At 48.9% G+C, this 144,179-nt stretch overlaps 1 protein-coding gene across 1 annotated transcript in view; it reads left to right on the forward strand.

Annotated features, from left to right (window-relative positions):
* Positions 1 to 2,248, forward strand: part of LOC119459352 (uncharacterized) — a 3,746-nt gene extending 1,498 nt beyond the window's left edge. The window contains exons 2-4 of the mRNA XM_037721156.1: positions 1 to 165; positions 207 to 1,002; positions 1,118 to 2,248. The exon at positions 1 to 165 is cut by the window's left edge and continues 558 nt beyond it. Coding sequence (XP_037577084.1) covers positions 1 to 165; positions 207 to 1,002; positions 1,118 to 2,248 — 2,092 coding nt within the window. The remainder of the gene's footprint in view (positions 166 to 206; positions 1,003 to 1,117) is intronic.
* Positions 2,249 to 144,179: the final 141,931 nt, after the last annotated feature.

Genomic DNA, 144,179 nt, shown 5'->3' on the forward strand with positions numbered 1-144,179 from the left:
TGAGGCAGTGGTTGTGCCGTTACTCAAAAACGGCAAACCATCAAGCAACCCTGCCTCATACCGGCCGGTGTTGCTCACATCTGCCGCGGGCAAGGTGCTCGAGGCGATGGCGCTGCGGCGCCTCGAGTGGATAGCTGCGGCACTGGACATCTTGGCGGCCCAGCAGTCCGGTTTCCGTCGACTCCGAGCCGCCGCTGACTCCCTAGGGAGGCCGATGTCATCTCGTCACCCGAGGAGGCCAAGCACCGCGGCGACGCGAGCTACCTGATCCTCCTCGACGTGGTGAGCGCATTCGACCAGCTGCCGCACGACACCATCCTCGATGCGCTCAGTGCCATGGGAGTCACCGGGAGGATGCTCGACTATGTGGGGGAGTTCCTCAGTGGCCGTACGATGCGTGTGCGAGTGGGGGGAGTGCTCAGCAAGCCGCGTGCCGTCACAACTGGTGTGCCTCAGGGCAGTGTGCTGAGCCCGTTCCTGTTTAACCTCGCGCTCGCGCGCATCGGTGACTACATACCCCAGCTGCCGGCGTACGAGGTCCGCTTCGCGGTGTACGCGGACGACATCGCACTGTTCGCCTCGGGCCCCACGGGGAGGGGCTATGTGGTGCGCGAGTGTGTGCAGTCCGCGCTCGACGCGGTCGACGCGTACATCAGCGGCATCGGCCTCACCCTGTCGGCAGCAAAGACTGAGGCGCTCCTAGTGCACCCTCGCTACGGGGGCCGCCTTGAGATCCCGTGCCTCTCCCTCCGTGGCGCGGCTCTCCCGTGGCGAAGGCGAGTGCGCTACCTCGGCCTCCTCATCGACCACCGACTCAGCTGGCAGCCTGCGGTTGCTGCTCTTCGCAAGGGGTCCAGGCAGGTGGCGGGCGCGGCGCGCTCTCTCATGGCCCGCGGCCAGGGCTGCTCGCCGTCCCTCGCCCTGCGGATGTACAACGCGGTGGCCTCGGCGAGAGTCCTGTACGGCCTGCCACTTGCTGAGCTTCACCCATCGAAGTGGAGGGCACTGGACGCGGATAATCGAGTCGTCGTCAGACAGCTCCTGTGCCTTCCATACTCGTCGCAAGGTGGCGCCACTCTTGCCGAGGCGGGCGAGACCCCCGTCTCTCTGCGTGCAGAGGGGAGGGCGCTCAACCACATCGAGCGCATGCACCGATCGCCGCATGGGCGGCTGCTGGTGCACCGACTTCACTCCCTTACCCAACTCCTGCATGGGGCGACGCGTCGCCGAATTCACCACCTTGGTTGGCCCTGGCCCATCGTGTGCATGGCACCCGCCCCCTCCGCATCGCCGTCGCCGCCTCGACATCCGCACCACCGTGCCTGGCGTGCGAGATAAGCGCAACACCGCCGCCTGTGCCCTGCGACAGGAGACGGCTGCCGTCATCGATGAGCATCTCGCCGGCCGTGTGCTTGTTTACACGGACGGCTCGGTGCTGCGGGACGGCGCGGCTTCGGCTGCCTGTGTCGCCCCTGAGCTCTCGGTTCAAATGCAGTGCCGCGTGTTGTCCGCTGTCTCGTCCACGCATGCCGAGCTTGCAGCCATCCATCTGGCGGCCGAGCTGCTGTATCGGAAGCGGGTCTCACGAGCGGCCATCCTCACCGACTCAAGGGCGGCCCTCTCCATGCTGGCCAGAGATGACCACGGCTCCCCCATGATCCAGCAGCTCCATCGTAAGCTGGACGGCGTATGCGAGCTGGGATGCGACCTCGTCTTCCAGTGGGTACATTCCCATGTTGGCCTGCACGGAAACGAGGAAGCGGACCGGCTCGCAATGGAGGCCCATACCGCGGCGATGCCCAGGTCGCTCGCGGTGACGGCCTTCGACGTTGCCCACCACTCCGTGGCCGGCTACCTGCAGACACGCCACCCGGATCCTCGCGTCGCCGGCGGCAGTCCCCCTAAGCTGCTGCCACGCAGGGGCTTGAGCCGACATGATCGTGCTCTGCTCCTGCGTCTCCGCATCGGCTGCTGCCGTACCGCGGACAGAATGAACCGGTTGACGGGTTGCGGTTCGCGGCTCTGCGGTGGATGCGCCGACGTTGAGACGCTCGACCATGTGCTTTTACGTTGCCCCGCGCAAGCGATCGAGCGTGCCGTGCTCGTCGCTGCCTACCGTCGCCTGGGGCTGCCGTGCGACACCACGCAGGGGCTCTTGTTTCCGGCGGTATCTTCCTCCATCGCCAGGCGCGCCTTCTCGGCGCTACTGGACTTCTTGGAGGACATCAACCTGTGCTCGCGACTGTGAGTCGTGCCACCTTCGCTTTCATGACTTACCGCTCGGCCTTATTTTTCTCTCTTTCTATACTGCACCCACTCTCTACTATCTCCCCTCACCCCCTACCCGTACAGCGCTGTTGAGGTGCCCTCTCGCGAGAGGCAGTTACGGCGCTGTACTTATTCTCTTCTCTTCACTTTAAGAACCACTAAGAAAGGCCAGTACGCCAACGAATCGGTAACCACAGCCCGCTAGTCGGTCGGCCATTGTCTCCTTTCTCGTCGAAGCGTTCCCCGCCGTTCGCTCGCTTCATCGTGCGCGCCTGCGTTCGCTTGCCTGGGGAAGTGCTTATATCTAATACAAGACCACCGTCATTTCTCCGTTCAATCCTTCGAGTGGTAGTAAGTTTTTTCAAGTTCAAGGAACGCCAACTGTGTTTTGCCAGTGAACGACTGCTTAAGCCTACTCTGCGGAACAGGGGCGGATCCAGGTTTTTTCTGAGGGGGGGGGGGGGGCAGCTTTTGCCAATGATGATGATGATAGTAGCCTTTCTTATTTACCGAAATTCATCGTTTCTGCTCACGATAAACCCGCGTTTTATACAGTTGAGCAACACCTGTAGTCCACCGTGGTGGCTCAGTCAGCGCAGGCGTTGCGCTGCTGAGCACGAGATCGCGGGATCGAATCCCGGCCGCGGCGGCCGCATTTCGATGGAGGCGAAATGCAAAAATGCCCGTGTGCTTGCGTTGTAGTGCACGTTAAAGAACCCCAGGTGGTCAAAATTAATCCGGGGCCTTCCACTACGGCGTGCCTCATAATCAGAACTGGTTTTGGCACGTAAAACCCCAGAAAGAGGAAGAAGCCCTATAGCGAAGCCAGGTATCGGTTTCTCCGAGCTTATAAGAAAAGTTCGTATGTTATCCAATACAGCCATGTGCTTGGCGGCTGTGCCTGATAATACAGTGTGTTCAAAACTAAGCTTTATGGTTTTCTTAAAATTAGGCACTGGGAGGCACGCTAAGACCACCTGTGTAAATAAGTTAGGCGGCCAGGGGGGCACAACGTGAGACGATAATTATCGCTGTGAGCAGCCCAATTAACTAAAATTTAAAATTTTTTTTTGTCGACTGCAATAAGTGGGTATGTTTGTGTAGAAAACGTGGAGACAGTCGTGTTTCTACACAGCATCAGTCGGAATTATTCTAGCGTGTTCGTGCTCCGAGATATCCGACTCCAAATTTCAATTGTCGCACTGCGCAGAGTTATCGCGTCAACGCGAGAGAGGTTTATGTTTTGCGTTGCTGTGGAAGGGAGGCATTTTGAACATTTTTAGGGCATTGACATCTTGTTGAGTGAAGTGTTGTCATGAGATTTGTGCATGACAACACCAAACTTAAAGCGGCAGTATGAAATATTCGTTAGCATAGCTAAAAAGGTTTCTGCTGTTGATGGTGCAGCTGTTTTATTTATTTGTCCATACTGTGAGCCCTTTTCGGGCTGTTACAGGGTGGCAAATACAATCTTATAACAAAACAGTTACATGCGCAAAAATAATTCATCAGTAATTATCTGTTAATATAGCAATTGCATACAAGGCACATATAAGTACAAGGTATATATACACTTACGATTAGTAAAACAACCTTTCCAAATTTCTTTCAAAGGAAACGACAGAGTCAACATTTTCAAAAACCTCGGAATCAAGTTTGTTCCAGTCAACAATTGTTTTAACCAAAATAGAATGCTTAAAGACATCAACTCTGGAGGAGTAAGGCATCAAAGCATAGCTGTGATTAATCCTTGGCGATATTCTGCCAGGAGGTCGCAAGTACAGGCTGGCATCCACGTTTAGGCTTCGTGTTTGTAATTGGCACATAAATTTTAATCTAGCAACCCTTCGGCGCTCTGCAATTCCCGGAAGGTTAGCCCTATCAAGTAACTCTAACTGAGTGCGTTCGATTGTAGCAGGAAAAGACAAACGTGGCAGCAAGACGCTGCACTTTTTATAGTTTATTAATGAGGTATTGCTGGTATGGGTCCCAGACTATACTTGCGTACTCAAGACTAGAGCGAACAATTGCCCGGTATGCACTTAGTTTTACATCATAACTGGCAAAATTCAATTTCCTTTTTAAAAAGCCGAGCTTTCGCTGTGCAAATCCAGAAGTTATCGCCAGGTGACGGTTCCATTTTAAATCATGTGTTATAGTTATTCCAAGATGTTTCATTTCTTTTGTATGTTTTATTATATCGCCTCCAATACCATAAGAAAAAAAGCGAGGGTAGTTTCTTACTTGATACAGTCATGCAAGCAGACTTCTTAAAGTTAATTTGCATATCCCACTATGTACACCAGTCATTAATAATCTGCAATGACTCAGTCAATAAAATTTGGTCACTTGCACTTTTTACCCGGCAGAACACCAAACAGTCATTTGCAAATAGTCGTACTTCAATCAGTTGGTTAATGTTCATGGCTATATCATTAATGTATATCAGAAACAATACCGGCCCCAAGAGCGACTCCTGAGGAACGCCGAACGTAACCGGCATTGTTGACGACTGCTCATTAGAAATTTCTACGAACTGTTGTCGATTCTTTAAATAAGCCTGAAACCATCGTACTATTTTTGGACTAAGACCAGTGTCATGAAGCTTACGCACAAGTTTTGCATGGCAAACCCTGTGAAATGCCTTAGAAAAATCTAAGGCTATGACATGTATGTTTTCTTTGTTGTTTATGGCTAACGCAAAGTATTGAACTGTCGCGAACAACTGGGTCACGGGGGAGAGGCGCCTACGAAATCCAGGTTGTTTAGCATAAAATATTTTTTTCGTTTCTATGTAATCTGTTATATACTTGGAGAGGAGGTGTTCCAACAATTTACAAACAGTGCATGTAATAGAAATAGGATGGTAATTGTTCACGTTGAATCTATCTGTCTCCTTCTTTGAAGATCGGCACTGTCGTGCCCATTAGCCAGTCATCAGGTAAAGTACCGGTGTCTAATGATGCCCTAAAATTTGTACTAGCAATTCTGCAACCCTGTCACTATAGCGTTTCAGAAATTCATTTGGTATGTCATCTGGCCCTGATGACTTCTCACAATTCAGTTTCAATAGGAGCTCTAATATTCCTTCCTTCGAAATTTGAATTTCGTTTACGGAGGTGTCCCGTGATTCCCGTATCGGGGGGTCGATTTGACCAGGCAAGAACACTGAGCAGAAGAAATGATTGAATTCCTTTGCCATGAGGTCGGGCTTGCTGCAAATGCTATCATTCACGCGAACTGCAGTTATTGCTTGTTTTGAACCGGTCAGGTATCTCCAGAATCTGTCCGGACTATTTAGCATGTACTTGGTCAAAGTAGTTGAAAATAAAGTTGTCCTGGCTGTCTTTAATTCTTTACGAACCTTCGCGCTAAGAACAGATATCGTATCAGGGCTTCTTGGCGTTGCCTGCCGGGCGCGCCGTAGTCGGCGTTTTAAACGAATAATGGTTCTAGTGATCCACGGGTTTGCCTTTTTTACGCGTTTCCGTCTGACAGGTACGAACTGTGATATACAATCTGCAACTGTGGATTTAAAATATGTTCAAAGACACTGTACATCATTTTCCTGCGGTATCGTGTCAAGAGCTATCTCTAGATGATCGAGGATTGCTGTGTCATCTGCCCTTCGAAAATTTAGCAGAGGTGTGTTACAATGTTTGGCAAAACCCTTATCGTCTATCCTAAGGGTGGCTGCTATGGCTTTATGGTCCGATATTCCATTTCCCACATCCATTTGGCAATTAAAGCTGGCATCCTATAAGAATACCAGATCAAGAATCGAATGGCATTGGCCCTGTATTCGCGTGGGTTCATTTACCACTTGAATTAGACTATGTTTTGCCATTATTTCCAACATACAGTCCTCGTGTAGCCTATCGACAGTACGTGATATGCTTGCGTTCCAGTCAACACCAGGTAGGTTTAAAATCACCCATTAGTATTAACCTACTACGTTTGTTAGTTATGCTTACAATGTAATCATCAAGCTTCTGAAGAAACTCTGAAGAAACACCAATTATTAAAACGTATCTATACATGAATAATTTGCACCATATTCTCTCGTGATCATCAATGACGGGAAGTGGTTTGTACTTAATTGAGTTCTTTAGTAACAAGGCAACGCCACCGCCCCTTGTTGTCCTGTCATTACGTATGACATGAAAAGAATTAGGAAAAACTTCTTCATTTTTAATGTCGAGTTGTAACCACGTTTCCGTGATACCAACCTCGTGAGGGCCATGTATTAAAGTTAAGCTTTCGAATGGTTCGTGCTTATTAACGATGCTTTGCGCATTTATGTTTAGTAGCCTTATTTCTTCAGGCTTCTGTGTTCACGAACACTCATGCGGCCCAGATTGGCGGTTAGTGCGTGCTTCGGTCCGTCTATTTGCCGTCAAGTCCCATGTATACGCAACGTCGCCGATAAAGAGTTTATCATGCACGAGTTTTACCCTTGCGCCAGACTGCCGATCAGACTGCGCTGAACGCCAAAATAGCCTTCGTTTTTGCACTGTTTCTTTTGAGTAGTCCTCAGATAGTGTTATCTTCGTACTCTTAAGTTTTTTGCAGTTCTTAAAGATGGCCATTTTCTCATTGTAGTTATATAGCTTCAGGATAACGGGTCTCTCTCGGTTTGCCTTCTTTTGGCCGAGCCTATGAATCCTTTCCACTGAGGACACTGAAAAACCAAGGTGGTCACCAAACACACCCTTAATTACTTTGTCTTCTATGTCTTTGTGCGTCTCATTTGGGCTCTCCGGTACACCAAAAACCATAATATTATTGCGTCTAGCTCTATCCTCTAAGTCCTTAATTCTTTGCTGCTGTAATCTGATAGTGCCCTCAAGATCGCGCACATTGCCTTCAAGTGCAAGTAGCTTAGTGCAGGACTGCGCCACCATATCTAGTTTTTCCTCAAAGCGTACAAGTCTATCATCTATCAATACCTGCTTGTCCAAGATAAGTTGAAGCATATCCTCAGTTAAGGGGCAAATTTCGGTGTATTTCATTGGGCATTTCATTTTTTGCTTTTGATTTCAATAAAACTTACAATACTTGGAAATCAGCAGTCACTTTATTTGCGTAGCCCAGGCAAGGACCATGCCCGGTCGTCTAGTCACCATTACGCACGCGCACTGCCCTCCGGCTTCTCCGCGCGCGGCATTATCTCGGCATGGCGCGCTGCCACCATCTTTACAGGCAGCGTGGTCGCGTGTTGCGACAGCGGTTACGGGTTCTTCGATTTTTTTTATTTCGCCAGCCGTGTGGGGAAGGGGGACAGTTATTATCTTTGCCAATGCCTCCGCCGCATTGTCAGACTAAACGCCGCACCCAACAGCCGCGTCACATCAGGGAGGAGCTTTGCGCCGATCCCCACTCTCTTGCATGCGTAATCATGCGAACGACAATGAAAATTTGGAGTTGATTATCTCGGAGCATAGACATGCTAGAAGAATTCTTCCAAGTGAAACTGTGTAGAATGCGACTGCCTCCAACTTTTTAATACATACACACTTACTGCAGTCAATAAAAAGTTAATTATTCAATGTTAGTTAATTCGGCTGCTGACAGCGATAATTGTAATCTCACTTTGTGTCCCCCTGGCCTCATAACCTATTTGCGCAGGTGGTCTTCACTTGCCTCCCAGTGCCTAACTTTAAGAAAACCATAAAGCTTAATTTTGAACACCCGGTATATCTAGCCTGTATTGTTTCTTAAAATAAAATTTGGGATGATCTGTCCCAGGTTCGTTATAAATGCGTAAGCACGGGTCCATCTTTGGAGTTCTCTTGGGACACCTTGATTTCCTTAAAAAGATTCTTTGTGTTCGGCTGAGACACCTTCGTTTGCTTTGGAGGACTAATTCCCATATTGTCAAACAGCCCTCGACTCGATTATCTTACTCCCCTCCACTTTGTTGAGCGCAGCGCCGCCTCTCGAGTGATAGAGACGCGACAATTCTCAAGAATTCCCGTGAATGATCATGAAGCTCAGCGACCACTTCTGTGGAGGGATGGCGGTGCTATCTTCTCACTTGAGTCGAGGTGTTGTGTTGACTAGAGGAAAGTTCTTGAATACGGGCGTAACGCTCCGCTCCAACGCGGGAACCACTACGCTGGTTGCTTACGATATGCGAATCACCGCGTATGAAGACTCATGACGCCACCTACAAGAAGAACGATGTGGTGTAGTAGCCGAGAGCGCGAGCCAGCGTCTTCATGTTTTGTTTCCCAGGTGACGTCATCCTTTTACACAAGGCGCGCATCTGCTCCCGTTTCTCTAACCACGCGACACCATCCTAGGCCAACGTGCTGGCGTTGCCCGATGACGTAACGCTCCCCCACTTCGCAGCCGCTGCTCGAGGCTTCGCCCCGCTCCGCGAGAACGGCCACTCAGAAAAACGGATTCGGCGGCTTTGTGCCTCTTATGCTTAATGTACAATAAAACTGCGAAGTTACAATGAAAAACTTGTAGCGTACGAACGTTACTGTGCTCGTACTGGATATTGTTAACGTGTAACTGTGATCACAATGAGCGCTACAGTTAAAAAAAAGTTGGCTATGCGTAGTTCTTAGTTGAGCTGTTAGTTGTTATTATTTATATATTCCGTCGTCCACCGCGGCGGCGGTGGACGACGGAACTGCGGCGTTACGGGGCCCTGGCGTGAGCGCGGAGGGGGGTCTTGACGACGGGCGACGGTGGCGTAGGTCATCGCTTGCGGCTGTGGTTGAGGCGATGCCGGAACTTCTGGCACTTCCAGTGATCGCTGAACCTCTTATTTAACTATGTCAGCAATCGAAGTCACCTGAGGCTGCGACCTTGGGAATAATTTCTGCAGCTCTTCCCGTACAACCGCTCTGATCGTCTCGCGCAGGTCGTCGGCGCCTAGTGCTTGAGCATCGGCGTAGTTGGTCAGGGCACGGCGGTTGTATTGCCTGGCACGCATTTCAAGCGTCTTCTCGATTGTTGTAGCCTCCGAAACAAATTCTGCGACAGTCTTCGGCGGGTTGCGCATCAATCCGGCGAATAGTTGCTCTTTGACACCCCGCATCAAGAACCGAACTTTCTTTTCTTCCGACATGTCGGGGTCGGCGTGGCGGAAGAGGGGAGTCATCTTCTCCGTGAAGATCGCAATGTTCTCGTTCCGCAATTACACTCTGGTTTCTAATAGAACTTCGGCCCTCTCCTTTCGTACGACATTCGTGAAGGTCCTCACGAAGTTCTCACGAAATAGGTCCCACGTCACCAGGGTGGTCTCTGTTCTCAAACCAGGTCCGAGCAGCGTCATCCAACGAAAAATAGACATGGCGCAGCTTGTCGTCGTCGCTCGATTTGTTGAACGTCGCGGTCCGCTCGTATGTCTCCAGCCAGGTTTCAGGGTCTTCAGCCGATGATCCACGAAAGGTCGGTGACTCCCGAGGTTGTTGCAGCAGGATGGGGGACGCTGGTCCTGCCATTCTGGTCGTTGAATTGGCCTTGACTGCTGTGGTCTTTTCGGGAAGAAGTCCGTACTCTGCCAGAAGTCCTTACTGCCTACGGCTAGCTCGCTGGTCCTTGGCGACGTTGGCGTTGTTCTTTGTTTTGGACTTGGATCGCGGCTTTGCGGGGGCGTTCGGTGCATGAATGAACTAGCCCCTCCACCAGATGTCACGTAGTAGTGACGCTGAAGAAAACAGTCGTAAAACTGTGTATGACGAAACTGATTCTTTATTGGGCGAACCTGTGCCCACAAAAGCAAGCTACACTCGAAGCACAACGATAGCGGCGAACACAGTCGGCGATCGTCGAAAATCTGATCAGCGGCGAAACGCGTCGGCTTTTATACCTGAGTCATCGAAGGTTCCAGATTAATCCCTGATGCCCGTGGGTCTTCCAGAAAGTTCTAGACAATTCGCGTCGGTCATACAATCAGATAACATAAGCGTCGGTGAAAACAGGCAACGGAAAGAAGCATCGATAACGTTCTAGAAACTTCCGATACAGGCGCGTCCTGCGCCAAGCGATAACGTTTAACATTTGTTAGCCGATGGAAAGCGGCCACCGGTGAAAGATAAACATGTATACGTGTCAATATGAACACTTCAGCTAGAGATGTCTTTCATTAAGCAGGTTGGTCGCAGAACCGATGACAGCCAATGAGGCCACCGATGACACCCCAATGGGGAACTAAGTTGACCAGGCGCTCGCGCGGACATCGGCGTGCTTGGCAAAAGGGACGTACCTTCGTTCATTCGACGCCACCGACGGGACAAGTAAGGCACGGCCGGCGCCAGGAGGTCCAATGTGTTCATGAGAAAAAATAACTACGGCAACTTCGCGACACCACACCCCTACGAAATACAACTAAATTTGTGAGCGAGCTAGCTTTGCTTCTACATGGCTGATACCACTGGTACTCGCGAAAAGTAATTTTGAAGAATGCTGATGGCCATATGTTTTTGCGACAGGGCTATCCCCCTGTCAGCGAGGGGGCGATGCAGAAATCTGAGGCGGGGGGAGGGGGGGGGGGTCAGGACATCCGGACATCCCCTCTGGATCCGCGCCTGCTGCGGAATACGATGCCTGGAATTGTATGGGAGCATCTCGACCCAGTGACGCTGTCGCGCCTCGGCATCGACCTCATACGGGAAGAATTGTCGCGTCACCAGTTGGACATCTACGGTTCGAAAGAGGACCTACTTCAGCGATTGGAAGCCGACATTCGGCAGAAACGTGAGGTTACCCCTCCAGCGGAGTCCAAAGCGTCGGATTCGACCAAGGCACGAACTTTGACGCTTGACCAAGCCACACTACAAAGTCTTGCCTTGCTGTTTCAGCAGCTACGTCGCCCTGAAGCAACGGCGACTGCACTACCGGATTTGTCATCTTCCATCCTGCAGTTTGGCGGCTCTCACAGCCACAGTGCTAATGTATGGCTTCATGACGTGTGACGAGTGCAGCAGCGTTCTTCGTGGGACGATGCCACCACACGCCTGATAGCTGCTAGCAAGCTGAATGGTACTGCAGGAAACTGGTATCTCGCGTTTGGGAACCAGTACGCAACCTGGGCCACGTGGAGCGCGGCCCTCAAGGACACTTTTTGCACAGAATTGTCACTAATCGAATGGTAAGAGCGAGTTATGAAAGTATCCCAGACACCATCCGAAAGCTTGCTCCAGTATGCCTTTGCCAAGTTGAGAGTAATTGAGCGTTGCCCCGTCAAGCTCTCCGATGTCCAAAAGATCGATCTCCGATGTCCAAAGTAGATCTCCGATGTCCAAAGTAGCTTTGCCGCACTCTGTCCAATGTTCGCGTGAAGCCTAAGTGACCAAAAGTCACCTTGTTGTGACAGGCTTGAAGTACTTCCGTAGGCAGAGCTTCAGGATTGACGAGCAGATAGGGGGACCCGGTCAAAGAAAAGTTTCTTATGTAAGGGACTTTGGCCCATAAACAAAACCAGGACAATTCTCTTGCAAAAACTCTAGGTGCTTTCGCAGATCTTCCCTCTAAGTAACTGATTAGACCAAGCAACCCAGGGTCGTCCCGTTGTTTTTGAGCGATGGCGGATCTGTCCAGAACACAAAGAAATGCTGTTTCATCTCCTTCGAGTGAACAAGCCGACTCTATCGGTGATCGAGACAGGCAGTCAGCGTCCGTATGTCGCTTCCCCGACTTCAACATGACTGGCATTTCAAACTCCTGCAGCCTTAGGCTCCAGCGCGCCAATCGTCCAGAAGGATCTTTAAGGTTCGTCAACCAACACAGTGAATGGTGGTCGCTAAGAACTTTGAAAGGGCAGCCATACAAATATGGGTGAAATTTCATAACCGTTCATACCACGGCGAGGCATTCTTTCTCAGTTGTGGAATAATATGCCTCTGTGTGGGAGAGCGTTCTGCTTGCGTAGGCAATCGCTCTTTCCGTGTCCTCTTGCCGCTGCACAAGAACAGCTCCCAAGCCAACATTGCTGGCATCCGTGTAGAGCAATGTAGGAGGGTTCTCCTCAAAGTGGGCATGCACTGGAGGTGGCTGGAGACGTTGCCGCAAGAAGTTAAATGCACCTTGCTCTTCGTCGCCCCAAACAAAAGCAAGATCGTCTCTCGTGAGGCGAGTTAACGGCGACGCAATGTGCGCAAAATCTGCAATAAATCGCGGGTAATAGGCGCAGAGGCCGATGAAGCGCCTGACTGCCTTTTTATGGTATGGTACGGGAAGCTGTGCGACTGCAGCAATTTTTTCAGGATCCGGGCAGACACTGGCGTGGCTGACGACGTCACCAAGAAACTGTAGTTCCGCAAAGCCAAAGTGGCACTTCTCTGGCTTTAGGGTGAACAGGCCAGGGTGAGTGTGAGGCTAGGTCAGGGTGGGGCCTTCAGGTCAGAACCACTTCAAGCCGTTCGAGGTATTCAAACGTTGCGGAGAACACGATGACGTCGTTGAGGTACACTAAGCAGGTTTTCTACTTAAGATCCGAAAGCACAGTATCCATGAGGCGTTGGAACGTAGCAAGGGCAGAGCAAGAAGCCGAAAGGCAAAAGTTTAAATTCGTATAGGCCGTCTGGCGTCACAAAAGCAGTTTTTTTACGGTCTCTCCGGTCTACCTCAATTTGCCAATATCCGCTTTTTAAGTCCATTGAAGAGAAGTAACGTGCGTGTCGAAGCCTGTCGAGGGAATCGTCGATACGGAGAAGCGAGTACACGTCTTTCTTCGTCACCTGCTTTAGTTTTCGGTAGTCCACACAGAAACGCAAGTTGCCGTCTTTTTTCTTGACTACAACCACAGGGAATGCCCATGGTCTCGTTGATTGTTGGATTACGTCGTCTTCAAGCATTTTTGTCACCTGTTGTTGTATGGCTTCACGTTCTTTGGGAGCCACACGATAAGGATCTTGGTTAATTCGTCTTGCCGTATCCTCTGTAATTATTCGGTGCTTTGTTAAAGGCGTCCGACCAACTCTTGACGCCGGCGCAAAGCAGTCGTTGAACTTGGCCAATAGCGTAAGAAGCCGTTCTCGTTCGTGCTGCGGCAAAACAGTGCTGACGTCAAGAGCAGGAGCTAGGTTTTGTGTAGGCGCTTCTTCGAGTAGTGAACAGTAGAGATGGGCAAAACGGCTCACTTCAGTGAGCGGCTCGGAGCGGCTCTGCTCACTGAAATGAACCGGTTCATTTGAACGGCTCACCAGTTCACTTTAACGTGTAACCTGCGTATGCATGTTCCATAGTTATCTGGCTTGAAAGAAAAACGATATATGCATAATTTAATAACCGTGTTATAGGTATTTTCGCTATATTTAGAGAACATATGTACATATATTAAAAGCGTGAAATTTAGTTGTAATGACTTTCTTTTCATATATTGGTAATAAAATGCTTATGATACTGAACATGCAGAATGCGATGTACTTTTTTCAGAAAAAGAATATGTAGCTTATTTGTTTATTTTTATTTATTTATTTATTTATTTATTTATTTATTTATTTATTTATTTATTTATTTATTTATTTATACATACTGCAGCCCAATTGGGTTTTCGCAGGAGTGGGAGTGTACATTAGATACAACATCAAAACAATCGTCTGCACAAGTCAACTTCAACACCTTGAAAATCAGCATTGTTACAAAATGAAACATACAAGTAACATAAACACAGCATGAATCAACCTAAGTGATATAAAGATTCCTCTAAAGGTAACGAACGACCTAGTTTCACCTGGCACTAAGTTCCATTTTTCAATCGTACGAGGAAAGAAACTGTACTTAATTAAGTTAGTGCGCGGTTGAAATGGTGCACGGTTGAGTTTGTGGCTATTCCTTGTAGGTTTCAATTTAGCAGGAGACAGATAGTTGTTCGTTAATGAGTAGCGTGGGGTTTTAATGAGAATATGCAACAATTTAAGACACTCACGATCGCGCCGCTCGGACAGAGGTTGTAGACCTAGCGCAACAAGGTGAGATGAGGGTGAGAAGTTCCAGTCATAACGGCGGTATATGAAACGGATTGCTTTCTTTTGAACTGATTCGAGAGTGTTAATGTCAGATACCTTATAAGGGTCCCAGATGGGGCAGCCATATTCGAGAATGGGTCGGATGAGCGATTTATATGTTAGCAGCTTTGTTTCACGTGGAGCTTTTCGCAATGTGCGATTTAAATAGCCTATTTTCTTTGATGATTTATTGCATATCTATTCAATATGCAGTGATTGCTTCATCTTACAACGAGTTCTTTCAGCCGGTGTTTTCTGTTCCGTCACAATCCAGTATTGAATCCATACTCCCTCCATTGCTTCGCTTGGAAGAGATGCCAGACGTTGAAGTCTCGTATGAGGGAATTGTAGTTCTTCTACTGAACATTGACGTCAAAAAATCATGATCTGAAACAATTCATGACTTTGCCAGCACATTAAACAATAAGAAACAGATAGATGCCATCTGTCTCGATCTGTCGAAAGCATTCGACAGAGTTCTACATGCAGAATTGATCGTAAAACTGACTGATATGAGAATAAACAGGAAAGTAGTAAAATGGATAACCGCGTACCTTCGGGGCAGAACCCAATATCTAGAAGTGGATCATATTAAATCAAAGCCGTTGAAGGTGACGTCAGGTGTCCCGCAGGGGTCTGTGTTAGGTCCTGCACTATTTTCAGTATATATAAATGACATTTCCTCTGAAACTGACGAAGGTATCACGGTGCGACTTTTCGCAGATGATTGCCTATTATACAAAGAAATTAATAGCGCAGAAGATCAGCAATTACTCAGTGACGCCTTAAAGCTATTGAAAAATGGTTTGACAAATGGAAAATGAAAATGAATGAGAGTAAAACTGTTGTATTGCGCATAACGAATAAAATAAATATTTTCGATTTTAATTACACTGTGAATTCTTCGGTGCTTGCCACGGTTGACTTGCTGAAATACTTAGGCATACAAATATCCGCGAATTTAAGCTGGGCAAATCATGTTATAAAAATATGCGAAACCGCGGAAAAGAAGCTTTGGTTCTTGCGACGGAAATTGCAGTTAGCCTCACAGTCTGTAAAACTAACAGCTTCTTTAACGTACGTTCGGCCCACGCTAGAATATGCCAGCATAATCTGGGACCCTTATCAGTCAGGGTTAATTGAGAGACTGGAAAGAGTTCAACGTCGAGCAGCAAGGTTTACCTTATCACGTTATTCTCGCACAGATTCTGTCTCCGAAATGCTCAGTTTGCTGAACTTGCCTACGCTCGCTGAACGCAGGCGCATAGCTAGATTAAAGTTCTTTTTTCGTCTCACTAAAAACACATTTAACATTAATAGTAATCAGTATTTAATAGCACGACAAGGTATAACACTACGGAACAGCAAAGATAACACTTTTCAAATACCTCAGATGCACATTAACGCTTACGCATTTTCTTTCTTTCCAAGAACCATTAAAGAATGGAATGAATTACCGGTGTTAACGCGGGAAAGCACCAATGCAGAAGAATTTGAGAAAAACTTAAAGCTACATTGAAGGATGCACGCATGTATATGTACTCTCCGCTTTGTGTGTGTGTGTGTGTTTGTGTAGATGTGCTCGTTTGTCCACACTGCATTTATAGTCGTGTATTATTGATCAGAGCATGTGCAGAATATTTCGCATATGTACGTTTATATTTTTTTTGGTTCACTTATTCATGTACTGCCTTATTCGTGTAGTGTACTAATTGGCGAAATTCTGCTATTGACCTGTTTTTATTTGTGCTCTATGTAATGTTAGAATTTTCATGTATTTCATGTATTCTACTAATTGTTGAAGTGCTGCTTTTGACCCACCCTGTAACGGCCGACAGGCCAACAGTATGAGTAAAAAAAAAATATGCCTTGACCACGACATGTTAGGTGTGAAGATGAGGCCAAGGTACGTATATTCGCACACCCGTGCAAGGGAAGAGCCATTAAACGAATAATTAAACAAAGAAATAGAGGTGCGCTTACTGAAGGATAAAGTGACTCTTTTTTAAAAGTTTATATTCACTTGCCATTTGTCGCACCACCTGCAAAATTGGGCAAATGAATCGTTAAGTGATATTTCATCAGCATTCGTATTAATTACGTTATAAAGCACGCAGTCGTCAGCATAAAGGCGTATTTTTGCGGATACACAGTTTGGCAAATCATTTATATATACTAAGAACAAAAGTGGCCCCAGGACTGAGCCCTGGGGAACTCCGGATGACACATTTACTATAGACGAGTTTGAGGAATTAAACGAGACATACTGGGAACGGTTATGTAAAAAGCTAGCGATCCAGTCAACTAAGGATGAGTTATTAAGTATAGCGCGAAGTTTATGGAGAAGTTTTGAATGTGTAACAGAGTCGAATGCCTTGGAAAAATCTATGAAAATGGCATAATTTGATTTCCACTGTACAGAGCGTGTGAAATGTCATGCGAAAATTCTACGAGCTGAGTTATAGTACTAAGTCCGTGACTAAAACTATGCTGGGCATCACTCAAAATTGTATTATTTTCAAGAAACTCCATAATATGCCTAAAGATTATATGTTCAAGAAGTTTACATGATTGAGACGTTAATGAGATGGGACGATAGTTTAATGGTGACTGTTTGTTGCCGGATTTATGCATTGGAAGAATTTTTGCCAATTTCCAAGCAAAGGAACTGTCGAGGTAGATAAAGACTTTTGAAAAATTACAGTCAAATACCGGCTAGTCCAAGCACAATATCTAACAAGAAAAACGTTGTTAATGCCATCAGGGCCACAAGATTTTTTATCATCTAAGAGCAGAATTAGATTCAAAACAGCTTCGTGAGACACGGTAATATCGCCAATTGAATAGTGTGAGTCATGAATGAATGAATGCAGGTATGTCGAGCTTATCAGTTGTGAATACTGATTGAAAATATTCGTTGAATGCGGTGGCGATAATTAAAGGGTCACTGGAAGGTACATTATTTATAACAACTGCATTTGTGGAGGCTCACCTGGGTAGAAATGAAGCCCAAAATTTCCGAGGATTACTCTTCATTAAATGATGCAATGTAACGCCGAAGTAGAAGTTTTTTGACGAATTAATTTTGAGGCGAAGTTACTCCTTACTTCCTCCTTACTGAGGCGACATTAAATTCGGCAATTTTAAGGGGGTCACCTTTTCGTTTTAAGCGCCTTAACTTAGCAACACGACGCGGCAAGTGAAGTATGTCACGTGAAATCCAGGGCAGATGAGGATTATTCTTTTTTGTCTCCAAAGGGACGAAGCGCTGGATGCAGCTTGTCACAATCGTTTGAAGAGAGGCCACCAAGAAATTCACATCATTAAATTCGCTGATCCGTTCGAAATCATCAAAAGAATCGCATAAGAGATCAATAATAGACGCGTTGTCGGCGCGTGAAAAATCAGGAAAAGTAGAATAAACAAAACGATTGTTACCAACTGGAACAGAAATGGATACAAGTACGGCCTTGTGGTCTGAAATACCACCTGTAACTTCGCATTCGAAACCATTATCTAAAAGGCGGGGACTAACAAAAACTAAATCCAAAACTGCAGCACCTCTTGTGTTAGCGTCAACGACTTGTTTTAAACCAAAACATAATGAAAAATCTAACAGTGCTTTGCTTATTTCCACATCATAGCCGGTGAGCGATAAAGATGGCCACAAAATACCGAGGGCATTGAAATCTCCAAGACCGATCACGCGTGAAGAAGACAAGATACGCTCGTGCATGAATGTCGTTAAAGCGAGCAGCTGATCTATGTTCGATGACGGCGGTCGGTAGATAACGCCAAATACTATAGAAATATTTCCGAGAAAGACCTTACACCAAACTGATTCGGTATCAGGTGGGTTGGGGAGTATTGAAAATTTAAGGTCAGACCGCAAAAATGATGCGACGCCACCTCTCTCTTCTATGACGTCCATCAGTTCTAACAACTGTGAAACCTGGAGGAGTTATTTCACTATCGAATATGTCATCATGTAACCATGTTTCCGTTACCCCAGCAATATGTGGTGAATGGGCGCAAACCAGCGAAAGAAAATTTGGAAACTTGTTAATCAAACTTCTGGCATTAACATTTAAAACGCGTAGTGGTTCTTGTGGTTGACTACTAAGGCGTCAGGGATTAACAGTGGTGACTTTTGTTGGGCGAGGAGGAACCTTAGTGAGGGTGTTAGTATCATCGTGCCAGTTGTACCTAAGTTTATCGATAAATGCATGATCAAAGCTTAAGTGAACAATGGAGCCATTATTACGAAAGCGCTTAGATGCTTCCCATATCTTTTTTTTCTGATTGATCGTATGCACTTTGAAAAATCTTCTGAAATACGAAAGTCGGAACCTTTAAGCTTGTGACCATTTTTAAGGACGTTTGTTTTCTCGCGATACTCGAGCAGTTTCATGATAATGGGGCGTGGGCGGTCAGCATGCCTACGACCAATTCTGTGGCACCTCTCAATACTCGGGCATTTGGTTTCAAGTTCTTCGAACCACGTAGAAATGTTAGATAGCAGAAGATCGTGAGTTTCATCAGGTGACTCAGTCAATCCATGCAGCAACAAGTTATTACGGCGAGATCGGTTTTCTAGATCATCATTACGCAAAGCAAGTTGGTCGATTTTGATTTGTAGCAGCTGAATTTCATTATTCCCTTTACCATTGTTTCCGATGGAAGGAAATGTGGCTGGAAGTGATTCTAATGCAGCGACACGTGTCTCTAAGGCCTTGATTTAACAGCCTGATGAAAGTCCTTGATATCTGCTATTTTTTGTGATATACGTTGCTGACCCTTAAATAATTCGGCAAGCATTTGGGCCACACAAGACAAGTCAACATCCTTGGCATCTGTGGTACTCGTTTCATCGATAGTGGATGAGCTTCGCAAACGAATATCAGTCACCGGGCATTCTTTAGTCTTAATTGGCTTAGGAGGCCCCGGATTCAGTTCCACATCACCACTAAAGAGGAGACTGCTGACGCAGTAAATTAGGTCAGAGCACAGAGATACAAAATCATAAGCACATATAGAATCGTGTGGGCGAGAAAACAGCAGCATAAAGCTATATCAGAACGAATGCATTTGGCATTCTTGAGGTAACCTACCTGCGTAAAGAGCAGAAAGCGGTTCAGCATCCCACTAGCGCTGCTGTGATCTCGCCCACTGAAGAAGGCAACTGTCGACGATGCTTTTATATGTTCAGCTGGGGAAGTCACCATGCCAGACTTGCCGATGATTGGAGGACCCAGGATGACGTCACCGAAGGTGATGGGACGCAGACTATCGGCTGACGAGTTGATGAACAGGCCAGGGCTATCTTCAGTGAAGTAGACAGGGCCGTCCATGCCCTTACTAGCCGAGTTATCCACGTGCTGAAACGTAGTCCAAGAAGGGTTGTCGGTGTCATTGGTATCGGGAAAAAGAAATCCGGTCGGGCCAGGGACAGGATCGGCAAAGCAGTCCAAATAAATTGCCCGCGAATCCACCCTGTGAAGGTGCTTGGAAAGCGAAGCTTTTTACGCCACCCTCACGGTGACTGCGGCGCACTTGATATTTCACACGCTACAACGTAACTTTAACCACGGCGTTTATTATTATTTACTTCACAACAATGTTCACTACTGCTTTATGATCGGTGTGATATACACTACTAGACTACCCCATAGTGGGGTAGTCTAGAAAACGAACCGAAGCAGTTACTAGGCTGGAAGGTTTTCGAATGACGTCAACCCTCTTTCAAGCAGCTGCATAAGCTTTGCAACAGCTGCAATCTAATCATACGGACCGCGCCGAGCCTGTTTCTGTTGTTTTCCCGCAGCCCTTATCATCCATCATGTTGGCTCATCACTTTGAATCTTGTTTTTGTGGTTTTTCTTGCGAAAACGAGTGCTTAGTTGTACGCTGAATGCCTGAATTCAAGTAAGCTATACTGCTATACCTGCAATTGTTAGCGGTTCGTCGGGATCCTTTTTTGATTACAACGACGGACACGACAGAACCCTTGGCTGGTAGAGGTACAAAGCTTCGCTTTAAAACTGCGTAAAGAGCAGAAAGTGGTTCAGCATCCCACTAGCGCTGCTGTGATCTCGCCCACTGAAGAAGGCAACTGTCGACGACGCTTTTATATGCTCAGCTGGTGAAGTCACCATGCCAGACTTGCCGATGATTGGAGGACCCAGGATGACGTCACCGAAGGTGATGGGACGCAGACTATCGGCTGACGAGTCGATGAACAGGCCAGGGCTATCTTCGGTGAAGTAGATAGGGCCGTCCATGCCCTTACTAGCCGAGTTATCCACGTGCTGAAACGTAGTCCAAGAAGGGTTGTCGGTGTCATTGGTATCGGGAAAAAGAAATCCGGTTGGGCCAGGGACAGGATCGGCAAAGCAGGCCAAAAACTGCGTAAAGAGCAGAAAGCGGTTCAGCATCCCACTAGCGCTGCTGTGATCTCGCCCACTGGGCATTTGTACTTCATCGTCATTACAGAAGCTTGTGTGTTTTTGTGGTACTTTAAAATCAACTTTCGTCGAAATAAGAACACAAAATGATTGTACATTATCTTTCAACTTTATTCATTTATTCACATACGTACGTTCACTATAATATCAGTGATTTGTAACACCAGGCAAAATGAATGTAGAAATCATTCCTTAAAGTACATACAAAAATCATACGAAAAATCCACAAAACTGCCGCACGTACCTTTCGTTCTGTGTATTTGTTGTTCGTTTTTTTTTCTCTTGAGTGCACGCGCGATACTGGCGATCATGCCATCATGCGCCAGGACAACAAAAAAAAAAAGACGAATGAAGTTCTATTACATCACAAGAGATCATTGGCCTCATTTTAATGACGCGCTAATGATACACGCTCAAAAAATGCACTGAAGTGGATGTCATGAGTGATATTTCATGTCTACACTAATTAACACAAATGAAGACCAGGACGTAAACTGTACGTTCACCTGCTGTCTTGAAAGACACGGAAGACCATCTTCGAAGTGTTGTTGCACCAGCGCATGATGTGCGATCGGTGAAAGTCGTGAGTCATCGTTCGAACACCAGCAGGCAACGAACGGTCCCATCCTTTGCCAATTAAGGCTTCTTTACTTCTCCCCTAGGTGGCTTCCGGTGCCACACGATAGGAAACACAAAAAACCATAGGGACTGCTGCGCACACCACACACTGCGAGCGAGTACCAGTAGCGCGAGTCTGCCCACACCGGCCACCATTTGTCGGTCAGAAGTCGAAACCTCGAAACCAAGCAGAAGACCCGGCTCTGACGGAACGGTTTGGCACAGCTCATTCAACGAGAGAGAACCGGCTTCCTCACTCCGAAAGAACCGCCGTTCACTTACTGAACCACGGCTCCCTCGCTCTTCAAAAGATCCGGCTTGCTCCTGAGCCGCGCTCAGGAGCGAGCCGCATCTTTTGAGCAGCTCTTTTGAAGAACGAGGGAGCGCGCCGGATCTTAGAGCCGCCCTTTTGAAGAGCGAGGGAGCCGTGGTTCAGTAAGTGAGCGGCGGTTCTTTCGTTCTTCAGCCGAAGGTGAGAGGGTGAAGGCGACTCTTGTAAGGAAGGGCGGGAGGGCAGTTGCTTTCTCGTACCGCTAATAGGTGGCGCGGAAGTCGCACCCAGCATAAGACCCGGCTCTGACGGAACGCATCGGCACGGCTCACTGAACGCGACAGAACAGTCTCCGTTTCTCCAAAAGAACCGCCGCTCACTTTTACTGAACCATTGCTCGCTGACAAGATCCTGCTCGCTCCTGAGCGACCCATCTCTAGTGAACAGCAGCCGCGAACATCCGCAACACCGTCAAAATAAGCCACAGCCGTGCCTTTTGGAAGGTACCGTAGCGCTATGCTAAAATTTGGTAGCAATAGATTCGTGCGGCCGAGATAGCGTGAGTAAACAACAAAATGGTTATTTGGTCGGCCAACTCCTTCGCAATGAAACAGTACGTCACATGCCACCGAAACAAGGATACATGACCGAGGTGGGATTACGACGTCGTCTTTTGGTAGACGAAAGGAGTTGTGTTACCGCAATAAGCAATGGACTAAACCAGGGCTCTTATAAAACGTCACCATGCGGATGGGATGTTCATTACGGCGCCATATTATCTTAGGAAATCGATTCCAATATTCAAATCTTTACAGCACGCTGAAAGAACGATGAAAGCGGCCACGAAAGAAAAATGTCCAATGTTAATTCTAGCAATACATCTTCCAGTAGGCATCAGTAATTGTCCACCTCCCCTCCTTATGTCAGGTCCCGTCCATGGCGTCTTTACTCTCTTCAGGCGGAGGACGAGTTCCTGACTTATAGAGAAGTCGGCACCAGTGTCGACTAACACTGTCGCCGGCTGTCCATCCACGAAAAGATCAAGGTAGGCGCTCACAATTTTTTCGGGGTTGGTGGTTATCGGCTTGTCGGCGTTCTGCAGTGGGAGAGTTGGGGGCTTTTTATTGTCTTGCGGCGGGCCTGCAACCTAACCCCCAGAGGTCACCGACTTCAGTTTCCCCGGCGGGGGCTGGGCTACCATCGTCTTTCAAGGTCAGCAAATGTGCGTCCAGCAAATCTGGCGTGGAGGGGTTGGAGAACGCGACCGACGGCCGAAATCGGTTCGATCATTGCGCGCGGATGCGTGATTCGGGTGCGCTATGGCAGGTTCCTGAAAAGAGCGTCGTCGCGGCATAGCATGGTGTCGTCATTTGCACGTCGAACATCAGACCACGGACGAAGAGGTTCAAATGATGTGTCGCGATGCCAGAAATGGCGCGATATCTGACCGGCACCACCGCAGTTAAAACAGAGAGGGCGGTTATCGACGGTGCGCCACGCGTTGGATCTCCGAAAGTTAGCAATAGCGCAAGAACGTCTCGTAGGGGCGTTTTGCGGCGTGGACCTAGGAGCGGCGAATGACGGCTGTTAGTATGACTGCCGCGGCATCACGGGTGCGCGCCTCAAAGCCTCCTCTTGCGGCGGCGCCCATGGAGCGGCTGTCATGGGCTGGTGGTAGGGCTGTGTGTTTGTAACGGGGGGGGGGGGGAGCACATCGGAGAGCGGCGGTGTAACTCATGGGACGCTGTTGGTCTTGCAGATCGGCAGCCGGGTACGCCTGCCTGATTTTGTCGCGTACCACTTCGGCGATTGACGCGACGGGTCAATCCAGTGTCAGTGTCAGAATCCTGTCAATTTCTTCTCTGACGAGCTCTCTGATCATTTCACGCAAGGAGCTCTGATACTCTGCAGTCAATGCGGCGGCATTGATTGCGGCGCTGGTGGACAGTCGATCGTACTTCCCGCGTCGTTGATGAAAAGCCCGCTCAGTAGCCGTAGCCTCTTTGATAAAATCAGCGACGGTGACTGGTGGATTTCGCACAAGCCCCGCGAACAACTGCTCTTTTACACCTCGCATGAGGTAGCGCAACTTTCTATCCTCGCCATGTTCGGGTCAGCTCTACGAAAGAGGCGGGCCATGTCTTCAGCGAACATTGTGACCGACTCATTGGGGTTTTGCACCCGTAGCTCCATCAACTGCTGGGCTTGGTCGCGTTGGTCGGCACTTGCAAAAGTATCTGTGATCTTCTGCTGAAAGTCATTCCATGTCGTTAGGCATATTCGCGGTTCTCGTATCAAGTACGGTCATTGTCGTCAAGGGCGAAATAGACGTGGGACAGGTTTTGCTGATCAGTCCATTGCTTAATCTGTGTGACGCGGTCATACTTTTAAAGCCCGTCTTCAATGTCTTCCAAGGCTGCACCGCGATAGCGATCGGGTACCAGCAGATGAAGAACGGTTACTTGTTGCGGAGTGGGAGACCGGCTGTTTTGAGGTGCTTACGGTGGGCTGGTTTCGGCTATTGCCAGATTTTTGGAGCTCCTGGCAGGAGGTGGTTTAAGAGGGGAGAACTCTGGGGCAAGGCCTAGCAGTCGACGACTGAAGCGATGCACGGGTGTCGTCATTGGTGACAATGCGTCCGGGCTAGATGAACGACTCCCAGAAGGAGTACGGAGCATCAGGCGCTGTCATTACCCAGCACCTCCACCAGTGTCGCGGTACAACGTGAACATATGACAGGGAGACGTTGTTCAAGAACAGCAGGACAACCTGTTGTTGTTGTTGTTGTTGCCTCAAAACATGGCTACAAAACAGAGCAGAGACACGTCTTCTTCGTCCTCTAAGAATCCCACTAGACGGAGTCGGTTAATGCCGCGATCGTCGTTGTCGTCTGCCTAGAGCACACGCGTCAATATTAATCTTCAACCCCACTCTTGCCCTTTCTTGGTTAAGGTCATCAATCATTTGTTGTAATTCGTCCCCATTGATGCTGATGTTGCGTCCCGAATCGGCCGGGCGCATTCTTTTATTATTTTCCATCGAGGCAGGCCCTTTCATCAGCGTCGCCCAGACGGCGACAGTGCCTGACACCGACGAGAAGGACGAACAAGCGCCCCAACTCGGCAGTGCGCATTCTTTGGGTGCTTCCCCCGATGCCACCCCCTTCATCAGCGAGCGCCTACCTGGCGACGCAGCCCGACACCGGCAGTGAAGCGATGATAAAGAAGTTCACTTAGAAGCGACCGACCACAACCGCCACACTTCGTTAGAGGCGGGGATTAGCGCGAAGGGGTCGGGCCCTTCTTGCCAGGGTCGGGCCAGCGGAGATTGTGCTAATCCCTGCTGGCCCGACCCTGGCAAGATGACCGTCGGATGGCAAGAAACTAGGTCACCGACTTTCGTGGAAGGAGTGTGAACCTCCTGTTTCCAAATTGCCACGCCCTTGCTTCGAAGGTGCAATATTTGAGGCGGAGTTCAGTGAACAATATGACCCCTCTGATTCTCTGATTGGCCCCATCAAGGTCATCTGATTCCCTGGTCGGGTCAACTAGGGAACACGAATGTTTTATAAGGAGACACCTTGAGTGCAGTGGGGTGTCCTGACGTGTTCTGATATGTGCTCAGACGTGTAGTGAGCTGAGACTTTCAATGTGCTCCCCGATGGAGTGGGCTTCCATATTTGGAGCCACTGTAAATATGTAGAATAAACCATTGTTCACTCGCTTCTACTCCCGGACGTACTCATCCCTTTGGCAGAAAGATCACCGGCCTAAACGCTACCCGAGTACCAACAAACTGGTAGCAGCGGCGGCATAAATCCTAACCCCGAGCCGCGAGCAACTGGATGGCCGTGGTGGGATCGACTCTTCGGCCAAGCCCAGTCGCCGGCAACTGGCTCGTGAGCGACTGCATGACAGCGGCAACATATGGAACCTGCAGCCAACACCAGTAGCCAACAACTTCTTTGCGAGCGGCTAGATGCACGCAGCGCATCCTGACTGCACGGTACAGGGTGAGTGCCTGGCTTTGTGCTAAAGTCATCGGATCTTTTAGCCTAGACTTGTAAAAACCGATGGAGCGTGTATACAACTGCCTATTTTGATACTGTGGTTGTTGCGCATCTCAGGAGAAAGCAGCTTTCAGCATAGATCTGAACCAGCTACTAAAGCCAGACTTCGTACTTGTGTGGGAGTAATTGGAACTGAAGACTACCGTAATTAGTATCAGTTACAGGCGACCCAAGGTTTACGTAATCTTGGAATTGATTCTATGCGGTGGAGGAGGACTTGGTGCTACTTCTGTGTATAGGCGTTTTGTTTGTGCTATATGTTCCAGGCTTCAAATTCTCTTGTGATAACAGAATTGAACCACTGGTAGTTTTTTTTTGTAGTTGCATTGCAATTTGTGCGTGTTTCGCAGCAAGTATTGTGGAATAGCTGAGCCAAAGCCTAAAGTAGTTACCATGGACTAGAGCACTGCACGGGCTCGGGCTTACCCTAAAGCCAGAGCCCGGCCCGGCCCGTGGGCCGGGCCGGGCCGGGTAGCACAGTTTTTTCACGGGCTCGGGCCGGGTTCGGGCACGGCGTGTGCTTTTTGACTCGGGCCCGGGCCGGGCTCGGGTTTTTTGACACGGGCCCGGGCCGGGCTCGGGCTTTCTGGTGGTGTGCATGTAATGTGCAGCGAGTTATTCTCGGGTGTCTCAACTCTGAAAATCATTATTTTTCGGTCTCGGGTCGGGTTCGGGCCGGTTTCGAGTCGGGCTCGGGCCGGGCTCGGGCCGGGCTCGGGCCTAAGGTAAAGGGATGGCGGGCCGGGCCGGGCGGGTAACGTAGATTATTTCCGGGCCCGGGCCGGGCCCGGGTATCGCCATAAAAGTTTTTATCGGGCTCGGGCGGGCCGCCCAACGTAAAAACGGGCCGCGCAGTGCTCTACCATGGACCTCATGAGTTTGATGAGAGCCAGCTTGTTGCGGTGGTGTGAAGAGCTCGGTGTAGAGGTAGACGAGGACAGGTCACAAGCCGAAATTAGAGCAATTTTAGAAAGCAACAGGGACCAGGAATACTTTGAATACTTCGGCAACTTAATCCCAAAAGAACAGGAACAGGAAGCAATTGAGCATGAGCAGGAGTTGAAAAGACAGGACTGGATTAGGCAATAATACGAAGATATACAGGGTGTTTCAGTGAACACTTTCAAAAATTCTTCAAGATTACCTGTGGCAGATAGCACAATTCTAGTTGATGAGCTGGTCTACTCGAAGAGGCGGACATTACTTGCACAAGAAATTGAAATGCATATTCGAGTAATTAACAAAAATTCACTAATTAGGTTTTTAACTAATTACCTGATGGCCCATATTGCAATTTGCAAATTGTAGCCGTGGAGTTCGCAAGGCGGATCCACTTGGAACGAATTTTCGGGATGACACCAGTTTCAAGAGAATAATTCCTGAACTTTGCGGAGAAATGCATTGGCGTTCCAGTTCGTTTCTTAAGAAAATGTCGCTTTATGCATTGAAGCACCACATTAACTGCAACGCCAATGCATTTTTCCGCATAGTTCTGGAAATAATATCTCGAAACTGGTGTTATCCTGAGAATTATTTCCAAGTGGATCCGCCTTGCGTACTCCACGGCTACAATTTGTTAATGGCAATATGGGTCATCAGGTGATTAGGTAAAAACTTAATTAGTGAATTTTTGTTGATTACTCAATTATGCATATCAATTTTATGTGCAAATAGTGTCCACCTCTTCGAGTAGACCAGCTCATTAACTAGAATTGGGCTATCTGCCACAGGCAACCTCAAATAAATTTTGAAAGTGTTCGCTGAAACACCCTGTAGAAGCTCTCAACCAAGAGATTGAAAGATTGGAACAGGGTATTGAAGTGGAGCAGCAGAAATTTCAGAGACCCGTAGAAGTAGCGCACGGATGGTGCGAAGAAGTAGCACACATGGTTCTACCGATGGTAGAAAGAGAGGTTGATCTTTGTGAGCCGAAATTTGCGTTCACAGGTGATGCCAGATTCGTAGACTGTGGCGTAGCTGTTGAGGAGACCGTTAATAGGGACCGTATTGAGCGCGACGAGATACTGTGCCAATGTAATACTAGAGAAGCCGCTAGGCCAGCTGTGGACGATTTGGCACAGTCATCCAGGGAGTACATCGCGAAGGTAGCTCTTGCAGAAGTCCGAAGTGACACCGATTTCAAGACAACTTCTTCTTGGGCAAGTTGATGCTGATCTTTTGTAGGTGAACTTGTCTGTGGCGCGAAATGGATTTTGTGAAAGGGGACAGAAGAGAGGATACAGTGAAGCGCCAAACTACCAACTGTTTAATGACAGCGTCAGAAGATACAGAAAGAAAGTTAACTTCCGCGCGTGCGCAGCTCGAGAGCCAAGGTATGACATGGAACTACATGATCATGATAACATTTTTTCAAGAAAATACATTTCCGAAGGATACAATGTGATGGATGTGTCACTTACACAATCAGACCCTTTCTTTTTAATAAATAAAGCTTCCAACAACTCGCTCGAAGTTTTGTCTAAACTTTTGCCCAGAATCGACACTTGCTTAAAGCGTGGCTCACAAGGACAGGCCTTACAGTGCGCAGGAAGATGCGCATTGTCACACTTACTAATACTATTAGCATGCTCCCTCAGTCTGTCATTAATGCAACGTCCCATTTGTCCAACGTAGGACCTACCGCAGCCTAGGGGTATCTCATAGACCACCCCTGTCAGGAGCTGTATTGAAGGGGTGTTAGCGCGTAATTTACGCAATATTTTTTGTTGTTTCTTTAGTGTGTGCCCTTTGTGGACAGGAGAAAGAAATTGTTAGGGCGTGAGTCGCACGTATTACATGTGAATTTTGTCCGCAAAGTTAAAGCGACTCTGACAGTACATCCATGATGCAAATGTGGCTCTCAGTGGCACTAGTACGTGCGACGTGCGATACTAACGGATGTAAGACTGTTCATGGCGTTTGCGCTGCGTATGATATTTCATTATAATTTTTTAGAGAATTTTCGAGTATTGTACCTTTGCTCTCTGCAGCACGACGATCTGGTTTTGGCGAACTCAGAGGTTCATGAGAGGTCGTTTTGGCAGCACAAAATTTCGGGTCCAAATTATTGGGACAAGCGAGGCCTGGTGGATTTAAATGGATTTCGGGCGCCTGCACACGATGTGGAGCTTGGTCACCGGGAATGACTCTTCCGTATCGGATATTGCGAGAAGGTTGCCCAATCCTGATTTAATTTCAAAATTGTGGGCTTCAATGAAGGTTTAGTTATTTGATGACTGCTTTGGTGGTATTATTAGATAAGGGAAGGTGCGTTGATTTGTTCGCTAGACCCGATGGCGTTCGGTGCGAGCAAGGCGTTTTCCAGCACCCTGTGATTCGTGTGTGTATTTGTGTATTCCCAGAGAGAAGGCCACAACAAGGTTAGTGCTGGGACCTCATGCTCGAGTGTGTCATTGGCCATCATTTCAAGAAGAAACCCCGAGTTCACGACTGACCACCGACGCTTCGGCCAACCTGACAGCTGGTCAGCCTCAGGTCGGATCTTCCGGCGGGGAGGAGTCTGTTGCGTCCCCAATCGGCAGGGCGCATTCTTTGTTTCCCATCGAGGCAGGCCCTTTGATCAGCGTCGCCCAGACGGCGACAATGCCCGACACCAACGAGACGGCCAAAGAAATGCCCCAACTCAGCAGTGCGCATTCTTTGGGTGCTCCCCCCGATGCCACCCCCTTCTTAAGCGGCCGCCTACCTGGCGACGCGGCCCGACACCGGCAGTGACGCGATGACAAAGAAGCTCACTTAGAAGCGCCGACCATAACCGCCACACTTCGTTAGAAGCGGGGATTAGTGTGAAGGCCATTCTCCAGACCCTGGCAAGATGACCGTCGGATGGCAAGAAACTAAGTCACCGACTTTCATGGAAGGCATGTGAACCCACTGTTTCCAGATTGCCTCGTCCTTGCTTCGAAGGTGCAACATTAGAGGCGGAGTTCAGTGAACAATATAACCCCTCTGATTGGCCGCATCAAGGTCATCTGATTTCCGAGTCGGGTCAACTAGGGAAGACGAATGTTTTATAAGCAGACACCTTGAGTGCAGTGGGGTGTCCTGACGTGTTCTGATGTATGCTCAGACATGTAGTGAGCTGAGACTTTCAAAGTGCTCCCCTATGGAGTGGGCTTCCATAGTTGGAGCCACTGTAAATATGTAGAAAAACCATTTTTCTCTCGCTTCTACTCCCGGACGTAATCATCCCTGTGGCTGGAGGATCACCGGCCTAAATGCTACCCGAGTCCCTACACTGAATAGGACAATGCTATCTGCAAGCCGAGGGTTGCTAAGATATTCGCCGTTGATCCTCACTCCTAAGCCTTCCCAGTCGAAGAGCTTGAATACTTCTAAGCATGCAGTGAATAGCTTAGCAGCGATTGTGTCTCCTTGCCTGACCCCTTTCTTGATAGGTAACTTTCTACATGTCTTGTGGAGAACCAAGGTAGCTTTGGAATCCTTGTAGATATTTGACAAGATATTCACGTATACCTCATGTACTCCTTGATTACGCAATGTCTCTATGACTGCTGGTATCTCTACTGAAAGAAATGCCTTTTCATAATCTATGAAAGCCATATAGAGAGCTTGATTGTACTCCGCAGATTTCTCGATTACCTGATTGATGGCATGTATATGATCCATCGTAGAATATCCCTTCCTGAAGCCAGCCTGTTCTCTTAGTTGACTGAAGCAAAGTGATGCCCTGATTCTATTGGAAATTATCTTGGTGAATATTTTATACAATATTGAAAGCAAGCTAATGGGTCTACAATTCTTCAATTGTTTTACTTCTCCCTTCTTATGGATTAGCATATAGTTGGTGTTCTTCAAGCTCTCTGCTACACTTGAAGTTATGAGGCATTGCCTATAAAGGGCCGCAAGCTTTTCAAGCATGATATCTCCTCTATATTTCATTAAATCGACTGTTATTACATCTTCTCTAGCAGCTTTTCCTATGGCCATGTCTTGCAAGACCCTTCTAACTTCATCGCTACTCATAGAAGGAGCCTCTGTATCCTGTTCACTACTTCGAATGAAACTCGCTTGGCTGCTTTGGGTACACTACAGGTCAGTATAGAATTATTTCACTGCTTTTACCATGTCATCAAAACTGCTGATAATATTACCCTGCTTATCTTTCAGTGCATACATCTTGTCCTGTAATATGCCAAGTTTTCTGCTCACTGATCTCATGCTGCGTCCATGTTTAACTGCTTGCTCAATCTTTTCCATGTTATGATTTTCCATGTTTTGATTTATGTTATGATAAGCCAGTATATATGCTCTCCTCTCTCCTGCATCAATGCTTCGAAGATTCAAATTGGTTTTAAACACAGTTCATGATTCGTTACCGCACCCTACAGGCGTGTTCCTACGCGTCACTGAGCTTCACTTTGTGCATGTGACGTGTGTGACAAACCTGCCTGCCTCTATCAAGACCGGTAGCTGCATCGACGGCGAAGGATTCAACGGAGCGCTCTAGGTTGCGCCGCCAGAGACAGCGTTCGGTGAGACAGCGTTCACCACGTGCTAATGCACATTTCAATAACATACGCTCGGAAACACAATCTTCACTACGTTAACTGTTCCTATGGCCCGCCCCCAGCGGCCGTAGCTTTTGCAGTAACTTGCTCTAAGTCAACTTGAGCAATGTGTAATCGGTCGCATAGAATTCTGTTGCCGTTGACCGTATTGAAGTGATTTTCTTAATACGTTCGAGGTCTAGCTGTCACGTTTATGCTCCTTTAGTGGACCCTGGATTAACCGTTAAGGCTGTGACTGTTCCAGTGCTACATATTCTCAGTATTATTAACATAAACGAAACTACAGAGCAGTTGCCACGTAAGTATGACTTCTTAAAAAACAGATCGCTCTAAGACTACACAAGATCAGAGGAGCTTACCGGCTACGCAGGCGGTCATGAAGGAAGCTACCAAGCCGGCGCACATGGCGCGCAGCACCAACCTGTTTGCCTCACCCGCGCGCCCAGGACACAGCGCGGCGAAGCTACCCAGCATGATGCCCAGTGACCCGAGGCTGGTGGAGCCGCACAGCGCGTACGTTGCGATCATCACCGACCGCGGCTGCAATGAATATGCCATTATCGTAACTACGGTTGCTTGAGGCATCAAACCGAAAAGGAACTCTACTTAGAGGATAAAATCTATTTTGGAAAGGTGTTTTAGGCGTGTTTAAAAAAATAGATGTTCGCAAAGTATAGTTTTATTGCGATATGGACACTCCAGGCGGATTTCCGCCCTCATCATTGGCGTCGCGTGATGTTCCTAATAAATCCAAGCGCGATAGACGAGAAAAAGATCGCCAGAAGGCGCTACTGCGCCTCCTGACAGCGCCCCCAATGTGGAAATGTCAAGCAGCGCGGTCGCGCTGTGGTGCAGTCTCCGCTTTGTTTACATTGTTTCGCCCGCACTTTCCCTCGCTGCTCGTGCTCACGGCGCTCAGTTTTCGACGGCGGCAGATCGCGTGCTTGCTGAAAAGCGATGCAGACTGCAATGCGGTTTCAGAAAGGCTGCCGACGCCAACAGCTTCTTTCGTGGCGGCAACCTCAAGAAACGGGAGCGTCTGTTTCCACACGTGTGTGGCGTTGAACAAATTGTGGTTGGTGATGTGACAGTGAAAACCAAGTGCGTGTCGGAGGTGTCCAACAAGATTGTATACGACATCGAGTTAGAGGTACACAACGAGTTCAGTAATTTAGTCACTTTTATTTCTCTATGGTGCAGTCACAAAGTGGTCATGCATGCTTGCAAATATGTGCAGAGACGGTGACGATTGCTGTTGGTTTCGTTGGTCGGTGGGCGCGCACGCACGGCTGCTCTCATTTTGGCTCCCAGGGAGTGGCATCGGCACTGTCAGCACAGAAAGGACACATGCATTAGGCCAATAAGCCAATAAAATTAATTAACGATGTAAGTACTACATATGCGCATAATGCCTTATATCAGGCTGTATAAATATTTAATGTATATCATGCCTTATTCAATGCAGATGTTAGAGTCATGGCAAATAATTGCATTAGTGAGCAAGGTATCTTTTCACTGCTCATGATAAATCGCACGTACAAACTGTTCCGCGAAATCAACCCCGATCACGGTAACCGGCGATTACCTTGGGACCATAGCACGAGCGCAAGAATTACGTGCCTCATCAAAGCAAATGTACTTTCTCCTCGGGCGAATGTACCGCCGCAGCTACAGTAAGCTCACACCGATAGCCGGCTATATACTACACGAAACGAAGATTCTTGGCAGGAAGAGTGAAGCAGGAAGAATGTGCAAGGTGACAATTACTTTAAAGCATGCTTGGATATTCTGAATCTAGAAAGCATGGCCAAGCAACAAACATAACGCCCATGTCTCGGGCAGCTCCTTCCAGATCTGCCGTTTACCGACGCACGCGATGACCGCAGCTTGCATTAAATACGGATTGTCACTACAGAAAAGACAAGTAACATGCGGCCCCTTTTGTTGCCTACACAACTAGAAATTTAAGTTGCAGCGTTTGGAAAAGGGATATAATTTTCTTGAGCTCGTCCTTGCCGATTGCGAGTGAACGAACAGTATAGTCAATTAAATTTGAGGGTTTTACGTGCCAAAACCACGATATCATTATGAGGCATGCTGTAATGGAGGGTCTCAGGAATAATTTTGACCACCGGGGGTTCTTTACCGCGCACAAAAAATCAAAGTACACGGTAACAAGTGTATTCTTGCATTTCGCCCCCATCAAAATGCGGCCGCCGTGGCCGGGAATCGAGCTCGCGTCGTCGAGGTTAGGGGCGCAACACGTATACGCATTAGCTGCTAAGCTAACACGGCGGATGTCACTGTACGATTCAACTACGCGACATGTCTAAACAAACGGCAATGTGCTAATTACAGGCATATTACTATTGCATTTTTATCGAGCGGCCGTGATATTTCACGCGAATGCGAAAGTACGTGACTTACTTGACTCGGCGTACTACAGTTATCCACGCTTGTCTGTCCTTCTCTTACCACCTCCTCGGATTTCTGTAGGATTTCACGGGCGGCTTTCAACCTTTCGAGGCTGTTGTGGCAATCAACAACACAGCACTATTGCGTGCCACCTTTCCTGGTTGATGAGGTCGTACTCGCCGACGCGAGAAGAACGCGCACGATCGCTCGCGCCGTAGAGAACAGGGGCGCGCGCTGGCCCAGCGACGACCTTCGACACTTCCATCCTTCCGCCAGGGGAGTATTAGGCGCTGGTGGGGCGCGGCTAAACTTTAGGTTGCCTCGTCCATAACATTGCGGCCGAGCGCCGTATGCGGTAGGTGCGAGGGAAAGCTTGCGAGGGTGAGCCGAGAAGGATGGTGGCTAGATGCGGCGGTGTCTTCTCGCGCTCTCAAGGGAGAGCGGGGAGTTGTGTGCGCGCTAGGATGGGGCCAGGGGGCAGATTAGTGCGCATCTCTTCTACTCCAGCTTGAGAGGCTGAGATGTGCGCTGTGCTCTCGCGTGCCTAGTTCGCGTTGAAGCGAGAGGCGACAGTGGCGGCAGTGGCGTGAAATGGCAGCAGTGTCGTGAACAGCACTGAGTCATTCGTATGTACTGGCAGCAGTATCTTTTTGCTGCAGATGCGGTAATCAGTTCATTCTGATCGTCCGTCTTTTCCTATCTACGTCCTGGGCCTACCTGCCATGTGTGGACAAGTTTCACCCTTCGGCCGCTACCCTGAGCAAAGCGCTGACCCCAAAACGAAACGTGCGGACTGTTCCTAGCTGCTGGTTTGCTGCAACGTCTTGACGTCATCAGCGAAAAGGCTACAAATACCGGGACCTTGTCGGATACCGACCAAATGGCAGCAGTGGCGTGAACAGTATTGGATCATTCGCATGGGCTGACAGCAGTGTCTTTTTGCTGCAGGTTGGTGGAATCTGTTTACTCCTTTTGTAACTTCGTCACTACACTTGAAAATGTCCCATGCCACTGCTGCCATACGACAGCATACCACTGTTTGTGGTAACTTACTGTTGGTCATCACGGCAAAAATAAATAAAGAATTGGTAAGTGCCCTTGAGGACCTGAAGAGAAAAATCAGGATCGACCTCAAGAATCTGAAAGATTCTCTGGAACGAGACTTTTGAAATGAACACGGAGAAATGAAAGCTAATCTCAAGTTTACTGATGACAAATTTGATGATATGGTAACTAATCTGAAAGCAGTTCCAGAAGAAAATAAACACTTGCGCACTGAAAATGACAACCTAAAGTCACGTTGTGATCAGATACCAGTGAATGGTAATGAAAAGCTGGTGGAAATCATGAAGCTTGGCGACTGTATTGGGGAACCCAAATCAACGTCTGATATTGACGTGTGCCACCGGGTTTCAGTACCAGGAAGCCAAACTGGAAAGAACATTATTGTCCAGTTTGCCCTCCGAAATAAACGAAATGCAGAGCTGGAGAAGGAAAGACGAAAGCGACTAACGGCTAGTGAACTTGGGTTATCTGAATCTGCCCATTTACGTCAATGAGCACCTGTGCCCTGAAAGGAAGCGCCTCCTTGAGCAGGCCATTGTCAAAAAACGTGAAACGAACTAGAAGTTTGTTTGGGTGCGTGATGAGCAAACTTATGGCCGCAAATCTGAAAACCGTGCCAGACTAATGGTCACTAGCTCGATCGATTTTAATAAAATCACCTAAAAACATCGATGCCCCCATGAGCTGCCTCGAACTTTCTTCTATCGCAGATCTAGATAGCGTTTACTGTGAGAATAGCGTTGCTGTTTTTCATATGAATTGTCGTTCTGTGTGCAACAAGGCTGACGAAATGCATTACCTGTTTACTTTCCTTAGTTTTTCGTTCCATGCAATAATGTTTACTGAAACCTGATACCACAGTGACTCAACATATGTTGTACTAGACAATTACACTCACTTTGCTAATAACAGGCAAACTCGAAGAAGTGGCGGTGTATCCCTGCAAATTGTGAATTTACTTCCTGCAACAATACTTGAGAAATTCACGTTCTGCACTCCGGACTGTGAAGTGTTCACCGTTCAGAGTGACAAAAATACATTTTGTGTGGTCGAACGCCTTCCCGCCGGAAAGCTTGAAATTTTTTTCTCATCGTTAGAAGCAATTTTTGATTATGTGTCAATAAATGAGCATGTGCTATAGCTTTCCGGTGATATGAATATTGATATACGAACCGCGTCACCAGAGCAGACGGAATTTGCTTCTTTATTTGATTGTTACGCTCTTGTGAATGTAATTACTGTACCAACGCACGTAACTTGTTCCAAATCATCTACTTTATATTTAATTATCACTAACAATGATAAAAGCACTATATTTTCCGGAACTTTGACAACTGACATCAGTGATCATTTTCCAGTATTTGCCTTTATTGCTATTACCAACCCTAAACATGCATCTAAATCACCGGCGTCTGTTTATCACTTCATCGATTCAGATGCCCTTGACACTTTTCGTAATGAAATATGTTCAGTCGACTTCTCCCATATATTGTCACTATCTGATGCAGATGTTGCATACGATGCACTAATGACTGATTTAAAACACATATATCAAAACTGCTTTCCTTTAAAATTCTGTCGCAAACGAAAATCGAGTAAGCCATGGATTCCGAACGCCTTATTGGAAAAAAAAGAAAAACGGAACGAAACTATATGCGCAGCTCGTTAAATCCAAGGATCCCGTGAAATTATCTCAATATAAAAAATATCGCAATAGCTTGAACAAAGAACTATATCAAGCCAAGTACGAATGCTTCAGCTTGTTCACTTGTTTTCATGAATAAAGGTATTATTATTATTATTATTATTATTATTATTATTATTATTATTATCATCATCATCATCATTATTATTATTATTCTAAAAGACGTATTTTTCATTTCGCAATATATTGGCTGTCGCGGACAATGTGTCTCGTGTGGCACATATTGCAAACGGAGCAAAGAGTGGCGCTACTGCCTCGTTATTTGGGAGATCGCGAGAGGCAGTGCATGGGTGATATGTGGGCATGATTCACAGCAGCCGCCGCAGACAGACCTCCGCTCATGCAGCGCTTTGTTTCCATATATGGTGTCGGTGGACGCGCTCGCCGCATGCGATCGGTGAACGGACGACGGCCAGCTACTCTGGCGCCATGTCCTAGCGGTCGTCGTCCGTCTTACGCCGCATTACGCTTTTAAATGCGTAAGCATTCATATGCTTTCCCAACGAGAAAAACCGTCCGTCCGTCCCGTAAGAAGATCGCGTTGAAGATAGCGCCCGCAGTAGCGAGCGAATTCTCCTCCGTGCTGCCTCGCGCTTCAACGCGAGCTATGTGGAGAGAACGCAGAGCACACGAAGCTGTCAGCATTCACCACAGTCCCCATCGCAGATCGCTTTGAAGATTGGGGCCCACGCGTCTCTCTTCAACGCCAACTCAGCGGCGAGAAAACACACGAGGCTGCCAGCAGTCGGCGCTCTCTGTCGCCATTGCAGATCACGTTCAAGATACGGCCCTCGCAGCCACCGCCGAAGTGTGGTTGATCACGGTTCATAATGGTTCGACGTGGATGGATAAGGCGCTAAAGAGCGATAACAGCTTACAGTGATCGGAGCGTCACGTCATCAATTCACCTTGCGCCGCCATCGGCAGCAGTTCGTGTCTCCGCAGCGCTGTCGTTTGTAATGGTCGGATCAACTTTCATATGATTGATAATGACACCGGCCCGCGTGGAGATGTTTCTTCTTCTGACGCCTTCGCCATACCCTCCTTCTCCGCTTTCCTCCTCGTGCTCTCTTCGCTGTCCTCGTTTTTCATAGCCCGTAGTACTCCGTGTTCGCTCCAAGGTCGATCTACATAGGTCGCGAAGCTTCGGGCGAAAAGCGGTTCAGAACCAATTGTCACCAACATCAGCAAGGGTAGTTATGAGAGCAGCGATTGAAGCGCGACTGTGTTTGGAGGTAATAAACACTGGGAAAGAAAAAGACGTTTTTTAATTAAAGCGACACGCAGTTATATTCATTCAACACGAATAAAATTCCTAATTCATTTTATATACGCATGGCGAGAAGATACAACTCTATTTTACTTGATCGTTATGAATAAATACATTTTTTCAGCGCCCACCGTGAGAGCGCCCATCGATAGCGGCGGGCGTTGACGCCGCTATCACTTGCAATCCAATGCAGCTCTTGAAGTGGGCAGAAAGGGGCACTCGTAAAGTTCACCTGTTACAATACACCCCCCTCACATTTTGTGTTGTTTTGCATGTCGACGTTTGTCTGAAGTAGGTGACGCGGGTAGTTTTATTGTTTATTAACCTGCACAGTCAAAAGCAGTGAGTTGCGACCGTCAAATACTTGTTTACTTCAGTTGTTTTCGTGCGACAGCGCTGGCCGACGGGCTTGGCGTCTGACGAAAGGACGAGCACTCTACGCAATCTACGCCCAAAGCGTTCGTCGGCCTCCAAAGAAAGTATGTTCTGTGCAGCGATGCGATTTAGTCACCCGTACGGCTGACCTTTTCCTGCATCGCTTTCCGCGCTGTAAGCTCGGAACGCCCATCAAGTAGAATGACGGGGCATACGAATATACAGCTCTAATGGCAGGCCTCCGAAAACAAATTTCGCGCCTATGTAAACAACATGACGTCACTTCTGTTTTTAACGGATATGACGTCAAATCATTTTTTCTTCCGCCGGAAGTGTTCCCTCCTCAGACAGATGGCGCTAAGCCCCATGAACCGCCGATAAGGCGCCATGTTTTGAACGTATGGGCTTCTATGGAAGCTTCGCTACCAGTTTACATATACCTTGTTCGCTCTCTCATTCTTCGCTGTGCTCGTTCGCTCGGTTACGCCAAGGGACAACGTCTACGCCGACGCTCAACTCAGGAACGGGCGCCTAATCGCTGCGGTCTAAAAGATACTCAACCTTGTACCTAATGCATACATGCTTTAATTCATGCGTTGTTCTATGCAGGCAAGGATCTACGGCTGTGTTTTTTTTACAACGATCTTCATGGGTGCTCTGATTATCTTCGTAGGTTTTTAGTTCTTTTAAAGTGTTGACTCAAACATAGGGACATTAGGCAAAATAAGAGCAAGAGCTTAGTAGCGCAACCCATCTACCCACTTCAAAGGGGATGTTCACAGCATCCATCCATCCATCCATCCATCATACCGAACATTGCACTACATTAAGACCGTAACGTGTAATGCCTAGGAGTTAAATTTATTTATATTTGTCTTTGTAATAACTATTAGTGCTGCTTAGCTCCAACGACTTTAATGCAAGATATATGTAATCTCTTTGATTTTATATACTATAGCAACTCTAGTTAATGCACAATATTTTGCGAGGCAACCGATCGTACGTGGAGTGAAGGAGCCATCTTGCCGAGGTATACGTATGCGATGAACTCCGTGGACAAAAGTTTCATGCCGATGAGCTGACCCACCCGGACGCTGTCATCCCATGGCACGCCCAACAGTAAAGCCAAAGGAGCGAGCGCCACACCAAGGGCATCCTGCAAGCACGACACCAGAACTTTGACATATCAGGGGAGGCACAAGGCTAACGATAGTTCTTACTTCCAGTGTGCTTAAAATTGGTCAGCTAGTATTGATGCGAAACTTGTGAATAGTGCAAAGGCCACTGAACGCACGAAAGGAATGGACTGGCGGATGTGCATGCGCTAGCTTCTAATAATTCTACAAAAGCTACTTTGTCGCTTTGTCATCACAATCACTCAACAATCTGTTTCACTTTAATAATTTATCGATGCTTTGCGGACGGACAAAGGTTCTTTGGCTGACAGTTGTACCGCTGGACTCACCCCACAGAGGGCTGAAAAGTACTCGTCAAAGAAATAAGAGATGCCACTTAACAAATAATTTAGGTTATTTTGCGGACCGTAATGTATACAAATGAAATTATCAGCGACGATGAGCCTGAACGGCACCGTTTACCGAGCGTTGTCCCGGCGGGGACACCGCTCGCTTCCTCCATACACGGAATGGAGTACGCGCGCAATCCATGCTTCGTGAAGGATGTTATACCGTGGTAACTCGAGCAGACGACACCAGATCGCGCGGCGAGCGGCGATGCCTGCTGCGGCGGTTGCATACGGCTGCTTGTTAGCTGTCAGGGCTGCAACACAATTTAATTTTATTGCGATAGCAATTATATTGACACGTGTACTTGTTTATCTGTCACCGGTGGCCGCTCTTCACCGGCTAACACATGTTCAACGTTATCGCTAGGCGCAGGACGCACCTGCATGTATCGGAAGTTTCGTGAACGTTATCGGTGCTTCTGTTGTCCCTGACGCTAATGTAATGTGATTGTAAGAGCGACGCGAATTGCCTAGTACTTTCTTGAAGACACGCGCGCACCAAGTATTAGTATGCAGGTATTAGGTGTTATCTCTGGAACCTTCGATGACTCATGTATAAAAGCCGACGCGTTTCGCCGCTCATCAGATTTCGGCGATCGCCGACTGTGTTCGCCGCTATTGTTGTGCTTCAAGTGAAACTTGCTTTTGTGGGCACAGGTTCGCCCAATAAAGTCCGTTTCGTTACTCACAGTTCTGCTACTGTTTTCTTTGCAGTCACTACCACTTGACATCTGGTGGAGGGGCTAGTGCGTTCATGCACCGAACGCCCCCGAAAATCCGCGATCCAAGACCGAAACCACAGGACAACAGCAGTGGTGCCAAGGACCAGCGAGCAAGCCGTAGGCAGCAAGGACTTCTGACAGGGTACGGACTTCTTCCGGTGAAGGCCACAGCGATCAAGGCCATATCAACGACCCAAATGGCAGCCCCAGCGTCCCCCATCCTGCTGCAACAGCCTCGGGAGTCACCAACCTTCCGTGGATCGTCGGCTGAAGACCCTGAAACCTGGCCGCGACGTTCAACAAATGGAGCGACAATGACAAGCTGCGCCATGTCATTTTTTGTTAGATGACGCTGCTCGGACCTGGTTTGAGAACAGAAAGAACACCTTGGCGATGTGCGACCTATTTCTTGAGAACTTCGTGAGGACATTCACCAGTGTCGTACAAAAACAAAAGGAAAGGGTCAATGTTCTCTTAGAAACCAGAGTGCAATTGCCGAACGAGAACATCGCGATCTTCACGGAAGAGATGACTCGCCTCTTCCGCCAAGCCGACCCTGACGTGTTTGAAGAAAAGAAAGTTTGCTTCTTGATGCGGGGTGTCAAAGCGCAACTATTCGCCGGATTAATATGCAACCCGCCCGAGATTGTTGCAGAATTTGTTTCGGATGCCACAACGATCGAGAAGACGCTTGAAATGCGTGTCAGGCAATACAACCGCTGTGCGCGGACAAACTACGCCGAAGCTCAAGCGCTAGGTGCCGACGACCTGCGAGATACGATCAGAGCGGTCGTACTGGAAGAGCTGCAGAAGTTATGCCAAAGGTCGCAGCCTCAGGTGGCCTCGATCGCTGACATAGTCAAAGAAGAGATTCAGTGGTCACTGGAAGTGCCAGAAGTTCCGGCATTACCTCAACCACGGCCGGAAGCGGTGACGTATGCCGCCGTAGCCCGCCATCACGCTCCCCCTCAGCGCCCGCACCAGGGCACCGTAACGCCGCAGTTCCGTCGTCCACCACCGATGCCACCAGCACGCCCGCCCGTCGTTCAGCGCAGCTACCAGAGGAAGACGGACATTTGGCGCACACCAGACCACCGCCCGCTCTGCTATCACTGCGGGGAAGCCAGCCATGTCTACAGCCGATGCCCATACCACGAGATGGGCCGACGAGGGTTCGCCGTCAACGCGCCACGTCCACAGCTTGGCGAGTGATCACGTGGCATCGCCGACTACATCGCGGGCACGCAGTGGGAACCCCGACATTCTTCGCGTTCGCCGTCGCCAGGGCGCTATCTGTCGCCGCCATACACCGGCCCAACCCGATGCCGATCTCCCAGCCCTTACCCGGGAAACTAAAATGAGCAACCGATGGAGGTGCGGTTCCTGTACGACGCAATGCCGAAGATCCTCCGCCGCCGACGATGACGAATCGCGAGTCATCCTGACGAATCAGCATGCCGCCTGGCAAGGGCCTTGACGACCACACTTCGCCGCCGAAAGAAGGAATGCCGACGCAACGTAGCAGTAGCCGAGCAAGCCGACGCAGCCGTGATCCGACGCCACGACTTAACCGTAACGCCAGACGACGGTCCACCGACCTACACGAGCTAATCGATGGTCATAAGGTAACCGCTCTCGTCGGCACTAGAGCCGATCATATCGCCTTCAGTGGCCCGTTCGCCGCCAAGATATCCGGACCGCGGGAGGCCGCCTAATAACGCCCGCTGGAATCTGCACCGCGCGAGTCACGCTTAACAACCACACTTACCCGGCGAGCTTCGTAATCCTGCAGCACTGCTCCAGGGATGTCATCTTAGGCATGAACTATCTAAACCAACACGGTGCAGTCATCGACTTAAGGTCCAAGTCGATAGCGCTCTCAAAGCACAAAGCAATACCACCGAATACAAACATCAGTTACCATGCTTTTAATGTGCTTGAAGAACAAGTCACTGTTTCGCCTGCAGTGCCGGCAGACATGGAGGGCGTCGTCGAGGGCGATTACTGCTGGACCGTGAAATTGGCGTCGCTAGAAGCATAGCTCAACTACGCGAAGGGAAAGCAAGAGTGACGCTCACAAACTTCAGCCACGAATACAAGCACATTAACAAAGGCACCACGGTCGCCTACATCGATGAAATAGTACAAGCCAGCAGTGCTTTCGCGTTCACGGATTCTAGCGCACCTGCAACAATGACTGTAATACGTGAACCAGCTTTCGACGTCAATCAGAACCTTCCCAGGCATAAGAAAGAACAGCTTAAAGCCCTGCTCCTGCAATACGCGGAATGCTTCTCGTCGTCGTCAAAAATTCGACAAACCCAAGCAGTGCATCGTAACCGACGAATACGTCCGCCTATTGCGTCGGAGCCCATACCCAGTTTCGGTGCGCGAACGCGAGGCCGTAAGGCAACAAGTCGACGAAATGCTATGCGACATCATCCAGCCGTCAAAGAGTCCATGGGCGTCCCCCGCGGTGTTAGAAAAGAAGAAGGATGGAACCCTACGTTTCTGCGTCGAATATCGTCGCCTCAGCAAAATCACTAAGAAGGACGTATAGCCTCTCCCACGGATAGACAACGCCTTAGATCGACTCTACAACGCAAAGTATTTTTCGTCGATGAACCTCAAAACCGGCTACTGGCAAATCGAAGTCGACGAGAGGAACCGTCAGAAGACTGTCTTTATAACACCAGACGGACTGTTCAAGGTCATGCCGTTTGGTCTTTGCTTGGCACCTGCGACTTTCCAACGCGTCATGGATACAGTACTGGCAGGCTTCAAGTGGAAGACTTGCCTCGTCTACTTGGACGACGTCGTTGTGTTTGCCTCAAGCTTCGAAGAACACCTCCGGCGCCTTCAAACAGTTCTTCGAGCAATCGAGACCTCCGTACTCACGTTGAAGCCAGAAAAATGCCGCTTCGCAGATCAGAAGCTCTTGTATTTGGGTCACTTCATCAACAAGTCTGGAGTGCGCCCTGACCCACAGAATACTGCGGCCATCACTGACTTTCCTCCGCCAGCTGACAAGAAGGCAGTGCGTAGATTTCTTGGACTGTGCGCCTATTACCGGCGCTTCGTCAAGGACTTTTCACGGATCGCCGAGCCACTGACGTAGCTCACGAAGGCCGACGTCGAGTTCAAGTGGGAGACGCCGCAAGTCGAAGCATGTGAAGAACTGAAGCGATGCCTGCACTCGCCGCCAATATTTGCACATCTCGACGAAAACGGCGATGCCGTAGTCCATACCGACGCAAGCAGCGTAGGACTCGGCGCCGTGCTTGTGCAGAGGATTGACGGACTAGAAACGTTGTAAGTTACGCTAGCCGGTCGCTGTCGAAGGCTGAAACAACTATTCCACAACAGAAAAGGAGTGCCTCGCGATCAGTGTTTCGCCGCTACCTCTATGGCAGGCCATTCAAAGTTCTGAGCGACCACCACGCCTTGTGTTGGCTAGCTAACTTGAAGGATTCTTCAGGTCGCCTCGCATGTTGGAGTCTGAGACTTCAGGGTTTCGACTTCACCGTCGTTTACAAGTCCGGCCGAAAGCACTCTGACGCCGACTGCTTGTCTCGCGCCCCCGTCGAACACCCGCCACAGGACGACCAAGATGACGACACTTTTTTAGGATCCATCAATGCCGATGAATTCGCTGAACAACAATGAACGGACTCGGAACTAAGGAGCAATGCAGACTACCTGGAAAGCAAGACCGTCGTTGTGCCGAAAGTGTTCAGGCGAGGACTGGCGTCGCTGTTCTCGCAAAGTGACATTCTCCTAAAGAAGATCTTCTCGCCACTCCGAGCCAACTACTTCCTCGTGGTGCCTTCAGCGTTGCGTGCAGAGGCTCTGCAAGCTCTCCATGTCGACGCAACGGCTGGACACCTCGGAATTTCCCGCACTCTCGCTAGGATACAAGAAAAGTACTTCTGGCTTCGCCTCACTGCCGACGTCGCCAAATATGTAAGGACAGACGAGACTATCAGCGACGCAAAACACCGCCGACAAGGCCAGCCGGGCTTCTGCAGCCAATCGAACCACCTCGCCGACCGTTCAAGCAGATCGGGATGGACTTACTGGGACCTTTCCCGACGTCGACGTCCGGAACTAAATGGATCGTCGTAGCTATGGACTACCTCACCCGCTACGCCGAAACAAAAGCCTTGCCCAAAGGCAGTACCGCCCAGGTAGCCAGTTTTTCGTTGAGAACATCCTCCTGCATCATGGTGGCCCAAAAGTGTTCATCACCGACAGAGGTACGGCCTTTACGGCAGATCTAACTCAAGCCATCCTGCGATACATCCAGACAAGCCATCACCGGACCACCGTCTACCACCCATAGACGAATGGCCTTACTGAGCGCCTAAATAAGACCATCGCCGACATGCTGGCAATGTACGTCGACGTCGAACACAAGACGTGGGATGCCATCCTTCCATACGTGACATTCGCATACAACACTGCCGTGCAAGAAACGACGCACATGGCGCCGTTCAACCTGGTCTACGGAAGGAACCCGGCCACGACACTTGACGCCATGCTACCAGACGTCCCCGACGAAGACAATCTCGACGTTGCCACCTACATGCACCGTGCCAAAGAAGGTCGACAGCTCGCCCACCTGCGCATGAAGAACCAGCACAGGACCGACAGCCGGCACTAAAATATTCGACGGCGCTATGTCGAGTACCAGCCCGGCAACCGTGTTTGGGTCTGGGCTCCTATACGCCGACGAGGACTCAGCGAGAAAATCTTACGATGCTATTTCGGACCGTATAAGATTATCCGACGTATTTGCGCACTGGACTATGAGGTAGTGCCAGATGGCATTTCGCAATCGCAGCGGCGCCGCGCACGACCTGAAGTCATCCACGTGGTGCGTCTTAAGCCTTTCTACGCCCGCTGACGAACTTAGGTACTTTGTTGCTTTGTTATTCTTTCTTTCCTCTTTATTATGCGTGGTTTTATTTTCGTTTTCTTGTTTGTAGCATCGGGACGATGTTTTGTGTACTTGTTTATCTTTCACCGGTGGCCGCTTTGTACCGGCTAACAAATGTTAAACTTTATCGCTAGGCGTAGAACGCACCTGCATGTATCGGAAGTTTCTGGAACATTATCGATGCTTTTGTTGTCACCGCTGCTTATGTATCTGATTGTAAGAGCGACGCGAATTGCCTAGTACTGTCTGGAAGACACGCAGGCCCCAGGGATTACTGTGGAACCTTCGATGACTTATGTATAAAAGACGACGCGCTTCGCCGCTGATCAGGTTTCGACGATCGCCGACTGTGTTCGCCGCTATCCTTGTGCTTCGAGTGCAACTTGCTTTTGTGGGCACAGGTTGGCCAAATAAAGTCTGTTTCATTATTCACACTGTTGCGACTGTTTTCTTCATAGTTAATACTACGTGACAATATGGACACTCCAAGCTGATTTCTGCCGTCGCCGTGTGGTTCATTATAAAGTCAATGGGCGATAAAATCGTGGCCGCGGGCCGTATGCTGTATGTGCGAGTGAAAGCGCGCGCACGGCGGAGAGCAAACGAGACGTCTTTCGTCGCGCGAAAGGCCGGAGGGGGCTGACGTTGTGCTGCGGCACCTACTGCGTATCTTGCGACCAGGCGTATGGGGAACCGGTGACTGAAACTCTCACGCGAAAGGGGGAAAGCGGGAAGGCATCGTGGGAGCGAGGGGGTGCGGCTTCTACTCTGCCAGCAACTGCGTACACATATTTTGTGCGGCGGCGAGTGGTCGCACGCACTGTATCTTGAAAGCGATCTGCACACGGCTCGTACGTTTATATGCGCTGTTTTTTCGCCCCTCAGGTTCCATTGAAGCGACAGACCGCACGAACCTTCGCTCGCTGCTGCCGTCGCGCTTGCTCACGCCAGCGTTTTGACAGCGGTTGTCTGCGATATAGTGTGATCTATTCATGTTTTCTTGTGTGCGCTGACACCATGCTTGTTAATTCAGTTAGTAAGCGAATGTGTCCATGTTTATACAGCCGAGAAAACTACTATTCTTACTCTATTAATTTGCTGTCGCAATTGATTCGCAATTGCTATAGCGCCTTTCGGGTAAAACTGCGACATTTTGAGAGCACGTATGTCGCGAAAAAATTGCGGCTTGGATATCACAAGCTGTTCATTTGAAGGGGCCTACTGTTCTTGCGTTGCATAAGAACCAAATGTCTGCCGGCGAATCTTTATTATTTAGAAAAAGAATGTCTGCAAAGAGAGCATGTACAGGAGGTGGCGGTGGTAAAAAGAATTTATTCAGTTTAAAGAGAGGTGTGGCCCCCCAATGGGGCCCTGCATACTGGGTGGGATCCCTAGTCCGGGACCCCATTAGTCGAAGCCGTCAGCCTGGCTCTCTGGACTAAGGCTTTTTGGGCCTGGAGGCCTGAGCAACCAAGCAGGGCTGCCTCCCAGTCCTCTCGGGTAGGGTTGAGGTTGGGGGTAAGGGCTGGATTACTTTGGCATGCCCAGACCATGTGGAAGGTGTCTGCCAACTCCCCACAGCAGTGGCACGTGCCGGTGACCATTGGGTCAAAATGTTTAAGGATTGCTGGGCAGAGCATTGTGTTTCTGAAAAGCCGATAAAGAATACGTTCCTTGGCCTTCCCCAGGCCCTTGGTGGGCGCTGGGTACATGCCATGTTTATCCTTATAATATTCTGAAATCTCCTTACATCGAAGCAATAGTTCTTCCTCTAGGTCATTGGGGTTGTTAGGAGGTACCCGGGAAATGAGTGCTCGGGCAGCTGCATCAGCAGCCTCATTCCCCCTTACGCCCTGGTGACCTGGTGTCCATACGATATGTTTAGGGGAGTGATCTGTGTCCCTCATACAGGTTCGCAGTATTTTCTCAGCAAGGGGGGTGACCCAGCCTGCATCATAACTTCGAAGTACGCTTCGCGAGTCGGTTATGATATGTTTACATTGAGAGTCGGATGCTGCTAATGCAAGGGCTACCTCCTCCGCCTGTGTTGTTCCTGGTGCTCTAAAAGAGAGTCCGTCTATATGCCTTTGTCCGTGGACCACCGCGGCCGTATACCACCCCCGTGGGTTGGGACCGGCGATGTCCACATAATAGACTCCGTGTTTCTGGCTATAGTATCTTTCTAAGGCTTGTGCCCTAGCTTGTCGGCGTCCATTATGGTCCTCTTTGTCCATCTTCGTGGGAAGTGGGTGAACTATGGCGTCGCGTCGCCATAGTTCAGGTACCCTTACCCGCTCCTGTATGTATACGTCGTGTTGGATATGTAGTTGTGCCAAAAGGTTTCGCCCGGATCCTGTTTGTGCTAATCTTGTGTATTGGTTTGTAAGATGAGCCTCCTTGAGCTCCCTGTCGGTGTTTACCACTCCTAAGGCGAGGAGGCGCCCGTTGGAGGTGGAAACCGGGAGATCAAGAGCTCGCTTGATAATTTTGCGCATGATTTTCTCTACTTTCTCCTATTTTCTCCTCTATTTTCACCTCTATTTTCTCCTCCTCGTGTTTGCGCAAATAGAGGTAGGGTACCGAGTAGAGGATCTACTGGTGACAAAAGCATGTGTTAGCCGCATAGAATCCTTGCTTCTGAGCCCCCCCCCCCCCTCGCTTATTGGATACCCTGCGGACCATCCGACCCACCGGATCTCCAATCTTGCGTAATTTGTCTAATGTTGTATCCACTTTGAGTTGATTGTGGATGAAAAGGCCAAGTATTCTTATCTCTCTTGCCTCGGGGATAGGTATACTCGGCAAAGAGATGGTTATGTTCGTGGTGTCTTTAGGAGATGCCCTAATATGAACAAATTCTGATTTTGTCGGTGTACATTGAAGACCACAGTGGCCCGCATAGGATTCTACAATATGGGCCGCTGTTTGCAGGCTTTCTTCAATGTATCCTAGGTTGCCCTGAGTAGCCCACAGAGTGATGTCGTCGGCATACAACGTGTGTTCGACGCCTTCAACCTCACTCAGACGGGCAGGGAGGTGCATCATGGCGATATTGATGAGAAGGGGGGACAGCACTGCGCCTGGTGGTGTCCCTCTTGTACCCATTTGGTAAGGTCCGTATTCATAATTCTGTATGCGGATCAGAGTGGTTCTGTCCGATAAGAAGTATTTGATATAATGGAAAGTGTTCTTGCCGCAGGCGCTTCGCTGAGGTGTTCAAGTATTGCACTGTGCTTGACGTTGTCAAAAGCCCCTTTAAGGTCCAGGGCCAGGACGACTCTGTCGCTGTGGGGCATGGCAACTGGCTGTATTACCTCTCTGTATAGTTGTAAAAGAATGTCTTGGGCGGACTTTTGTGGCCGGAAACCGAACATGGTATCGACAAACGTATTCTGGTTCTCCAAATATTCGGAGAGCCGATCTCGCACCATCGTCTCCAAGAGTTTCCCCACGCAAGATGTGAGCGAGATCGGTCTCAAATTGTCTGTGTTGATGGATTTGCCAGCCTTCGGGATGAACGTGACAAGAGCCGTTTTCCAATCTACTGGTAAGGGGGTTTACCCTTTCCAAATAACATTAATGTATTCTAGGAGGTGAATATACGCCGGATCTGGGAGGTTAGCTAAGAGCTTGACTGTGATCCTACCTCTTCCCGGCGCCGTACCTCGTCTCATTTTGGTAAGAGCCGCTTTGAGATCATGGAGCTGGAAATGTTGATCCAGTTCTGGATTATCCCTGCCTGCATAGGAATATTGCGGTCCCCGCGGGTCTTGGTGTTGAATGAGATACTTATCTCTAAGTGTATCTGCTAGTTTTGTTGTAGTGCCCTGGAAGTTGTTTAGGGCTCTTTGGAGGTGACGTTGTGTCTCCCCCCTGGTCTGCGTTGGATCTATTAGACTTCTGAAGAGCCTCCACGTGTTCTTGTTGGACATTTGTGAAGCTGCTGCATTGCATCTGTTTGCCCAATTAGTGCCGGATAAATGGGAAGCGTACTCTGCCGCCTGTTGGGTGACCTCTTGCATTCTTTTGCGGAGCGTTCGGTTGTGTTTCTGTCGCTTCCATCGTTTAGTGAGGCCCCTGCGAGCTTCCCATGGGTGTAATAGGTGGTTATCTACGGCAGGGTTTTCCTCAGTGATCTGAATCAATTTCTAATGTTTCCTGAGTGTGGTTGTTACAGTGTTTGCCCAAGCCGCGAAACACTGAGTGAGTAGGTTGGCATGGAAATGGGATTGGCGGAAGGCCTGCCAGTCTGGGAGTCGGGCCTTGGTAAGGGGTCATTTTAGAGGCCTGGTGTTGATTAATGTAGTGATAATGCAGTGATAACTGCTAAGTGTGTCTCCCATATTATTCCACGGTACATGTTGGGTGTTCTTGGTGAGTGTTAAGTCTGGACATGTATCTCTGTTAACAGAGTTACCCATACGTGTGAGGTTTTCTGGGTCGGTGTACAAAGTGATACCTAGGGTGGATATAAGCGCCGCCAGCTTACGTCCTCGTGCCTCCTCACGCTTGTAGCCCCAGAGCTTTCTGGGAGCATTGAAATCCCCTATTATGAAGGGTTCCCGGCCCGCTATGCTTAGCGCCCTACTAAAGAGGTCCGCGAAATTGACTTGTTTCGTTTTAGGTGCGCAATATATGTTTAAGATGTGTATAGAGGGGTCAGTTCGCATCAGCGGGAGCACTGTGACCATCATATACGAGTAAGCAATTTGCAAGTCCAGATCGATTTGCTGTGCCGTGTACGATTTGTGCACAAGCAGGCAGGTAGACGGATCTCTTTGATACGTGCTGAAACCTGTGATTCTGGCTTGAGCACCGGGTTCTTGTAGGGCTATGAGTGTCGCTGGAAATTCTAATGTTTCATTATAGAGGCGTAAATGGGCTCTTTTGTGCCAGTCCCGGAATCCCCTACAATTCCACTGTATTATTGATAAGGGTTCAGAGCACTTTTTATGCTTTTTTGTCTGATCCATCGCCATTGTGATTTGTTTTTTGAATTTCTGATTGCGGTATCACTAGAGCCACTCCGGCACCTTGTACGGTGTCCAGTGAGCCTGAAATTTCTTCATGTTTGTTCTCCTCTGTACGGGGGTACATGCTAGAGCGCCCGGCCTCCCTAATGGGACCAGTGCGGTGGAGGTGGTTGGGGTTATTTTGAATCCATGTTTTGACCTGCTGGGTCACCTGCTGAGTTACTATGGCAATAAACTGCTGCATTTGCATCTGTATTGTGGTCTGTACTGCCTGACTAATAAGGTTTGGGAGCTGCACCATTTGTTCAGCGAAGGCTTGTATTTGCTTTTCTTGGGCGTTTTGTCTGGCTTCGATATTAGCATAAAAAGGCATGTGCGCTGACGTCACTGTACTGCTGGAGCACACCGACGCCGAGTCCTCCGTATCATCCAAGTGAATTTCTGGAATGAAGGTGCCTGCCCAATTGTTTTCGAGTGTCACGATTGTGGCTGCTAACTGTGCGTTCTGATTTCTAAGAATCTAGAGTTCTACCCGCAATCCGTTATCAATGGGAGATGGGGTAAGAGTGGAGGCAGGAGAGGACTGAGAGGTCACCCCTGCCCAGTTGCTCACCTGTTTTGTTGGCCCCTTGCTCAAGGGTGGAAAGTCCCCGGCCTTGAATGCTGGTGGTTTCGTCCCGGTCCCACACTGTTCATTTTTGGGTGTCTTCTTTTGGAGGGCGCCTTGTCCAGGCTTGCCTGTCTTCGATGTCTGTTGCTGGGGAGCTTGCCCAGACTTGTTCAGCTTTCTGTCGCGAGGTGGTTGATCCGTCCGCTGACTCTGCATTGAGGTAGCTCCTCCTGATTGGCTCCAGGGGCGGCAGAGTTTCCGGAACTTTCCGGTGCATTGCGCAGAGCCTGTAAGATGGGCTTCTCCGCAAATCATACAGATGGGCTTGCACTCGTGTTCGTTGAGGCCCGCTGGCGTAATGCTGACCTGTTGGCCACAAAAACCGCATCTTCCATCGTCAGGGTGTGGGCAATTGTCCACCCTGTGTCCTATAGTCCCGCACCGGTAGCAGGCAGGAATCGTCTTTTTGTAGGCCCTCACTGGGACGCAATCATGGTTGTCGGGGATATATGGTGGGAGCCGCCGCCCGACGAAGGTCACCACTGCCACATTTCTCGTCCCCAATTTTCGCACGAAGGCTATTTCGCCTTCCCTCCAGAAGAGCCTCGGTTTCAAAGAGGCAGACGTTTCCTGTTCACGGACGTTAATCACGCCCTTACACACTTCGCTATTGAGTTTCAAGTGTCCCTTGAATGGGTAGAATGATGCGCCTACCTTGAGGTTGAAGCCACTTGCGTTGATTCCGTGCCGCACACCACTGTGTTTTGGTCCCACACTGGCCAAACGCTAAGGTCCCCACAGGCCAATTCGCCCACGTAGTGGGCCACTGCAGAGCCGATGTCGCCGTGTTTGAAGGATGCTTTGAGGTCCAGTGTCCCGCGGGACTTCAGGACCACAACCAAGTCTTCATAGTGCAGTCGGGGTGTCTGGGTCTCCACTGCCGGTTTTCTTCTGCAGCGGTGGTGCAGCGCGAGCATCGCCGGCGTTTCCGTTGGTTGATGCCAGCGGCGTCGTGCCGGCGCCGCCGTTGGTTTCCGCGTTGTTACCTTGCGTCCGACGTTGCCGAAGGCGCACCAGAGCTTGAAGGTATTCATTTTCGGTAAGCATCTGGTCCTCATCGTGGGTGGTTTGGTCAATTTGTGCCCAGCTCATGGCTGCTGGTTCATAACCGATGATCTTGCTCGCCGCCGTGGAGAGAAAGTTCTCGAAGCCGGCAGAGTCGAGCCGAACCCTAAATACGGGTTAGCTCGCCGCGGCGTGGCGCAGGCAACACATTTCTCTAGAAGTGCCGAAGTTGGGTCCACCTGCACAATACCGGTGTCCACAGGTGCCTCTCGTCTTCACGAATCTGATGGTGCCAGAGTTTCGGAGATCCGATCACTTGAGCCGCGGTTCCAGCCAAAAGTTGGCGGAGCCGATGTACCGCTCGTCCGGTCAGCGCGTCCAGTACAGGCGCGGCCACTGCTTTGCGGATTGCCCCACCACCGGCACCTCATCAAGTCTTGGAGTGCAGGCGCAATCAAAGCGACTGACGAAAAGCCGATCGAGTCGTCTGCTATACTTCGTCGTCTGCCAAGACTTCACGAGGTGCCGGTGGTGGCACTCCGTGGAACGCTGCCACGGACCATACGTGTGTCAGCTAATCATTCCCATAGTGAAGCAATATAAGTACCTCGGCGTACACATAAACGAAGGAAAGTCTTACACAAGCACCCAGTAAGATAATCTGAAAATAAAGAGGAAGCGAAATGCAGCAATAATGAAAATTGACCACTTTGGAGCCACAATAAATATGAGGTTGTGCATGGAATCTGGAAAGGAGTAATGGTGCCAGCGCTAACGTTCTCAAATGCCATCCTATGCTTAAAATCGGATATATTGGCGGGGTTGGAAGTCAACCAAAGATCGGTAGGCCGATTGGCTTTGGGAGCCCACGGTAAAACCACAAATGAGGCAGTGCTGGGTGACATGGACGTGGCCACTTTTGAAGTCAGAGAAGCGCAGAGCAAAATGAGTTTTGAAGAAAGAATCAGGAACATGGATCAAAATAAATGGGCGGGTAAAGTGCATGAGTATCTGTACCTGAAAAGCGTAGACACAGAATGGAGGAAGACGCCGAGAAAGTTCCAACCAAGTGGAAACGAAAGGGACCATGGAGATTTACAAGACTGAAAAGAAAGAAATCAGAAGGGGAAATCTGTATGATAACAAAAAAGGCAGTGCCTTGCTATTGGAGGCACCGCCTTGCGATTTCAACTGGTTGCCTAAGGATAAAACATACCGGAGCAAATATTCGGAACTAGATGATGCATGTCTCTGCTGCAGCAAGACCATTTTTTATGGTCTTCATGTTACTGAAAGGCTAGCGTTCATACACGGACACACAAAGCAACGAAAGGTACAAACGCAAACGGTCTTTGTGTTTTCGGTAACACCAATTCCTACAATATTGCGCAACATACAATCGTTCTAAGTTCCCGTGGACTTTTATTCTTCCGTCGTCGCAAACATCGCCTTTCAAGCAGGGCAGGCAGTGTTAACATTTTATATGTGCACATAAAACAGCAACCGATATATCGCGAAAACTTCCTCACGCTGGTGTCCGCTTGACATGTTATTCTAAATCAATGCAGGCTTTGTAATAAATAATACAATTACAAGTACATTTCTTATTAATATTATTTTCTTCGTTCTCCGGTACAGTCAGCCAGGAAGGCTTCACAATGACTATTTTAAAACGTCAGCGTATATATTTCACGAATACCTGAACAGAGGACGCCTTTGATATATTATGTCCATTATTAAGTTATGGAAAGTCATGAGATAGCATCAATAGCATCATAAAGTACCTCGTTCTGTAACTGGTTACGCGGGAAGCAAATTATCACGCATTGGTTTCCTTGGTTACAGAACTCGTAACCTTGAATCTGGTTTTGCAGTATTATGATTGTGCTGAAAATAATCGCAAGCTCGAACATGCAGACGAAGACGCCATCGGAGCTCATTTCACATGCTAAATCCTACATCTAGTCTCATACTTTCCGTTCCCCGCTTTGGCTAGGAATCCTATGTCTCTGGGAAAGTTGTTACTTTCTTCCTTTACATTTACATCTTCAGGATCTATATTAGACTGCCAACGTTCGCGCTTCGCGTTACATGATGCTTCCTTTGTAAGAGCGGTAATATGGCCTTTCATGCTGCGTCACCGCAGCTTTGTGAACTCAAAGCCTCAACTGAAAGCGAAAAATAAATGTGTTCATTAAAGAAGGCATGCTCGTGCGCTTTCTCGTAATCTTTTCCGCGTGGCGACGGTTTAATGTAGAGCGTGTACATCAAATAGCGAGAGATACTATGCATAAGTGGTATAGGTGCCGCAAAAAAGTATTTTAGGAACACTGTCTTAATGAGCACAAAAGTGACATAGAAAATGACCGTAAAGTCTAAAACCCACTCGCCGAGCACGTGAGCAAGTGCAATCACGTCTCAACTGGCACCACGCATCAGTTATCGCAAAACATGGAACGTAATCACAACTAGACTCATGCTTCAATCATTACTTATACAGGCAACAAAAACCTAACAAACCAAACCACGAAAAACAGTATTACGCGTCAAGTAATCTTTTTTTTTTTTGCTTGATGCGCCACCTCATGTTGTAATTTCGTCTAACATGCTGCCAGACTCGACGAATTTTTGTCGAACTCTTGACAGTCTACAAAGCCCCATCTGGTGTTTAATAATCCGTACCTCAAATGAAAAAAGTGGTAATCCAACAGTGCTTGAGATCCAGATGAGCAGTTGGTTCGTGACTTCCATGAAAACCCGGAAGCCAATGATGTTGACCGCGATGCTGCCCACCATCAAGAGTGTCACCATGGTGCCCCGAGAAACCGCTCCCAGTGCGTGCTTCTCGCACCTGCTTGTGACAACACGCATTTTCTGTGCACCAAATATAAAATGAATATCTATTGGGAATTTCACTGATGTCATGTACCGAGACAAAATCCTTTAAAGAAGCATGCCTATGGGCCTCACCGCGTTTAAAATTAGACCGGACATTTCTTCCATAACACATTTTTCGTGTTACTAGACTATCCAAAAGAGTTTGCAAAACCTATAAACAACAACTAAAAGCGGCGCATCCTTTTTGGGGAACATAAAAGAACGTTATGCAGACAAGACGAGGACCGAGAAGAGGACACACGAGCACAGTCAACAGTGTTTTATTTCGAAGCAAGCAAACACATGTATAGCAATATCTTTGACACATCACGTGTGTCCCTCCCGCAGAAAATTGCTATCTTTACGCAAGAAAGATAACTTTTTCCTAGAAAGGGTGATAGGACGGTTTTGACGCACAGGTGTCACCAAGCCTGCCAATCAACTCCGCTTCAATGATCTCGCGGGTCAGCTGATTACGACTTTTGCTAACAATTGAGCAGGCACTATATACCGGACTTCACTTGCCGTTATTTTTGGCATTTGCCTGATTACGCACGCAGTTTCAACAGTGCGCATCCAACCCCCCCCTCCTCCCTCTCATTTCTAACACATTGTAGCAATGCTTCCGAAGCCTGTCATTAAGACACCGACCACTCTGACCAACATAGTTAGTCACATAGTTCAAAGCCTCTTGGTCCTCGTCTTGCGCGCATAAAGTTCTTTAATTTCTTACCAACATGCCCGAACAGTCACCTTTGTGGAACCTAGCTCATATAGCAGACAATATTGTCCTGTATCCTGCAAGAAAAAGTGAACCTCAGACAATATAAGCCAACAAAATAGCTTATGGACAAGAAACATCACAAAGCAAGTTACCAAGACTACCTAATGCGTTGCACAAAAGTAATTTTCAATTAGAAAGTACGACGTTTAATTAATTACATTTAGAAAGTGCGGCGTTTAGTGAATTATGAATCAATTTAAAACGCCGATTGACCACTTTCATTGTTTTTTTCCACCACAGCAATGTGAGTGTGCATGTGAATACAGCAGACGTGTACGTAACGAATTATATGTAATGATTTACTTGTAATCAGTTATGTCTTTTGGTGATTCTGTAATTTAACGATTACATTATTTACTCGGTAAAGCTTCCTTTAATTCAGTACACTTTTTCAGTAACCGATTATACGTAACCAGTTACATTTTTGACGATACAAGCTCTGACAGGCGACGCAGCTTTGAAAACTTAAATTTGCCGGGAACTACAAAGCCCAAGGGGATGAAAACATGTACATCCTTCCCACAATCAGCATCCTGCAGCTACGTCTGGATCGCCTGAACATAGAAGGCTTGCAGATTGCACTCCTCTCTCAGACCTCTGAGCTTTTCTCATATAATAAATTTTAACACGAAAGTGTTTTAGGGCGGGGTCCACGATCAATTTCCAGTAAAGGATGTGACCTCCGGCGCGAACACGTCAAATATGCTTTCTTGACATAGGGTGCCTCGATGTCCTCCTCGCCCGCCGCTCCGTACAGGGTGGAGACATTCTTTGACGGCGTTGGTGCCGCCAGAACCGGTTCGTTCTAGCCGCCGCCGCCATGTTCATGCCCGCCGCGCACGCTGCCCGGTACAGGTGGTAGGACATCGCTGCGACGAGTTCGCTGGGTGTCGTCGGTACAAAATGCCTGGTCTAAGATCTACGAAAGACCTGTGGCAATTGACACCTCCTGATAGCTGACATAATAAAAACCTGCATGGCGACTGAAACGTCATGACAGAAATCACGTGTCTACTCGTCACTTATTGACCTCTTTTCTTTAGCACCGGGATTTTTTTATGTAATAGGAATTTCCAGGGCTGCATAAGAACATGCTGACAAGCAACACAGAAGAAGTAGTTTAATGATTTGAAAATGTAGAGAGGTCGGCCGGAAAATGGAACATCTGGCCTGCTACTCTACGTAAAGGAAGGGGAAGAGGGAAAGAAAGAGGGTCACATTGGGGGATGACAATGGGAGGAACGAGGTGAAAGGTTACATTGCATAAATTTTATCACAATCGTGAGTCCAGGCCCGTGTCGCCTAAGAGACGTGAAATAGCACGCATTGTCTCTATTGTCTGCCAAGTCTGTCTTCCGACAGCGGTCCATTGTATAAATGCCTCAAGGTAGCTGCCAGTGTCAGTCTTGCGCGCGCATACTCAGGGCACTCCACAAGCACATGGTGTATAGTCTCTATAACACCACACACTGAACAGTCCGGGGAGTCTGTCCGTCCAATGATGTGCAAGTATTTGCGCGTGAAAGCGACGCCTAATCGCAGTCTGTGTATTAGGCATGTATGAGGGCGTAGAATTCCACGCAGAACAGGAAATTGCATATGGGGATCCAGCCTTTTAAGGTGGACGTGACGAGCGTCTGGCTGTGTCGTCGCACTCATTAATTTTGACAGGAGGCATGTGATGTCCGGTCTAGAGAACGACACTACAGTTCGTAGGCCATTGCTGAGGGCGCGCTTTGCTTCAGCATCGGCCATCTCATTATAATTGAGCCCACAGTGTCCCGGGATCCATTGGAACACTATGCGGTGGTGTTTTTCTTGAGCGCATGAAAGTAGCTCGGTAATCTGTAGTGCCAGAACTTGATATGCGGTGTGGCGCAGGTAGCATCCCAAAATTTGCAGCGCGGGTTTTGAGTCCGTGAAATGCACCATTCTTGAGGTCTTTCCCCGCAGATGTGGCGAATCGCTTCCCGAATAGCCACAAGCTCTGCAGCGGTTAATGTTCAATTGTTATCTAGAATGAAGCCTCGAGTCATCTGCTGGGCTGGTATCACCACAGGTGCTGTCGATGCATTTGGTGACGTGGACCCGTCTGTGTAAACATGAACATAAGTCTGGTATTCTGACCAGATGTATGCCAGAGCAAGTTGTTGTAGTCCGCTAACGGGAACTAATGATTTCTTTAGTATGCCGGGGACGTGCACGCATACCGAAGGTTGAACCATCACCCACGGTGGTTGGACGGGGTGATATGGAAGGGCATAGCCTGTTGTTATGTGGGGTAGATGCCAGCGGAGTGCACTTGTGAAATTGCTGTCCGGCCGCAACACAACAACAACAACACAGCAACACAGGTTCACCGCATAACTGCCCGAAGAACAGCAATGCTGGCAACGTAGCAATTTTTGCATTCCTCTACGAACGCTTGTGTTAAAAGCATTATTTCCCACTCTGAAACAAAGTCAGTGATTGCCGCGCAACCTAATTTCTGTATTTACAGCTCGTAAACAAAACACGCCACGCTGATGAGCGGTTGCAACGCGTTTTACGAGGGTATTTCCAGACGACAGCATTAAAGCGCCACTAAACAGAAACTGGAAGTTCAGCTGGAATAAAAGAGGGGTCTTACGGAATGCGCACAGTTTTTGTTCGGTGCAAAACGATGTCTTATTAGTGGAGAAATTCGTAATCGAAGTCCAAATATCTCTTCCTCAATTTCTGTCGTCCCTGATTCGGTATTGCAGGATCCTTCAGTTTTTTGCTGTTTACTCGCTTATTAAAGCTCTGTTCGCAGTAAGAATGACACGACTGTAATCGTAACAGGACTGCAATCCACCAGTATACAGCTCAACTTCCGGTTTCTCGTAAGTGTCCCTTCAAATAACGTGACGAAGATTATTTAGCTGTTCCGTTAAATCGGATGCCATAAAATATATTGCTACTTTACTGTCATGACGCGTTAGTGCCTGTTTGAAGTGCTGTCGTCGACAAAAACAGCGCATTGCTTCCGTCAAACCGCTCATCACACGCGCGCCTACAACGCGCCGCTCGCAGCGGGCAAGAACATGGCGGACGCCGTAGCAGACGACGCAGTTGTCTCCACCCTGTACGGAGCGGCGGGCGAGGAGGACATCGAGGCACCCTATCTTGACAGGAATGGCACCGCCATCTAGGAGCGGTGCAGCGAATTACGGCATCATGGCACTAAGCCGCAGATATACTCCGACGTAGCGCGCGCGGGCGCGCGTCGAGCTCCGCGGTGTCACGGTGGCGATTAACCGGCGTCTATATTCCAACGACACGACGCAACCGGCGTGTTTTGCACCGTCGGGCGCGTTCCAGCGTTGCTGGCGCGTGAATAGTTGCGTGTCTATTTTAACGCGATAACGAGGGCCCCGTGTCGCAGAAAATCCGGCGTCGGGAACCGGCGTCGGCGTGCGATGTCCGCGGGTGCCGGAGAAAATCATCCCCCAACCACGCAGGCCCTCCGAATATATTTAGTTACATTTATATGCCACGCCTTCTTATATGGCATGCGGTATATGCGGGTTATATTGCCACACCATTCTATCATTAATGCTCCTCATAGCTTGTCTTGCATTCTTGGCAAAGCTATTCCTCGGAATTTTGAGAATGACAATCCACAAACAAATGTCATGAAACAAAACACCCACAGCGCATGCCTTTTATGTTAAATCTTCTCAGACTGAAATATTATTAGCACAAAACAAAAAATACATTATTCTCATGGAAGAGCCCTAGTCGAGAGCCCCACTGGCGTTAGCCCCCCATCCAACCTGGTCGATCACCGATTGCTGGTCGGCTATGTCAGAGCGGGACCGTCGCGCCTCCCACTGCTCCAACGTGTGTTGTGCTGCAAAATCCGTATCTTTCAGGTGTGGGGACTGTTTTGAGCAGCCCCAGGTAATGTAAAAAACTGTAGGACTGCTGCCGGTCAGGGAAGAACTGTTTCACTAAAACAGTAATGAGACATGTCAAACTCCTCCTTCCGTGCCCACCCTGCAAGGAAAACTCCTTAAGGGGTTTGTTCTGCAATTCTCCTTCCATAATTTGTTGTAAGCGCGACTGCAAATTGCTGCCTGTAGTACTTAACCCAAATTTCTGACACGTGTATCCAATGTGCAAGCATGTAATCCTGGAACCTTATGTTTTTCCAGAATACTGACTCTCTGAGAGACTTGCACGCAGCCTCAAAGTCATTAGAACAGGTGGCATGGGCCAAACGCTGCATAAATGACAAGGCCTGGTCATTATTTTTCACTCCATTATCCTTGCGCCACACCCATCGCTCCCATGCCTGTTTATGATGAAAATCGCGAAACTGAATTTTGCTGCGGGGAAAGACTGACTTGATAGCACATACCTCTGCGTGGCAGTAGTCTACCATAAAGTACTCGCGTGCCAGATCCTTGTTCCATCCCTTATATATTTCAAGTGTTTCTCTGATCCAAGCATTTCTTCCAAAATAGACGGCAAATGCTCCAACTGACATAAAAGAGATTGGTGTCTTCACTACAAGAAAAAAAGTGGCAGTGCATAGTCAGTAGTCTTGTTTGTAGCATCGAGGCACACTACACCACTTCCAATATTGCTCTAAAAGCTCACTCATGAACTTCGACTGAAAACATAATAGGAATGTTTTCCTACACTGCTGTGAAGCCCATCCATAAACAGTTTCACTCTCACTGCAAGGTGAGCTGCAGCGTTCCTTTTATGGGCGCACAAAGAAATGAGGATCTGGCCTTTGCTTGAGCTCCTCAACCGAATGAATGACATTTTCTTGATCGAGATCACTGCACCTTTCTTGCTTCGGTGCAAGCTGAATGTGGTTTGCTGTGTCTCTGTTTGTAGGATGAAATGCATGACAGCTGCTATCAGAAGCCTGCCTTCCTGCAGAAAGGACATTGTGCACATAAACCTGATGCATTTTTTTCACCTCTTGCACTGATGCGATGTCATCACGCACAAGGTATTTAATTATGTGACTAACACTCATATCTATAGTCTGTTCAAAACTAATCGCCTGCGAAAAGTCATATTCAGTGTGACAGGACATTCTGGTCATTTTAAAGAAGATAATTTTCTGAGACTGCACAGTTTGGCCTGACGAAAGGGCTTCGGACAGTCTTGTCAGTTGAGCTGCCTTCACTAGCTTGGCTTGGCGCTTCGAAGCTCCTTCGGTGGCAGGAAACTGTGAAACAGATGTAGAGACAGCAAATGACATCGCATAAACTTGAGAACGCATTGACAATGAGAAATGAGTCTCCCCAGGCACAGCCCAGGCAAGACTTGCATCGGCTTACTACTGCAGCTCATTAAATATTAAAATTGTCCTATTTCTGTTACAAAGCTGTGCCATATTCAGCTACCCTTTGATTTGACTAACCATTAATTCATCCTTGCCATTTGCTGCCCTCCTGGATAACTGGGATGGTGGACCAACAATGTCGTGATGTATTTGTTCCCGGGCTTGATCCCCGGACCTGGGTGAAGTTTTGCTTCAAATGCAAAGGTTTCTTTCTGAGAAACTCGTATGTGCTTCCTTTGTAGCTTCATGCTGCTGTCGAGCGGCTGACAATTTTTCATTTCATTGCAATGTGGGGTGTAACAGAATACAGTAGGTGGAACATCTTTCTAAAGGCTACAGCAGAGGGTATATTCATATGCATGGGCCACATCAGTTAGCAGCCCCTGCAATTTTATAGGCACCAGTCCTAAGCATACAGCCTTTAGCTTTCTTCTGCATGAATACAAAGGTGAAAATTTCTTAGATTGGCAACGGTTTGGCTCATCCCCATTTCTATGGGGCGAAATGCAGAAAACACTCGTGCACTTAGCTTTAGGTGCACGTTAAGGAACCCCAGATGGTCCAAATTAATCCGCAGTCACCCACTACGGCATGCCTGATAATCGGTTGAGCTTTAAGCACATAAAACCCCATAATTAATTTTTTTCAATATTATTTTGACCTGCAACATTTTACAGCGAAGCTTTATGTGACAAGTTGAAATCGCCTGTCCACAGAAAACCATAATCATCAGCATTGGCTCAGGCGTCATCTTCTTCCGCAGGTGTCTCGTTGGCTCGTGCTTATGCTCGGCATGCGCTCGTGCCACTGCTCCCGCATTCGTCGTCGTCGTCTGCATCCACAGCTGGCTGCGTTGCCGCTAATCATTCTAGCGTAGAATTTTCCTTCTCTTTTGTCGTCGTGGGGTACCAATAGGGACGCCGACCAGTGAGACGCCTGCACACTCAAGCTCCGTATGATCTCCTTTTTCGCGTGGTTCATCCCCTGAAACCGTCCGGAAATTGTCGCCTGCTTCTAGACGAAGTGCTCCGGCATCGACGGACACCACGTTCACCAAAGTCGGATCATTTTTTACGATTTCGCGGCCTTTTGTCAATTGGCCCATGTGAAGCGTCCGCTACCTCGGGTAGAGGAGCGGCGCCGATGCCGGGAGACGCGCGCCCGAAGACGCCAACGACGACCTCGCCACAGTTACCGCGATGACTATGACCTCGACTAAGAAATCGCATCCAATGGCTCAACAAACCACACTGGTTTTGCGCGAAGAAGTTATCGAGTTCGCCGCCCATAACAGGGACGATGAACAACCGCCGGGGAATTGCACCATTGCGTCCGCCCACGACAACGCTCATTTTCCCGCCCAAAAAGAGACTGACCATGCAGAGGAGGGTTGGAAGATATCCCAATCACTCATAGCAAAGAAGAAACAGGCAAATGAGCGGAACTTACGGGGAGGAGGGGCGTTCTCCGGGGACAGCAAGCTTACAGCGGACAACCAGCCAAAATACCGGGGTCGGCCCACGAGACGCAGGCCCCCACCCCTACACAAGGACGATCTGAAAGTGGTCTTCCGACCTCACCAGGGACTGCCACTGAGGAATATGACCAGACAAGCGATTTCTGACGCAGTAGTGGAGGCCGGCCGAGGTATATTCAGATGGGAGCAGTTCATTCACCGCATCTGGCCGGGTTCCAACATAGCACTAGCGTCCACCCCGGATGCGACCGTAGTGATGACGATGAGGGGCGTCACGTCTTTGAAGATCAACGAAAGACCGCACCCGGTCAATGTCTACGTCACACCAGGCAAAGGAACCAGAAAGGTGTCATTCACGGTATAGAGCCACGCACTTCGTCTGAGGGTATCAAAGAGAGCATCCGTTTTAGCACCCAGGCGTGCAGCTGGTTGTTGGGAGATTCTCAGAGTACTGTCCTTACTTTCTTCGGGGACGTGCTACCGAGATACATTTACTACAGAGGAGGTGAGAAGCAGTGTATTCCTTTTCGTAACACGGTGCAATTCTTCCGAGCATGTGGGAAAGTTGGCCACCGCACCGACGTGTGCCCACAGCCAGATTTGTCCACGTGCCGTACCTGCGGAGTGCGCAACCCAGAAGTAATCCACAACTGTACCCCGACATGCGCAATTTGCTCTGGGGACCACGTAACTGGAGACCGCAGCTGCCCAAAACGCCTCAAGCCTGTACGATACCAGGCAGCGAAACCACCCAAAAAAACCACACAAACCAGCCCATTGCTGGTTCTCCTCGGAGGACGAACAATCGGAATGACGTGTGGACGAGATGTGACCCGCAGTAGCCGCTCAAGGACCCGCTCGCCATCGAACAACCGCACAGAGCCCGGACAACCGGAGCAGTAGCATCGAAGGTCCACGTCGAAGCCGAGACCAACCATACAGGAGAACACGAAGGCCAAAGCCTATCCAAGAAGCAAGCCATCCGGGGCATCCCTGGCACAGAGCAAGCCACAGGCGAATCAGGTAAGCTGGGCGCAAGTCGTATCTCCCAATGCCAAACATACACTTGTTACACCACCGATCACGCAACACCCAGAACACAAAAAGGTTGTATATGAGAACAGACAACTCAAAACAGAATTACAAGAGAACTGATAGTTGGGCGAATTGGTACGAATTCGTCCCCTTTCACTGTGTCCTTGTCGATTGTGCGCGCTAAATATTTCACTAAGAATTACAGCAGGTCAAGTCTAGGATGGCACGCCTCGAGGCACTACTTTTACATCAATCGAGTAACACGCCAGGCCCTGCGAACGCACCCGTTGTGCCTCCCACGACAACGCAGAAACCACAAACAGCGTCGATAGCGTACCTAGTAAAACAGATGTAGCTTGTCTTTGCCAAACTAGGACAGATGGAGCGCACCACCAGCGATATAAGTCAGACGCAGAACCCTCGCAAGAGACTTAGTCAAAGCCCAAGTGCTCCCACCTGACAACCCAAAGAAGCTGGAACAGATTCCGAGAACACCAGTCATGGCTAGACACAACAACAGTAAACAGACCGAACAAGTGGAAATTTGGCAGTGGAATTGCTACTCACTGCGGAAAAAACTCGCCAATTTCAGACAATTCATTGAACCATCTCCAGTCCCTTCAGATTGTATATGCATACAGGAGGTAGGCAAACACCAGGCACATCTGAAGGGCTGCATGTGCTATAAGAACCCGGAGTGCCCACAAATAGCGATCTTCGCGAAGAAGGATGGGGCGCTGAGCATTAACTATGCAGGGAACGAACCCATCCAACATCACGTAATCACGGTCTGGCCTCGAAAACGCTGCCGACCGAAAACTGTGATAATGTGTATAGCCCTCCTAGAGAGAAACACGTCGACTTCGAGAATATACTAAGGTATGCATTGAGCCTTCTAAAAGGAAAGGACAAACTTATATTTCTGGGAGACCTTAACGCACAGCACGCTAACTGGGGCTATAGCAAAGAGAACCCCAAAGGAATAATGATAGCGGACCTAGTGGAAAGATACGCCCTATACCAGTTTACACAACCAGATCTTCCAACACACATCGGTAATAGTGTATCAAGAGACACGTCGGTTTCTTTCTTTCTTTCTTTCTTTCTTTCTTTCTTTCTTTCTTTCTTTCTTTCTTTCTTTCTTTCTCTTTTATTCGAGACAATTTTCATACAAATTGGCTCAGGAGGCACAACAAAAGGCCCGGAGAGAGCCTGACTAGGTTGTGCCACCCTGACAGCGTAGGCAGCAAGTCTTGTTTTGATTACACATCATAGGCCGACCCAGATACAATAACATCAATGCAAATACAGAGAGATATGCAGTTCCTTTTTCGGAACGAGAATCAAAACCTAATACATATGCACACACATAATGAAATAAATCTACACAATACACAATGAAATACAACACAATACACCATATTAATATCGAGAATTGGTTCAGGGACTAACATCTCACATCTGCTCAAATAGTAATAGGGCTTTAACTTGGTTTTTGAATTGAATTAGAGAAACTCTAGAATTAATTAGATTTAATATGTCAGGATACTTATTGAGCAGTTCTGGTATTAGTGACGATAGCCTCTGTAAACCATAATTTGTGCGTGATCTTGTCTAAACTGTTAAGCTGTGTCGTAGTTCATAAGGGGACTGCTTAACTGGATAGGTTTCTTGAAAATTTATTCTGTTTTCTTGCTATGGACGTAGGGCTTCCAGAGATAATTTTTGTTTCAACAATTGTTTTATTTGAAGTATGCTATATCTGGTAAAGTACGATGCAGTGCTTTCCGTGTAGGGGACGTTTCCAATTGCTCGTATAGCTCGCTTTTGCAACGATAAAAGATAATTAAGGTTTATTTCGGTTGTTGTTGACCATACCAAGGAGCAGAAAATCAGACGAGAGTGTACAAGTGCCTAGTAGATTTTGCGTTTTGCTTCAGGCGGGAGGAGTGATCCTAGTTTATTTAACATTTCAATGGCTCGAGATACGTCGGTTCTTAACGCATCCACTTGAGGGGACCATGATAAATTTTCTTGGAACACGACACCTAAAAATCGGATCGTAGAAGTGTGTTGGATAGGTACTCCTTGAAATTCCAAAGGTAAGGCTGGTACATTTGTTGGTCCTTTTTACCTAAACAACAAATACTTAGTTTTTTCTATATTTAGTAGCATTTTATTTGATGTTAACCACTTATTTAGATTTTTAAGCCATTTATTTGCTACAGCGCATATTTCATGTCCGTCTAGTCCTGAGAAAAATACATTTGTATCATCTGCGTAAAGTACCATTTTTTACGTCCTTTAATATTGACACGTATACATGTTTATCTTTCACCGGTTGCCGCTTTCCACCGGCTAACAAATGTTAAACGTTATCGCTCGGCGCAGGACGCGCCTGTATCGGAAGTTTCCAGAACGTTATCGATGCTTCTTTCCGTTGCCCGTTTTCACCTGCGCTTATGTTATCTGATTGTATGACCGACGCGAATTGTCTAGAACTTTCTGGAAGACACGCGGACATCAGGGATTAATCTGGAACCTTCGATGACTCAGGTATAAAAGCCGACGCGCTTCGCCGCTGATCAGATTTTCGACAATCGCCGAATGTGTTCGCCGCTATCGTTGTGCTTTGAGGGTAGCTTGCTTTTGTGGGCACAGGTTCGCCCAATAAACAACCAGTTTCGTCATACACAGTTTTGCGACTGTTTTCTCTACCGACACTACTACGTGACATCTGGTGGAGGTGCTAGTTCGTTCATGCACCGAACGACCCCGCAAAGCCGCGACCCAAGCCCGAAACCGGAGGACGAGACCAACGTCGCCAAGGACCAGCGAGCTAGCCGTAGGCAGCAAGGACTTGTGCCGGAGTTCGGACTTCTTCCCGAAAAGACCACTGCAATCAAGGCCAAGTCAACGACCAAAATGGCAGCACCAGCGTCCCCCATCCTGCTGCAGCAACCTCGGGAGCCACCGACTTTTCGTGGATCATCCGCTGAAGACCCTGAAACCTGGCTGGAGACATACGAGAGGACCGCGACGTTCAACAAATGGAGCGACGACGACAAGCTGCGCCATCTTTATTTTTCATTGGATGATGCTGCTCGGACCTGGTTTGAGAACAGAGAGACCACCCTGGTGACGTGGGACCTATTTCGTGAGAACTTCGTGAGGACTTTCAAGAATGTCGTGCGAAAAGAAAGGGTCGAAGTTTTATTAGAAACCAGAGTGCAATTGCCGAACGAGAACATCGCGATCTTCACGGAGGAGATGACTCGCCTCTTCCGCCACGCCGACCCCGATATGTCTGAGGAAAAGAAAGTTAGGTTCTTGATGCGGGGCGTCAAAGAGCATCTTTTCACTGGATTGATGCGCAACCCGCCCAAGACTGTCGCCGAATTTCTTTCCGAGGCTACAACGATCGAGAAGATGCTTGAAATGCGCGTCAGGCAATACAACCGCCGTGCCCTGACCAACTACGCCGACGCTCAAGCGCTAGGCGCCGACGACCTGCGCGAGACCATCAGAGCGGTCGTTCGCGAGGAGCTGCATAAGCTCTTTCCCAGGTCGCAGCCTCACCTGACATCTATCGCCGACGTCATCAAAGACGAAGTTCAGCGCTCACTTGGAGTTCCCGATGTGCACCCACAATCGCCGCAACCCCAGCCGGAAGCGCTGACCTACGCCGCCGTCCCCCGTCGCCAGGGCCCCCCTCCGCGCTCGCGCCAGGGCCCCGTAACGCCGCAGTTCCGTCGTCCACCGCCGCCGCCGCCAGCACGCCCGCCCGTCGCCCAGCACAGCTACCAGAGGAAGACGGACATTTGGCGCGCCCCCGACCACCGCCCGCTCTGCTATCACTGCGGGGAAGCCGGCCATGTCTACCGCCGATGCCCATACCGCGAGATGGGACTACGAGGGTTCCCCGTCAACGCGCCGCGTCCCGATCGAGGTGAACGACCGCGCGACATCGCCGACTACCTCGCCGGAGCCCAGTGGCAACCACGACGATCATCACGCTCGCCGTCACCAGGCCGCTACATCTCGCCGCATCGCCGTCAGTACAACGGTCCCACCCGGGGCCGATCTCCCAGCCCATACCCGGGAAACTAAAAGGTGCAACCGATGGAAGTGCGGTTGCTGTACGACGCAATGCCGAAGATCCTCCGCCGCCGACGACGACGACGATTCGCGAATCATCACGACAAGATATCAGCACGCCGCCTAGCAACAGCCTTGACAACACATCGCCGCCGAACGAAGACCTTCCGACGCGACGTAGCAGCAGCAGAGCAAGCCGACGCAGCCGTGATCCGACGCCACGAATTAACCGCAACGCCAGACGCCGGTCTACCGATCTAGACGTGCTCATCGATGGTCATAACGTCACCGCTCTCGTCGACACTGGCGCCGACTATACAGTTTTCAGTGGCGCGTTCGCCGCCAAGTTAAAGAAGGTGAAGACGGCCTGGCAAGGACCCGATATACGGACAGCGGGAGGTCACCTAATAACGCCGGCTGGAATCTGCACAGCGCGAGTCACGGTAAACAACCGCACTTACCCGGCGAGCTTCGTAATCCTGCAGCACTGCTCCAGGGACGTCATCCTAGGCATGGACTTTCTACACCAACATGGTGCAGTCATCGACTTAAGGTCCAAGTCGATAACGCTTTCAACACACAAAGCGATACCGCCGGATACAAGCATCAGTTACGATGCCTTGAAAGTGCTTGAAGAACAAGTCACCGTTCCGCCTCGCTCAAGCGTAATGATTTCCGTCGGTACCGAAGTGTCTGCAGACATGGAGTGCGTCATCGAGGGCGATTATCACTTAATGCTCGACCGTGAAAGTTGCGTCGCTAGAGGCATAGGTGAACTACGCGAAGGGAAAGCAAGAGTGATGCTCACGAACTTCAGCCACGAATATAAGCACATTAACAAAGGCACCACGGTCGCCTACATCGACAAAATAGTACAAGCCAGCAATGCTTTCGTCTTCACGGATTCTAGTGCACCTTCAACGACGACTGTAGTACCTGAACCTACTTTCGACGTCAATCAGAACCTTCCCAATCATAAGAAAGAACAGCTAAAGGCTCTGCTCCTGCAATACAAGGACTGCTTGTCGTCGTCGTCAAAAGTCCGACAAACCTCTGTCGCCAAGCACCGCATTATAACCGACGAATATGTCCGCCCACTCCGTCAGAACCCGTACCGAGTTTCGGCGCGCGAACGCGAGGCCATAAGGCAACAAGTCGACGAAATGCTACGCGACGACATAATCCAGCCGTCCAAGAGTCCGTGGGCGTCCCCCGTGGTGTTAGTGAAGAAGAAGGATGGAACCCTACGTTTCTGCGTCGATTATCGTCGCCTCAACAAGATCACGAAGAAGGACGTATACCCCCTCCCACGGATTGACGACGCCTTGGATCGACTCTACAACGCAAAGTATTTTTCGTCGATGGACCTCAAAACCGGCTACTGGCAAATCGAAGTCGACGAGAGGGACCGGGAGAAGACTGCGTTTATAACACCAGACGGACTGTTCGAGTTCAAGGTCATGCCGTTTGGTCTTTGCTCGGCACCTGCGACTTTCCAACGCGTCATGGATACAGTACTGGCAGGCTTGAAGTGGCAGACTTGCCTCGTCTATTTGGACGACGTCGTTGTGTTTGCCTCAAGCTTCGAAGAACACCTGCGGCGCCTTGAAACAGTTCTTCAAGCAATCAAAACCTCCGGACTAACGTTAAAGCCCGAAAAGTGCCGCTTCGCATATGAGGAGCTCTTGTTTTTGGGCCACGTCATCAACAAGTCTGGAGTGCGCCCCGACCCTCACAAAACTGCGGCCATCTCCAACTTTCCTCCGCCCGCTGACAAGAAGGCAGTGCGTAGATTTCTTGGACTGTGCGCCTATTACAGGCGCTTCGTCAAGAATTTTTCACGGATCGCTCAGCCACTGACGTATCTCACGAAGGCCGACGTCGAGTTCAAGTGCGAGTCGCCGCAAGTCGAAGCATTCGAAGAACTGAAGCGACGCCTGCAATCGCCGCCAATACTCGCGCATTTCGACGAAAACGCTGATACCGAAGTCCACACCGACGCAAGCAGCGTAGGACTCGGCGCCGTGCTTGTGCAGAGGACTGACGGACTAGAAAGGGTTGTAAGTTACGCTAGCCGGTCGCTATCGAAGGCGGAAGCAAATTATTCCACAACAGAAAAGGAGTGCCTCGCCATCATCTAGGCTACACCAAATTTTCGCCCCTACCTCTATGGCAGGCCCTTTAAAGTTGTGAGCGACCACCACGCCTTGTGTTGGCTAGCTAACTTGAACGATCCTTCAGGTCGCCTCGCACGCTGGAGTCTTAGACTTCAAGCATTCGACATCACCGTCGTTTACAAGTCCGGGCGAAAGCACTCTGACGCCGATTGTTTGTCTAGCGCCCCCGTCGAACCGCCGCCAGAAGACGACCAATATGACGACACTTTCTTGGGACCCATCAGTGCCGACGAATTCGCCGAACAACAACGAGCCGACCCGGAACTAAGGAGCCTTGTAGACTACCTGGAAGGCAAGACTGTCTTTGTGCCGAAGGTGTTCAGGCGAGGATTGGCGTCGTTTTTCTTGCAAAACGACATGCTCCTAAAGAAGAACTTCTCGCCTCTCCGAGCCAACTACCTCCTCGTGGTACCCTCAGCATTGCGTCCAGAGGTTCTGCAAGCTCTGCATGACGACCCAACGACTGGACATCTCGGTTTTTCACGCACTCTCGCGAGGATACAAGAAAAATACTACTGGCCTCGCCTCTCTGCCGACGTCGCCCATTACGTAAGGACATGCCGAGACTGTCAGCGACGCAAAACACCGCCGACAAGGGCAGCCGGACTTCCACAGTCAATCGAGCCACCTCTCCGACCGTTTCAGCAGATCGGGATGGACTTACTGGGGCCTTTTCCGACGTCGACGTCCGGGAATAAATGGATCGTCGTCGCTACCGACTACCTCACCCGCTACGCCGAAACAAAAGCCTTGACCAAAGGCAGTGCCGCCGAGGTAGCCCGATTCTTCGTTGAGAACATCCTCCTGCTTCACGGTGCCCCAGAAGTCCTCATCACCGACAGAGGCACGGCCTTTACGGCAGAATTAACTCAAGCCATCTTGAGTTACAGCCAGACAAGCCATCGCCGCACCACCGCCTACCACCCGCAGACGAATGGCCTCACCGAGCGCCTAAATAAGACCATCGCCGACATGCTGGCAATGTACGTCGACGTCGAACACAAGACGTGGGATGCCATCCTTCCGTACGTGACCTTCGCATACAACACGGCCGTGCAAGAAACGACGCACATGGCGCCGTTCAACCTGGTCTACGGAAGGAACCCGGCAGCGACGCTTGACGCCATGCTACCAGACGTCGCTGATGAAGAAAATCTCGACGTTGCCACTTATTTGCAGCGTGCCGAAGAAGGTCGACAGCTCGCCCGCATGCGCATCAAGAACCAGCAGAGGACCTACAGCCGACACTACAATCTACGACGACGCTACGTCGAGTACCAGCCCGGCGACCGTGTTTGGGTCTGGACTGCGATACGCCGACGAGGACTTAGCGAGAAACTGTTGCGTCGCTCTTTCGGACCATATAAGATAATTCGACGTATTGGCGCACTGGACTATGAGGTCGTGCCAGACGGCATTTCGCAATCACAGCGGCGCCGGGCACGACCTGAAGTCATGCATGTGGTGCGTCTTAAACCTTTCTACGCCCGCTGACGACGTTAGGTACTTTGTTGCTTCGTTATTTTTTTTATTACGCATGGTTTTGTTTTCGCTTTCGTGTTTGTAGCACGGGACGATGCTTTTTAAGGGGGAGGGTATTGACACGTATACATGTTTATCTTTCACCGGTGGCCGCTTTCCACCGGCTAACAAATGTTAAACGTTATCGCTCGGCGCAAGACGCGCCTGTATCGGAAGTTTCTAGAACGTTATCGATGCTTCTTTCCGTTGCCAGTTTTCACCGACGCTTATCGTATCTGATTGTATGACCGACGCGAATTGTCTAGAACTTTCTGGAAGACACGCGGGCATCAGGGATTAATCTGCAACCTTCGATGACTCAGGTATAAAAGCCGACGCGCTTCGCCGCTGATCAGATTTTCGACGATCGCCGACTGTGTTCGCCGCTATCGTTGTGCTTTGAGTGTAGCTTACTTTTGTGGGCACAGGTTCGCCCAATAAATAACCAGTTTCGTCATACACAGTTTTGCGACTGTTTTTCTACCGTCACTACTACGTGACAATATTTACAATATCATTTATGTATAGTAAAAATAGTACAGGTCCGAGAATAGATCCCTGGGGTACTTCATATTTAATAGTTTCCATTTCCGATTCGACTTTGTTTATTACTGTGAACTGTGATCTAGATGTTAAGTAGCTTTGAATTAGATGAAGTGCTATACCTCGGATACCGTAAAAGGGTAATTTACGCAAGAGGAGTTCATGTTGCACGTAGTCAAACGCCTTCCTAAAGTCTAAAAGGATACCTAGTGTGTATAGTTTATTTTCTATGTTTTCGAGAATTTCTTCTTTAATTCCAAGAAGGGCTGTTTCCACCGACTTATTTTTATAAAAGCCGTATTGTTCCTTCGTGATTATGTTGTGAGTATTTAAAAAGCCTGTTATTCTTTTGTTAATAATGTGTTCTGCTATTTTTGAAAATATAGAGAGGATAGAAATCGGCCTATAGTTGTTTAAGTCGTCGAAGGATCCCCCTTTATGAAGGACAGAAACTCTTGCTTGCTTCATTTTGTCTGGAAACTCACCTGTTGTCATAATACGGTTGCAAATGTGGGCCAGTGGGACTGCTACTAGACCACTTACCTCTTTTAGTGGTTTTGGCTAGATCTGATATTGACGAACATCGCAAGGAACATGACGTCGACGAATCTAGGAGAGCATGTTGGCAGCAACCATTATATTTTGAGTATATCGCTCAGTGCGGCCAGGATAAGGAGGGTGATCGGGAAAGCCAATATCTCGGACTGGGTGAAATTCCGCGAAAGGCTAGACCTTCCCGGAGAACTGAGCGACGTGAGCACATGGATAGCACAAATCAAAAGAGCACACGCGAGGGTAACTAAGGAAATTGACACAAACGCTGAAACTCCGGCACTCGACAGACACCTACTTCATTTGTGGGATGCCAGAAGGAGCCTCACCAAACGTTAGAGGAGACAGAAACTTAAGCGAAAGCGGGAAATACGTATTGCCCAGCTAGCACAACAAGCTAATAAGTATGCGCAACGTTTGACTGACGCCAACTGGAGACAGTTTACTGACTCGCTCAGAGGTACACTGAGTACAAAGAGGACATGGCACATCTTGCGAACCATGATTGACCCTGGAGGTACAAAAACAGCGACGAACAGGACACTCAAGACCCTTGAGAGCGAGTTTAAAGGGGAGGATATCACGCTAACAAACATTATCAAGGAGATATATGTTGGGCACAACCTTACCACACAGCTGCTAGACACCACATGCAAAGTAATACACCAACCCTACTTTGAGGCACCCAGAACCTTGGAAGAAGTATACGCGGCAATCCAATCATATCGGAAAAACACTGCTCCAGGAAAAGATCAGATTACCAATGCCATCATCAGAAACCTGAGTAAAGCAGCTCTAACACAAATCGTGGACTTCTTTAACGAGAAAGTCTGGAGTGAGGGCGAACTCCCAACAGAATGGAAAGAGTCTAATATCACCCCAACACCCAATCCGGGTAAACCCCGTAATATCCACACCCTAAGACCAACTTCGTTGACATCATGCGTGCGCAAGTTGTTTGAAAAAGTGATCTTACCAGACTGTACAACTATATAGAGACAAAAAAACCTTCTACCCAGCAGCATCTTCGGCTTCATGCAACACGTATCACATCAGGCCGTGTTTCTCCCTCTGAAGTACGACGTCCTGCACCCGATCAGAGGCTCGAGTGACAATTTTATACTGGAGCTCGATATCAAATACGCTTTTGACACAATCTCCCATGACTCGATCATGGAAGGCCTGGAGTCCATAAACTGTGGCCGTCGCATATACGCGTACGTTAGGTCATTCCTGACGCACCGAACGGCAGCAGTAGATTTGGGGTTGACTAGGTCCGACACTTTTGACCTCCCGAACAGAGGCACCCCGCAAGGAGCTATCCTTTCTCCTAACATCTTCAATGTGGCGATGTGTAAGCTTGTCATTGAACTACAAGAGGACCCAGATTGAGGCATCGCTATTTGCGCGGACGAGATAACCATTTGGACGCGAAGAGGGTCGTATGCGGACAAGCAAGACACACTACAAAAAGCACTAGACAAGATATTGGCTTTCACGGTCGAAGCAGGGATGCTGTGTTCGCCTGAGAAGACCCAGCTGATCAGAGTCAGGGCTAAATACGTAAGAAAGAACGGTATTGTACCAATAACCATCCACATGGATGAATGTTCCGTCAGGGAGGTGAAAACACTGCGCATTCTGGGAATGTGGGTACAACAGAACGCAGGCATAACACACACCATCCGAAAGTTGAGAGAAACAACAGGGAACGTAGCCCGTATGATAAGAAGGATAGCTAACAGTAAAGATGGGCTAACTGAAGTAGAAACGAACAGACTGGTCCACGCCTTTGTAATTAGCAGGGTGACGTACGTACTCCCGTATCAAGCACTAACAAACCAGGAGATGAAACAAGCTAATACAGTCATAAGGAAAGCCTTCAAGGCAGCGCTTGGCATCCCCGAAAGTGCCAATAACGAGAAAGTCGAGAAACTAGGCCTCTACAACACCTTTCAGGAATATGCGAGTGCGGTCTTCGTAGCTCAAAGAGAGCGGCTCAGTTCAACGAATCAGGGACGTGCAGTTCTAGAGAAGCTGGGTTTCACACCGCAACCACTATACTGCGACGGGGATACAGTGCTACTGGACAGGGACACGAGATCTCATATCAGGGTGGCACCGATACCAATGAATATGCACCCAACATACCATGCCTGTAGAAGACGAGCACGACCTGTAACCCTGCGGAATCGTTTTGGAAAGGTTCGGCCACGTACTACACAGACGCTAGCAGAGCCAGTAGAGACTCACACGTTAGTGGTTACCCAACAACAACATATCATACCGGCCACAGTCGTAACTCGATCCACGTGCAAGGCTGAATCGGCTGCAATATCCATGGCCATTGCAGATGCGGAACACAGAAACGAGTCGGCAGTCATACTGTCCTACTCACAGACGGTATGTCGCCTGTTTCTCAATGAGAGGTACCTAAAATGGGACAAACCTTTAAAAAACAGCATGACATTTTCTGGTGTCCGGCTCACGAGGGCTTGTTGGGTAACGTTGTGACAGACTGTGTAACTCGAGGATTCAACAACCGAGCTACGGCCGGGCTGAGCGCGTAACTTATTCGAAGCACTCGTGATATTCTTCTACAACAACTGGAGAAAGACAGAGTCTACTTTCATCCGCACAAGGCCCGGAACAGAAAGCAGAGTAGGGACTGGCGACGTATTCAAACAACTTCCCCAATCTGCATCACCTCAGTAAAATAAGCCCAACTAGATTTCTGTAGGGTCCATGGTGTTCCAACAAACCGACACTACAACATATCACATGGGAGTGCCTGGAAAGGCCTTCACATATTACTAGCTACTACATAACATCAAAACCACTTATGTTAAATAGGCACTGGGAGGCACATCTTGCCGACGAAGCAAATGAGAGCCTAGTGGCTCTTCTGGACCAAACCCAGCGAGCCGCTCGTGCCTGTGGAGACCAGGACTAAAGGCTCAACCACGCTCGCCAAATTTTTCTTTTTGAAGTAAAGTTTCTTTCCTTCCTTCTGTCGTCGTAATGGGGATGCCGCGTTTACGGGGCTATGAGCCATTGCTTAAAGGGGTATGAGCCGATCGTTGTCTCACGCATGGAGGAAAGAAACAAAACAGGAGAGGCCCTGACGAAAAGTTTTTGAAACCGGAAATGCAGCCATTTTGGTGTGCCATCTCCGTTTGCGCCTCCAATCAGGGGTTCTGCAGCTCGCCGGAGCAGATGGGCGCGAACTTTGAACTTGCATTGTTACGAGCTGCCGGAAGTGTGTGCTGCCGACGCGTGTCAGAACAAAGCCTACGAAATTTCTTTAACAGTTTTAATGAAGCAATCACGCTCCTGTGTTTTTCCGTGGCACGTTGAAGACGACGACGAAGACCCGCACTGTGATTGCTTGAGTGTATCTGCTGCTGCCTGACACTCATACTCACACACCCAAATCACAACTTTCAAGCTTACACACCACACTCCTACGTCAGCTTTACTCGCGAACAAAAGGTGCTGCGAGAAAGACACCGCTGGAAAAAATCTTATCTCGCTTTTCAGAGGCCGAGAGCAGTAGTGAAAGCTTCAGGAGTGCGGTTGCTATGGCAACATTGACATTTGGGGTACCCGTCCCAGTGCTCCTTTGCGAAAAACAGCACGTGACTTCCGCCACACCTTCTCCAATACGTCCGTGCTGGTCGGGGCCTCTACTGCGTTTCCTTTCTCCATGGTCTCACGCAAACGACAGATTTAATTTCGAAGAATAGCAAGCGGCCAAGCGCCCGCCATTGCGGGCGAATGCTGCTAACCACGCCGCCGAGCAAACTCGAGACATCGAACGCTAGCGACAACGGCGGACTGCGGGCATACCGTAAGTGACGTCGTTTGCTCCGTCGCAGCCGAACGTGTGTGTAACCTCATAATTGAGAAATACTTTACTGAACCCTCGGGATTAACCAGTGATAAACACGGGGGCCGCACGTTTCAACGTCGCTAGTTAAGAATCTTCACGGAGTGAAAGGGCCGACGAACTTTTTTTTATTCGGTGCTGTTCTCTACTGTTTTCTCTACTGTTTCACAGCAAGAATATAGTATGTCATACTGTGCTTCTTTAAATATGTTGTTCGTTTTTCTGCTTGTGTAGTTGTATTTTTGCTGTAGCATAGCGGCATTTTTCATGTCAAATTATTTTTCACAGATGTTGGAGTTCGTATAGCTGTTACAATCTTAAACTGTTGTGGCATACAGCATTTCCTTTCTGTAACATGGTTTATTGATGTTGCCATTTTTTGGGCTACAGAAAGAACAACTTGCACAGCTTTCAGTCTAATGACACTTCCATTATCTCGTTTTGGACAAAACACGCAGATTGATTTATTGATTACCCCTGCCACATATACTACAGATAAAGTTATCATCCTTGTGTACCCTGACATTTTACAAGTAGCGATTTACACTAGTCATTAATTATAAAGCCCTACAGAGCCTCAGGGAGGAGTTGTAGTAAGTGTACACTTTAGTTTATGGCGAGCAAGAAATTAAAAGGCGCCTCATCTGGCCTAACCGCGAAATTTGGATACTCGCTAGTAGTTGTAACGCACTGTCTAGGAAACGTTTTACCATTCCTTTAAGCGAAGCTGTTTATGCGGACCATGTGCCATCGTTGTCGGACTTCGCTAAAAAGGGGCCACGTGACCAAGCGGGAGAGGAGAGGTAAAGAGCTCAACAGGAGAAGGGGTTGGAGTAACCTCTTTCCCCCCTTGAGAATGCGTTGAGAGGGTGCAGAGGAAAAGGAGAATGGGGAGGCGGGTTGACATCAGTCGCGTCGTTCAATACCCGCGTTGGAGGGGGAGAGCCTGAGGCGCGCACACCAATGACGGTGGTGTAGGAAAAAAAATGTCACAGTTTCGCCCTAAGGGCGAAGCAATGAATGCGATAGCAACACAGCAATGTCATACGAAGTAAGGTGAGCGGCTTTGGTAGCAATATGAATTGTAGTAAACATGAGCTGATAATTAAGCAGGTGTGCTGCGGCGTAAGTAGACCGACATGAAGAGAGACTCGATGACCACGAGAAGGCGCGTGTGAAACGGTGGTGTTGATGAGAAGCGCTTCCCGTGGGCAGCGCGTGCGAAGGGACACACCTGTAGCGCTGCACTGCCGACCCGGGCAGCATTGCATGTGTAGCGTGCGTTGGAAAATGTGGCCCGACTATTAATAACTGATTGAACAAACGTGGTGTGAGCACGCACAAACAAACATGAATAGATCACACTGAATGAATGCAGACAACGACTGTCAAAACGCTGGCAGCAAGCGCATACGCCGCCGCAACGGGCGAAGGTACGTGCGGTCTATCGCTTCAACGGAAACTGAGCGGCGAATGCACGGCGCATAAAGGTCAGAGCCGTGTGGAGATAAGCGACGGTGCGAGCGAGCGACGAGCGCGGTTGTTGGCAAAGTAGAAGTGCGCCCCCCCCCCCCCCGCTCCCTCCGGCGCTGGCTTCCCGCTTCCTTGCTTGCGCGTGGGAGATTGTGTTCGCTCTCCGTGATAGCGCGCGTCCCCACACGCTTCCGCTCGGTCATACGGCGCGCGGCGAAGATTTATCTATAGGGAACCTCTCGGCGACGGCGACGACGACGGCGACGACGATGGCAGAAATCTGGTTGAAGTGTCCATATAATTGCTATCGCAATAAAAGTAGGTCAACGCAGGAGTGGGGTGTGAGAGGAGATCGCGTTAGCGTTGGTTGTATAGACGGAACTTTGGTCAAGGATTCTTGTCTGGGAACGTCGTAAAAAAAGCGGCAGGAACGCACTAGGAACGCCGTTGCCCATGGGCGCCGATGCGTCCCATTCCCTGCAAGTAGCGCCGTTCGGGCCAGCCAAGCGGCCGCGAATGCAACTACGGCTCGGATGCTCGCTCCCATTGCAGCCGGCCTCACGCGGCAGGCCGGCTAACACAGCTTCACTGTTGGACCATCATCACGGAGTGAGATGGACGGTGATTTTTTAACAGCGGAGCTATTCTTAGTCGAGCGTGCGCCGTCGATGACGGGGCCGTCACGCAGGGGCAGAGCCGGAGAAGACACGTGACCCGGGAGGGCTCCTCTCCACCCGGTCGCCGGGAGGAAAGGAGCCGACAAGAGCCCAGGAGCGCAGGCCGGGGAGGTTGAACAGAGGCGCCGGAGTATAATAGCAGGTGTATGCGCTGAGTGCTCTTTGCACGATGGACGCCGCTCGCCGCGAGCGGCCTTCTATGATTGATTGACCAGAGTGATCACAAGGCCGTGCTTGTAAAGGGCAAAAAAAAAAACACGGCTTGACACCTGCGAACGCCCAAGCAATCGGAAAGATTAAACAGTGAATAAAAGCGTTTTCTACCGTACCTTGATGTTCATGTCTCATTAATAAAATGCAGTCAGTTCCACGAAGGGAGATCTGTCGAAACAGCGGAGATGTGGTCGTTCCTTCGGTCTAAAGCGAAGACTACGACAGCGAAAAAAAGAAACACGCGACAATCGTAGAAAAAGAACGCCACAGCTACACTGTTTCGACAGATTTCCCTTCATGGAAATGGTTGCATTTTAACACGAAAGTGTTTTATGCCGGGGTCCACCAAGACTTCACTGACGTATTTCCGTCACGGAAATACGTCATAGAACATAATACAAAGAAAGAAACCAGAAGAAAAAGTTCCACAAACATGCAAAATTTGGAAATCGAACCCACGACCTCTCGGTCCGCGACGATAGATCGCCGAGCGTTTAACCCATTGCGCCACAAACGCATTTGCAGAGAGCTACACAGACGCGCCTTATATATCTAACACTCCTCCGTGTACCCGCGCTCTTGCTCGGGGCGGTGCCGCCGCCTACAAGCAGAAAAGAGAAGTACTGCATTATGACACTAACGCGCACCGACAGTGAACGCTTCGGTGGTCTCAGCACTACGACTATAGTGCCTAGAATATACTTACTAGTGTGCCGACCACCGGGCTTTTCCAATGGGAGACGCTGGCACCGCCGGTGATGCCTTCCGCCGGAGGCCACCAGACGGCGACACTCGTTGGGACCGTGCTAACCGTGCGACGCTAACGCGTCGCTTGCGCTTTGGATGCACTTCGGATGCGCGTTCGTAAGCGCAGTCGGTTGCGGCGCGTTGTTGCTTTCGAGCAAGTACCGTGTGGTGCGTCCGCATGTCATTGCTGGGTTTCTTTTCTGTGCGTGTGGTTCGCACCCTTGTCTGTTCACGGACGGAACCGCGATGTCGTCGCAGAAAACGAGGCGTAAATACAGCACCTGTTTTCCCCCATATTGTACGACTGGATACCACTCAAACAACGAGCAAGTCTCATTATTCAGCGCACCTGCTGACCCAGAACGTTTAGCCGAGTGGGAGAAGAATGTAAGAGGGCAGATCGTAGGCTAACTCTGGCGGCTGTCGCTTGTGAGAAACACTTTAATAATTGCTACATTGAGCGCTCGTTCAAAATTAGTCGACGGTGGGTCACCCATGAAAATATGCCCTGTCTAATTACCGTCATTTAAGGTAATTAATTTAACTTATGGTAATTAGATACAAATTGGTGTGAATTTTGCATTTGTGGACATGTCTCGCATATAATAGTTTACTGTGGAAAAAAGTTACACTTCTTCAGAAACCACGTGTTTATTTATTGGTATTTTTTGCAGACACACCCGGTATCGTGTAACGTTATAATCATAACTGTGCGTACGATCGTTTGTAAGTGCAACGAAATCATATTCTTTTGATTACGCTTTGCACCTCAACCAACGTTCCGCAGAGCGAAACGGGCTGGGACAGCCCATCGGCGTCTCTCGCACACGCGCCCGTTGGCTAGAGACGCTGCTCGGCATAGCACGGTCCGTACGGCTATCGCCGTCTGGTGGTCGCCGGCGGAAGTCATCATTCTCCGTGCCACCGGAAAGCCCGCGGTCGGCACACTAGTAAGTATATTCTAGGCACTATACTACGACGCCTCGATGCCAGCATTCGAAGGGACGCTGGCATCAAGAAGCACTACCAACGACACCTAGGTGGCGTTCACCGTACTCAGCACAGCGGAGCGTGGCCTCCGCAATTAGCTCTGAAAATGTTTCTGAAGTTGATCGCGGAGGCTGCAATTACGACGCGCTGTACGCGCTGATTTGACTCGGTGACGATTCAGTTACGTGCTTTGTCTTGCGCGTTGTATTAGTGTGTCAGTTACGTGCTTCGTCTTTCGCGTTGTGCTAGCGTGTGCAGCGTAGTGCAGCTTCCATATGCACGACGGTTGCTCATGGTCATCGACGTTGGTAGTCGTGATGGAGGAGACGTGCCACCAGGCGTCAGCGTGGGTGCATCAACGCCTAAGGGCGCTTTAGCCACAAAACACCAATAGACATTATATATCAATGTGCAATAAACATTACACTACTTCTGTGAAGACACGTTTCACTTTCGTGTTCTATACCGATTCCTATATAAGAGGGATCAACCACATTTTTTTCCGTTATAATTGGTTCATTAATAGAGCAGGTACAAGGAATTGAACTTTCCCGATATGATGCTGCCAGGAGGCGGGTCTCATTGCAGCTACTAGCTTTCCAAGCAGCATTGCTTCTCCGCCTTCTACAATACCAAAGCCGATGTACTCCACCCCGTTCATGTGACAAGCCCCCATACTTTTTTTCTTCTTCTCTCACTCTCTTTTGCACATAAGATGATGAACAGAAGTCACACTATATACGGTTGATTACATTGCAAGCAGTGCGTCTTGCGTAGAGGCACTTTTGCATGTGAATGACTCTCTCATGCTCTCTTGCTTCAAGTGCGCAGGGCATTCTATTTGAAATTTGTCATGTATTTTTGTAACACAGCCATTTCATACTTTGGAGACACGATCGCCACCGTGTAATCTAAGCGCCACGCTTGTTTGTTTACAATGCCCAAACTTGGTCATGGGCCTTTAAGATGCATTCTCATCTGCAAGTTGTGAATATCATCGGACCTTGGTCACATTGCGTTTTGGCTTTGGTTTAAAAGTGATCACCTTTTGGACCACTTGTAATGATGGTGAACAATAAATTAGTACCACATCTGAGCAGGGACCTCATATGCATGAATGGAGGCGCAATAGCACCGTTGTTTTTTCTGCATCAGAGACTATAGTGCCAGAACTGGCACCATCAAAGAAAATTTCAATACATGTAGCATCATGTTTAGTACTGTTAGTGCCGTTTGTGGAGTGGTGCAAACAGAACCTATCATAAGTATTAAATGCGAAACATTTCTTGGCGACAATTTGCTACTTTGACAGTATCTATCTATCTATCTAACTGCCTACGACTTTGTGCTCTCATGGTCGTTGAACTTGGAATGTACGAAAATTGGCATACTATGACAGGAGTATATGACGAACATAAATGGTATGTCATGACATGAATGTCATGACATGCATCTCATGTAGGTCATGAAACAGTCGCCTACGTCTTGGTGCTCTCATGGTCATTTCGTTAACTTGTAGGTACCACAATTGGTATAACAGGACTGTATGGCGAACATAATGATAGGTCATGACATAAATGTCATGACATGCGTGTCATGGAAGTCATGACAATGACCCAGCGAAAAGGATTAACACTCAAAAACCACTGAAATGGGTTCTGACGTGGGCACTAAGTGAAAGTAACACCAAATCATGATGGTAGAAATCATAGTCATGAGCATCACTCAGCAAAAATGACCATGACTCAGCAAAAAAAACAGCACTCAAGAACCACTGAAATGGGTTCGGAGGTGGGTACTAAGTGAAGGAAACACTAAAGGATCCGGGTAGAAGTCACAGTCATGAGCATGACTCAACAAAAATGACAATGACTCTGCGAAAAGGGATTAACACTCAAAAACCACTGGAATGGGTTCTGACGTGGACACTAAGTGAAGGAAAGACTCAATAATGATGGTACAAATCATAGTCATGAGCATGACACAGCAAAAATGACAATGACTCAGTGAAGAAAGCTATCACTCAAAAGCCACTGAAATGAATTCTTACGTGTGTACAAAGTGCATGATGGTAGAAGTCATAGTCATGAGCATGACTCAGCAAAAATTATAAATCAGCGAAAAATGTATTCCACTCAAAAACCACTGAAATAGGTTCGGACGTGGGTACAAAGAGAAGGAAACACTAAAGGATGCTGGTAGAAGTCATAGTCATGAGCATGACTCCGCAACATGACAATGACTCAGTGAAAGAAAATTAACACCAAATACCACTTAGGATTAGGAGTGAGGATCGATGGCAAATATCTCAGCAACCTTCGGTTTGCAGATGACATTGTCCTATTGAGCAACGATGGAGAGGAATTACAACAAATGATTGAGGACCTTCATCGAGAAAGTGCAAGAATTGGGTTGAAGATGAATATGCAGAAGACAAAGATAATGTTCAATAGCCTGGCAAGGGAACAAGAATTCCGGATCGCCAGTCAGCCTCTAGAGTCTGTAAAGGAATATGTTTATCTAGGTCAATTACTCACAGGGGACCCTGATCATGAGAAAGAAATTTACAGAAGAATAAAATTGGGTTGGAGTGCATACGGCAGGCATTGCCAAATCCTGACTGGGAGCTTACCACTGTCCTTGAAAAGAAAAGTGTACAATCATTGCATTCTACCGGTACTAACATATGGGGCAGAAACTTGGAGGTTAACAAAGAAGCTCGAGAACAAGTTAAGGACCACACAAAGAGCGATGGAACGAAAAATCTTAGGAGTAACGTTAAGAGACAGGAAGAGAGCGGTGTGGATCAGAGAACAAACGGGGGTAGACGATATTCTAGTTGACATTAAGCGGAAGAAATGGAGCTGGGCAGGCCATGTAATGCGTAGGATGGATAACCGGTGGACCATTAGGGTTACAGAATGAATACCAAAGAAGGGAAGCGCAGTCGAGGACAGCAGAAAGTCAGGTGGGATGATGAGGTTAGGAAATTCGCCGGCGCAAGTTGGAATACGCTAGCGCAAGACAGGGGTAATTGGAGATCGCAGGGAGAGGCCTTCATCCTGCAGTGGACATAAATATAGGCTGATGATGATGATGATGATGATGATGACCACTGGAATGGGGTCGGGCGTGGGCACTAAGTGAAGGAAACACTCAATGATGATGGAGAAATCATAGTCATGATCATGACTCAGCAAAAATGGCATCGACTCAGTGAACAAAAGAATAACACTCAAAAGCCACTGAAATGGGTTCTGACGTGGGTACTAAGTGAAGGAAACACTACAGTATACTGGTCGAATTCATAGTCATGACCATGACTCAGCAAAAATTAGAATGGCTCAGCGAAAAAAAGATTAACACTAAAAAACCACTGGAATGGGTTCGGACGTCAGTACTAAGTGAAGGAAACACTAAAGGATGCTGGTAGAAGTCATAGTCATGAGCATGACTAAGGCTTTCGCCCTAAGGTTCCTTAGGTGTAGCTAAAGAGACTCCTGAGGACTCATGAGATGAATGTCATTACATGCGTGTCATGCAGGTCATGAAAGAGCCGCCGACGCCTTGGTGCTCTCATGGTCGTTTCGTTAACTTCGTACTCTCCCCGCACACTGCTTCGCATAACATCGATTCCCACAGGGCGCGGGATCTGCCGGCTTTTTGGTATCACATCGTCAACCCCATAGAACATTGAATTGTTTTGCACAGAATTATTTCTAGAACACGCATAAAATTTAAGGTACCTGCATGCTTAGCTAGCAGGAATGTGACAGCTTTATTTCTACAGTGTAAGGAAATATGATAAAGCAATTACTTATAATAAACATTAAAAAAATAATTTTCACTTGCCTTGAAATCTGGAAAAGTTTCGACGACATTAAGGTGCAGCACTTTTTCTTTGCACCCTACAGTTAGCACTTGGTCCTTCGGAAAGAGTTGGCTGTCAAAACAGGGCTTTGATTTTCTTTTTGCGGGAAACAAGATGGGTAGTCAACCACTTGTTTACTTGTGTTTGAATAGAGCTTCAGGAAGCACAGTATGAAGTGACACGTACTTCGAAAATATCCGACACTTAGGGGTATTGTTTTCTGAGAAGTGGTATATTTTCAAGCACAGGATACTTTTGGGAGCTGGTGGTGGCTAAACTAAACACTATAGGAGAATGGTGTGAAAAAAAGCCTAAAGAGATGTATGTACCTCAAGCATCACTAAGAGAGAGAAAGAGAAAAAGAGCTGGCTATTAAGATTTACGTGGCTCCTTAAGAAGGCAATGCTTCGCCAAGGGCCCACACTGCCTTGACTTCCCACCTTAACCGGAGCCGAATGCTCTCCAGCCTCGTCTTCGGGTGAATTAAACTGGCTGCCAGCCAGATTTATAACATGCGTGTTTACACTAACAGATTAAAGATATCAGTTGCGCTTAAGAAGTAAGCACAAATAAGCACCATTATTGAAACTGAATACAATGGGACGAAAGAATATATAAAAACGACAAGCCTAAAGAAAAAGTTTAAGGTTCATTTCATTGTAATGTTGGATCAAATATTCCCTAGCAGAAGTTATACCTACTACTTCATAAGTGAAAAAAAATGTGGTTGATCCCTCTTATATAGGAATCGGTATAGAACACGAAAGTGAAACGTGTCTTCACAGAAGTAGTGTAATGTTTATTGCACATTGATATATAATGTCTATTGGTGTTTTGTGGCTAAAGCGCCCTTAGGCGTTGATGCACCCACGCTGACGCCTGGTGGCACGTCTCCTCCATCACGACTACCAACGTCGATGACCATGAGCAACCGTCGTGCATATGGAAGCTGCACTACGCTGCACACGCTAGCACAACGCGAAAGACGAAGCACGTAACTGACACACTAATACAACGCGCAAGACAAAGCACGTAACTGAATCGTCACCGAGTCAAATCAGCGCGTACAGCGCGTCGTAATTGCAGCCTCCGCGATCAACTTCAGAAACATTTTCAGAGCTAATTGCGGAGGCCACGCTCCGCTGTGCTGAGTACGGTGAACGCCACCTAGGTGTCGTTGGTAGTGCTTCTTGATGCCAGCGTCCCTTCGAATGCTGGCATCGAGGCGTCGTAGTATAGTGCCTAGAATATACTTACTAGTGTGCCGACCGCGGGCTTTCCGGTGGCACGGAGAATGATGACTTCCGCCGGCGACCACCAGACGGCGATAGCCGTACGGACCGTGCTATGCCGAGCAGCGTCTCTAGCCAACGGGCGCGTGTGCGAGAGACGCCGATGGGCTGTCCCAGCCCGTTTCGCTCTGCGGAACGTTGGTTGAGGTGCAAAGCGTAATCAAAAGAATATGATTTCGTTGCACTTACAAACGATCGTACGCACAGTTATGATTATAACGTTACACGATACCGGGTGTGTCTGCAAAAAATACCAATAAATAAACACGTGGTTTCTGAAGAAGTGTAACTTTTTTCCACAGTAAACTATTATATGCGAGACATGTCCACAAATGCAAAATTCACACCAATTTGTATCTAATTACCATAAGTTAAATTAATTACCTTAAATGACGGTAATTAGACAGGGCATATTTTCATGGGTGACCCACCGTCGACTAATTTTGAACGAGCGCTCAATGTAGCAATTATTAAAGTGTTTCTCACAAGCGACAGCCGCCAGAGTTAGCCTACGATCTGCCCTCTTACATTCTTCTCCCACTCGGCTAAACGTTCTGGGTCAGCAGGTGCGCTGAATAATGAGACTTGCTCGTTGTTTGAGTGGTATCCAGTCGTACAATATGGGGGAAAACAGGTGCTGTATTTACGCCTCGTTTTCTGCAACGACATCGCGGTTCCGTCCGTGAACAGACAAGGGTGCGAACCACACGCACAGAAAAGAAACCCAGCAATGACATGCGGACGCACCACACGGTACTTGCTCGAAAGCAACAACGCGCCGCAACCGACTGCGCTTACGAACGCGCATCCGAAGTGCATCCAAAGCGCAAGCGACGCGTTAGCGTCGCACGGTTAGCACGGTCCCAACGAGTGTCGCCGTCTGGTGGCCTCCGGCGGAAGGCATCACCGGCGGTGCCAGCGTCTCCCATTCGAAAAGCCCGGTTGTCGGCACACTAGTAAGTATATTCTAGGCACTATAGTCGTAGTGCTGAGACCACCGAAGCGTTCACTGTCGGTGCGCGTTAGTGTCATAATGCAGTACTTCTCTTTTCTGCTCGTAGGCGGCGGCACCGCCCCGAGCAAGAGCGCGGGTACACGGAGGAGTGTTAGATATATAAGACGCGTCTGTGTAGCTCTCTGCAAATGCGTTTGTGGCGCAATGGGTTAAACGCTCGGCGATCTATCGTCGCGGACCGAGAGGTCGTGGGTTCGATTTCCAAATTTTGCATGTTTGTGGAACTTTTTCTTCTGGTTTCTTTCTTTGTATTATGTTCTTTGACGTATTTCCGTGACGGAAATACGTCAGTGAAGTCTTGGTGGACCCCGGCATAAAACACTTTCGTGTTAAAAATGCTTTGCAATAATACACATAAACTTCAACAAATCCATATCGCACCACATGACCAGCAGTATTGAAATCAGAGTAAAACACAAGATAGTGGTTTTTTTTAGTGCGTTCAACATTCCAAAGATTTCTTTTAGCATCTGTACATACCTGCAGTTCCCTGCTAAATGATACATGGGCTTTAGCCTGTGGTCATAGTAGCACCAATCTACAAATATGGCGTAAAACAATTTCTTTAGGTGGGTTTCCCTACATCTAGAAATACGCTGTATACGTATGGAAAATGCTGGCAACCATTCAATAAGTTTACCCCCAATAATTACTAACCATTGCAGCAGCTTTCCTGGCATGTGTCTCGTTCTGGTCTTTGCCAAAAATACATCGCTTGTGGATATATGAGACCAGTCTGAAGGGCGCACCTAGGTTGACGGGCACAGCGCCACTTTCGACAGAAACAAAAAACCAGGCGGCCTATAGGAATCGAATGCACTCAAACAAATTATTTTAAAGTATTACCCACATAATACACACTTCTTAAATAAAGCAATCTGTAAATAATTAATTAATCATTTATTTATTTATTTATTTATTTATTTATTTATCATACCTCACAGGCTCCAGAAGGAGTATTACATGAGGGGGGCGGTACAGATAACAACTGTGGAGCACAAACATGTTATAGAGTTACATAAATATGAACAGAACGTGAATCAAAGAACGCAAAATAAAAACAAAAAGAAAGGAAGGCAAACTAACCGTTGTTAACTTTCCAGTATGCAGGAAAGCGAACAATATTAGCACAAATGCTTAGATAAATACACAACAAATGAAGCTACGAATGAAGTTATTCGTTATGCTTTGAATTGTGTCACAGTAAGAAAAGTTTAGAGTAAATAACACTACTCGGGTCATCACTGTTGGTGCACGCCAATAGGATAGAAAAATAGGCAAACTCTATAACTATCGTCCCAAGACTCTTCAAGTCAGTTTCAAGCAATTTATTCTGCACACTGCTTTATTTTGGCTATGCGCTGCTGTCTGAAAACCACTTTGATTTTAAGCAACACCCACCGCGGTGGTTTAGCCGCTATGGTGTTGCACTGCTAAGCATGAGGTCGCGGGATAAAATCCCGGCCGCGGCGGCCGTATTTCCATGGGGGCTAAATGCAAAAACGCCCATGTCTCGTGCATTGGGGGGCAGGTTAACGATACTCTGGTGGTCAAAATTATTCTGGAGTCCACCACTACGGCGTGCCTCATAAGCAAGTCATGGTTTTGGCACGGAAAAAGCCGGAATTCATTCATTCATTCATTCATTAATTTTAAGCAAACCTAACTTTTGAAAGAAAAGAGAATGACTACTTCTCACGCGTAACTTTGTCCAGAGCTGACGTTAAGAGAAGTATGCGCTGGTAATGCTTAAATTAATGCAGATTATTAAGTTGATCGGTACTCGCCATTGCATACTTCTCCGTGCTGCTTTGAAGCTGTCGACTTGAATGAAACACCTGGAGTAAAAAGCTCGCACTCCATCTGCTGCAGCGCATCGTTGCTTGTGAAATGCCCCATGTAGGCATCTACAGCACGATGTAGATTGCCGACGTACTGACGTAAAACAGCTTCTTCGTCGCCACCTGCTTGTGTCAGAGCGATAACGATAGACGTGTCGGCACAACAACAAAAAGCACATGTTCTGCGTGAGGCTTGGTCTGTGGCTTAGTCGACTCCAAATGGAAAGCAAAAACTCCGGCAACAGTGATCACGTGACCTCATTGGTCACGTGGGCGAACCGGATCGACCTGCAAAACAAAAAACTCTCCCTGAACGGTGAGGCTAGTGCAGCAAGTGGTTCCAGTTCGCAGCGGCATTTTTAAATCTCAGTGGATATGGCCTTGCTTCGCGAGGTACTAGCGGAAAATAATTTTAGGGATTCTTCACAGTGGCACCAGATTGCCAGAAACTTGCAGGAAAGCACAGGAAAGCGGTCACCGCCCAGTGAGCGCGTGAACGCACTGACCTGCTTATTTCGCAGTACACTTCAGAGGATCGCACTAACCACAGAAAGTAAGTCTGGTTCACTTATTCCCTCGTACGGAAAACGCTGGTATATATCGCCTGGATTTCTGATTGCCTAGCCTACTTTCCTCAACAGATCCGGAACAGAGAAGGAGTAAAGCGAACGCTATCATATGTTCCTGGAGGTGCACGACTTGGCCTGAGAGTTCGGGTATAAGGTGCGGGTACCCAAGAAAGCTCCTCATGGGGAACGAGCAGGACGACGCCTAGCCACGGAAACCAGAGACACACACCACTGCTACGAGTTATGAAGCAACGACCAGCACTGGGCCCGGTGAGTTTGTCGACACTGGCGTTTTATCGAGACATTTAGTGCTGCATTGGAATCGTGGACGCACGTTTTCTCTATGTCAGATTAGGAAGTGACATTTTGTGCCTCCACATGCACTGTTCGCAGGTGCCATCGAGGAATCACTGTTAGCACTATTTTCAGAAATGACGGGTGATATGCTGTACGATGAAGTGTAAAACAGCACGATCGATTACCAACGAGTACCCACAGCCTGCTTCTGGAGAACCAACAAGCCAAAGGGGCCAGTACAGATGAGATTTCTTCATGCCACAACGTGGCTACACGCAGTGAGCCAGCGCGAGGTAGGTAATTGCAAGCTTGCAATACGAGTTGCTCAACTCCTCCAATACCTATCAGAAACTGGTCTTCTTGGAAACCCTTGATGATATCGAAAAGCCTGAATTCAGCTACCGTCTCACCTGTATATATATTATAGTCAGGTGCGCTCGCGCATTTCATATTTATTTGTATTTTCTTTTCCTTTTTTCACTTTCCCCTTTTCACTCCCCTCTGAAATATTGCAATGAAAAAAAGAACACCGGTATAGGGGTAGCTTACTGCGGCTTGGGGGAGGCGCTGTCGTCGCCGTCGAGAGTAGTCGCACCTCGCGTCGGATCCGCCAATTTGCCGGTTCTCTTGGCCCTCTCCGGATACTTTCTTCACGAGTGGGTGAAGCAAGTCGTCAGGACCATTTCTATACCTATCTCATCCCGATACTCGCCCGGGGTGGCCGAGGAGAGTTTTGGGAACCCCTTCACCACGCCGTAGTGCGGCTGCCCGTACGCCAGCCCGCAGACGACGGGGCAGCCACCCCGCCACCCGCCACTATCCCGTCGCCCATCTCCCGGCCACCCACCGCCATGTAGAACGCTGTCGAAGTACAGGTGGTGACCCCCGAAAAACTTTCGGACGCTTCCTGGGAGACGCCAGGCCTCCGTGGCCAAGAGCAACGCCGCGAATCGTTGCGCCTTGCCGCCGCAGCTAAATCGCCGCCATCGAAGCAGGCAAGTGCTTCGCGTCCTCAGCCCTGCCGCCACGCTCCGCTACCTCGCCTCCCGGCCGACACGATTCACGTCATCGGCCACTCCAAAACCCCAGTTGACCTCACCAAGTTCCAGCCTTGGCATTTATACACCGCCTTGCTGCAAGCAGCGAGCCTGCAAGACCTACCGCCGGCATCTCGCGGCACGGTGCGGCTCCACACGGTCAACAACAACTTTACGCTCAGCGTTGCGGAATCGGCTCGCGCTCAAGCCTACCTTCGCATCACCTCCCTCACAATGTCCGGCACCACCTTCACCGTCCACCTCTACGCCCCATGCACCGCCGGACGCCGCCCTACGGGGCATACTCTACCACACCTTCGACGATTTCACGGGTGAAGCCATCGTTGACGATCTCCAGGCAAGCAATACTGCTCTTTCTATCGTGGTTGCCCGCCGTATGGGCAAGACTCCACACATCTTGGTCACCCTCATGGACCCCAAGCTACCCCGGTGGATCTTCGGCCATGGAGCCCACGTCCGCCTCCTTCCTTTCCACAACAAGGTGGAGGCCTGTTTCAACTGCCGCTCGACTGGCCACCGGACCGACGTGTGTCCCAAGCCACAGCAGGAACGCTGCCATCTTTGTGGCGACACTCACCCCCCACTGCTCGAGGGCTCGCCCCCCGCTTGCAACCCACGCTGCATCGTCTGCAACGGGAATCACTCCACGCATAGCTCCAACTGTAAACACTGCTACGTGCAACCCCCTCAACGCCCGAAGCAAGCGATACGTGGTCTTCCGCCGCCTCCACCCTCCAAGTCGACAACTGACTTCCCGACCCTCGCCCCGCGACGCCCAAACGCGCCTCTAAGCCCACCCAGTCGGTGTGGTCCCGCGGACCCCCCGGCGCTCCCCCGACGTCCCCCTCATCGCAAGTCGCCGCACTGAAGCAAGAAAACGCCAACTTACGACAGCAACTCACTGCACAAACCGCTCAACTTGCGGCACAGAAGACCTAAATTGACTCCTTCCAAGCCCAAATGCGAGCTCTTGAAGAGAAGCTCGAGCCAGACATCACCCTCCCATCGTGTCTGCCCTCCTCAATGCCTCCTCCTCTGACATGGATGTTCAGACCTCCAAAAAAGGCACTAGCAAGCGCCGCACACTAGACACCCCCCATTTTTCCGAGAAAGTCCAGGCAGCCATCAAGACGGCCTTGGTGGACCTCAAAAAACGGCTGGATAGCCATTGCAAGCTTCTCACGGCAGAACAAGAAGCTCAATGCCATCCACACGGACCTCGCTGCCTATCCCCCCGCCACATCCTTCCAATCTCTTCAAGCGACGGTCGATACCCTTCAAACGTCCATGCTCGCAACCATCCGAGCCAAGCTACACCTCCACGCCCGCACTACCCCATCCTCTGCCACCCGACCCTCGCCAGCACCGGCCGCGGTGCTGGCGAGGGTCGGGTGGAACTTTCTTCCGCTACTAATCATGGCTGACTGCTCCATCGTCACCGTTTGGCAGTGAAACTGCCGTGGTTTTCGCCCCAAGCGTAACCACCTCCTTCTACACCTTCAACAACTGGACCTCTCGGTCTCTCCTGACGTCATCGTACTACAGGAGACTCACGCCACCGTTTCCCTCTCGGGTTACGTCGCCCACGACAAAGTGGCTCATCACATTCTGCCCCATCCCGTCACGGCCGTCCTCACTCGGCGGACGCTCACGGTCAATCGAGCCTTCCCTAAGGTCCACCAGGTCTTTCTCGAGGTCCTACCTCAGCGACGTGAAGACCCCTCTCTTTATATTCCCAATGTTGGCACCCCCCCCCCACGCGTCACCAAAGACTTGTCGCTCGTTGCTCTGCTCCGTGCCGCTGCAGCGAGAGCAGCCAAATCCCCCCTCCTCGTTCTGGGGGGGGGAGGAAGTGGGGATTTGGCTGCTCTCGCTGCAGCGGCACGGAGCAGAGCAACGAGCGACAAGTCTTTGGCGACGCGTGGGGGGGGGGTGCCAACATTGGGAATATATAGAGAATAGGGAAGCGAATTGGCGACCCTCGACCAGGCCCGGCGCACCGCAATAGCCAGTGGGGCCCTGGAAGAGGGGTTCCACCCACAGTGACCAAGCACGGTCTTAATTTAAATAAAGTTGTTTCTCTCTCTCTCTCCTCGTTCTGGGTGACTTCAACGTCAGGCATCCGGACTGGGGTTACTCGAAGGCCGATGGCCCAGGCACGAGGCTGTGGCAGCTCGCACACGACCTCAACCTCTCCCTGATCACCGACCCCACGCAGCCCACGCGCATCGGCAACAGCGTGTGCCGCGACACGACTCCGGACCTCAGCTTTTGCCGTTACGTGCACGACGCGCACTGGTACAATACACATCAGTCCCTGGGCAGTGACCACTACGTCCTTGCCATTCAAGTCCGTACCACCCCATGCAAGCCGCGCCCGCAGATGACGCGCTATACGGATTGGAATGTGTTCCGAGCCCGCCGGCTGCACTCTGCCGCCCCCGAGATCAAGGATCTTTCGATGTAGACCAACCAGTTACTGGCGGACCTCGACGGGGTCACCGCCTCGATCCCCACCACGGCCCCACCATCCGTGGTGGGGATCGAGCATCCGGCAATTGACTCCCGCCTCGCCCACCTGTTGCTGCTCTCACGGGCCTCACCAACCGTTGGAATAAGCAACGTCACAATCGTCGCCTACGCCGCCGCTTCGCGTGCCTCGATCGCGAGATCGAGCATCACACCACTGTGCTAGCCCGCCAACAGTGGGAGGAGCTTTGCTCAGGGCTCTCCGGTCAGTTCGGCTGCAAGCAATCCTGGCATATCCTCCGCCACCACCTCGACCCTGCTTCGACCAAGTCGGTCGCTCGGCAGCAATTACAACACGTTGTCCGGGCCTACCCCGGCGACACTCTGTCGCTGATAGCAGACCTCGCCGCGAAATACCTCCAGCTACCACCCCCCGGCACCTCTTCTCCCCCTCTCGCGTCCTACTCCAGGGCTCCCAACCCCGAACTGGTTGCCGATATCACGGCAGCTGAAGTCTACGCGGCGCTACACGAGCTCCGCACCACCTCCGCCCCCGGTCCAGATCGCATTCCCAACAAACTCCTCCGAAATCTTGACGCCCCTTCAGTCGTTGCCCTCACTTCTTTCCTCGATGAGTTCTGGCGGTCCGGCAACCTCCCCCAGTCATGGAAACACGCTCACGTGGCTTTCATCCCTAAGCCGGGCAAGAAACTCAAATCGAGAATATCTGGCCCATCTCACTCACTTCGTGCGTCGGCAAGCTTATGGAACATGTCGTCCTAGCTCGCTTGCAAACGTACGCGGACGCTCACCATCTCCTTCCCCACACCATGATTTGTTTCCGCCCCCACCTGTCCACGCAAGACGTCCTCTTGGAACTCCACGTCGCCACAAGACGCCTCACCCTACCATCACGATTGACGCCAATTCCACTCCCGTTCCCGTCGTCTCTCATCTCCGCATGTTCGGGCTCATACTACAGTCCAACCGCCATTATGCTCACCATCGACCAGCTCTCGCTTTCGGTTCAGCAAACCGCGCGCATGCTCGCTCGTGTCCGAGCGCGGCGCACGGGCTTGCACGAACACGATCTCCTCCGCCTAGTCGACGCTTTCATCGTTTCCCGTCTCACGTACGGCCTTCCTTATACTCGTCTTCTCAAATCGGAACGCCACAAGGTCGACGTCCTCATCCGCCGGGCATACAAGACTGCCCTCGGCTTTCCCCCCAACGCGTCTACGGCGCGTCTCCTCCGCCTGGGAGTCCACAACACGCTCGACGAACTGATCGAAGCTCACTGCACCGCTAAGGTGCAACGCCTTCATCGTTCGCCGACCGGTCGCCACATCCTCTCTTCCATCGGTCATGACACCTCCTCTCACCCGCCAGACCTGGACTCCCTACCGCATGCTCTTCGGGCAGCCTTCTCCATCAGGCCGCTACCCAAGAATATGCTCGCGGGACACCACGACGCCCGCTGCCAAGCCCGTGCAGCCATGCTTCACGCCAAGTACGCTGACCACCCGGCCGTCGCCTACGTGGATGCAGCCCGATACGCCTCGCCCGGGGACGCCTTCACAGCCGTCTTCGTTTCGCCATCCTCACCGCCCTCGGGGCCGACAATCACGGCCGCCATTGTTCGAACCTACGTCGTCGAGGCTGAGGAGGCGGCCATCGCTTTAGCCGCCACCTCGACCGACGCCATCGTCATACTATCCGACTCCAAGCACGCCATCTCCAATTTCGCCCGAGGTCTCGTCTCGCCTACCACCTGATGGCTCCTTCATCCACTCCTACTGGAAGATGGTCGGCGTCACATTGAACTGGTCTGGGTCCCCGCCCACTCGGGCCACCCCGGCAAAGAGTCGGCTCACCATCACGCTCGAGGAATCATAGACCGAGCTGTGGGCCCCTCCGCGTCGGACGCCTCGGTGCCCGAGCCCCCGGTCACCTACCACGACATTACCCAGCACTATCGCCTCGAACCTACCTACCCACCCCTACATGGCAGTCTTCCCAAGCGGTCCGAGATTGCCTGGCGTCGCCTCCAGACCCGCACATTTCCGTGCCCCCTAGTGTATTCGCACATCCACCCTGGTGTCATCGATCCACGCTGCTGCCTGTGCGGCGACGTTGGCTCATTGAACCACATCCTCTGGGGCTGCCCAGAGGATCCCCCACCCGCCGACCTCGTCTCGCCACCCCCCACCAACGAACAATGGGAGGCCCTTCTCTCCAGCACCGACCAAGACATCCAGACACGGGTCCTGGCACGAACTGAAGACGCCATCATGAAGCACAGCCTGGCCGCTTACGTAGCTTAGCCTCCCTCACCCCTTACCCCTTTTAATAATAAAGTTGACACTCACTCACTGACTACTGCGGCCTCACTCACTGACTACACTCACTCACTGACTACTGTAGTCCATACAGAGCTGTGTTGTCAGCAAGCACGAGAAGACTGACCCTTGGGTGAGCGAGGTGACGCCATAGACCACCTCGGGCTGGTCGATCTCTGGGTGCAGCAGGGCAGAAGCGGCCAGCCCAGCAGGGGCGCTCAGCAGCGATGCAAGCACCAAGTGGCCGGGACTCACCTGCGGTAGAGAGAGACTGCTGGAGTGCGAGCATGACGTCTTTACATGGTGGCCTAGCAGCACTTGCTGGCGCAACACTGTTGTGCGGCTCTGGCGTGTGAACGAGTAGAAAGGGAACCGAGGGGCCCGATTTTGTAGCGTTAGCTACACTGGCTTAGCCAAGCCCGTTTCGCGCGGCACATCAAGAGCCGTGCTGCGCATGCGCAAGGATCAGTGATGTCACACGGCTTGCACACCGGAGCCACCGGAGCCGGCACCTCTCGCGCACTCCGCCGCCGCCGCGCGCGACTCACCGCCGCCGGTCTGCGCATTCCAGAGGAGTGACGTCGTAGCCGTGGTAGACGCACTGGCGCCGGCGCGCGCTCGCTGTGCAGTCGCCGTCTGACACTGCGCTGGAGCCGCTGCGCTTCTGACTGGTGTTTGCCAGTGTGGTATAGCCATGGAGAAGGAGAGCGCAAATGCTGCTCAACAGCGCAGAAGAACGGAGAAGCTTGACTCATCGGATCCCGAAGTAGTTGCCTGGCAATTAGCGGTTGAACGTAGGAGACAACCAGGAAAGCTAAGAATAATCAGCTGAACCTTTGCTAACGCTACGTATATCCTGGCATAGCCGAGCTAAGCCACTGCAACATTTTCTTTTAATCATATCATAAAAAGCCAACAAACAATGACACCAAGGACAACCTTCATACAACAACCTTCCCTTTCTTCTCGTTCATTACATAATGAGGGCTCGAATCCGGCAACATTGATGCCTTCAGGTAGCATATGTGGGTTTATTGACCAGTTGCCATCACCCAAAAAGATCACGTGCTCGTGACGCCTGCGGCAGAAAGGATGTTCCACATCCGCCCCTAGGTTTGTGAATGGTGGCGCCGGCGCCACAATTCACAACTCCCAGGGTGAGTTCTGTTAATTTATCATTTTCTTTAATTGAATTGTAAGTACACGCGATTTCCCCTATGTTGTCCTTGGTGTCATTGTTTGTTGGCTTCTTATGATCTGGCTTGTGAGGTGTTTTCAGTGGAAAATAGAAAGAACGCGAGCACAAGGAACATAAGAGACGAGGCCCGACCGCAGTTTTTACTTTTGGGCCTCCTCCTTAAGGTGTATCACTATATGAACACTCCCGGTGAATTACGTCTGGTCTCCCGGCGGTTACGTCTGGTTTGCGCTTCCCTGTTGCAGCATGAAACATCGTTCCTGCGCACAATTTAACACGGACGAGAACAGAAAAACAATACGAATGCCGTACTTCAACTAAATTTTATTCACGACAAGCAGGGCTTTATGCACACAAGAGTGGAGGGGGGGGGGGCGCTGCTAGTGCACCGGACCACCTAAATACATTTTATTGGTCCAGGCCAAAATCATCAGAGGCGTTGAAAAGCAAATGAAAGCGAAAAATTTCACATCACTCATGTACAATCTTGCACATCTCCCGCCCTACCCAGCTTATACGACACACACGTTTGCCCTGAGATAATCAAGTTCTTTTTTACCAAGTGCAACAGAAAGAGCAGTGACGCAGTAATATTTTTAATTGGAGATACAAAGAACTTCAAAACTTTTCCGGTTTTTCTGAGTGCTAAACTTGCGCTACACACGTGTTCGTTCGAACAAAGCCTTGCATGCTGGCTTATGCGAGCAACGGCGATGTAGTCGGCTAAATGAGCACCGCCACCTAGTGAAGTAGCATTCCTGCGATGCTCTGGCAAGCGTTCATTAAGACGGCGCCTGGTTTGGCTAATATAGCATTTCCCAAAGGCGAGGGGAATGCTATACACCACACCAACCTCCCATTCAACGAGGGCATTGGTGAGCTTTATTTTTCAGGCTGGCTTCTTCTTGGATTGGTTCACTAGGCGACACATTAGCCCCAGCTTTTCCGGGACTGAAAACACAGCATGTACCCCACACCTGTCGCCAACCTCTTGAGGCGTTGTGAAACCTGGTGCCAGTAGGGCACTACGACAGGACGCTGTGGCGGGTGTACCTCTTACTCCAGCCTGCGACTCCCACCAATTTTTACCTCGCGAATCTGGCTCTCTACCACCGAGGCCATGATTTCTCCATGGAACCGAGCCTTCTCCAGACGCCTTAGCTAGGGGTCGACGCTATCACGAACTTGATGTTCGCAGGATTTGGCTAGAGCAGAGCGGATGCAGTTTCTTGCTATAGCTCTTTTTACGAGCTCGGAATGGGCCGACTGATAATTAAGAATTAGTTTTTTTTCGACCGTGGCTTGTACTGCCAGCACACGCGCGCTCCGTGAAAAATAAGACACACATCGAGGTACTGGATGCGACCATCCTGCGTCAGTTCGTGCGTGAACGTCATTCTAAAGGTGTTGCTAGCAAAAATATCAAGAATGTTGATTACACCATTACTTCTATCCTGAGCCTCAGTCGCATTCATTACCACAATGTAATCGTCTACGTATCTAAAAACTTTCTGCACGTCTGCATTGTAAAGGGACGCTTGAATGCGCTTGTCAATACTGGATATGAAAATATTGCTTAAAAGTGGTGCTAGGCAAGAGCCGATCTACACTCCTTCTTTTTAGATAAAACAGCTGTCATTAAAAGTGATAATGGTTGATGAGAGACGAAAAGAAAATAGCTCTAAAAATTGTCGATTGATAACCCAGTCGTGTTTTGGAAGGCCACTGGCCCTGTGTCTTCAATGTGACTTCTAACAGCGCGGAATAGCTCAGGATGAGGCAATGAGTAGAAAAAGTCTTCTACATCAATAGAAAAAGCGAACCTCGTTTGACACGAGGTTTCACAGCCAGAAAAATATTCGATAACCTCGGTAGAATTTTTAACCAGAAAAAGGGTCTTCTAACGGAATGGCACTAAGGTGCTTCTGCAGATACCTTCACAAGATGCCCTGCCAGGGCACCTTTTCAGTGACAATAGCCCTGAACGGAACAGATTCCTTGTGGGTCTTTACTGTAAAGAAAACACTCAAAGAAACTATGCCAGCAGCGTTAATGCTCTTTCTTAATTTTCCTAGGTTGAGCTCTTCACATAAAGCAATAGCCTTCTTCTTAACCTTAGCTAACGACACATTCACAGGGACAACGTTTTTCGTGATGGCCTCGTTTGCCTTCTGTCGGAACAGAGCTCTTGGCATCACAACAAAGCCACCCTGTTTGTCCCCAACTAATAGGGCAAGATCCTCGCTCTTGAAGTAGTTAACAGTGAATCTAACGGGTAATTTGGGGCAAAAGGCGCACCTCTATGTTACAGAGACTCTACGCCTTCAGATCTGAAGTGGCTGCCGCCGCCACATTTACGAACATTTACAGCATTTGTGCCGGTTCTTCTTTAGGCTTTATACAAAACTTTGGATCACGGCTTAGCATGGTTACAACCCATTCAGGCAAGTCACACTCACCGATGCAAGTGACTTGCTTTAGTGCAACTTACTGTCGCACTTGCGCTTTCTTCAACGCACACAGATTTGTAAGACATATGCGCCACAAAAAATTTGGAAGTTCTTCTAGCCTCACGGGTCAGCGTTCGGAAAAGTGGGTCACCATTCTGTCCAGGCACTAAAGAAGCGGAGTATGTGCGCAGGTAGTTCTGCGAGTGTCTGATCTGTTGCCACAACTCGTAGCGCATAATCTTCATTATCATTCTGGAATATCGAGCAGACAGGAAGCACAGCGAACACAGGGAATGAACACCAGATAGGAGATGGCGATGGTTGATAGCAAACGTGAGTTCTCTTGCACGGCATGTGGTCACTGCGAAAAGGTTGACAAGGGTCGAGGAAATATTTGCACACATAAAAGAAGGGGAGACAGGGCCCAATGTACTAGAAAGTATATCGCTAAGCGTGGACAGCTAGGCTAGTTAGTTGTGATTAGCATTATGAAACATTGTACCAGCGCACAGTTAAACACGGACAAGAAGAGAAAGACAACACGAACACCAGACTGAATTTTATTCATGGAAAACAGGGCTTTATGTACACAGGGGGCGGAGAGGGGGTGGCGCTGCTTAGTGCACCGGACCGCCCAAAGGTATTTCCTTGGTCCAGGCCCCAATCAGGAGAGGCGTCGAAAAACAAATGAAAGCAAAACATTTCACATCACTCATGTACAATCTTGCACATCTCCCGCCCTACCCAGCTGATGCGACACACGTTTGCCCTGAGATAATCAAGTTCTTTTTTACCAAGTGCAACAGAAGGAGCACTGACGCAGTAATCTTTTTCATCACACTCGCTGGAACGATGTTTCATAATACCAATCACAACCAACTAGCCCAGGTGTCCACGCTTAGCTTCTCTCTTGTGTAGCTCCGGATTAGATTCCCACCGCTGCCGTTTCGCTGACAATTCCCGTGCTCGAAACGTAGCATTCGCCCGGCCACGGCGCTGCCGCTCTCGGGCGAACTCCTGCGGCTGCTCGCGCTGTGCGGAATCCATGGCGAGAAAGGGCCACGCTCCCTCTCCTCCTCTCTATCCCCCGGCGCGCGCTCTGATTGAACGCAGCGCCCGTAGCGCTGGGTCTGGGAACCTGCCCCCCTCCGTGACACCCAGTGACACCGGCTGACAGACGGACGGCGCAGCCTCGACCTACAACAGCTCCGCTGTTAAAAGGCCTGCTTGGCACATGCAGCACAGTAACAACGTAAGCTGGAGGAGCGGAGCCAACTGTTTGAAAGCACTTTAGGGTCCCGGGCTGTCGGTGTCTAATGTAATGTCGTGTTGTTGTGGTCGCGCCCAAGAACATCTACCGAAAACTTGCGTCTCGTTCACTTGGTATATATGAAAATTGGCATGGAAGGGTACGAATGTATGACTAGAATGACTGATAGGTCATGACATCAATAACATCACAAGCTCGTTAGTTACGTCACGATTAACAAAATTAAAATCACGTGTGGCGCATACCCTCATTGGGTATGCGGGCATGAGCCAGGGATATGCGGGAATTAGCAGAAACTCGTGAAAATCGCTTCCGAAACACCAGCCTGGTGCCAGCGCAGCGCAAGAGAGGGCGCGACCACCCCACAAGCGCATTTCCCCCTCACTTATGCAAGAATAACACAATAACAACACAAGGGTACGGTGGCTAAACGGGGGAGGTGGGAGCAACGCAGCCGTCGGAGAGCGCGGCGCGTGTTGCAGTGATTCATGATGCGGAGTGGTGGCGCGCGCGTCCACTTAGGCATACAGGGACCTTACTTAGGTACACTAAGATGCCTACGCTGTAGTTTGGCTGCTGCCGGAGCCAGCTAGTGCGCTCGGTAGGCACGGTGTTCGGTCCTTTTACAGCGTAAGCTGTTATGGGCACATTCCAATAGCCGTTTCGGTTCGCTATGATGCCGCCGCCGGCGTTTGGCGGCGTAACCGCTATCGCCGGAAATGCGAAAAAAAAGTACCCGCTCTCCGCCGGGATCGAGCCCAGGCCCGCTGCGTGGGGGTCGGATACTTTACTACTGAGCCACGCAAGCGCTTGCTATCAGGCAGAGGAAAAATTCCCTTTATAGGCAGGCGCGCAGGCGTAGACGACCCGAGCCTCCACCAGTATGGTGGCATCATCTAGTTAACGTGCCTGGAACCGCGGCGTGCGACGAGATGCGATTCAAACGCAATGCGATTCAAACGAGGCACGCAATCAATGCTATCCGATGTTAGATGTGCGCCACGTATCCTGGGTACCTCGTCGGTACAGGTTATGGCGTCTCCTCGCAAGGTACAAACCGCTGCTGAAGAAGCGAATCGTATAGCTATGTGTGCGGCTACAACCAGGCATCATCGGGCTCAGCAGGCTGCTGTGCAGAGAACATTACAAGCTGCAGCTTGTAATGCTCTCAAAATTGCCATACTATGACAACAGTGCATGGTAAACATAAATGATAGGTCATGACATGAATATCACGACATGTGTGTCATGTAGGTCATAAAGCAGGTGCCTATGTATTGGTGCTCTCGTGGTCGTTTCGTTAGCTTGGTAGGTACCAAAGTTGGCATACTATGACAACAGTGTATGACGAACATAAATAATAGGTCATGACATGACCTGCCTGTTATGTAGGTCATAAAACAGCCGCCTAAAATGACAATGACTAAGCGAAAAGAGATTAACACTCAGAAACCACTCAAATGGGTTCTGACGTGGGTACAAAGTGAAGGAAACATTAAAGGATGCTGGTAGCAGTCGTAGTCATGAGCATGACTCAACAAAAATGACAATCTCAGCAAAAAAGGTTAACACTCAGAAACCACTGAAATCAGCTGTGACGTGGGTAAAATTAAGTGACGGAAACCCTAAAGGATGGTGGTAAAAGTCATAGTCATGAGCATGAGTCAGCAAAAATGACAATGACTCAGCCAAAAAGATTAACGCTCAAAAACCACTCAAATGGGTGCTGACATTGGTATTAAATGAAAGAAACATTAAAGGATAATGGTAGAAGTCAAAGTCACCAGCATGACTCAGCAAACACGACAATGACTCAGCAAAAAAAGATTAATACTCAAGAACCACCGAAATGGGTTCTGACGTGGGTACTAAGTGAAGGAAACACTAAAGGATAATGGTAGAAGTCATAGTCATGAGCATGACTGAGCAAAAATGACAATGACTCGGCGAAAAAAGATGAACACTCAAAAACCACTCAAATGGATTCTGACGTAGGTACCAAGTGAACGAAACACTATAAGATGGGGGTAGAAGCCATAGCCATGACCATGACTCAGCGAAAATGACAATTACTCAGCGAAAAAAGATTAACTCTCGAAAAGCAATAGAATGGGTTCGGATGTGGTACTAAGTGAAGGAAAAAAAGGTCAGTGGTTGAAGTCATAGTCATGAGCATGGCTAAGGCTTTCGCCTTAATGTCTCCTAGCCGTTGCAAAAGGGACTCCTGAGGACTCATGACGTGAATGTCGTGACATGCGTGTCATGTAGGTCATGCAAAAGCCGCCTACGTCATTGTGCTCTCATGGTCGTTTCGTTAACTTGGTAGGCTGCCCGCACACTGCTTCGCATAACATCGATTCCCACAGGTAGTGGGATCCGTCGGATTTTTTCGATACATGTTTTTATTCTAGCATTTTTGTATACACCTTAATCTCCATTTTCTTCCTCAATACTTATCTACAGTGTACCGCTACCTATGTAACTGGTAATGGCGTGCCTTATGGTACAATAATCAGCAACTGCCCTGCAAAGTGTGCACATATCGACGCTACGCGGCTCGTGTCTCACATCGCACGTTTTCGCGGTAGCTAGCAAGTGCTGGCGTGGAACAGTGGTAGAGTGGCTGACTCCCACGCAGAGTGCCCGGGCTCGGTCGCGGCGGAAACTGGGTATTTTTTTCTCATTCCTGGCGATGGGTGCAAAGAACACTGGTGGCGGCGGACACCCTCGCCAACCGAAACGGATATTTGAATGAGCCAATCACAGCTTACGCTGTAAAAGCAGGAACCTGTAACTTTAAAATTCCGCCTTCCTGAATTAGAATAAATTATGGGGTTTTACGTGCTAAACCCACGATCTGATTATTAGGCACGCCGTAGTGGGGGACACCAGAGTAATTTGGACCACCTGGGGTTCTTTAAATGTGCACATAAATCTAAGCACACGGGTGTTTTCCCATTTCGCCCCCACCGAAATGCGGCCGCCGTATATAGCCGTGATTCGATCCCGGGACCTCGTGCTTAGCAGCCCAACACCATAGCCAGTAAGCAAGCACGGCGGGTAATTCCGTGTTCTGGATGACTGAAAACTGACTTTGCACTCACGCATTCGTCTTGAGTACGAGTAGAAGGCATTCTGTGAGCGTCTAGCATGGTCTGGCTTGGAGATTGTGTTGTGGCCACTTCTGCATACGTGGCTTACCATATCGTCGGCTGAGGAGAAGTTGTGTTCAAAACGTGTATTCGCCCATGTATTTGTGCTCTTAAAGAGCAAGAAATGAGGCCCGGCAATGGGGGAATGCTTGGAAATCAGATGTGGTTTTCTTCATGTTTAGGTATGGTATTGCTCCGGATGAGTTGGGTATTTTCTACGCCATGTTTGTAAAAGCGAATTGCCTTTGTTTGTAATGTCGTCCATTCACAACATTCGCACGTTGCGCCTCTACACGCAGTTTTCTATAAGATTCTAATACCAAAACGCCACATGCTTGTAATTTACTTTTTTGTCAGCTGATGCTGTCCGGTGAAGCTTCGTACGGGAACTACTGCTGCTTACCTGGTGCCACAACATTGGATGAACGCACAAAAAGCACGGAGCGAGCATTAATATAGAGCAAAATAACATTTCTTATTTAACAAGGTGTCTTGCGTCTACTTTATGAAAGTGCACGTTGCACAGATTCGATGGAGGCTTGTAAAGGTCGGTCGCAATCACATTGACACGTGTACCCAATAGGTGACCCGTAAAAGATCGAGGGATTCTGGGATGCGCCGTCTGCTCGCTGTTTCCGGTTCGAGGAAGCGCAGCCGCCGCCACCGCGTTCCCGTTGAAGCCTATTGATGCACTCGCAGTCCGGCTTTGTCACACACGAACATTATCCGGTTGCAGGCGCCTAGCAAAACCATGATCGGCTGTTAAGCCGTTGGCTGCTCAAATTCAAACGTTAAAGGTAAACTCATGTAACTACGGCCTTGCAGAGCCCGTTGCTCAGTCAGATGTGCACAAGCATCAGAGGCATGGCTGCCAATTCCAAAACTGAACCGTCAGTAAAGAAAAGAAAATGAACGTACAGTGGCACTTATCAGGCGGCGATGAGCTATGTAAGGGTCGACCCGGAATGATTCCCCAAGATATTTATTTCTCTAAGATTAAAAAATTTAATTATGGCGTGACACGTGCCAAAACCACATTTGATATTTAAGGCACGCCGTAGTGGGAGACTCCGGAAATTTTTACCACCTGGGGTTCTTTAACCTGCACCTAAATCTAAGTACACGGGTGTTTTCGCATTTCGCCCCCATCAAAATGCGGCCGCTGTGGCCGGGATTCGATCCCGATTTCTCTAACATTGACTTAAGCAATAATAACTATTTCAGTACACGCATGCACATATAGAGGTAGTATGAAACATGGTTTTACAGCGAAAATTTATACGGGACACAGCGAGATATATACATAATACCCGTAGCCAACTAGCCCACCTCAGTTCCTTGAATACAGATAGAGATAATGCGCAGCCGTAATATATCGGTGATACGGCCATTTCCCCATCTTGTCGACAAAAAAAGCAAGAACTTCTAAGTACGTACCACTTCAAGTGAACCTACAGTTTTGACCAAGAAATGCCGTTTACAGCGCGCAGTTTTCAAACATTTTCAGCACTTCATTTTCTAATTACGCTAGCTGCGCCGTTACTGACCATACCGGTTGCCGATGATCACAGGGCAGTATTTACCAGGCTGCTATAGCCATCGCCTCAGCACCCGATTTTCTAAGTAATGCTTCTACACGCATGATATAATGACTGACCCGCAGGCAGAGCACTCAGTGACGGTGCGTCCAAGCACCGGCAAATGTCGTAGAGCTAAACTTGGCAGAAACAAAAAGGCTGCCCAAACGAAAACCAGAGTTCGTTTATGAATAAAATCATATCCTTGCCTTTATTGGCTCGTCATCGTCGCGCCCAGAGTAAACTGAAACCTAGAAACCAGCTGCATGAATGGTACGAAATTGTTGGCCGATAAAGCGGACGGAAAGCTTCGCACGACTGACAGTTGAAACCGTGTAGAAAAACACGTGCGCCGGGCATGCCGCCGGTGCCTCTGCGTCGTCCATCAAGCCGGAAGCTGCTAGCAGACGGCGCGCCCCACAATTCTCTGCGATTTCTCATTTCACGGGTCACCTATTCGTTATCTTTCTCGGGTTACTGCGTTTCAGCTTCTAACAAGTGTTATCACTCAACGCAGGACGCGCCTGCATGTACCGGAAGTTTCTCGAATCTTATCGATGGCTCTATCCACTACGCGACGCAAATTGTGTAGTACTTTCTAGAAAACACACCGGCACCAGCGATTACTCTGGAACCTTCGATAATTTCAATGATCGCCGACTGTGTTCGCCGCTATTGCTGTCTTTCGAGTGTAACTTGCTTTTGTAGGCACAGCTTCACCCAATAAAGAATAAGTTTCGTCATTCACAGTTTCGTGACTGTTTTCTTCAGGCACTACTACGTTACATCTGGTGGAGGTGCTAGTGCGTTCCTGCACCGAACGCCCCCGCAAGGCCGCGACCTAAGCCCGACAAGCGAGGACAACACCAACGTCTCCAAGGACCAGCAAGCAAGCCGTAGGCAGGAATGACTTGTGCCGGAGTACGGACCTCTTCCCGAGGAGGCCACAGGGATCAAGGCCAAGTCTTCAGCCGATGATCCACGGATGGTGGGCGCTCCCCACCATCCGCGGATCATCGGCCGAGGACCCTGAGACCTGGCTGGAGACATACGAGATGACCGCGACGTTAAACAACTGCAGCGACGACGACAAGCTGCGCCATGTCTATTTTTCGTTGGATGACGCTGCTCGGACCTGGTTTGAGAACAGAGAGACCACCCTGGTTACGTGGGACCTATTTCGTGAGAACTTCGTGAGGACCTTCATGAGTGTCGTACAAAAGGAAATGGTCGAGGTTCTCTGTGAAACCGGAGTGCGATTGCCGAACGAGAACACCGCGATCTTCACGGATGAAATGACACGGCTCTTCCGCCACACCTACCCCCCCCCCCCCCCCTATGTCTGAGGAAAAGAAATTTCCGTTCTTGATTCGGAGTGTCAAAGAGCAACTATTCGCCGGTTTGATATGCAACCCGCCCAAGACTGTCGCAGAATTTGTTTCGGAGGCCACAACGATGGAGAAGACGCTTGAAATTCGCGCCAGGCAATACAACCGCCGTGCGCTGACAAAATACGCCGAAGTTCAAGCGCTACCCGGCGACGACCTGCGAGAGACGATCAGAGAAGTGGTGCCCAAGGTCGCAGCCTCAGGTGGTCTCGGCCGCTGACATAGTTAAAAAAGAACTTCGGTATTCAGTGCAAGTACCAGAAGTTCCGACTTCGCCTCAACCACAGCCGAAAGCTATGACCTACGCCGCCGTCGCCCGCTGTCAAGGTCCCCCTGCACGCCCGCGCCAGGCCCCAGTAACGCCGCAATTCCGTCGTCCACCGCCGCTGCCGCCAGCACGCCCGTCCCTAGTCTAGCGCAGCTACGCGACGAAGATGGGCATTTGGTGCACCCCCAGCACCTGCTATCACTGCGCGGCAGCCGGCCATGTCTACCGCCGATGCCCATACCGCGAGATTAGCCTACGACGGTTCACTGTCAACGCGCCACGTCCACAGCTTCGCGAGCGGCCACGTGACATCGCCACCTACATCGCTGCAACGCAGTGCAGACCCCGCCGTCTCTCGCTCTTGCGAAAGACGTCGACCATACACTGCTTACGGCCCAGCCTGGGGCGGTCCGTAAGCCCCTATCCGGAAAACTAAAAGCAGGAAGGTGTGGTGTGTTGTGACTTCGGGGTGGAGGACGATAGACGGACTCTTTCAGCAGACGAAGAAGAAACGAAAAGCTTTATACAATATTTACAGATAGTGGGCAATAGCGTACATGTAGCTGTAAAAGCGCATCAGACCGACTGGGCGGCTGGTGGCGACTCTCTGGCTTAACAATGGGCCGGTTCCTCCTTAAATCCCCTTGGCGGCTGCTCCTCGTCGACAGGGCCCAGACGGGCGGTTGCTGACGTCACTCGCGTCGCATTGTGTCGTCGCTTCCCCTTGGCGACTCGTCGACAGGACCCCGAGGGACGGGTGGCGATGATGGCCGGGCTGCTTGCACGTCGGCAGGACACAGACGGGGCGGTTGCTGTGGTCCCCCCGCGCCGTATTGTGTCGTCGCGTCCCCTTGGCGACTCGTTAACAGGATCCGGACGGGGCGGTTGCTGAGGCACCCGCGTCGCATTGTGTCGCTGCGTCCCGTTGGCGACTAGTCGACAGGACCCCGAGGGATGGGGGGGGGGGGGGCGATGACCGGGTGGGCACGTACTATGGCACAACAGCACCCCCGCCGCCAGATAATACACCGAGAAGTCGAGCTGTTCGACGCGGCTCGACGTATGCGATGTGCTGATTGAGTGACGTCCTTGAGGGGCTAAGGGAAACGCTTTGGCGCCATTTCCTCCGCTGGTCCTTCCTTTGCCTGGATCTGAGAAAGCTCACGGAATGACCAAAAATCAACGCCAACCATCTCGGCGAAAGTGAGCACCCTCCCAATGCTCTCCACAACGCCAGACCAAACGCTATGAAAGCCAACGCTCTAACTCCCTCTGTGCTCTCAACAGCACCCACTAGGGTTATTGTACTAAGCACGAGACACGCACCCGAGAAAGAGCCCGGGATACAGACCTCTACAAATAGTGATTTCAAAGAAAACACATCCAAAGAGAATAAACAGCTAAAGAATCGATTGCAAAGCGATTCACAACAATCAGGGCACGCCATGCACAGCTGAGGTGATCGAAGAAAGTTTCTCTTTTGCCCCGTCTACCTCTGAGCGAACTGTGTGTTACTTGGTCTGCAATGATAGCCCATTCTAGTGGCAGCGGTAGGTTCTCGAACGATCAGGAGGCTCATTTTAATCGGTGACACTAACATTACGATACCCTTCACACGATATTTTGTCGTAAGGGATTACCAATCAACTTCAATGTGCTAAAATAACTGAATAGACAATAGTATACATATCAAATCAGCGCGTACAGCGCGTCGTAATTGCAGCCTCCGCGATCAACTTCAGAAACATTTTCAGAGCTAATTGCGGAGGCCACGCTCCGCTGTGCTGAGTACGGTGAACGCCACCTAGTAGTGCTTCTGCGAGAACGCGTTGGTAGTGCTTCTTGATGCCAGCGTCCCTTCGAATGCTGGCATCGAGGCGTCGTAGTGCTGAGACCACCGAAGCGTTCACTGTCGGTGCGCGTTAGTGTCATAATGCAGTACTTCTCTTTTCTGCTCGTAGGCGGCGGCACCGCCCCGAGCAAGAGCGCGGGTACACGGAGGAGTGTTAGATATATAAGGCGCGTCTGTGTAGCTCTCTGCAAATGCGTTTGTGGCGCAATGGGTTAAACGCTCGGCGATCTATCGTCGCGGACCGAGAGGTCGTGGGTTCGATTTCCAAATTTTGCATGTTTGTGGAACTTTTTCTTCTGGTTTCTTTCTTTGTATTATGTTCGTGCATGTTCGTGTGACGTATTAACGTAGAATTAAATCTTTTAACTTCTAAGGTAAGCTCTCGAATAAGCATAGGCTGCAGCCTAAAAGGCTCTGCTAAGTCCGTCAGCGTTTGTATGCAGCTTCCCTTTCTTGTAGCGAACAGAGAAATTATGGTGCTGAAGTGACAAGCTCCACCTGAGTAGACGGCCATTTCTTGGTGACATGGTGTGTAACCAGGTCAAAGGGCAATGATCCGTCTCAACAATAAATGGTGACCCCGAGACATAACAAGCGAGCTTATCGACAGCCCATACCAGACAAGCGCACTCCTTTTCGGACGTACTATACGCCTCCTCTCTGACGCTAAGCTTCCGGCTCAAATATAAAACGGGCTGCTCGTGCCCATCGGCATCCTCCTGGCAAAGTATGGCTCCTAGGCCGCGGTCACTCGCATCACATTGTATAATAAAGCCCTTAGAGAAATTAGGGGCCATAAGCACAGGTCTTTCTCCCAGAGCTTGTTTCAGGCTCTCGAAAGCCTTCTCTTTCTTCTCATCCCACGAAATGATCGTTGGCTCTGATTTGCGGAGACAATCTGTCAAAGGGCTAGCGAGATTCGAGTAATCTTTCACGTAGTGCTGATAATACCCCGCCAGTCCCAAAAACGCTCTTACTTCCGACTTTGTAGTTGGACGCCGGTATTCCAAAACGGCAACTTTTAGCTAGGAGGGTCTACGCTGGCCGCGCCCCACGACATGACCCAGGTAGCTCACACTAGCACACCCCAAATGGCACTTCCGGGCTCTGACAGTGAGACCCGCGTCGCGCAGTCAACCTAGGACTGTGCGCAAATGATTAACATGCTCCTCCCAGGTGTTGGAGAAAATCGCCACGTCGTCCAAGTAAGGAAGGGCGAAATCTCCCAACCCGTGCAACACTCGATCCATTAGGCTTGAAAAGCAATAAGGAGCATTCTTTAAGCCGAAGCTCAGCATCACAGGACGGAATGTTCCCAAAGGCGAGATGAATGCGGCATATCGAGACGCACGTTCGGTCAGTGGGACTTGCCAATACCCTCGCACTAAATCTAGAGAGGAGATATACATGGAATTTGCCACCGTCTCGACTCTTTCTTCGATGTTCGGTATTGGATACGCCTGGTCTAGGGTTACCGAATTTAACCGGCGATAATCCACGCAAGGTCTTGGTTCTTTACCTGGAACTTCAACCAGGATAAGTGGGGAAGTGTAATCACTTTCTCCGCGTACAATGACACCCAGTTCGCACATGCGGCAGATCTCTGCTTCCATGATTTCCTTTTGCCGTGGCGAGACGTGGTACGGCTTGCTGCGGACCGGCTGTTCGCTCGACAACTGAATATCGTGCTCGATTAGAGTTGTTTTCTCTGGTTGGTCGGAAAATACTGGTTCAAAGTCCCGAACAATTTCCCTCAAGTCGTCTCGTTGGCTCTCCGAGAGGCGCTATTCTTCAGAAATTAGCTCCAGCAACTCGTTAGCTGCTGCGTCGCCTCCCTGAGGAAAACACAGGAAATCACTCGGTTCCTCTTCCGCCGCATTTAAGGTTAAGTTTACCACTGCCTGACGATGAAAGTACGGTTTCATTAGATTGCTATGATAAATCTTGTTTTGCTTTCTGCCGAGTTTCACCTCGTAGTTCGTGTCGGAAAGCCTCGATACCACTTTAGCAGGCCCTTCCCATTGAACATCCATTTTGTTCTTCTTGCACTGTCTTAGCAGCATTACCTCGTCGCCAATGTGGAACGTGCGTTGTCGCGATGACTTATCGTAATAAGTCTTTGCTGAGCTCTGTGCAGCCTTAATATTTTCCTCAACGAGCTCCTTGGTTTTTGACAGCCTTTCCAGCAGGTCCAACACATAACTTACCACACGTGGGTCCCCTTGATAACTCTCCCAAGCGTCTTTCAGCAGGCTCAATGGTGACCTTAGGTTACGCCCGTAAACTAGCTCGGCGGGGCTAAACCCAGTGCTCTCATGTGGCGCGGACCTTATTGCGAACAGTGCTGCCGGGATGCAAGCCTCCCAGTCTTCGTCGTTATCAAAACAAAGTGCTCTCAATACCCGCTTAAGCACGGAATGCATCCGCTCAACAGGATTCGACTGGGGATGACAAATAGAGCTATGACTTATCTTTATTCCGTAGCGTTCAAAGAACGTTGTTGTCAAGCAGCTAGTAAACACGCTCCCATTGTCACTTTGAATCTCCGCCGGGAAGCCAACACGGGCGAATGTGGACAATAGTGCATCAACAATACACGGGGAGTTAAGCTCTTTAAGTGGGATTGCCTCAGGAAATTTTGTTCCCACGCACAGTATGGTCAAAATATATCGGCAACCTGAACGGGATTCCGGGAGGGGTCCCACCACATCTATTACAAGCTTCCGGAACGGTTCTGTAATAATGGGCACCAATTTCATTGGGGCCTTCCACTTGTCGTTGGATTTGCCAACTCGCTGACATGCGTCGCATGACCGAACAAGTGTTTCAACCTCTTTCCAGCATTCTGGCCAATAGAAATCTTGCGCTAACCTAGCCTTTGTCTTTTTGATACCTAGGTGACCCGCCCAAGCATTCCCATGCGCTAACTCTAAAAGCTGTGGTCGGTACATTTCTGGCACGAGTAGTTGGTTGTATGTTCGACCCTTGGAATCCTGATATTTCCGGTACTTGAGACCTCACCTAGTGTAGAACGAGATGTTCTTTCGGGCCACGCCTTCATTCACATTAGCCTGCAGAACAGTTAGCGAAGGGTCACTTTTCTGTGCCGCGATAAGTGTCTCGGTCAACCTTACTAAGCTGCTCCCAGCAAAAGGATGCGAGACTAAGCAGTGAACCTTCTACTTCAGCCCTAGGCGCCCCGTTTTCCCGAGACTCGAATGGCTCCTCACCCACTGTCACTGATCCTGTAATTGATCCGTCACAAGTCTGAGTCTTCTGCTTTTCATGAGCCATATATCTCCCGGCCCAGGCTGCTGCTGTGAGGAGGTTACATTGTCCGTTTCCGCGTTTGAAGATGAGCTTTCAAGTTTCTTTGAGAGGGCGCGTGACCGCGATCGCGTTAATGCCATGCCAGCGAGACTGGTAGAGAACGACCGGCCCTCCCTTTCTAAAAGCTGCTCCGATTTGTTCGAAAAAAGATATGGAAAGTGTTCGGGTAAACTTGGACTCATGGCTGCCTCCGTTTGCAACCTTCCAAAAACGCCATCGAGGGTTACCCTGGCAACTGGCAAGCACGCGCTCTGCTCTTCTGCGACTTGTCTGATCCAGGCGCATTCCCCTGTGTAGTCCCGGGGAGAAACACAGGACGGATGAGTAACATCCATGGTGGCGGCTGAATCGCGAAGTGCCCTGCACATTTTCCCGTTTACCACGACATCCTGCATATATGGCTCGAGCAGCCTCATATTTTCGTCTGACTGGCTAATGCTGGCGAACGCGATCTGCTCCTTGCAATTTGAGGAAATATGGCCTTCCTTTCCGCAACGGAAACAGATAATTGGTCTCCGGGCCTCGAACGCGCGCGCTACGTCTGTTTTAGCTTTAGCGGCCCCAGCCTACGGGGCTGTCGCTGCTAGCCCTTCCCTCGCCACTTCAGCCTTAGTCGATACTCCTTTGCTAAACTCGTCACTCGTAGATGATTTCTTACTCGGCAACAGTGGGTTCCGAGATGAAAACCGCTTTAAGGAATAGTCCTTTTTTCTGGCCTATCTTCCTGAACAGGTTTTTCTTGGAAGTTTCGGCGCGTGTAATATTCCTCCGCGAGCTGCGCTGCCTTCTCTAGGTCTACCTCTGGGAGCCTGTCCTGCAGCCAGAGTCTAACTTCTTCTGGAAGAACTCGCTAAAACTGCTCCAGTGCTATGCATTCAAGCACCTTGTCGTGATTGCCATACACTTCTGCACTTTTGAGCCACTCCTTTAAGTTATATTTTAACTCATACGCGAACTCAGTGTGCGACTCGCTGCCCCTTTTTGCCTGTCTAAACCGCTGTCGAAATGCCTCGGCTGAGAGGCGGTATTTGCGAAGAAGCGCGGCTTTTACCTTCCCGTAATTCTCGTAGTCTTCTTTAGACAAGCGTGCGAGAACCTCCGCAGCCTCTCCTGGGACAACTGAAAGAAGTTTTTGAGACCAAAGGCTTTCGTCCAGCCCTATCTTTTCACACGTACGTTCGAAATTCACGAGAAAAAGTGCGATATCCCCGCCTATCCTGTACAGTAGCATCAGGTCCTGTATTCTCAGTTTAGGCGTATCGTCTCCACCCGAAAGGGGACTTGATTGCGCCGAGCTGATTCGACTTTGCTCTATTTCCAGTTCTCTCATTTTAAGGGCATAATCTCGCTCTTCGCGAATTTTTTTCGCCTGTGCCTCGTCGCGAATTTTTTTCGCTTCTGCCTCGTCGCGAACATTTTTCTCGCTTCTCTTCTGAAGAATTTCTCCCGAAACTTCTTCGACTTCCTCCTCAGTTACCTCTTGTGCCCTCATAACGTCAAGAATGGCTTTCTTTCGCTTTGCCGCGGCAACAGAAATGCCCATCTCGTGACAAACATCAAGAAGGTCCTGTATCCTGAGCTTCTCCATCGTGATCTGACGGCTCGTCTCCGGTTTTGCCTCTAAATTAGCTTTGCTTCCGAAGCCAGAAATTTATGCGAGGCTTGAAGCGAACTAAGACAAAACCACTACAACCCATTCAGAATACTTGACCAAATGTCCTGAGCATTTACGTGTGTGACAGAGGTCTGGCGATGCGAAAGGCAAACGTCGGGCACTCACCCCTCCAAAGTAGCTGACGCCGGTCGATCTCGTGGCGGCCGCTGAGCGGTGTAGCGGGCGTTTATCCGGCTTCGAATCCCACAGCTTGCCATCCACTGTTGTGACTTCGGGGTGGAGGACGATCGACGGACTCTTTCAGCAGACGAAGAAGAAGCGAAAAGCTTTATACAATATTTACAGATAGTGGGCAATAGCGTACATGTAGCTGTAAGAGCGCATCAGACCGACTGGGCGGCTGGTGGCGACTCTCTGGCTTAACAATGGGCCGGTTCCTCCTTAAATCCCCTTGGCGGCTGCTCCTCGTCGACAGGGCCCAGACGGGCGGTTGCTGAGGTCCCCCCGCGCCGTATTGTGTCGTCGCGTCCCCTTGGCGACTCGTTAACAGGATCCGGACGGGGCGGTTGCTGAGGCACCCGCGTCGCATTGTGTCGCTGCGTCCCGTTGGCGACTAGTCGACAGGACCCCGAGGGACGGGGGGGGGGGGGGGGCGATGACCGGGTTGGCACGTACTATGGCACTACAGGTGGCTGTATGTCGAAATGACGACGATCCTCCGCCGCCCACAATGACCTTTCAAGATCTATTTCAACGACGCAGAAATGACACGCCGCCACCCCGACTAAGCCTGTAAGCCAAGTATACGCCAACGAAAGACGAGCTGACGACGTCGCGTACTAGCCACAGGTCAACGCGACGCACCCGTACTCCAACGCCAAGACCTAACTCGAACGGAAGACAAAAAACCACCAACATCGACGTGCTTCTCGACGGCCACGAAGTCACCACTCTTGTAGACACTGGAGCCATAACACCGTCATGAGTGGATTTCCCCGCCAAGTTGAATATATTCAAGACTGCGTGGGATGGCCCTTAAATTCTGACAGCTGGAGGACACCTCATAACGCCGACTAGAATCTGCATGGTAAGAATTACAATTCATGTCCGGACCTACTCTGCGACGTTCGTTGTCTTCCAACAGTGCTTGCGAGACGTAATTTTTGGTATGGACTTCCTGAACCAACATGGCGCAATCATCGACCTGAGATCGAAGTCGATAACGCAGTCCACAGACCAAGCGATACTGACAGAGAGGTCTCCCAGTCAGCGTGCCTTGAGTGTACTTTAGGACGAAGTCAGCGTCCCGCCTCGATCCAGCATTGTCATTTCCGTCGGCACTAAAATACACACAGACATAGAAGGTGTCATCGAGCGCGGCCAACGTCTACTACTCGACTGTGATTTTGCGTCGTAAGAGGTATCGCTCGCTTGCGCGATGGGAAAGCGCAAGTGATGTTGACAAACTTCAGCCAGGGTGTTCAAGCACATCAAGAAGGTGTGATGATTAGGTTCTTTAGAGTTTGATAGAAAACGCATCCGAGGTGTTTTGCCTTGGTGCTTTCAATAAACACATGGCCGGCTGCAAACCACACGCAAGGAAAAGTTTATCAATAGAAAATAACACTCTCTTATTACACGGACTGGGAATAACAAAGCAAAGAAATTACAAGGACAGTTATGGCACGAGATACACGGATAAGCTAGAGTTCACTAAGATAGCTAGGGGTAACAAACAAGCGGAGGTCGCGTGCAAGTAAAGCGTTCACCAGTTATAGGCGGGAATGGTGGTCCAGAAGTCCATGTTGTGATGGCACCAGCAAAATGAAGCCTGGGGTAGGAGGAAGGGACCAAGTCCAATTCAATTCAATTCAGCTTTATTCAACATCTCTAAGATGTTTGGAGCACGGACAAAAAGCCTGGCAAGGCTTGACTGGGTCCGTGCACCAGAGCATGGCATGCAGTGGTATAAGTCCCATACATATACAAAAGAAAATCAATATGCAGAAAACGCAAAAAACTTCAGAAAACTGTACAAGAAATGCAAACAGTGGGCAAATATGTCCATAAAGAAATTCCATAAATATATACAAAGGCATTGAAGGAAATTCCCTGAATGAGAAATGGAGGAAATCGAGAAACACAATTAGTGTTTCAACAAAAAGGTAAAACATTAGAGTTATACGTATAAGCTTCGAAGCTCATTAAAAGAGATCATTTCTACATCTGTGCCATTTTTGGCCAACTCATTTAACAACTTAGGGGAAGTGTATCTTAGCATTTGCTTACCATAGGTCGTGCGGTATTTGCCAACTTTCCATTTTTCGGGATAGCGTGTGTGGTATGTAGGGGAATTTTCTGTCAACCTCGCCAGTGATTTAAGATAATTTTTCTTATTTGTTTCCAGCTTATGTTGCCGAAGTAGTCTGAAATTGTACATACATTGTACGTTAACAATCTTAAACTTTTTGAACATGTCCTCTGTGTGACTTAAGTAAGGAGCTTTAAAAACTAGGCGTATTGCACGCTTCTGAAGTGAAAGAAGTTTCTTTATATTTTCTTTTGTTGTTGTTCCCCAAACTAGTGCACCGTAGTTTAGCGTGGAAGAAAATAGAGCATTGTACAGAATCTTATTAACCGAAAGAGGGAACGTAGCGCAATGTCGACGCATAAGACCAATTACTTTGGACAGCTTTTTTGACAGGTAATTAATGGGAGCATCCCAGGACAAATTATTTGAAAAAATTACGCCGAGCGTTTTAAAACTTTCTACAACTTCTATTTCGAAATTGTTTAGCAATAGTCGGGGGAGTTCGCATAATTTGTTTCGTGGGTGAAACAAAACGGCCTTAGCTTTACTAATGTTTAGCTTTAATTCATTATTTGCAGCCCATAAGTGAATGCGACGAAGTGTTTCGTTTGCGCGAGAAGACTGGCACGTGACTTCCGAGCCGGCAAAAAATAGGCTAGTATCGTCAGCGTATAACATATGCTTGGCGGTGTGATCAATGTTAACGATATCGTTAATGTAAAGAACAAAGAGAAAAGGACCCAAAATGCTTCCCTGTGGAACACCTAAATTAACTGGATTTACTGAGGAAGGGTGACCATTAATCGTGACGAACTGCGACCGATGCTGTAGGTAGGAAGAATTAAGTGACAGAGCTTTCTCTCGAATGCCATAGTGCTGCAATTTTTAATGAGTATGTTGTGATTAATATGATCGAATGCTTTTGTGAAATCTAGAAAGACGCCAAGGACCAAGCTCTGAGTTTCAAACATTTCAAGTATTAGTTCTTTTTGAGTGAGCAGTGCCAGCTCAGTAGATTAATCTTAGCGATCAGTAAATGAAATTAAACACGTTAAATGTATAGAACGGCCGACGTGATGCTGGCTCAACCAAGATCTTGCCGTTGAGAAGAGGTCAGATACGGTTGTCTCGAGCGTCTCCAGCAGGTCCGCTGTGATCGAGTGGAAGGCCTAGGCATTCAGGCTCAGTCACGTGGCAGCCCACTCTTCCGCGCCTCGTCGTCCTGCTTCCCGAGCGCGCTCACTGTCGAGCAAACCGCAGCCTGCTGTGGGAAGGCGCCAGGTTGTCGGCAAGTGCTGAGCCGGCCAGGTAGAGGCCTCGTGAGCCCGAGTCCAAGCACCCGTCAAGCTCACACCTCTGCACCCTAGCAGCTTTCACCTGTTCTATGGTATGGTAGGTATGGTATGCCTTATCTGATGGCGCATACCCACTGCGGGGGATTGGCCAAGATTTGGGTGGGATTAGGCAATCTTTTTTAGTACTAAAATCGGTAACGCTAAATGGAGAAAATGAACAAAAATAAAATATTTAATAATTCAAGAAAATCTATTTGAAGCATTTATAAATTCCTCCACGGCTGAGCAAATATCCCTGTGGCACTTTCCAAGAGAGGAGGCTCCTAAAGAAAGGATGTTTAGAATAAAAAAGCTTAAACCAAGCTGTGTAAATTTTGATTCTAGAATATTTTTCCTTAAAGAAGAAAAACGTCGGCAGAATATGAAAAAATGATCTATTGTTTCATCTTCTCCACAGAATGGGCACAGAGGGGAGGGCACCAGACCAGCCCTGTGACGATAGAAGTTTAATATTGGTACCCGACAACGTAATCGGGTAAAAATGACTTCAGTTTTTCTGGTGTGAAAGGAATTTTTGGGCCAAGGGAATAGGAGCTGTCGATATTCTGAGAAATTGGCTACAGCCGGGTTCAAGAAGTCTTGAATAATTGAATATCTCCTGAATCTAGTAGTCGTTAGGTAAGCTATTGTAGGAAGTAATCGTAATACAGGGCCACTGAGGGCCGCTCTCGCGAGACTGTCAGCCATTTCGTTCATGACTAATCCTTTATGTCCAGGCACCCAAAGCAATCTAATTAAATTTATGTGGGCAGGCACTAGAAAATGAAATGTACGTAAAAGGTTAGTGACACTATTTGCTGTGAGCGAGGAACATAAAGATAAAGAATCTGTTATTATTACTACCGCTGATATTGATGAATTTAGTTTGCGTAGGGCTAGAACTACAGCTAGAAATTCATCCAGAAATACAGAAAAGAAGTCCGGAATCCTGATTGCGAATGACCAATTTAGAGCAGGAGAGAAAATGCCAATTCCAGATTTTTCTTCACACTGTGAGGCGTCTGTCGCAATGACCGTACTTATTGATAAACTTAATAAATGGTCTTGTAATAGGCCGTTTAATATATTATAAGAAAGGAGTTTTGCGTTGTTTGGGTAGATGTCATCATATATGATTTGTAGGTTTTCTCGCACATCACAAATAGGCGGCACCTCCCAGATACGTACATTTAAGGGATTGATTAATGTTTGTACGAAGACCACCTGGGGTGTATGAAAACGAGGCCAGTGTATTCCGAAGAATAGTGCAGGCTGGGAAATGAATATGTATTCTAATCTTGTAATAGGGGATTCATACAATTTTAAGATTGTTTGCACCGTCAGTAAACGAAATCTACACAATATTGAGGGCAACCTGACTTCTTGGTGTAGTATGTTATTGGCAACACATTTGGGTAATCCACAACACAGCCGTAGGGCTTCCCGCTCAAGCAGAACAAGGGGACGTAATTTATAAGCTGGCGCACCGGAAAATAATACACATCCAAATTCTAAAATGGGCCGCACATACATTTTATATATCATTAAAAGTGGATATCTCCGCATTCCGGACCGACTGTTGCACAGCTTACGAAGCATACCAACGGCTCTCACTCCTTTTTTAACTATTTGGTCAATATGGCCGAGCCAGCTGAGGGAACCGTCATATACTACACCTAAATATTTCAAAGACTCCACTTGAGGTATAGTCTCGAGGCGATAAGATAGCGATATGTTAACAGGATTGTTAAGAGGGAAAACCAATATCGAGCATTTTCTAACGTTAAGTGAAACGCGAATTTTGTTTAACCAGGTTTCTATGGCATAGAGGTAGTTTTGTAGTCTATAATATAGAGAGTGGATATCACTGTCTGATGCGAAGAAAGCAATGTCATCTGCGTATACGTATGTTTGTACATCTTGATGAAGAGGAATGGAACACATCAGAATGTTAAAAAGTAATGGTGAAGTGACAGCTCCTTGAGGAACACCACGTGATTGATTATAAATACTCGAGGAAAAGCCTCTTAGAGAGCAGTAAAATGTTCTTCCATTTAAAAATTCATCAATCCAGTTTGAAAAATAATTTGGAATCTCTAGACTTCGCAATATATCTAATACGATTAAGTGTTCAACGCTGTCGTATGCTTTGGAAATGTCTAACGTCACGAGAGCACCTATTTGCCTCTGTCGCCGTGCTAGTTTAATTCTACTTTCTAAGTCCACGTGAGCATGCCAAATGGAACATGATGGTCGGAATCCAATTTGGCAGGGGCTAAGCAAGTCTTTGTTCTTATAAATTTAATCATACGGGCATATAGAATTCTTTCGATTAATTTAACCAAATTTGAAGTTAGGGCAACTGGTCTAATATTATCTATTGTATATCCTTCCCCATGATTTTTAAGAATTGGGATGATTTTAGCGATTTTCCACCCAGACGGAATCCATGAAAACCGAATTGAGTAATTTACAACAGCTAAAAGGTCATTAGAAGCTTCCTTAAATAAGATTCTGATCATAGCAGATGTTACCCCATCCACGCCGGGAGCTGAATCTGGAAGCCGCTCCACAATTTCAGCCAATTCCAACATAGAGATTGCTGTAAAATCATCTGATGCCCTACGTAAGCGAGAACAACTTGGCAATACGGAAGAAAATCTAAGCTCTAATCCCTTCGCAATTTCTTCTAGTGATTGTTTGATTTCATCGCTACTTAAGATTATAGAGTCAATATTAATTTGACGCGGAAGAACTTTTCTACTGCGGAGAAATCGGAACAATGCGCGCTTATTTTTATTGTTAGACAGGTAATCAAAATGCTTACAGTCGAATTCATCTTTGGCTTTTGAAACTGTATGTTTAAAGACTGCTCGAAAAAATTTGTAGTCACTCCAATTTTGCGGACTCTGGTTATGTAATAATCTTTTCCAAGCAGCTTTTCTCTTTCTGTAGTCTCGGGTGCATTCTTCATTCCACCAAGGGCTGTAAGAATTTCTTTTATTCAATCTAATGTCAAATTGAGCCTTTTTTTTAGAGTTTTCCAAAGCGGAACAAATAATCGTGGTTTTTTGTTCTGTAGGCGCATCAGACAGAGATGAAAGGGCATTTCGTAAGCATTTTTTAAAAATGTCGTAGTTTATAAAAGTTCGAACCTGGTCACTCATAAATGTTACAGGACCGGCAACTTCAAATACTATTGGAAGGTGATCACTGTTTGTCGAACACTCAACAGTCGACCAAGAAGTTACGGAAAGACTCGGGCCACAGAATGTAAGAAGATCTATTGAAGAGTAAGATTGACCTCGCACAAACGTAATAGATCCGGAGTTAACACACGTTAGCCGATTGTCCAACGACCAGTTCCATAATCGGGTGCCGCACAAATCTGTTCTTAAACCCCATGAGATATGGTGAGAATTGAAATCACCTGCGATTAGAATTTCACGTCCGCAAGAGTTAATAACACTATCCAGTTTGCTAATGTCCTGTACGCCAGATGGAAAATATGCATTAACTACGGTGAAGGGACAACATCCAGGAAGAACTAGCTCTATCGCTAGGATTTCACACTCTGGAGTAGAAACTCGAAATGAAATTTTAGCCTTATGGCAGATTCTAGATGAAATGAGCGTAATTAATCCGCCACCTCTTGTAGGACGGTCTAAACGAAATGATCTGTAGAATTTTATTTGAAAAGATTTCGCAGAATTTAGCCACGTTTCTTGTAACATAATTTAATCAGGATTAAGTTGAGAAGTTAGACAAGATAAATCTACTGAAGCAGAGTATAAAGAGCGGCAGTTCCACTGAAGCACTTTTAGCGATCCTATGTTTTGGAAAGTGCAGCAGCCGAAACTGCCTTCTGTAGAATGCTTTGCTTTAGCACAGCACTGGACTGACTTTTCTTAGCTTTTGAGTGAGGACCGGGGGAAGAGTCTTCATTGATAGAAGACATGGTTCTTTTATATGCTCGAGAATTTAGTTCCACCTCTGTCATTTCCAAATCTGTGTTAATCAGATTACCAGTTGTAGGGCCCTTGGAAGATGAAGTCGAAGGTTCAATATCATCATTGGAAGGAATGGTATCTGAGCTTTTATGACTAGCTTGGTGCTCAGGATCAACTGTTTGTGTTGTCACAGGAGTTGGGCAGGTAGTTTGCATCAAATGAGACAAATGACTAGAGATGGCCTGTGAGATACATTCACCCAGGCTCATTGCCAACCGTTCCATAGCTTTGGTAACTGCCTTTTCCACAGCGGCCTCTATAGTTGCAGTAAGTGATAGGTCCGCGGTAAGATTTTGTCTGCCTATAATCCCCGCATAGCCAGATGCCCTTTCTTTCACAATGTTTATTGCCTCCATTCTAGAGCAGCGTCGTCGGTCTATTATTTCAATCACTTGTAATTCTTGAGCCCTAACAGAACAGTTAGAATAATCGGCTGGGTGATTTCCATCACAGAGACAGCATCGCTCTTCTTGGGCACTACAATCACTTTGAGCGTGTTCGTCCCCACATGCGCAACAACGTTGTTTAGACTTACACCCTGCCATACTATGGCCGTACCGCCAGCAATTACGGCATTGGAGCGGACGCGATGCCAGGGGTTCAACTCTGAATACAAGGGGCCACACCTTTAGTTCTGATGGGCAGGAAGTTCCAGCAAAAGTTGCAATCACCGATTCTGTTGGGACCCGCTTATTGTCTACCATTCGATTGCATCGGTAAACAGCAATTACTCCAGTCCCAGACAACCTCTCTAGTGTTTCAGCGGGAGAAAGATCAGCATCGACACCTCTGACTATTCCCTTAGTGCAGGCGAGGTGAGCAGGGATGTAGGCACTCACCGGTAATGACGCGAAAGATGAACACCTAAGCAAATCCGCGACACAGGACTGGTCTGGCGATCGACACACGATACCTCCGCGGCCGAACTGCCTCACTTCCGTGATGGTCTGGTATGAAGATGTAGCAGCCTGCAGAGCTTTCTGGATCGCCTGGGGGTTGGTCAGACGTATAGAGCCTCCATTTGAAGGAACCAGAGCCACCGGGATGCTGCTCACACCCCTGCGGATGAACAAATCTAGAGGAAATTCATCCGTTGGAGTAGAGGCCGTCCAAGGGGAAAAACCCCCGCCGGGGGAGTTCTTGGACATTAGCCTAGGATGAAGCTGATGTGATACCTCAATAAATAAGATTAGTAAAGCCTAATATCACCCAAAACCTGGCCAAGAGACAGGAGCCACAGCGAACGCTTCCGAACGCCAGAGCTGTTCTAACCGCCGACGTGTCTTCTTCCTTTCATCATGATGATGATCTGAGACCGTGGCACGTACCCACTGTTCTGTTCTTCGTCTCTTCCTCTTCTTCTCTTCTAGTCTCTCGTAGACTTTTCATTAGATGTTGCTTTTTTTCTTGTGACGCTTGGCGTGCTCGAGCCAAACTCATTGCAGCACTTCATCTTTGTCATCGTCTTTGGGTTCCCGGCCATACCACGCACCATGTTCGCATCGCCTCACGCACTTCAATATCACAGAAGGGCGCGACGATCGCATACATCGAGGAAATTGTCAAAACCAGCAATGTATCTTTCCTCTCGGATTCTGCCCCATCTACCCCGACGACCATAGTACCCGAACCGGACTTTGACATAACTCCATGTATCCCTATGAGTAAGAAGCAATAGCTCAGAAGTCTTTTCCGACGATACAAAGACTGCTTTTCGACGTCATCGAGGATTCGACAAACACCAGTTGCAAAGCATCGCATAATAACCAAAGAGCGCGCTCGACCCCTCCGCCAGAGCCCTTACTGAGTTACCACGCGAGAACGTGAAGCCCCGGTGAAGAACGGCGGTTGCATTGCCTTATGGCAACAGGTCAACGAAATGCTGCGCGACTACATGATCCAGCCGTCAAAAAGCTGTGGCCATCTCCTGGAGCCTTGGTGAAAAACAATTCCGAGCCCTTCCACTATCTGAAGATGGAAGACCACCCAAGCTGATGGCTTTGTTTAATTATATATATATATATATATATATATATATATATATATATATATGGTAGTTATGTTAAATGGTTGAAAAGACACAACACATAACTTCGTTGAGTCGCCACGCACCGTATGCTGCATGTGCGAGTAAAAGCGAGTTTAGGCGACTACATTCGCGCCACCTTGCACCATCGACCTCAGCACGTTGGGCCGCTGCGCGTTCGGCTTCTCGTAGCTTTCGCATCCATTCGCGCTGCTGAGTGCGCCGGCACTCCTTGAAGGCGCGGTCTTCCTCTACGGAGCGAGCGACACGTTTGTTACCTATATCGAGTCCAAGGGTAGCTGATGACCGCTGACGAGAGAGAATGAGACATAGCTATTGGTTGGTAGACTATTACGTTTTATCACTGACGTTTCGATACGCATCGTCATAGACTAGCGTTTGGGCATCAGCGTTCATCGCTGCGGCGCATTGTTTTTGTCTCTTCAGGTCCCACGTGTGACAAAGGTGGTTCAAGGGCGCGTTACAGGTCCCCGGGCCCACAGGGGTATGTTCAATTGAGTTTGGACCCTTTCAGTACGATCACCAGGATCGGCCCACCTTGTTGTCCTACGCGTCATTTTGTCCGCGGACGCGATGTGCCGGAACTGAGCCGTATACAGCTACGCTGTCAGTACGACTGAAGCCTATGTTTCTGCGCCGATTATCGTCGAATGAACATGATCACGAAGAATGACGTATACCCCCTCCCACGGTTAGACGACGCATTGGATCGGCTCTGCAACGCTAAATAGTAAAAGTCCCGTTCGCCAGCAGCTCGTCGGCAGTCGTCCCTATCGCCTCAGGCTCATCGCCCGCCACCCAACTTTGCCCTCCGACACACTCCTTCCACCCGCGACCAACATTCCAATGGAGTATGCCAGCGACATCTTCGCCCGGGCTCACACAGCTCGCGAGATTACCCGCTCCCGGCTCACTGCATCACAGGTTGCACGGAGGATGTGGTACGACAGCCGCCACCGGGACGTTCATTTCCCTCCGGGGTCTCTACTTCTCTGGACGCCATGCAACTGCATCGGCCTGTCTGAAAAACTTCTCCCACGCTGCACAGGGCCTTACAAGATCCTGCACCAGCTCGGCGATGTAAATTACAAATATCCCCTCTGGACTATCGTTCATAATCTGCCCCTCTGCCCACTTATGCCGTCCACGTGTCTAGGATGAAATTTTACTTCACTGCGATTTCGCTCCCATAAACACTAGCGCCGAGACGGCGGCTTTCCGACCGGGGCGGTCGCTCTGCGCCGCGAGCGCCCGCCGGCGCGGCTCTATCTTGAAAGCCATCTGCAGCGGGGGCAGAGTCCGCGCTGCCTATGTTTTCGTGGCTAATATCGCGTTGACGCGAGCGCCGGCACGAAGCTCAATAAACCGATCCCACCGGCCAGTTTCATGACTCCACCGCCTCGGCGGTGCATGCTGGCACTTGTAGTCATCCGGACACTCCAGCCACCCGGAGTGCCTGTGCGACCTGTTTCCGAACGATTTTTCGCAATTATTGTGGTTCGTGTAAAGCCATCGTGCGACGGGAGGATTGACCTGCTGCGTTTCTGGGTGCTACAACAACCACACAAGGGGCAAAGGCTTCGGATTCTATGTGTTTTCTAAATAGCAAAAGCTTCGAGAGACGTGGATCCAACGGATTAATAAGGTGGTACTGGCAATACAAAGCGCGAGAAGAAACACGGGGACCAATAGCAGCCGCATTTGGATGGCGCAAAATGCAAAAACACCCGTGTACTTAGATTCCCCGGAATTTATAGATTATTGATCGATTATTCATTGGCTATTGATTGGCTAACGATTACTATCGCAAGGTATTGGCCACGTATTCGGGCTAGGCTAAGAGCCACCGTGTCATCCCCAGCATTTCCGGAATTTCTTGATTATTGATTGATTATTGATTAGCAATTGATTGGCTATCACAAGGTATTGACCACGTATTTGGGCTAGGCTAAGCACTACCAGGTCATGCCTAGCATTTTTCGGAATTTATTGATTATTGATCAATTATCGATTAGCCTCTGTCAATCGATTATCGATTGGATATCGGCATTTTTATGGTAAAAACGCCGCCTAGCTTACCGAATAGACAGTTTTAGTCTAGCGTACACTACTAATAGCGTACGCTATAAGCATAGTACAGCGTACGCTAAGCAGCGCACGTTTATGACATTGTTGGTTCGCCTGCGAGATCTTCCGATCTCAGAGGCCATATGCCATCGTCGCACCTATCTCTCGACATCACCCATAGGTGGCGCTGACATATCTCGAAGGTTAGGGTGCCTCGATGCCAGCGCCGCCGTTCAGGGTGGTGCCAACCTTTGACCACCCCCGCGCCGCCGCTTTCTCGCTGCGACGCCATATTGTGTCACAGCGAGCCGTTGCGATTGCTTGGTGCCGGTGCTGAGTTCGAGGCACAGTGCGCGCGGATGCTTCGCGGACGCTTCTACTTGCTAGACAGTGTTCAGCCGCATGACTGACAAGCTATCAAGTGCATCGTGTCGACATGACGGGCTGTTGTGTTCCCAAGTGCGCCGGATCGACGCGTAAAGGACTTCGTTGTTTTCGCTTCCCCCGGGACCCAGAGCGACGGAAGAGATGGGAAGCCCAAGTAAAGCGCGATCACTGGAAGGCAACGGATAACTCCTGCATTTGCGAGGTAAGTGTCAAGAATGTTTAGACTACCGCACCGTGTTTTTCATTTAAATAAGAAAGTATTCTCTGATCCTCGCTCACGTACCTACGTTCGCTCACGAACTAAGGAAGCACTGCACCGATGCTGTCTGAGTAGCGTATGGTTTGCGAGCGCGCGTCGCATAGGCTTTTTTCGTTTTGATGGGTGCAGTCTGTACCCTTATTTTAAGGACTGACGAAGATGCTTAGCCGCGAAATAGTCTTACATTAGCTACGAATCGTCACGTAAGCCACCTATTTTCCTTTTTCACGGGAAGCACACATCGTGTGTGTCTCTTGTTTTTTTTTTTTTTTTTTTTTCGGTACTGGTTATTTGGGACTAAAGAACGCAGTGCTTCGTCTGGGGAGAGCGGCTGTTTTGTACGTGGTAAGCGAAACATTGCGATTTTCTCTGATTTCTCAGGAGATATCTTGCGGACCTCAGGGTGTTACGTTACATAGCTGATTTTTTAGACTTGTACATATTTGTAGCGTGGTGATCGTAAGCCGATGGTCATTCGTGCTCATTCCCGATCGTAGTGGGTACTGTGACGGTCTTTAAATGCCTGTGCACGGTATGCCCAGGTGTAGTAGAGTTAAGGGGCATCATGGGACCAAAATGTTTCGGCGCTTTCTGGCATGGTGTCTGTTGTAGCCTGTGCATTTCTTCGAAACGTGTGAAGCGAGGTAATACAGCATTGCTTCTGCTAAAATTTATTTTTAAGCACTGTAATGGGTTCTCTGTATTTACAAGGCAACTTTTCATATCAATAATCACTTTTGTTGTTTTACCTGTACTTAGAAACACTTTGAAGAGGACCAGTACGAGAGAAATCGACAGGATGGGCGCCGTCTGTTAAAGTCAACAGCCCTACATCATCATGGACTATATTTTCGATGTGAAAAACATTGCTAATCTGTATTTGACTGTCTTAGTTTCATTTACGGTTTTTGTACGCGATATGTATGCAGTGTTGTTTATTTTTTCAATGTAGTTATCAGTGTTTTAATGGTTATTTATGAAATGTTCTGTACTCGCCATCGATGTGTTTGGCTGATGCGACGTATTCGATGGTAGCTGATGTATGTATTCTGGCTGGATATCTGGTTGGATATCTTGATTAATATTACCCGCGGTTGCGTTTTCTTGTTTGCATTCTTGTTTTCGATTTATATTGTGTGTAATAAGGTTGATGTACTCACTTGAACCCCCCCCCCCCCCCATGTAATGAATAAATAAAAAAAAAAAACTCTCTCTATCCCGAATTGTGTGTCGAGCCTACCTTGCGAATTAATTTTTTTTATCTCGTCTTTCAACATAACCTTCAGGCGCCACACAGTACATATAATTTTTCATGTACATATCTCTTTCATGATTGATTGTACTAGACATTATAAGTAAATGTATTTTGTGCATCGTTTGATTTCTTGTGTGTACTACGCAAGATTGACACAGACAAGTTACGTTACATTTTTCTCTACAGCACTAACTAAACCTTATTTTCACATCGCAGTTATTTTTACACCAGCTTAATCCTGTCAGCACACAGTTTTGTGGGCAAAAAAAGCAAAAATTGCGCGTAGATATCGTCAAATAATTGCAACGAACGCGAAGAGCACGCGCAACGCAAGGGAAACTAACCGCCGTGCGCGAGTGGATGGCTACGGTAAAGGAGGCGTGACGTGTAAACCAAAATACAACAGCGAAAAAGAAAAACTTCCACACATAGGGGGTCGCAAACCGTATATACCAAGCATCGAAGCGCAAAAAAAAAAAATAGTGCGTATTTTAAACATACACACGGCATATTAAATGTGATTGAATTAGACAACTTGGGGCATGTTCCCGGCGCCATACATTTACGTCTTCGACCTTCGACGAGTTAACGGCTATTGGTTATAAAGATATGCAGATGGGACACCGATAAAAAAATCCTCATCAAGGCAAAGCACTTGGAAGCGCGCCGCGAGTAACACTTTATGAACGCAAGCGTAGCTGAGTCTCAGCTCGTGTGACACAATATGGCGGCGCCAGCGGGGTTGTCTCCACCCTGGACGGCGGCGCTGGGCATCGAGGCACCCTATCGAAGGTTTCCCTCGTTAGGCTTTGTGTCGTTCGAAACGAGAAGAGATCTCAAAAACCCCACAAGGTTATCCATAATACACTGTTGTCGAAGCGGCCTGAGACTAAGCGAAAGCCATTTACGCAGTCATTTGCTACGAACGAAGCGAATTCTACAAAAGCCACGCCAAATTTAATTCGAAGCGGGCAGCGGGGACCGCCGCCATGTTTTACGTAAACTACGGAACCACGCAAAGACGGTAACGCTAAATCTGAGAAATAGCGTGCGTACGCTATACGCAATCGGTCGGACAGCGTGCTGTGCATGCGCAGTGATGATCCGCTATATTATAGCGTACGCAATGACATAGCGTACGCTAAACTAAAGCAGTCTACTAACTTCTAGATATCGCTGTTACCGAAGTCTGCAAGTGGTGCGGGAAGCCCATCATTAGGGCACGACAGTTTCGGCGCGGCATTTCAAACCTGTCTCCAACGGATATACAGATCCGATTATGTCTGTCGCTAAGCAAACATAAGGTTGCTGTCACCGAGATGCACGTGTGCAAAAATAGTAACGCAAAACGACGGCGTACATCTGCATGTACTACAAACAAAGCTGGAACAAATACGATACTCAACGCGTAATGAGCGGGTAACAACCGAAATGAAAGAGCAGCAGGCACTTTTCAACTTTCGCCTCGCATGCTGCACTGAACAGCAGATGTAATTTCTTAAAATACATGACGAATGTTTCTCGGTGGTGGAGTCGCAGAGATGTCTGGGGAGCTCGTGTGCAGTACTCAACGAGCGCGGACTGCGGCGGTGTGGTTGATCAATTCACTACAACCAAGATGGTGGCAGTGCTACTTCCGGAAAACCGGCGCATGCGCAGATAGGTCAGTGGGATCGGTCTATTCGCTCACTGATACTGCTGTGCTACCTCACTCCACCGTTTTGACGAGTTTCCGCGGTCATCGAGTGAGATGCGTTCGTGTTTGCTTGTGTGCGCGTGACACCAAGCTTGTTAATTTAGTTAGTGTGCCGAGGTTTACAAGTTTATATTGACACGTATATTGAAACTGAACCTGGCAACGTTCAACACGCGCACCCTCTCGAGTGAGGCTAGCTTAGCAGGACTATTTGAAGAATTATCAGGCATTTCCTGGGATATTATTGGCCTTAGTGAGGTTAGAAGAACTGGTGAGGCTTACACAGTGCTGACTAACGGCCACGTCCTCTGCTACAGAGGTCTTCCAGATAAGAAAGAATCCGGGGTAGGATTTTTAGTGCATAACAACATAGCGGGCAACATTGATGAATTCTACAGCATAAATGAGAGGGTAGCAGTTGTAGTAATAAAGCTGAATAGGAGGTACAAAATGAAGGTAGTACAAGCCTATGCCCCAACCTCTAGTCACGATGATGAAGAAATAGAACAGTTTTATGAAGATGTTGAACTAGCAATGAGAAAGGTGCAAACTCAGTATACTTTAGTCATGGGCGACTTCAATGCAAAAGTGGGGAAAAAGCAGGTTGGTGAGCAAGCAATTGGCAACTACGGCATCGATTCTAGGAATGCAAGAGGAGAGATGTTAGTAGAATTCGCGGAAAGGAATAGGCTCCGAATAATGAATACCTTCTTCAGGAAGCGCAGCAACAGGAAGTGGACCTGGAAAAGCCCTAATGGAGAAACAAGGAATGAAATAGATTTCATACTCTCTGCCGATCCAAGCATAGTGCAGGATGTAGAAGTGTTAGGTAAGGTTAAGTGCAGTGACCATAGGTTAGTGAGGTCTCGGATTTCTCTCAATTTGAAGAGAGAGAGAGTGAAATTAGTCAAGAGGAAACAGGCCAACCTAGAGGCAGTAAGGGTAAAAGCAGACCAATTTAGGCTGGTGCTTGCAAACAAATATGCAGCTTTAGAAAAGGAAGATAAAGACAACATAGAAGTAATGAATGAAACCGTAACTAGGTTGATCTCAGAAGCAGCAATTGAAGTGGGAGGTAGGGCACCAAGGCAACCAGTAGGTAAGCTCTCCCAAGAAACAAAGGACCTAATAAAGAAACGACAGAAGATGAAAATATCCAACTCAAGAGATCAGATAGAATTCGCTGAACTGTCAAAACTAATCAACAAGAAAAAAGTAAGGGATATTCGAAATTATAACGTGGGAAAGATTGAGGAAGCCGTAAAATATGGACGCAGCATTAAATCAGTAAGAAGAAAGCTTGGCATAGGACAAGGTAAGATGTATTCACTGAAAGATAAGCATGGTAATATCATCAGCAATTTCGATGACATAGTAAAAGCAGCGGAAGAATTCTATACTGACATGTACAGTGCCCAAAACAGCCAAGCTACTTTCATTCAAAATAGTGATGAACCGGATACAGAGGCTCCTTCTATAACTAGCGCTGAAGTTAGAAGGGCCTTGAAAGACATGACCAGGGGAAAAGCTGCTGGAGAAGATGGAATAACAGTAGATTTAATCAAAGATGGAGGAAATATCATGCTTGAAAAGCTTGCAGCCCTTTATACGCAATGCCTCACAACTTCATGTGTACCAGAGAGCTGGAAGAACGCCAACATTATACTAATCCATAAGAAGGGAGACGTTAAAGAACTGAAGAATTATAGACCCATTAGCTTGCTTTCAGTATTGTATAAAATATTCACCAAGATAATTTCCAATAGAATCAGGGCAACACTTGACTTCAGCCAACCAAGAGAACAGGCTGGCTTCAGGAAGGGATATTCTACGATGGATCATATCCATGTCATAAATCAGGTAATCGAGAAATCTGCGGAGTACAATCAACCTCTCTAGATGGCTTTCATAGATTATGAAAAGGCATTTGATTCAGTAGAGATACCAGCAGTCATAGAGGCATTGCGTAATCAAGGAGTACAGGAGGCATACGTGAATATCTTAGCAAACATCTACAAGGATTCCACAGCTACCTTGGTTCTCCACAAGAAAAGTAGAAAGATACCTATCAAGAAAGGGGTCAGGCAAGGAGACACAATCTCTCCAATGCTATTCACTGCATGCTTAGAAGAAGTATTCAAGCTGTTAGACTGGGAAGGCTTAGGAGTGAGGATCAACGGCGAATATCTCAGCAACCTTCGGTTTGCAGATGACATTGTCCTATTCCGCAACAATGGAGACGAATTACAACAAATGATTGAGGACCTTAATCGAGAAAGTGTAAGAATTGGGTTGAAGATGAATATGCAGAAGACAAAGATAATGTTCAATAGCCTGGCAAGAGAAAAAGAATTCAGGATAGCCAGTCAGCCTCTAGAATCTGTAAAGGAGTACGTTTATCTAGGTCAATTACTCACAGGGGACCCTGATCACGAGAAAGAAATTTACAGAAGAATAAAATTGGGTTGGAGTGCATACGGCAGGCATTACCAAATCCTGACTGGGAGCTTACCACTGTCGTTGAAAAGAAAAGTGTACAATCATTGCATTCTACCGGTGCTAACATATGGGGCAGAAACTTGGAGGTTAACAAAGAAGCTCGAGAACAAGTTAAGGACCGCACAAAGAGCGATGGAACGAAAAATCTTAGGACTAACATTAAGAGACAGGAAGAGAGCGGTGTGGATCAGAGAACAAACGGGGATAGCCGATATTCTAGTTGACATTAAGCGGAAGAAATGGAGCTGGGCAGGCCATGTAATGCGTAGGATGGATAACCGGTGGACCATTAGGGTTACAGAATGGATACCAAGAGAAGGGAAGCGCAGTCGAGGTCGGCAGAAAACCAGATGGGATGATGAAGTTAGGAAATTTGCAGGCGCAAGTTGGAATACGCTAGCGCAAGACAGGGGTAATTGGAGATCGCAGGGAGAGGCCTTCGTCCTGCAGTGGACATAAAATATAGGCTGATGATGATGATGATTGACACGTATACATGTTTATCTATCACCGGTGGCCGCTATCCACCGGCTAACAAATGTTAAACGTTATCGCTCGGCGCAGGAGGCGCCTGTATCGGAAGTTTCTAGAACGTTATCGATGCTTCTTTCCGTTGCCTGTTTTCACCGACGATTAAGTTATCTGATTGTATGACCGACGCGAATTGTCTAAAACTTTCTGGAAGACACGCGGCCATCAGGGATTAATCTGGAACCATAGAGAAAGGAATTCAACAAGAGGGGACACTCGGCAAAAACTGGCGACAGGAAAAACGTCACCATACGTCACGCTATACATTTGACACCGAACGTTAGCTGCCGCGAGCATCGAAAAAAAAGAAAGTGAACTTAAGTTAACAGGCATTCATTTATTTTTTTAATTCTTTGCCGCGAAAACTAAAACGTTTTACGTATAAATGAACTTAAGCTTTGCGACTTGTTTTCCTTGCCTTACCTAGCCACAGGTCAATGACGCGCCAGATACATGCGTCATCCGCCAGACACTCCCCCAAAGCCAGCGAGGATAAATCCCCTATATATAAGAAAAGTAGCGACACTCTCCTCCTCCGCCTTCCCTCCTCCTCGTTCCTCCTCTCTTTCGCGCTCCTTTTTCGACCGTTGCGCCGCCTACACCGCTTGAAACACGTGCACTTGTTTATCTTTCACCGCTGATCAGATTCGACGATCGCCGACTGTGTTCGTCGCTATCGTCGTGCTCCTCGCCAGTCGGTAGACGCTTCTCGGGCGAAAATGGCGATGGAGCGTGATCGTAAACAAACGCAGCCAGCGCCCGGGGGCTCGACGGTCCACGTGATGCCATTAGGCCAATACCGACGCGGCGTCGGCCTCGGACAGGGTGTGCGAGGAGGCGGCGGCATTCTTCAAAGCGTGACGCTACGTCACGCTTTGAATATATAGGGGCTTTAAGCGAGGATGGCTGCGCGCGCGTTTTGAGCGCTCGCGCACGACGACCAGTCTGTCTCCTTCTTTTTTTCTTTTTTAAATGTAACCTGGTTTATTCGGCCCTCGGCGTATTCTTGCGTTCCTTCTGCACTGGGACAAGACACCACTGCACTATTGGACTACGGCAAGGTGAGAAATCTTGTTTCACAGTCTATGACGCAATTAGGCTTACGGCACGGGACCAAGACTTAAGACGCAGTTAGCGAAAAACAGCTCTGCCATCCTGGCGCAGTTAATTTGAGTTAATGAATCCTGCTGAGACATGTTTCCGACGCTTCCTATGGGACTATTCTAACTTATTTCGGTTTTTGAGCCACACTGGCCGCACAGGGCTCCGTGTCGCAGTTAGCGAGAACTCTGCCGTGGTGTGTAGTCTAGTGCGTCTTGCTAGGAGAAGTTTGTGCCGCTTTCTCTGACGCCAGACATTACTGAAAAGTAATTTCATTACTTTCTGGGGTAATGCCAAAATGCCAAAATGCCAAAATGACTCATGCTTGTAACATGCTGTTACGTGCTTGCAAATGTAACATGCTTGTAATTTACTTTTTTTTTCAGCTGGTGCCGTCCGGTGGAGCTTCATACAGGAACTACTACCTTACCTGCTGCTGTCACAACGTTGGATGAACGCACAAAAAGCGCGGAACGAGCTTTTATATAGAGCAAAATACATATTTCCTCATTGCACAAAAGGTCTTGCGTCTACTTTGTAAAATCGCACGTGGGACAGATTCGATGGGACTTTACGAGATCGTTCGCAATCATTTTTACTAAATAATAAACCGATTCTGCGCGAAGAGAAAAAAAAAGGAGGGGGGGGGGGCGCAGTTGGCGTGCTAGCTTGCGTTCAAAATACGCGCGCCCAAAACCGAAACCGGAAGTGATGTAAGTGATTGACACCGACCGCTTGCCACGCTGCAGTCAATTCGGCCGCTAGCTGGGCCCTATGGGAGTGTCCCCTCTTGTTGAATTTCTTTCTCTATGCTGGAACCTTCGATGGCTCAGGTATAAAAGCCGACGCGTTTCGCCGCTGATCAGATTTTCGACGATCGCCGACTGTGTTCGCCGCTATCGTTGTGCTTTGAGTGCAGCTTTGCTTTTGTTGGCACAGGTTCGCCCAATAAACAACCAGTTTGTCATACACAGTTTTACGACCGTTTTCTTTACCGTCACTACTACGTGACATCTGGTGGCGGCGCTAGTGCGTTCATGGAGCGAACGCCCCCGCAAAGCCGCGATCCAAGCCCGAAACCGGAGGACAACGCCAACGTCGCCAAGGACCATCGAGCAAGCCGTAGGCAGCAAGGACTTCTCCCGGAGTACGGACTTCTTCCTGAGAAGACCACAGCGATCAAGGCCAAGTCAACGACCTCAATGGGAGCCCCAGCGTCCCCCATCGTGCTCCAACAACCTCGGGAGCCACCGACTTTCCGTGGATCATCGGCTGAAGACCCTGAAACCTGGCTGGAGACATACGAGCAGACCGCGACGTTCAACAAATGGAGCGACGACGACAAGCTGCGCCATGTCTATTTTTCGTTGGATGACGCTGCTCGGACCTGGTTTGAGAACAGAGAGACCACCCTGGTAACGTGGCACCTTTTTCGTGAGAACATCGTGAGAACCTTCACGAGCGTCGTACGAAAGGAAAGGGCAGAGGTTCTCTTAGAAAGCAGAGTGCAATTGCCGATCGAGAGCATCGCGATCTTCACGGAGGAGATGACTCGTCTCTTCCTCCACGCCGACCCCGACATGTCTGAAGATAAGAAAGTTCGGTTCTTGATGCGGGGTGTCAAAGAGCAAATATTCGCCGGATTGATGCGCAACCCGCCCAAGGCTGTCGCCGAATTTCTTTCCGAGGCCACAATGATCGAGAAGACGCTTGAAATGCGCGCCAGGCAATACAACCGCCGTGCCCTGACCAACTACGCCGATGCTAAAGCACAAGGCGCCGACGACCTGCGCGAGACCATCAGAGCAGTCGTTCGCGAGCAGCTGCAGAAGCTCTTTCCCGGGTCGCAGCCTCAAGTGGCATCTATCGCCGACGTCGTCAAAGAAGAAGTTCAGGGCTCACTTGGAGTTCCCGATGTGCAGCTGCAATCGCCGCAACCCCAGCCGGAAGCGCTGACCTACGCCGCCGTTGCCCGTCGTCAAGGCTTCACGCTCGCGCCAGGGCCCCGTAATGCCGCAGTTCCGTCGTCCACCGCCGCCGCCGCCGCCAGCACGCCCGCCCGTCGCCCTGCGTAGCTACCCAAGAAAGACGGACATCTGGTGCGCCCCCGACCACCGCCCGCTCTGCTATCACTGCGGAGAAGCTGGTCATGTCTACCGCCGATGCCCATACCGCGAGATGGGCCTACGAGGGTTCGCCGTCAACGCGCCACGTCCACAGCTTGGCAAGCGGCCACGTGACATCGCCGGAACGCAGTGGAGACCCCGACGTCCTTCGCGTTCGCCATCGCCAGGACGCTACCTGTCGCCGCAGCACGGACCATAGACTGGCCCAGCCCGGGGCCGGTCCGTGAGCCCCTATCCGGCAAACTAAAGGCAGCAACCGATGGAGGTGCGGTTGCTGTACGACGCAATGCCGAAGATCCTCCGCCGACGACGAAAAACATTCGCGAATCATCACGACGAGGTATCAGCACGCCGCCTGGAAAGAGCCTTGAAAACAACACTTCGCCGCCACAAGACCGGTCGACGCGACGTAGCAGCAGCGGAGCAAGCCGACGCAGCCGTGATCCGACGCCACGACTTAACCATAACGCTAGACCACGTTCTGCCTACTTAGACGTGCTAATCGATGGTCATAGCGTCACCGCTCTCGCCGACACTGGAGCCGACTATTCCGTTTTCAGTGGCCCGTTCGCCGCCAAGTTGAAGAAGGCGAAAACAGCCTGGCAAGGACCCGATATCCGGACAGCGGGAGGCCACCTAATATCGCCGGCTGGAATCTGCACAGCGCGAGTCACGGTAAACAACCGCACTTACCCGGCGAGCTTCGTAATCTTGCAGCACTACTCCAGGGATGTCATCCTAGGCATGGACTTTCTAAATCAACACGGTGCAGTCATCGACTAAGGGTCCAAGTCGATAACGCTTTCAACGCACAACGCGATACCACCGGCTACAAGCATAAGTTACCATACCTTATTTATTTATCTATTTATTTATTTATTTATTTATTCACGTTGCCTCACAGGCTCCAGCATCAGAGCATTATGTGAGGGGGGGGGGAGATTACATAGATAGGGGTAATGTCAGGAGCATAAGTAACATGAGCATGCAAAACAATGCTTATTGACTGTCAGTACCCATCACTGGAAAGTAAACACAACATTATACAATAGCTAATAACGCATTATTATTTAGAAAAAATTGCCGTTACTTCGGCCCTAAATCTAGTTGGATCACGGATCTTCACGATGTGCTCAGGAAGACCATTCCAGTGAATGATAGCCTGCGGCAAAGCCGATGAATTAAATGCAACGGTTCTACCAGAAATGCGTTGGAAGCTTAGAGGGTTGTTTAAACGACGTGAGGTGCGGTAAGGTTGTGCAAGAGGCAGCGTTGAATGATTGACGCTATAGACTATCTTGTGGAATAGACAGATAAGGACGATTATTCTCCTTGATTGCAATGTAGAAAGGGAGAGCGATGATTTAATGCTTGTTACGCTTGAGTGACGGTTGTAGTTCCTGGAAATGAAACGTGCAGCGCGATTTTGAACCAATTAGAGGGAATTAATTAAATAAGCCTGATGAGGTGACCAAATGGGTGATGCGTAATCGAGTTGCGGACGAACAAATGTTTGATAGGCGAGCTTGAATGTGCACCTTGAATGTGCTTGAAGAACAAACAAGTCACCGTTCCGCCTCGCTCCAGTGTAATGATTTCCGTCGGTACCGAAGTGCCTGCAGACATGGAGGGCGTCATCGAGGGCGATCATCACTCCCTGCTCAACCGTGAAATTTGCGTCGCTAGAGGCATAGCTGAGCTACGTGCAGGGAAAGCAAGGGTGATGCTCACGAACTTCAGCCCCGAATACAAGCACATTAACAAAGGCACCACGGTCGCCTACATCGACGAAATAGCACAAGCCAGCAGTGCTTTCGCCTTCACGGATTCCAGTGCACCTGCAACGACGACTATAATACCTGAACCAACTTTCGACGTCAATCAGAACCTTCCCAATCATAAGAAAGAACAGCTAAAAGCTCTGCTCCTGCAATACAAGGACTGCTTGTCGTCGTCGTCAAAAGTCCGACAAACCTCTGTCGCCAAGCACCGCATTATAACCGACGAATATGTCCGCCCACTCCGTCAGAACCCGTACCGAGTTTCGGCGCGCGAACTCGAGGCCATAGGCAACAAGTCGACGAAATGCTACGCGACGACATCATCCAGCCGTCCAAGAGTACGTGGGCGTCCCCCGTGGTGTTAGTGAAGAAGAAGGATGGAACCCAACGTTTCTGCGTCGATTATCGTCGCCTCAACAAGATCACGAAGAAGGACGTATACCCCATCCCACGGATTGACGACGCCTTGGATCGACTCTACAACGCAAAGTATTTTTCGTCGATGGTCCTCAAAACCGGCTACTGGCAAATCGAAGTCGGCGAGAGGGACCGGGAGAAGACTGCCTTTATAACACCAGACGGACTGTTCGAGTTCAAGGTCATGCCGTTTGGTCTTTGCTCGACACCTGCGACTTTCCAACGCGTCATGGATACAGTACTGGCAGGCTTGAAGTGGCAGACTTGCCTCGTCTATTTGGACGACGTCGTTGTGTTTGCCTCAAGCTTCGAAGAACACCTTCGGTGCCTTGAAACAGTTCTTCAAGCAATCAAAAGCTCCGGACTCAAGTTAAAGCCAGAAAAGTGCCGCTTCGCATATGAGGAGCTCTTGTTTTTGGGCCATGTCATCAACAAGTCTGGAGTGCGCCCCGACCCTCAGAAAACTGCGGCCATCTCCAACTTTCCTCCGCCCGCTGACAAGAACGCAGTGCGTAGATTTCTTGGACTTTGCGCCTATTACAGGCGCTTCGTCAAGAATTTTTCACGGATCGCTTAGCCACTGACGTACCTCACGAAGGCCGACGTCGAGTTCAAGTGGGAGACGCCGCAAGTCGAAGCATTTGAAGAACTGAAGCGACGCCTGCAATCGCCGCCAATACTTGCGCATTTCGACGAAAACGCCGATACCGAAGTCCACACCGACGCAAGCAGCGTAGGACTCGGCGCCGTTCTTGTGCAGAGGACTGACGGAGTAGAAATGGTTGTAAGTTACGCTAGCCGGTCGCTATCGAAGGCGGTAGCGAATTACTCCACAACAGAAAAGGAGTGTCTCGCCATCATCTGGGCTACATCAAAGTTTCGCCCCTACCTCTATAGCAGGCCCTTTAAAGTTGTGAGCGACCACCACGCCTTGTGTTGGCTAGCTAACTTGAAGGATCCTTCAGGTCACCTCGCACGATGGAGTCTGAGACTTCAAGCATTCGACATCACCGTCGTTTACAAGTCCGGGCGAAAGCACTCTGACGCCGACTGCTTGCCTCGCGCCCCCGTCGAACCGCCGCCACAGGACGACCAGGATGACGACACTTTCTTGGGACCCATCAGTGCCGACGAATTCGCCGAACAACAGCGAGCCGACCTGGAACTAAGGAGCCTTGTATACTACCAGGAAGGCAAGACCGTCATTGTGCCGAAGGTGTTCAGGCGAGGATTGGAGTCGTTTTTCTTGCAAAACGACATTCTTCTAAAGAACTTCTCGCCTCTCCGAGCCAACTACCTCCTCGTGGTACCCTCAGAATTGCGTCCAGAGGTTCTGCAAGCTCTCCATGACGACCCAACGGCTGGACACCTCGGTTTTTCCCACACGCTCGCGCGGATACAAGAAAAATACTGCTGGCCTCGCCTCTCTGTCGACGTCGCCCATTATGTAAAAACATGCCAAGGCTGTCGGCGACGCAAAACACCACCGACAAGGCCAGCCGGACTTCTACAGCCGATAGAGCCACCTCGCCGACCGTTCCAGCAGATCGGGATGGACTTACTGGGGCCTTTTCCGACGTCGACGTCCGGGAATAAATGGATCGTAGTACCTACGGACTACCTCACCCGCTTCGCCGAAACAAAAGCCTTGCCCAAAGGCAGTGCTGCCGAGGCAGCCCGATTCTTCGTTGAGAACATCCTCCTGCGTCACGGTGCCCCAGAAGTCCTCATCACCGACCGAGGTACGGCCTTCACGGCTGAACTAACTCAAGCCATCCTGCGCTACAGCCAGACAAGCCATCGCCGGACCATCACCTACCACCCGCAGACGAATGGCCTCACCGAGCGCCTAAATAAGACCATCGCCGATATGCTGGCAATGTACGTCGACGTCGAACACAAGACGTGGGATGCCATCCTTCCGCACCTTACCTTCGCATACAACACGGCCATCCAAGAAACGACACACATGGCGCCGTTCAACCTGGTCTACGGAAGGAAACCGGCAACTACGCTTGACGCCATGCTACCGGATGTCTCCGACGAAGAAAATATCGACGTTGCCACCTATTTGCAGCGTGCCGAAGAAGGTTGACAGCTCGCCCGCCTGCGCATCAAGAACCAGCAGAGAACAGACAGCCGACACTACAATCATAGAGAAAGGAATTCAACAAGAGGGGACACTCCCATAGGGCCCAGCGGCCGAATTGACGGCAGCGTGCCAAGCGGTCGGTGTCGATCACTTGCATCACTTCCGGTTTCGGGTTTGGGCGCGCGTATTTTGAACGCAACCTAGCACGCCGGCTGCGCCCCCCCCCCCCCCCATTTTCCTTTTTTTTTGCTCTTCGTGCAGAATCGGTTTATTATTTAGTAAAAATGATTGCGGACGATCTCGTAAAGTCCCATCGAATCTGTGCCTCGTGCAATTTCACAACGTAGACGCAAGACATTTTGTGCAATGAGCAAATATTTATTTTGCTCTATATATAAAAGCTCGTTCCGCGCTTTTCGTGCGTTCATCCAACGTGACACCAGCAGGTAAGGCAGTAGTTCCTGTATGAAGCTCCACCGGACGGTACCAGCTGAAAAAAAAAGTAAATTACAAGCATGTTACATTTGCAAGCACGTAACAACATGTTACAAGCATGAGTCATTTTGGTATTTAGACATAGGAATACTGCGAGGCGAAACGTGCGAAGGCGGTGAATGGGCGGCATTACAAACAAAAGCAATTCGCTTTTACATACATGGCGTAGAAAATACCCGATCCATCCCAAACATATATGAAAACATCTGATTTCCAAGCGTTCCCCAACTTCCGGGCATTATTTCCTGCACTTAGGCAGCACAAATACACGAGCGACTTCGCGTTTCCAAAACTTGGCCTCGGGCGACGCGACGGTACGCGACATACACAGAGACGGACGCAACAGGCACTCAAGACAAATGCGTGGGTGCAATGCCTTTTTTTTCAGTCCTTTAGAAGACGTGATTTTCGAATTACAAGTTTCTGATATGTTCGTCGTTCGCGCGTTCTGCCGGCGCCAGCAGCACACCCCATGTCATCACTCTTGGCAATCGGCCATCGCGTTTTCGACAGGCGTGAGTACCGAAAGAAAGTATATGTTGTTGCGGAGCCACAAAAAACGTCACAGACTTGTTCCTCTAAGATTCATTACACGCCAAACTAACTTTATCACCACGGCCGAGCTGCTTATCGCTAACTGCGTCACAGCGCGCTGTGCGGCCAGCGTGCCTCAAAAGTACCCCAGAAAGTAACGAAATTACTTTTCAGTAATGTCTGGCGTCAGAGAAAGCGGCACAAACTTCTCCTAGCAAGATGCACTAGACTACACACCACGGCTGAGTTCTCGCTAACTGCGGCATGGCGCCCTGTGCGGCCAGTGTGGCTCAAAAAACGAAATAGGTTACAATAGTCCCCTAGGAAGCGTCGGAAACATGTCTCAGCACGATTCATTTACTCAAATTAACTGCGCCAGGATGGCCGAACTGTTTTTCGCTAACTGCGTCTTAAGTCTCGGTCCCGTGCCGTAAGCCTAATTGCGTCGTAGACTGTGAAACAAGATTTCTCACCTTGCCGTAGTCCAATAGTGCAGTGGTGTCTTGTCCCAGTGCAGAAGGAACGCAAGAATACGCCGAGAGCCCAATAAACCAGGTTACATTTAAAAAAGAAAAAAAAAAAAGAATGAGACAGACGGGTCGCCACGCGCGAGCGCTCAAACGCTCGCGCAGCCATCCTCGCTGGCTTCGGGGGAGTGTCTGGCGGATGACGCATGTATCTGGCGCGTCATTGACCTGTGGCTAGGTAAGGCAAGGAAAATGAGTCGCAAAGCTTAAGTTCATTTATACGCAAAACGTTTCAGTTTTCGCGGCAAAGAATAAAAAAAAAATGAATGCCTGTTAACTTAAGTTCACTTTCTTTTTTTTTTTCGATGCTCGCGGCAGGTAACGTTCGGTGTCAAAAGTATAGCGTGACGTATGGTGACGTGTTTCCTGTTGCCAGTTTTTGCCGAGTGTCCCCTCTTGTTTAATTTCTTTCTCTATGCTACAATCTTCGACGACGCTACGTCGAGTACAAGCCCGCAGACCGTGTTTGGGTCTCCACTCCGATACGCCGGCGAGGACTTAGCGAGAAACTCTTACTTCGCTATTTCGGACCATATAAGATCATCGGACGTATTGGTGCACTGGACTATGAGGTCGTGACAGACGGTATTTCGCAATCACAGCGGCGCCGCGCATGACCTGAAGTCATCCACGTGGTGCGTCTTAAGCCTTTCTACGCCCGCTGATGAAGTTAGGTTCTTTGTTGCTTTGTTATTTTTGTCCCTTTCTGTACGCGTGATTTTGTTTTCGCTTTCGTGTTTGTAGCATCGGGACGATGCTTTTTAAGGGGAGGGTATTGACACGCATACATGTTTATCTTTCACCGGAGGCCGCTATCCACCGGCTAACAAATGTTAAACGTTATCGCTCGGCGCAGGACGCGCCTCTATCGGAAGTTTCTAGAACGTTATCGATGCTTCTTTCCGTTGCCTGTTTTCACCGACGCTTATCGTATCTGATTGTATGACCGACGCGAATTTTCTAGAACTTTCTGGAAGACACGCGGGCATCAGGGATTAATCTGGAACCTTCGATGACTACGGTATAAAAGCCGACGCGTTTCGCCGCTGATCAGATATTCGACGATCGCCGACTGTGTTCGCCGCTATCGTTGTGCTTTGAGTGTAGCTTGCTTTTGTGGGCACAGGTTCGCCCAATAAACAACCACTTTTGTCATACACAGTTTTACGAGTGTTTTCTTTACCGTCACTACTACGTGACAATATGGCCGCTACAACTACTATCCTTACCTTGCATAGCTGTCCACCAATTTGCTACCGCAATCGATGCTTCGTCTTTCAGGCGAAACTGTGACTTCATGTGATACTCACTGCTTAAGTGACTGCAGAATAACACGATTACCTTGTGCCACGCCTTTCACTAAATATATTACGAATGCAACTGCATCAGATACTACAATGTGACAACCAGCTTTTTTGTTCGTCTAGCCTGTGTTTTATATATGCATATTATAATACTTACCCTTTATCTTTGATTCTGCCTTCCTACATGTGCTTAGAGTGGCGTGTTTGATTTGTAATGTAATCTTGGTTTTATTGTATGTTTGGTGCAGTGCTTTTTATTAATGTTTAGTAATGCTGAATTTATCTCGTCTCCATTGCTGATGGGAGTCTGGAGCCCAGTCAAGCTGCAGTGTGGCCGCTTTCTCTCCGCCCATCTTTTTCGCCTTCTAGGGTTGTGAAATAAAGTTGCTTTGATTGACATGGTTTCATTTTGGTTTAAAACAAACTAAGCAACCTACGACTTTCCACCTAACATAGTAAACTGGATTACTGCAAAGTTGAGCGGGCCCTGGCAATTCGTCGATGTCGAGGGCCATTATTCTGGATGTCTCCCCGTAAATTCCGCACTGCCGCAAGGACGCGTGCTCGAACAGCTACTTTTCCTAGTATACAATGATCGCTTACAGCATGTATTGACGATAGTGTAATAAATTGTTCGCTGATAACAGTTTACAAAGTGATTAACGATGCTAATGACCAAGTAATCCTGTGTAGAAGCTTTACTGCGATTTCTGACTAGTGCGATACCTGGGTAATGAATCTTACTGAAGAAAAAATCGTTTTTATGCGCATCACCAACAAAAAACACCCTCTAGCATATCAATACACTATTAAGCAATGCGCAGTCACTGAAACAGACTCTTAAATATTTAGGTTTAACCTAAATATTTAAGAGTGGCCGCAACACGTCGATGTTTGTTAGTCTGCTTGTCGTAAACACGGCCTGCTAAGGCCCAAGCTGAAACACTCTCCTCCATCCGTGAAACATTTAGCGTCCAACAAACTGATAAGGTCGCGATTAGAACACGCTTGCACCGTCTGGCACCCTCTCAGAAAAAAAGCCATTAACAAATTGTAGCACATAAGCAGGCTTGCCGTCCACATTATATTTCATTGTTATGAACGTTATGACTCCCCATCTCATTTGATGAATGAAAATAATCTTCCCACCCTGAAATCCCGAATAAAGGTAGCACACCTCAAATTGCTTTTCCGTTTTTGAAAACGTGAACTACAACTTGATTATGCATGCTACCTCCAGCCGCTATCAGCCAGACTTACCAGCCAGACCTACGCCTCGATGACCACCTCGCCCACCGCTCCGTACAGGGTGGAGATCATTGTTTGACGGAGCTCTCGGCGCCAACACCACCATTGTCGTGCCCAGCTCGCCTGTCGAGACGTGAACGCTTACCGCGTTTCGATTTCGCCTTACCGAGGCGCAGTTAGAACATAGGTGAAAGCTTGCGTGGGAAGGAACGCGCGGAAAACGCTACCAACTAGAGAGAGATAGATGAAACCCTTATTTAGTCAGATAGTTGTATAGGGCCGGGTTACATTGCCCTACTAGATGGCCAGCAGGTCAAGATTACTGGCTACCTTATAGGCACGCTTAATGATCCGGTCTTGGATGACCGGGTCCGAGCTGCGCAGCAGGGTCTCACAGTCATCTGGAAGCATGATTTCCCTTAATGGTTTTCCTTGAATCCCCAGATTATATGGTTGAGGGTAGCTCTCTCGTCACACAGTATGCAATCGGGAGAAAATAGTGATGGAAACATATGGGAGAAACTACCGGGTTAGGGAAGAAGTTTGTAGTCTCCTCCAGGTAATTTCCAGCTTTTTATTGTGCTTTTTATGTGGGAGCGGAAACCTCCTTCGTCCAAGGCGAAAATGGTGGGTCAGATCGTGAAGTGAAATTAGGCTATCCTTGCCTGTACCCCGGGCAGAGGTACTCACCACCCGGCCGACTAAACCTAGGGCTGTCTGGTGAGTCGCTTCGTTTCTAGGGTTGCCAGAATGTGCCGGTACCCAAATCAATTGAATGTGACCTATCTATGGGTAATTTTACTAAGAATATTAAGAGATATTGAACAATTCTGCCCTGGGAAAAATTGGGTATGGCTGTCTTGGAATCACTGAAGAGCCTGTGAACTTGTAATGGCGAAGCGATGGCCGCCCTCTCAGCCATTGCGATGTGCGTACAGGGATGGGGGCGGAAAGGACTGTAGCATGTGTTTCCGTAATGCCTGCCACTGCGAATGCTCTATTCGGAGCTGGATAGCAGCATCGACGTAGATGACAGAAGGTTGCTGTTTATGT

The sequence above is a fragment of the Dermacentor silvarum genome, chromosome 7 (genome assembly GCF_013339745.2).
Source record: "Dermacentor silvarum isolate Dsil-2018 chromosome 7, BIME_Dsil_1.4, whole genome shotgun sequence".
Lineage (NCBI taxonomy): Eukaryota > Metazoa > Arthropoda > Arachnida > Ixodida > Ixodidae > Dermacentor > Dermacentor silvarum.